At 37.3% G+C, this 144179-nt stretch overlaps 3 protein-coding genes across 9 annotated transcripts; 1 reads left to right on the forward strand and 2 right to left on the reverse strand.

Annotated features, from left to right (window-relative positions):
- Window positions 1–28706: 28706 nt before the first annotated feature.
- On the reverse strand, window positions 28707–105620 carry LOC130456247 (THO complex subunit 2-like). 3 transcript variants are annotated; one of them, XM_056809950.1, is made up of 38 exons: window positions 105536–105620; window positions 102678–102736; window positions 99578–99669; window positions 95057–95108; window positions 94262–94332; window positions 91701–91822; window positions 90538–90671; window positions 88695–88861; window positions 85586–85678; window positions 82799–82971; window positions 80131–80326; window positions 79279–79320; window positions 76597–76727; window positions 76386–76487; window positions 70617–70701; window positions 69638–69731; window positions 66332–66412; window positions 66145–66241; window positions 64414–64531; window positions 63907–64086; window positions 61264–61428; window positions 60258–60533; window positions 59859–60000; window positions 56724–56881; window positions 53420–53548; window positions 52309–52440; window positions 52041–52225; window positions 51447–51628; window positions 49177–49249; window positions 46621–47027; window positions 46389–46447; window positions 44422–44457; window positions 39849–39986; window positions 38251–38320; window positions 35761–35918; window positions 32389–32465; window positions 31635–31664; window positions 28707–29030 (listed from the first exon to the last, which is right to left on the reverse strand). In XM_056809950.1, the coding sequence occupies exons 1-37, from the start codon at window positions 105598–105600 to the stop codon at window positions 31637–31639; spliced, it is 4569 nt and encodes a 1522-aa protein (XP_056665928.1). In that variant the 5' UTR covers window positions 105601–105620; the 3' UTR covers window positions 28707–29030; window positions 31635–31636. The 3 variants fall into 3 exon arrangements, with proteins under 3 accessions (XP_056665928.1, XP_056665927.1, XP_056665929.1); XM_056809949.1 differs by having other exon boundaries at window positions 46621–47030; XM_056809951.1 differs by lacking the exon at window positions 39849–39986 and having other exon boundaries at window positions 46621–47030.
- A 7197-nt stretch (window positions 105621–112817) lies between these two features.
- Window positions 112818–115114, forward strand: LOC130456249 (heat shock transcription factor, Y-linked-like). The gene is made up of 2 exons (XM_056809953.1): window positions 112818–113454; window positions 114241–115114. The coding sequence occupies exons 1-2, from the start codon at window positions 112882–112884 to the stop codon at window positions 115012–115014; spliced, it is 1347 nt and encodes a 448-aa protein (XP_056665931.1). The 5' UTR covers window positions 112818–112881; the 3' UTR covers window positions 115015–115114.
- Window positions 115115–119049: 3935 nt separating this feature from the next.
- On the reverse strand, window positions 119050–141291 carry LOC130456250 (RNA-binding protein 10-like). Of its 5 annotated transcripts, none has more exons than XM_056809958.1 (24): window positions 141220–141291; window positions 137084–137198; window positions 135260–135443; window positions 132638–132826; window positions 128820–128889; window positions 127879–127952; window positions 126836–126922; window positions 124947–125007; window positions 124629–124805; window positions 124350–124510; window positions 124071–124168; window positions 123902–123989; window positions 122675–122858; window positions 122457–122596; window positions 122244–122367; window positions 122010–122101; window positions 121751–121915; window positions 121051–121200; window positions 120869–120934; window positions 120599–120784; window positions 120430–120504; window positions 120232–120335; window positions 120010–120139; window positions 119050–119914 (listed from the first exon to the last, which is right to left on the reverse strand). In XM_056809958.1, the coding sequence occupies exons 2-24, from the start codon at window positions 137098–137100 to the stop codon at window positions 119789–119791; spliced, it is 2748 nt and encodes a 915-aa protein (XP_056665936.1). In that variant the 5' UTR covers window positions 137101–137198; window positions 141220–141291; the 3' UTR covers window positions 119050–119788. The 5 variants fall into 5 exon arrangements, with proteins under 5 accessions (XP_056665936.1, XP_056665934.1, XP_056665932.1 ...); XM_056809956.1 differs by lacking the exon at window positions 141220–141291 and adding an exon at window positions 140145–140281; XM_056809954.1 differs by lacking the exon at window positions 141220–141291 and adding an exon at window positions 140110–140281.
- Window positions 141292–144179: the final 2888 nt, after the last annotated feature.

Below are 144179 nucleotides of genomic sequence, written 5' to 3' on the forward strand. Positions count from 1 at the left end.
GAGATTTTTGCCCGCACCCAAAGGCCTGCCAATCATCTCGGACACTTCTGACAGATCCCTGATAACTACGGCAGGTCCTTATTCCACGAAAGGGGAACTTGTATTTGAATGATGCTTACATCACTCCTCCTGGAGTGGGTTTGAGTTTTTCTTGCACACGGACTGTTCAACGAGACTCTCTTGGATCTCCTCTTCCTTTCCCGCTGGTTTTTCTTTGTTTTTTTTTTTTTCCCCAGAGGGTGCGGAAAGAATCGGGCTTCTTCTCTCCTCCTTCTGTGGTCCGGGCGCCATGGAAGAAGTGGTTTCCAGTTATCCTGCAAAGAGACACTCCCGGCACCCTCCAAAATCCTATCCTCTGCCTCTCTAGGAACGCTCTGTCTTCTTTCACCCCGTAGATACCTGAAAACCGTGGTGCTGAATTCCTCCACCGAGCACACGCAGCATCTTGCTCCACATTTTGCAATGAGAGGGATCCAGGAGAGGCAATACCTGCAGCGCGGCAGAACTCCCTGTCTTCCTCCCCTGCAAATATGCCACAACAAGCCCAGAGCGACACTGGGCGGATTTCCACCTCAAGGATCATCCACCTCCCCACACAACTCTGAAGAGAGACACTTGTAAACAATCACGGCCTGTGCAATGCTGTTCTCAAAGCTGCTTGATCTTTCCTGCTCCTGCGCTCAGGGCATTCAGTGTTGGGGATCCTCCCCCCCACCCCCGAGAGCCGAGAGATTGGCCCCCCAATCCCTGCTGCATCCTGGAAGGAAGGGTGAACCCTGCTGAAGCTGGCACTTGGAGAATTGGCTGAAAAGAAGCCATCACCAGTATTCTGGAGGCAGGCTTGGACTGGAATCCCATGGCAGATGCATTCCCAAGGTACGCTGCCACCCGTGTGCCGTTTCTCGCAGCCATGAGTTCGGTTGTCGCAAAATGGGCCCATTTATGTCCACACTTGAACTCTTGCAGCTTTCGACCATCCCTGGCCCGGCAATCCTATGGGACGCATTGGAGATCCGTATCAGGAGTGTAGCTGTTGAATTGAACATGGCTCTGGAACTTCTCTTCCAATCGGGGAGGAGATGCATCCGTCACCTCGTTTCTACCTTTCTCCTTTCACGTGGAATGCTGAGTGCCATTCCCTTTGGCACTGCCCTTCCGCCAACGCTATGCCAAGGTGGGGGACGGAACACCCCTTGCCCCTTCTTCAGCGATACCATGTGGAGCAAGTTGTTTCCAGCCCGTCCGGCAAAGAAACCCTTCGGGCACACTCCCCCATCCCAGCCTTGGCATCGCGTCCTTTGAAAAGAACGCGCTAGGCCACCATTTGGTCCTCTCCAGGAACACCCATTGAACCCATGGTGCCGAATTCCGCCACCAAGCACAGGCACCTGGGAATCCTCGAGCCTGAAGCCGAGTCCGCACCGAAACCGCCTACCATGTGGACCACTGCTAACCATTTGGCCTGGCGATCAGAGCGGCCACTTTGGAGAGCGTTCGTCCCTAGGGTCGCTCTTGTTGCTTCCAGCAGCCCTGGAACAACTACTTCAATTGGCGAAATAGTTCATCCGGCGTGCCCAATGCAACTCTCTTGGAACCTTCCCGTTCCTCGTAGCGTTCTTCAAATGGTTCTGCCTTCGTCCCTCGTTCTTCGACGCGTGGAACAAGTTGTTTCCAACCCATCCTGCACAGACACGCTTCTGGCACCCTCCGAAATCCTGTCCTTGGCATTGCTAGTTCCTAGCTCCCTCGGCATTCACCCCGGACACCTTTGGTGTCTTTCGAAAGAACATTCGGTCGCACGATTCGGTCCCCTCCCCTTCGGACGCCCATTGACACCAATGTGCTCAAATTGGGAACTAAGCACCACCAATATCCTCGCAGTCAGAGCGATCCAAGAGAGGCCGGGTCACGAAATCCCGAGTCTGGAAACTCCCTCCTTCCTCCCGGGGCAGTAGGCCAGGAAACCCCAGAGCCACCCTGGGGCATGGCCATCTCAAGGAGCAGCCCCTTGCCGGCACCACTTTGAACGGAGACATTTGGAAACAATCCCATGCTGTGCGAGACCCTTCTCAAAGCTGGGGGCCCTTTCCTGGCCCACCACTCGGGAAACCCAATGTTTCGGATTCTCCTCCTGAAGCCACACGTGGGCCCCCGTCTCTGTTGGACGTCGGAAGCAAGGCTGAACCTTGCGGAGCCTGGATGGTGGAGAAGCTGCTGCAAGGAAGCCATTCCCCCGTGTGCGGGAGGAAAGCTTGCCTGTGAAACCCATGGCAGTTGCATTCCCAAGGTACGCTGGAAGATGCCTGCCGTGCATCTCCAAGCCATGAGTTCGGTTCTCCCGAAATGGGCCCATCGGTCCCCCCTCGTCCTCTTGCAGCTGCCAGTCATAGCGGACCCTTTCGAGATCGTTTATCAGGAGCGGAGCTGTGCTTGTCAACGTGGCCCTGGAACTTCTCTTGGAATCGCCGAGAAGATTCATCCCTGCCATCGTTCTGACTTTTTGGCTTATCGCTGCAATGCCCAGTGCCATTCTCTTGGCCCACCTCTTCCGTTAAAGGTTGCCCAAATGTTGCGCAAAGCATCGCCCTCCTTCTCTGCTTCTTCGGCGACCCGATGTTTCCAAGTCTCCTGCCAAGAAACCCTTCGGGCGCCTCCCCAGCCTCATCGTTGGCATTGCTACCGACGCTCCCTCTTCTTTCGCCATGGATCCCTTTCGTGTCTTTGGAAAGGAACATGAGGTCCCACCATTTGGTCCTCTCCAGGAACACCCAGGTTGCAAACCACGCTGCCGGATTCCGCCGCCAAGCACGCGCAGCTGCGAATCTCCAAGCCTTAGGTCGAGTCCTCGCTGAAATCGCCCCACATTGGGACCATCCTCAAATGGTTCTGGCTTCGCCCCTCGTTCTTCAGGGGGACGATGGGAAACACGTTGTTTCCCACCATGCTGCAAAGACACCCTCCTGGCACACCCGCAAATCCTAACCTTGGCATTCCTAGGAACGCCCCGCCTCTTACGTTCAGCCTGGTGGTACCTTCGGTGCCTTTCAAAAGAACCTTCTATGCCACGATGGGGTCCCCAGCACGAACGCCCATTGACACCAATGGGAACCAAGCCCCCACCACGTCAGGCTCCACATTGCAATCTGAATGCTCCAGGAGAGGCCATATCCTGAAATCCCAGGTCTGGAAACTCCCTTCTTCCTCCCCTGGAAGTACGCCACGAAACCCGGAAACCCCAGAGCTACGCTGGGAGATTTCCAGCGCCAGGATCAACCACGTGGCAACAGAACTTTTTTCCTACCGACGTTGGAAAACAATCACAGGAGGGGCCATACCGATCTCGAAGCACGTTGACCTTCCGTGGTCCGGCAACCAGGATTGGGAGGGTTTGCTGGAGATAGCCGGCTCTCTTGGATTCTCATCGGAAAGCCATAGCTGGCTCCAATCGCCCTGGCACCTTGGGAGAACAGTGTTGACCCTGGGACGTGGAGAATTTGCCGCCTAACGAGCCAACGCCAGCATCTTGGAGGAATGCTCCGATTGCAAACCTCAGGCAGTTGCATTCTTAAGCTCCACTCGAACACGTGCGCTGTATCTATCTCCCAAGCCCCACGTGGAGTCCCTGCCAACTTGGCCACTATGGGTCCCAGTGTCCTCCTTGAGATTTTTGCCCGCACCCAAAGGCCTGCCAATCATCTCGGACACTTCTGACAGATCCCTGATAACTACGGCAGGTCCTTATTCCACGAAAGGGGAACTTGTATTTGAATGATGCTTACATCACTCCTCCTGGAGTGGGTTTGAGTTTTTCTTGCACACGGACTGTTCAACGAGACTCTCTTGGATCTCCTCTTCCTTTCCCGCTGGTTTTTCTTTGTTTTTTTTTTTTCCCCAGAGGGTGCGGAAAGAATCGGGCTTCTTCTCTCCTCCTTCTGTGGTCCGGGCGCCATGGAAGAAGTGGTTTCCAGTTATCCTGCAAAGAGACACTCCCGGCACCCTCCAAAATCCTATCCTCTGCCTCTCTAGGAACGCTCTGTCTTCTTTCACCCCGTAGATACCTGAAAACCGTGCTGCTGAATTCCTCCACCGAGCACACGCAGCATCTTGCTCCACATTTTGCAATGAGAGGGATCCAGGAGAGGCAATACCTGCAGCGCGGCAGAACTCCCTGTCTTCCTCCCCTGCAAATATGCCACAACAAGCCCAGAGCGACACTGGGCGGATTTCCACCTCAAGGATCATCCACCTCCCCACACAACTCTGAAGAGAGACACTTGTAAACAATCACGGCCTGTGCAATGCTGTTCTCAAAGCTGCTTGATCTTTCCTGCTCCTGCGCTCAGGGCATTCAGTGTTGGGGATCCTCCCCCCCACCCCCGAGAGCCGAGAGATTGGCCCCCCAATCCCTGCTGCATCCTGGAAGGAAGGGTGAACCCTGCTGAAGCTGGCACTTGGAGAATTGGCTGAAAAGAAGCCATCACCAGTATTCTGGAGGCAGGCTTGGACTGGAATCCCATGGCAGATGCATTCCCAAGGTACGCTGCCACCCGTGTGCCGTTTCTCGCAGCCATGAGTTCGGTTGTCGCAAAATGGGCCCATTTATGTCCACACTTGAACTCTTGCAGCTTTCGACCATCCCTGGCCCGGCAATCCTATGGGACGCATTGGAGATCCGTATCAGGAGTGTAGCTGTTGAATTGAACATGGCTCTGGAACTTCTCTTCCAATCGGGGAGGAGATGCATCCGTCACCTCGTTTCTACCTTTCTCCTTTCACGTGGAATGCTGAGTGCCATTCCCTTTGGCACTGCCCTTCCGCCAACGCTATGCCAAGGTGGGGGACGGAACACCCCTTGCCCCTTCTTCAGCGATACCATGTGGAGCAAGTTGTTTCCAGCCCGTCCGGCAAAGAAACCCTTCGGGCACACTCCCCCATCCCAGCCTTGGCATCGCGTCCTTTGAAAAGAACGCGCTAGGCCACCATTTGGTCCTCTCCAGGAACACCCATTGAACCCATGGTGCCGAATTCCGCCACCAAGCACAGGCACCTGGGAATCCTCGAGCCTGAAGCCGAGTCCGCACCGAAACCGCCTACCATGTGGACCACTGCTAACCATTTGGCCTGGCGATCAGAGCGGCCACTTTGGAGAGCGTTCGTCCCTAGGGTCGCTCTTGTTGCTTCCAGCAGCCCTGGAACAACTACTTCAATTGGCGAAATAGTTCATCCGGCGTGCCCAATGCAACTCTCTTGGAACCTTCCCGTTCCTCGTAGCGTTCTTCAAATGGTTCTGCCTTCGTCCCTCGTTCTTCGACGCGTGGAACAAGTTGTTTCCAACCCATCCTGCACAGACACGCTTCTGGCACCCTCCGAAATCCTGTCCTTGGCATTGCTAGTTCCTAGCTCCCTCGGCATTCACCCCGGACACCTTTGGTGTCTTTCGAAAGAACATTCGGTCGCACGATTCGGTCCCCTCCCCTTCGGACGCCCATTGACACCAATGTGCTCAAATTGGGAACTAAGCACCACCAATATCCTCGCAGTCAGAGCGATCCAAGAGAGGCCGGGTCACGAAATCCCGAGTCTGGAAACTCCCTCCTTCCTCCCGGGGCAGTAGGCCAGGAAACCCCAGAGCCACCCTGGGGCATGGCCATCTCAAGGAGCAGCCCCTTGCCGGCACCACTTTGAACGGAGACATTTGGAAACAATCCCATGCTGTGCGAGACCCTTCTCAAAGCTGGGGGCCCTTTCCTGGCCCACCACTCGGGAAACCCAATGTTTCGGATTCTCCTCCTGAAGCCACACGTGGGCCCCCGTCTCTGTTGGACGTCGGAAGCAAGGCTGAACCTTGCGGAGCCTGGATGGTGGAGAAGCTGCTGCAAGGAAGCCATTCCCCCGTGTGCGGGAGGAAAGCTTGCCTGTGAAACCCATGGCAGTTGCATTCCCAAGGTACGCTGGAAGATGCCTGCCGTGCATCTCCAAGCCATGAGTTCGGTTCTCCCGAAATGGGCCCATCGGTCCCCCCTCGTCCTCTTGCAGCTGCCAGTCATAGCGGACCCTTTCGAGATCGTTTATCAGGAGCGGAGCTGTGCTTGTCAACGTGGCCCTGGAACTTCTCTTGGAATCGCCGAGAAGATTCATCCCTGCCATCGTTCTGACTTTTTGGCTTATCGCTGCAATGCCCAGTGCCATTCTCTTGGCCCACCTCTTCCGTTAAAGGTTGCCCAAATGTTGCGCAAAGCATCGCCCTCCTTCTCTGCTTCTTCGGCGACCCGATGTTTCCAAGTCTCCTGCCAAGAAACCCTTCGGGCGCCTCCCCAGCCTCATCGTTGGCATTGCTACCGACGCTCCCTCTTCTTTCGCCATGGATCCCTTTCGTGTCTTTGGAAAGGAACATGAGGTCCCACCATTTGGTCCTCTCCAGGAACACCCAGGTTGCAAACCACGCTGCCGGATTCCGCCGCCAAGCACGCGCAGCTGCGAATCTCCAAGCCTTAGGTCGAGTCCTCGCTGAAATCGCCCCACATTGGGACCATCCTCAAATGGTTCTGGCTTCGCCCCTCGTTCTTCAGGGGGACGATGGGAAACACGTTGTTTCCCACCATGCTGCAAAGACACCCTCCTGGCACACCCGCAAATCCTAACCTTGGCATTCCTAGGAACGCCCCGCCTCTTACGTTCAGCCTGGTGGTACCTTCGGTGCCTTTCAAAAGAACCTTCTATGCCACGATGGGGTCCCCAGCACGAACGCCCATTGACACCAATGGGAACCAAGCCCCCACCACGTCAGGCTCCACATTGCAATCTGAATGCTCCAGGAGAGGCCATATCCTGAAATCCCAGGTCTGGAAACTCCCTTCTTCCTCCCCTGGAAGTACGCCACGAAACCCGGAAACCCCAGAGCTACGCTGGGAGATTTCCAGCGCCAGGATCAACCACGTGGCAACAGAACTTTTTTCCTACCGACGTTGGAAAACAATCACAGGAGGGGCCATACCGATCTCGAAGCACGTTGACCTTCCGTGGTCCGGCAACCAGGATTGGGAGGGTTTGCTGGAGATAGCCGGCTCTCTTGGATTCTCATCGGAAAGCCATAGCTGGCTCCAATCGCCCTGGCACCTTGGGAGAACAGTGTTGACCCTGGGACGTGGAGAATTTGCCGCCTAACGAGCCAACGCCAGCATCTTGGAGGAATGCTCCGATTGCAAACCTCAGGCAGTTGCATTCTTAAGCTCCACTCGAACACGTGCGCTGTATCTATCTCCCAAGCCCCACGTGGAGTCCCTGCCAACTTGGCCACTATGGGTCCCAGTGTCCTCCTTGAGATTTTTGCCCGCACCCAAAGGCCTGCCAATCATCTCGGACACTTCTGACAGATCCCTGATAACTACGGCAGGTCCTTATTCCACGAAAGGGGAACTTGTATTTGAATGATGCTTACATCACTCCTCCTGGAGTGGGTTTGAGTTTTTCTTGCACACGGACTGTTCAACGAGACTCTCTTGGATCTCCTCTTCCTTTCCCGCTGGTTTTTCTTTGTTTTTTTTTTTTCCCCAGAGGGTGCGGAAAGAATCGGGCTTCTTCTCTCCTCCTTCTGTGGTCCGGGCGCCATGGAAGAAGTGGTTTCCAGTTATCCTGCAAAGAGACACTCCCGGCACCCTCCAAAATCCTATCCTCTGCCTCTCTAGGAACGCTCTGTCTTCTTTCACCCCGTAGATACCTGAAAACCGTGGTGCTGAATTCCTCCACCGAGCACACGCAGCATCTTGCTCCACATTTTGCAATGAGAGGGATCCAGGAGAGGCAATACCTGCAGCGCGGCAGAACTCCCTGTCTTCCTCCCCTGCAAATATGCCACAACAAGCCCAGAGCGACACTGGGCGGATTTCCACCTCAAGGATCATCCACCTCCCCACACAACTCTGAAGAGAGACACTTGTAAACAATCACGGCCTGTGCAATGCTGTTCTCAAAGCTGCTTGATCTTTCCTGCTCCTGCGCTCAGGGCATTCAGTGTTGGGGATCCTCCCCCCCACCCCCGAGAGCCGAGAGATTGGCCCCCCAATCCCTGCTGCATCCTGGAAGGAAGGGTGAACCCTGCTGAAGCTGGCACTTGGAGAATTGGCTGAAAAGAAGCCATCACCAGTATTCTGGAGGCAGGCTTGGACTGGAATCCCATGGCAGATGCATTCCCAAGGTACGCTGCCACCCGTGTGCCGTTTCTCGCAGCCATGAGTTCGGTTGTCGCAAAATGGGCCCATTTATGTCCACACTTGAACTCTTGCAGCTTTCGACCATCCCTGGCCCGGCAATCCTATGGGACGCATTGGAGATCCGTATCAGGAGTGTAGCTGTTGAATTGAACATGGCTCTGGAACTTCTCTTCCAATCGGGGAGGAGATGCATCCGTCACCTCGTTTCTACCTTTCTCCTTTCACGTGGAATGCTGAGTGCCATTCCCTTTGGCACTGCCCTTCCGCCAACGCTATGCCAAGGTGGGGGACGGAACACCCCTTGCCCCTTCTTCAGCGATACCATGTGGAGCAAGTTGTTTCCAGCCCGTCCGGCAAAGAAACCCTTCGGGCACACTCCCCCATCCCAGCCTTGGCATCGCGTCCTTTGAAAAGAACGCGCTAGGCCACCATTTGGTCCTCTCCAGGAACACCCATTGAACCCATGGTGCCGAATTCCGCCACCAAGCACAGGCACCTGGGAATCCTCGAGCCTGAAGCCGAGTCCGCACCGAAACCGCCTACCATGTGGACCACTGCTAACCATTTGGCCTGGCGATCAGAGCGGCCACTTTGGAGAGCGTTCGTCCCTAGGGTCGCTCTTGTTGCTTCCAGCAGCCCTGGAACAACTACTTCAATTGGCGAAATAGTTCATCCGGCGTGCCCAATGCAACTCTCTTGGAACCTTCCCGTTCCTCGTAGCGTTCTTCAAATGGTTCTGCCTTCGTCCCTCGTTCTTCGACGCGTGGAACAAGTTGTTTCCAACCCATCCTGCACAGACACGCTTCTGGCACCCTCCGAAATCCTGTCCTTGGCATTGCTAGTTCCTAGCTCCCTCGGCATTCACCCCGGACACCTTTGGTGTCTTTCGAAAGAACATTCGGTCGCACGATTCGGTCCCCTCCCCTTCGGACGCCCATTGACACCAATGTGCTCAAATTGGGAACTAAGCACCACCAATATCCTCGCAGTCAGAGCGATCCAAGAGAGGCCGGGTCACGAAATCCCGAGTCTGGAAACTCCCTCCTTCCTCCCGGGGCAGTAGGCCAGGAAACCCCAGAGCCACCCTGGGGCATGGCCATCTCAAGGAGCAGCCCCTTGCCGGCACCACTTTGAACGGAGACATTTGGAAACAATCCCATGCTGTGCGAGACCCTTCTCAAAGCTGGGGGCCCTTTCCTGGCCCACCACTCGGGAAACCCAATGTTTCGGATTCTCCTCCTGAAGCCACACGTGGGCCCCCGTCTCTGTTGGACGTCGGAAGCAAGGCTGAACCTTGCGGAGCCTGGATGGTGGAGAAGCTGCTGCAAGGAAGCCATTCCCCCGTGTGCGGGAGGAAAGCTTGCCTGTGAAACCCATGGCAGTTGCATTCCCAAGGTACGCTGGAAGATGCCTGCCGTGCATCTCCAAGCCATGAGTTCGGTTCTCCCGAAATGGGCCCATCGGTCCCCCCTCGTCCTCTTGCAGCTGCCAGTCATAGCGGACCCTTTCGAGATCGTTTATCAGGAGCGGAGCTGTGCTTGTCAACGTGGCCCTGGAACTTCTCTTGGAATCGCCGAGAAGATTCATCCCTGCCATCGTTCTGACTTTTTGGCTTATCGCTGCAATGCCCAGTGCCATTCTCTTGGCCCACCTCTTCCGTTAAAGGTTGCCCAAATGTTGCGCAAAGCATCGCCCTCCTTCTCTGCTTCTTCGGCGACCCGATGTTTCCAAGTCTCCTGCCAAGAAACCCTTCGGGCGCCTCCCCAGCCTCATCGTTGGCATTGCTACCGACGCTCCCTCTTCTTTCGCCATGGATCCCTTTCGTGTCTTTGGAAAGGAACATGAGGTCCCACCATTTGGTCCTCTCCAGGAACACCCAGGTTGCAAACCACGCTGCCGGATTCCGCCGCCAAGCACGCGCAGCTGCGAATCTCCAAGCCTTAGGTCGAGTCCTCGCTGAAATCGCCCCACATTGGGACCATCCTCAAATGGTTCTGGCTTCGCCCCTCGTTCTTCAGGGGGACGATGGGAAACACGTTGTTTCCCACCATGCTGCAAAGACACCCTCCTGGCACACCCGCAAATCCTAACCTTGGCATTCCTAGGAACGCCCCGCCTCTTACGTTCAGCCTGGTGGTACCTTCGGTGCCTTTCAAAAGAACCTTCTATGCCACGATGGGGTCCCCAGCACGAACGCCCATTGACACCAATGGGAACCAAGCCCCCACCACGTCAGGCTCCACATTGCAATCTGAATGCTCCAGGAGAGGCCATATCCTGAAATCCCAGGTCTGGAAACTCCCTTCTTCCTCCCCTGGAAGTACGCCACGAAACCCGGAAACCCCAGAGCTACGCTGGGAGATTTCCAGCGCCAGGATCAACCACGTGGCAACAGAACTTTTTTCCTACCGACGTTGGAAAACAATCACAGGAGGGGCCATACCGATCTCGAAGCACGTTGACCTTCCGTGGTCCGGCAACCAGGATTGGGAGGGTTTGCTGGAGATAGCCGGCTCTCTTGGATTCTCATCGGAAAGCCATAGCTGGCTCCAATCGCCCTGGCACCTTGGGAGAACAGTGTTGACCCTGGGACGTGGAGAATTTGCCGCCTAACGAGCCAACGCCAGCATCTTGGAGGAATGCTCCGATTGCAAACCTCAGGCAGTTGCATTCTTAAGCTCCACTCGAACACGTGCGCTGTATCTATCTCCCAAGCCCCACGTGGAGTCCCTGCCAACTTGGCCACTATGGGTCCCAGTGTCCTCCTTGAGATTTTTGCCCGCACCCAAAGGCCTGCCAATCATCTCGGACACTTCTGACAGATCCCTGATAACTACGGCAGGTCCTTATTCCACGAAAGGGGAACTTGTATTTGAATGATGCTTACATCACTCCTCCTGGAGTGGGTTTGAGTTTTTCTTGCACACGGACTGTTCAACGAGACTCTCTTGGATCTCCTCTTCCTTTCCCGCTGGTTTTTCTTTGTTTTTTTTTTTTCCCCAGAGGGTGCGGAAAGAATCGGGCTTCTTCTCTCCTCCTTCTGTGGTCCGGGCGCCATGGAAGAAGTGGTTTCCAGTTATCCTGCAAAGAGACACTCCCGGCACCCTCCAAAATCCTATCCTCTGCCTCTCTAGGAACGCTCTGTCTTCTTTCACCCCGTAGATACCTGAAAACCGTGCTGCTGAATTCCTCCACCGAGCACACGCAGCATCTTGCTCCACATTTTGCAATGAGAGGGATCCAGGAGAGGCAATACCTGCAGCGCGGCAGAACTCCCTGTCTTCCTCCCCTGCAAATATGCCACAACAAGCCCAGAGCGACACTGGGCGGATTTCCACCTCAAGGATCATCCACCTCCCCACACAACTCTGAAGAGAGACACTTGTAAACAATCACGGCCTGTGCAATGCTGTTCTCAAAGCTGCTTGATCTTTCCTGCTCCTGCGCTCAGGGCATTCAGTGTTGGGGATCCTCCCCCCCACCCCCGAGAGCCGAGAGATTGGCCCCCCAATCCCTGCTGCATCCTGGAAGGAAGGGTGAACCCTGCTGAAGCTGGCACTTGGAGAATTGGCTGAAAAGAAGCCATCACCAGTATTCTGGAGGCAGGCTTGGACTGGAATCCCATGGCAGATGCATTCCCAAGGTACGCTGCCACCCGTGTGCCGTTTCTCGCAGCCATGAGTTCGGTTGTCGCAAAATGGGCCCATTTATGTCCACACTTGAACTCTTGCAGCTTTCGACCATCCCTGGCCCGGCAATCCTATGGGACGCATTGGAGATCCGTATCAGGAGTGTAGCTGTTGAATTGAACATGGCTCTGGAACTTCTCTTCCAATCGGGGAGGAGATGCATCCGTCACCTCGTTTCTACCTTTCTCCTTTCACGTGGAATGCTGAGTGCCATTCCCTTTGGCACTGCCCTTCCGCCAACGCTATGCCAAGGTGGGGGACGGAACACCCCTTGCCCCTTCTTCAGCGATACCATGTGGAGCAAGTTGTTTCCAGCCCGTCCGGCAAAGAAACCCTTCGGGCACACTCCCCCATCCCAGCCTTGGCATCGCGTCCTTTGAAAAGAACGCGCTAGGCCACCATTTGGTCCTCTCCAGGAACACCCATTGAACCCATGGTGCCGAATTCCGCCACCAAGCACAGGCACCTGGGAATCCTCGAGCCTGAAGCCGAGTCCGCACCGAAACCGCCTACCATGTGGACCACTGCTAACCATTTGGCCTGGCGATCAGAGCGGCCACTTTGGAGAGCGTTCGTCCCTAGGGTCGCTCTTGTTGCTTCCAGCAGCCCTGGAACAACTACTTCAATTGGCGAAATAGTTCATCCGGCGTGCCCAATGCAACTCTCTTGGAACCTTCCCGTTCCTCGTAGCGTTCTTCAAATGGTTCTGCCTTCGTCCCTCGTTCTTCGACGCGTGGAACAAGTTGTTTCCAACCCATCCTGCACAGACACGCTTCTGGCACCCTCCGAAATCCTGTCCTTGGCATTGCTAGTTCCTAGCTCCCTCGGCATTCACCCCGGACACCTTTGGTGTCTTTCGAAAGAACATTCGGTCGCACGATTCGGTCCCCTCCCCTTCGGACGCCCATTGACACCAATGTGCTCAAATTGGGAACTAAGCACCACCAATATCCTCGCAGTCAGAGCGATCCAAGAGAGGCCGGGTCACGAAATCCCGAGTCTGGAAACTCCCTCCTTCCTCCCGGGGCAGTAGGCCAGGAAACCCCAGAGCCACCCTGGGGCATGGCCATCTCAAGGAGCAGCCCCTTGCCGGCACCACTTTGAACGGAGACATTTGGAAACAATCCCATGCTGTGCGAGACCCTTCTCAAAGCTGGGGGCCCTTTCCTGGCCCACCACTCGGGAAACCCAATGTTTCGGATTCTCCTCCTGAAGCCACACGTGGGCCCCCGTCTCTGTTGGACGTCGGAAGCAAGGCTGAACCTTGCGGAGCCTGGATGGTGGAGAAGCTGCTGCAAGGAAGCCATTCCCCCGTGTGCGGGAGGAAAGCTTGCCTGTGAAACCCATGGCAGTTGCATTCCCAAGGTACGCTGGAAGATGCCTGCCGTGCATCTCCAAGCCATGAGTTCGGTTCTCCCGAAATGGGCCCATCGGTCCCCCCTCGTCCTCTTGCAGCTGCCAGTCATAGCGGACCCTTTCGAGATCGTTTATCAGGAGCGGAGCTGTGCTTGTCAACGTGGCCCTGGAACTTCTCTTGGAATCGCCGAGAAGATTCATCCCTGCCATCGTTCTGACTTTTTGGCTTATCGCTGCAATGCCCAGTGCCATTCTCTTGGCCCACCTCTTCCGTTAAAGGTTGCCCAAATGTTGCGCAAAGCATCGCCCTCCTTCTCTGCTTCTTCGGCGACCCGATGTTTCCAAGTCTCCTGCCAAGAAACCCTTCGGGCGCCTCCCCAGCCTCATCGTTGGCATTGCTACCGACGCTCCCTCTTCTTTCGCCATGGATCCCTTTCGTGTCTTTGGAAAGGAACATGAGGTCCCACCATTTGGTCCTCTCCAGGAACACCCAGGTTGCAAACCACGCTGCCGGATTCCGCCGCCAAGCACGCGCAGCTGCGAATCTCCAAGCCTTAGGTCGAGTCCTCGCTGAAATCGCCCCACATTGGGACCATCCTCAAATGGTTCTGGCTTCGCCCCTCGTTCTTCAGGGGGACGATGGGAAACACGTTGTTTCCCACCATGCTGCAAAGACACCCTCCTGGCACACCCGCAAATCCTAACCTTGGCATTCCTAGGAACGCCCCGCCTCTTACGTTCAGCCTGGTGGTACCTTCGGTGCCTTTCAAAAGAACCTTCTATGCCACGATGGGGTCCCCAGCACGAACGCCCATTGACACCAATGGGAACCAAGCCCCCACCACGTCAGGCTCCACATTGCAATCTGAATGCTCCAGGAGAGGCCATATCCTGAAATCCCAGGTCTGGAAACTCCCTTCTTCCTCCCCTGGAAGTACGCCACGAAACCCGGAAACCCCAGAGCTACGCTGGGAGATTTCCAGCGCCAGGATCAACCACGTGGCAACAGAACTTTTTTCCTACCGACGTTGGAAAACAATCACAGGAGGGGCCATACCGATCTCGAAGCACGTTGACCTTCCGTGGTCCGGCAACCAGGATTGGGAGGGTTTGCTGGAGATAGCCGGCTCTCTTGGATTCTCATCGGAAAGCCATAGCTGGCTCCAATCGCCCTGGCACCTTGGGAGAACAGTGTTGACCCTGGGACGTGGAGAATTTGCCGCCTAACGAGCCAACGCCAGCATCTTGGAGGAATGCTCCGATTGCAAACCTCAGGCAGTTGCATTCTTAAGCTCCACTCGAACACGTGCGCTGTATCTATCTCCCAAGCCCCACGTGGAGTCCCTGCCAACTTGGCCACTATGGGTCCCAGTGTCCTCCTTGAGATTTTTGCCCGCACCCAAAGGCCTGCCAATCATCTCGGACACTTCTGACAGATCCCTGATAACTACGGCAGGTCCTTATTCCACGAAAGGGGAACTTGTATTTGAATGATGCTTACATCACTCCTCCTGGAGTGGGTTTGAGTTTTTCTTGCACACGGACTGTTCAACGAGACTCTCTTGGATCTCCTCTTCCTTTCCCGCTGGTTTTTCTTTGTTTTTTTTTTTTCCCCAGAGGGTGCGGAAAGAATCGGGCTTCTTCTCTCCTCCTTCTGTGGTCCGGGCGCCATGGAAGAAGTGGTTTCCAGTTATCCTGCAAAGAGACACTCCCGGCACCCTCCAAAATCCTATCCTCTGCCTCTCTAGGAACGCTCTGTCTTCTTTCACCCCGTAGATACCTGAAAACCGTGCTGCTGAATTCCTCCACCGAGCACACGCAGCATCTTGCTCCACATTTTGCAATGAGAGGGATCCAGGAGAGGCAATACCTGCAGCGCGGCAGAACTCCCTGTCTTCCTCCCCTGCAAATATGCCACAACAAGCCCAGAGCGACACTGGGCGGATTTCCACCTCAAGGATCATCCACCTCCCCACACAACTCTGAAGAGAGACACTTGTAAACAATCACGGCCTGTGCAATGCTGTTCTCAAAGCTGCTTGATCTTTCCTGCTCCTGCGCTCAGGGCATTCAGTGTTGGGGATCCTCCCCCCCACCCCCGAGAGCCGAGAGATTGGCCCCCCAATCCCTGCTGCATCCTGGAAGGAAGGGTGAACCCTGCTGAAGCTGGCACTTGGAGAATTGGCTGAAAAGAAGCCATCACCAGTATTCTGGAGGCAGGCTTGGACTGGAATCCCATGGCAGATGCATTCCCAAGGTACGCTGCCACCCGTGTGCCGTTTCTCGCAGCCATGAGTTCGGTTGTCGCAAAATGGGCCCATTTATGTCCACACTTGAACTCTTGCAGCTTTCGACCATCCCTGGCCCGGCAATCCTATGGGACGCATTGGAGATCCGTATCAGGAGTGTAGCTGTTGAATTGAACATGGCTCTGGAACTTCTCTTCCAATCGGGGAGGAGATGCATCCGTCACCTCGTTTCTACCTTTCTCCTTTCACGTGGAATGCTGAGTGCCATTCCCTTTGGCACTGCCCTTCCGCCAACGCTATGCCAAGGTGGGGGACGGAACACCCCTTGCCCCTTCTTCAGCGATACCATGTGGAGCAAGTTGTTTCCAGCCCGTCCGGCAAAGAAACCCTTCGGGCACACTCCCCCATCCCAGCCTTGGCATCGCGTCCTTTGAAAAGAACGCGCTAGGCCACCATTTGGTCCTCTCCAGGAACACCCATTGAACCCATGGTGCCGAATTCCGCCACCAAGCACAGGCACCTGGGAATCCTCGAGCCTGAAGCCGAGTCCGCACCGAAACCGCCTACCATGTGGACCACTGCTAACCATTTGGCCTGGCGATCAGAGCGGCCACTTTGGAGAGCGTTCGTCCCTAGGGTCGCTCTTGTTGCTTCCAGCAGCCCTGGAACAACTACTTCAATTGGCGAAATAGTTCATCCGGCGTGCCCAATGCAACTCTCTTGGAACCTTCCCGTTCCTCGTAGCGTTCTTCAAATGGTTCTGCCTTCGTCCCTCGTTCTTCGACGCGTGGAACAAGTTGTTTCCAACCCATCCTGCACAGACACGCTTCTGGCACCCTCCGAAATCCTGTCCTTGGCATTGCTAGTTCCTAGCTCCCTCGGCATTCACCCCGGACACCTTTGGTGTCTTTCGAAAGAACATTCGGTCGCACGATTCGGTCCCCTCCCCTTCGGACGCCCATTGACACCAATGTGCTCAAATTGGGAACTAAGCACCACCAATATCCTCGCAGTCAGAGCGATCCAAGAGAGGCCGGGTCACGAAATCCCGAGTCTGGAAACTCCCTCCTTCCTCCCGGGGCAGTAGGCCAGGAAACCCCAGAGCCACCCTGGGGCATGGCCATCTCAAGGAGCAGCCCCTTGCCGGCACCACTTTGAACGGAGACATTTGGAAACAATCCCATGCTGTGCGAGACCCTTCTCAAAGCTGGGGGCCCTTTCCTGGCCCACCACTCGGGAAACCCAATGTTTCGGATTCTCCTCCTGAAGCCACACGTGGGCCCCCGTCTCTGTTGGACGTCGGAAGCAAGGCTGAACCTTGCGGAGCCTGGATGGTGGAGAAGCTGCTGCAAGGAAGCCATTCCCCCGTGTGCGGGAGGAAAGCTTGCCTGTGAAACCCATGGCAGTTGCATTCCCAAGGTACGCTGGAAGATGCCTGCCGTGCATCTCCAAGCCATGAGTTCGGTTCTCCCGAAATGGGCCCATCGGTCCCCCCTCGTCCTCTTGCAGCTGCCAGTCATAGCGGACCCTTTCGAGATCGTTTATCAGGAGCGGAGCTGTGCTTGTCAACGTGGCCCTGGAACTTCTCTTGGAATCGCCGAGAAGATTCATCCCTGCCATCGTTCTGACTTTTTGGCTTATCGCTGCAATGCCCAGTGCCATTCTCTTGGCCCACCTCTTCCGTTAAAGGTTGCCCAAATGTTGCGCAAAGCATCGCCCTCCTTCTCTGCTTCTTCGGCGACCCGATGTTTCCAAGTCTCCTGCCAAGAAACCCTTCGGGCGCCTCCCCAGCCTCATCGTTGGCATTGCTACCGACGCTCCCTCTTCTTTCGCCATGGATCCCTTTCGTGTCTTTGGAAAGGAACATGAGGTCCCACCATTTGGTCCTCTCCAGGAACACCCAGGTTGCAAACCACGCTGCCGGATTCCGCCGCCAAGCACGCGCAGCTGCGAATCTCCAAGCCTTAGGTCGAGTCCTCGCTGAAATCGCCCCACATTGGGACCATTTTTGACCTTTCCGCCTAGCCGGTAGAGCCGTCTCTTTTGAGAGGGTTCATCCCTAGAGTTGACGGGGCCGTAGATCCAAAGGCCCTGGAACAACTACGTGAATTGGACAGAGAGTGTGTCCTTGGCGTAGATTTCGCACAGGGCATGCACGATGAATCTCTCTGGGAACGTGCTCATCCTTGGCCACTCCTCAAATGGTTCTGGCCTCGCCCCTCGTTCTTCAGGGGGACGATGGGAAACACGTTGTTTCCCACCATGCTGCAAAGACACCCTCCTGGCACACCCGCAAATCCTAACCTTGGCATTCCTAGGAACGCCCCGCCTCTTACGTTCAGCCTGGTGGTACCTTCGGTGCCTTTCAAAAGAACCTTCTATGCCACGATGGGGTCCCCAGCACGAACGCCCATTGACACCAATGGGAACCAAGCCCCCACCACGTCAGGCTCCACATTGCAATCTGAATGCTCCAGGAGAGGCCATATCCTGAAATCCCAGGTCTGGAAACTCCCTTCTTCCTCCCCTGGAAGTACGCCACGAAACCCGGAAACCCCAGAGCTACGCTGGGAGATTTCCAGCGCCAGGATCAACCACGTGGCAACAGAACTTTTTTCCTACCGACGTTGGAAAACAATCACAGGAGGGGCCATACCGATCTCGAAGCACGTTGACCTTCCGTGGTCCGGCAACCAGGATTGGGAGGGTTTGCTGGAGATAGCCGGCTCTCTTGGATTCTCATCGGAAAGCCATAGCTGGCTCCAATCGCCCTGGCACCTTGGGAGAACAGTGTTGACCCTGGGACGTGGAGAATTTGCCGCCTAACGAGCCAACGCCAGCATCTTGGAGGAATGCTCCGATTGCAAACCTCAGGCAGTTGCATTCTTAAGCTCCACTCGAACACGTGCGCTGTATCTATCTCCCAAGCCCCACGTGGAGTCCCTGCCAACTTGGCCACTATGGGTCCCAGTGTCCTCCTTGAGATTTTTGCCCGCACCCAAAGGCCTGCCAATCATCTCGGACACTTCTGACAGATCCCTGATAACTACGGCAGGTCCTTATTCCACGAAAGGGGAACTTGTATTTGAATGATGCTTACATCACTCCTCCTGGAGTGGGTTTGAGTTTTTCTTGCACACGGACTGTTCAACGAGACTCTCTTGGATCTCCTCTTCCTTTCCCGCTGGTTTTTCTTTGTTTTTTTTTTTTCCCCAGAGGGTGCGGAAAGAATCGGGCTTCTTCTCTCCTCCTTCTGTGGTCCGGGCGCCATGGAAGAAGTGGTTTCCAGTTATCCTGCAAAGAGACACTCCCGGCACCCTCCAAAATCCTATCCTCTGCCTCTCTAGGAACGCTCTGTCTTCTTTCACCCCGTAGATACCTGAAAACCGTGCTGCTGAATTCCTCCACCGAGCACACGCAGCATCTTGCTCCACATTTTGCAATGAGAGGGATCCAGGAGAGGCAATACCTGCAGCGCGGCAGAACTCCCTGTCTTCCTCCCCTGCAAATATGCCACAACAAGCCCAGAGCGACACTGGGCGGATTTCCACCTCAAGGATCATCCACCTCCCCACACAACTCTGAAGAGAGACACTTGTAAACAATCACGGCCTGTGCAATGCTGTTCTCAAAGCTGCTTGATCTTTCCTGCTCCTGCGCTCAGGGCATTCAGTGTTGGGGATCCTCCCCCCCACCCCCGAGAGCCGAGAGATTGGCCCCCCAATCCCTGCTGCATCCTGGAAGGAAGGGTGAACCCTGCTGAAGCTGGCACTTGGAGAATTGGCTGAAAAGAAGCCATCACCAGTATTCTGGAGGCAGGCTTGGACTGGAATCCCATGGCAGATGCATTCCCAAGGTACGCTGCCACCCGTGTGCCGTTTCTCGCAGCCATGAGTTCGGTTGTCGCAAAATGGGCCCATTTATGTCCACACTTGAACTCTTGCAGCTTTCGACCATCCCTGGCCCGGCAATCCTATGGGACGCATTGGAGATCCGTATCAGGAGTGTAGCTGTTGAATTGAACATGGCTCTGGAACTTCTCTTCCAATCGGGGAGGAGATGCATCCGTCACCTCGTTTCTACCTTTCTCCTTTCACGTGGAATGCTGAGTGCCATTCCCTTTGGCACTGCCCTTCCGCCAACGCTATGCCAAGGTGGGGGACGGAACACCCCTTGCCCCTTCTTCAGCGATACCATGTGGAGCAAGTTGTTTCCAGCCCGTCCGGCAAAGAAACCCTTCGGGCACACTCCCCCATCCCAGCCTTGGCATCGCGTCCTTTGAAAAGAACGCGCTAGGCCACCATTTGGTCCTCTCCAGGAACACCCATTGAACCCATGGTGCCGAATTCCGCCACCAAGCACAGGCACCTGGGAATCCTCGAGCCTGAAGCCGAGTCCGCACCGAAACCGCCTACCATGTGGACCACTGCTAACCATTTGGCCTGGCGATCAGAGCGGCCACTTTGGAGAGCGTTCGTCCCTAGGGTCGCTCTTGTTGCTTCCAGCAGCCCTGGAACAACTACTTCAATTGGCGAAATAGTTCATCCGGCGTGCCCAATGCAACTCTCTTGGAACCTTCCCGTTCCTCGTAGCGTTCTTCAAATGGTTCTGCCTTCGTCCCTCGTTCTTCGACGCGTGGAACAAGTTGTTTCCAACCCATCCTGCACAGACACGCTTCTGGCACCCTCCGAAATCCTGTCCTTGGCATTGCTAGTTCCTAGCTCCCTCGGCATTCACCCCGGACACCTTTGGTGTCTTTCGAAAGAACATTCGGTCGCACGATTCGGTCCCCTCCCCTTCGGACGCCCATTGACACCAATGTGCTCAAATTGGGAACTAAGCACCACCAATATCCTCGCAGTCAGAGCGATCCAAGAGAGGCCGGGTCACGAAATCCCGAGTCTGGAAACTCCCTCCTTCCTCCCGGGGCAGTAGGCCAGGAAACCCCAGAGCCACCCTGGGGCATGGCCATCTCAAGGAGCAGCCCCTTGCCGGCACCACTTTGAACGGAGACATTTGGAAACAATCCCATGCTGTGCGAGACCCTTCTCAAAGCTGGGGGCCCTTTCCTGGCCCACCACTCGGGAAACCCAATGTTTCGGATTCTCCTCCTGAAGCCACACGTGGGCCCCCGTCTCTGTTGGACGTCGGAAGCAAGGCTGAACCTTGCGGAGCCTGGATGGTGGAGAAGCTGCTGCAAGGAAGCCATTCCCCCGTGTGCGGGAGGAAAGCTTGCCTGTGAAACCCATGGCAGTTGCATTCCCAAGGTACGCTGGAAGATGCCTGCCGTGCATCTCCCAGCCATGAGTTCGGTTCTCCCGAAATGGGCCCATCGGTCCCCCCTCGTCCTCTTGCAGCTGCCAGTCATAGCGGACCCTTTCGAGATCGTTTATCAGGAGCGGAGCTGTGCTTGTCAACGTGGCCCTGGAACTTCTCTTGGAATCGCCGAGAAGATTCATCCCTGCCATCGTTCTGACTTTTTGGCTTATCGCTGCAATGCCCAGTGCCATTCTCTTGGCCCACCTCTTCCGTTAAAGGTTGCCCAAATGTTGCGCAAAGCATCGCCCTCCTTCTCTGCTTCTTCGGCGACCCGATGTTTCCAAGTCTCCTGCCAAGAAACCCTTCGGGCGCCTCCCCAGCCTCATCGTTGGCATTGCTACCGACGCTCCCTCTTCTTTCGCCATGGATCCCTTTCGTGTCTTTGGAAAGGAACATGAGGTCCCACCATTTGGTCCTCTCCAGGAACACCCAGGTTGCAAACCACGCTGCCGGATTCCGCCGCCAAGCACGCGCAGCTGCGAATCTCCAAGCCTTAGGTCGAGTCCTCGCTGAAATCGCCCCACATTGGGACCATTTTTGACCTTTCCGCCTAGCCGGTAGAGCCGTCTCTTTTGAGAGGGTTCATCCCTAGAGTTGACGGGGCCGTAGATCCAAAGGCCCTGGAACAACTACGTGAATTGGACAGAGAGTGTGTCCTTGGCGTAGATTTCGCACAGGGCATGCACGATGAATCTCTCTGGGAACGTGCTCATCCTTGGCCACTCCTCAAATGGTTCTGGCCTCGCCCCTCGTTCTTCAGGGGGACGATGGGAAACACGTTGTTTCCCACCATGCTGCAAAGACACCCTCCTGGCACACCCGCAAATCCTAACCTTGGCATTCCTAGGAACGCCCCGCCTCTTACGTTCAGCCTGGTGGTACCTTCGGTGCCTTTCAAAAGAACCTTCTATGCCACGATGGGGTCCCCAGCACGAACGCCCATTGACACCAATGGGAACCAAGCCCCCACCACGTCAGGCTCCACATTGCAATCTGAATGCTCCAGGAGAGGCCATATCCTGAAATCCCAGGTCTGGAAACTCCCTTCTTCCTCCCCTGGAAGTACGCCACGAAACCCGGAAACCCCAGAGCTACGCTGGGAGATTTCCAGCGCCAGGATCAACCACGTGGCAACAGAACTTTTTTCCTACCGACGTTGGAAAACAATCACAGGAGGGGCCATACCGATCTCGAAGCACGTTGACCTTCCGTGGTCCGGCAACCAGGATTGGGAGGGTTTGCTGGAGATAGCCGGCTCTCTTGGATTCTCATCGGAAAGCCATAGCTGGCTCCAATCGCCCTGGCACCTTGGGAGAACAGTGTTGACCCTGGGACGTGGAGAATTTGCCGCCTAACGAGCCAACGCCAGCATCTTGGAGGAATGCTCCGATTGCAAACCTCAGGCAGTTGCATTCTTAAGCTCCACTCGAACACGTGCGCTGTATCTATCTCCCAAGCCCCACGTGGAGTCCCTGCCAACTTGGCCACTATGGGTCCCAGTGTCCTCCTTGAGATTTTTGCCCGCACCCAAAGGCCTGCCAATCATCTCGGACACTTCTGACAGATCCCTGATAACTACGGCAGGTCCTTATTCCACGAAAGGGGAACTTGTATTTGAATGATGCTTACATCACTCCTCCTGGAGTGGGTTTGAGTTTTTCTTGCACACGGACTGTTCAACGAGACTCTCTTGGATCTCCTCTTCCTTTCCCGCTGGTTTTTCTTTGTTTTTTTTTTCCCCAGAGGGTGCGGAAAGAATCGGGCTTCTTCTCTCCTCCTTCTGTGGTCCGGGCGCCATGGAAGAAGTGGTTTCCAGTTATCCTGCAAAGAGACACTCCCGGCACCCTCCAAAATCCTATCCTCTGCCTCTCTAGGAACGCTCTGTCTTCTTTCACCCCGTAGATACCTGAAAACCGTGGTGCTGAATTCCTCCACCGAGCACACGCAGCATCTTGCTCCACATTTTGCAATGAGAGGGATCCAGGAGAGGCAATACCTGCAGCGCGGCAGAACTCCCTGTCTTCCTCCCCTGCAAATATGCCACAACAAGCCCAGAGCGACACTGGGCGGATTTCCACCTCAAGGATCATCCACCTCCCCACACAACTCTGAAGAGAGACACTTGTAAACAATCACGGCCTGTGCAATGCTGTTCTCAAAGCTGCTTGATCTTTCCTGCTCCTGCGCTCAGGGCATTCAGTGTTGGGGATCCTCCCCCCCACCCCCGAGAGCCGAGAGATTGGCCCCCCAATCCCTGCTGCATCCTGGAAGGAAGGGTGAACCCTGCTGAAGCTGGCACTTGGAGAATTGGCTGAAAAGAAGCCATCACCAGTATTCTGGAGGCAGGCTTGGACTTGAATCCCATGGCAGATGCATTCCCAAGGTACGCTGCCACCCGTGTGCCGTTTCTCACAGCCATGAGTTCGGTTGTCGCAAAATGGGCCCATTTATGTCCACACTTGAACTCTTGCAGCTTTCGACCATCCCTGGCCCGGCAATCCTATGGGACGCATTGGAGATCCGTATCAGGAGTGTAGCTGTTGAATTGAACATGGCTCTGGAACTTCTCTTCCAATCGGGGAGGAGATGCATCCGTCACCTTGTTTCTACCTTTCTCCTTTCACGTGGAATGCTGAGTGCCATTCCCTTTGGCACTGCCCTTCCGCCAACGCTATGCCAAGGTGGGGGACGGAACACCCCTTGCCCCTTCTTCAGCGATACCATGTGGAGCAAGTTGTTTCCAGCCCGTCCGGCAAAGAAACCCTTCGGGCACACTCCCCCATCCCAGCCTTGGCATCGCGTCCTTTGAAAAGAACGCGCTAGGCCACCATTTGGTCCTCTCCAGGAACACCCATTGAACCCATGGTGCCGAATTCCGCCACCAAGCACAGGCACCTGGGAATCCTCGAGCCTGAAGCCGAGTCCGCACCGAAACCGCCTACCATGTGGACCACTGCTAACCATTTGGCCTGGCGATCAGAGCGGCCACTTTGGAGAGCGTTCGTCCCTAGGGTCGCTCTTGTTGCTTCCAGCAGCCCTGGAACAACTACTTCAATTGGCGAAATAGTTCATCCGGCGTGCCCAATGCAACTCTCTTGGAACCTTCCCGTTCCTCGTAGCGTTCTTCAAATGGTTCTGCCTTCGTCCCTCGTTCTTCGACGCGTGGAACAAGTTGTTTCCAACCCATCCTGCACAGACACGCTTCTGGCACCCTCCGAAATCCTGTCCTTGGCATTGCTAGTTCCTAGCTCCCTCGGCATTCACCCCGGACACCTTTGGTGTCTTTCGAAAGAACATTCGGTCGCACGATTCGGTCCCCTCCCCTTCGGACGCCCATTGACACCAATGTGCTCAAATTGGGAACTAAGCACCACCAATATCCTCGCAGTCAGAGCGATCCAAGAGAGGCCGGGTCACGAAATCCCGAGTCTGGAAACTCCCTCCTTCCTCCCGGGGCAGTAGGCCAGGAAACCCCAGAGCCACCCTGGGGCATGGCCATCTCAAGGAGCAGCCCCTTGCCGGCACCACTTTGAACGGAGACATTTGGAAACAATCCCATGCTGTGCGAGACCCTTCTCAAAGCTGGGGGCCCTTTCCTGGCCCACCACTCGGGAAACCCAATGTTTCGGATTCTCCTCCTGAAGCCACACGTGGGCCCCCGTCTCTGTTGGACGTCGGAAGCAAGGCTGAACCGTGCGGAGCCTGGATGGTGGAGAAGCTGCTGCAAGGAAGCCATTCCCCCGTGTGCGGGAGGAAAGCTTGCCTGTGAAACCCATGGCAGTTGCATTCCCAAGGTACGCTGGAAGATGCCTGCCGTGCATCTCCCAGCCATGAGTTCGGTTCTCCCGAAATGGGCCCATCGGTCCCCCCTCGTCCTCTTGCAGCTGCCAGTCATAGCGGACCCTTTCGAGATCGTTTATCAGGAGCGGAGCTGTGCTTGTCAACGTGGCCCTGGAACTTCTCTTGGAATCGCCGAGAAGATTCATCCCTGCCATCGTTCTGACTTTTTTGCTTATAGCTGCAATGCCCAGTGCCATTCTCTTGGCCCACCTCTTCCGTTAAAGGTTGCCCAAATGTTGCGCAAAGCATCGCCCTCCTTCTCTGCTTCTTCGGCGACCCGATGTTTCCAAGTCTCCTGCCAAGAAACCCTTCGGGCGCCTCCCCAGCCTCATCGTTGGCATTGCTACCGACGCTCCCTCTTCTTTCGCCATGGATCCCTTTCGTGTCTTTGGAAAGGAACATGAGGTCCCACCATTTGGTCCTCTCCAGGAACACCCAGGTTGCAAACCACGCTGCCGGATTCCGCCGCCAAGCACGCGCAGCTGCGAATCTCCAAGCCTTAGGTCGAGTCCTCGCTGAAATCGCCCCACATTGGGACCATTTTTGACCTTTCCGCCTAGCCGGTAGAGCCGTCTCTTTTGAGAGGGTTCATCCCTAGAGTTGACGGGGCCGTAGATCCAAAGGCCCTGGAACAACTACGTGAATTGGACAGAGAGTGTGTCCTTGGCGTAGATTTCGCACAGGGCATGCACGATGAATCTCTCTGGGAACGTGCTCATCCTTGGCCACTCCTCAAATGGTTCTGGCCTCGCCCCTCGTTCTTCAGGGGGACGATGGGAAACACGTTGTTTCCCACCATGCTGCAAAGACACCCTCCTGGCACACCCGCAAATCCTAACCTTGGCATTCCTAGGAACGCCCCGCCTCTTACGTTCAGCCTGGTGGTACCTTCGGTGCCTTTCAAAAGAACCTTCTATGCCACGATGGGGTCCCCAGCACGAACGCCCATTGACACCAATGGGAACCAAGCCCCCACCACGTCAGGCTCCACATTGCAATCTGAATGCTCCAGGAGAGGCCATATCCTGAAATCCCAGGTCTGGAAACTCCCTTCTTCCTCCCCTGGAAGTACGCCACGAAACCCGGAAACCCCAGAGCTACGCTGGGAGATTTCCAGCGCCAGGATCAACCACGTGGCAACAGAACTTTTTTCCTACCGACGTTGGAAAACAATCACAGGAGGGGCCATACCGATCTCGAAGCACGTTGACCTTCCGTGGTCCGGCAACCAGGATTGGGAGGGTTTGCTGGAGATAGCCGGCTCTCTTGGATTCTCATCGGAAAGCCATAGCTGGCTCCAATCGCCCTGGCACCTTGGGAGAACAGTGTTGACCCTGGGACGTGGAGAATTTGCCGCCTAACGAGCCAACGCCAGCATCTTGGAGGAATGCTCCGATTGCAAACCTCAGGCAGTTGCATTCTTAAGCTCCACTCGAACACGTGCGCTGTATCTATCTCCCAAGCCCCACGTGGAGTCCCTGCCAACTTGGCCACTATGGGTCCCAGTGTCCTCCTTGAGATTTTTGCCCGCACCCAAAGGCCTGCCAATCATCTCGGACACTTCTGACAGATCCCTGATAACTACGGCAGGTCCTTATTCCACGAAAGGGGAACTTGTATTTGAATGATGCTTACATCACTCCTCCTGGAGTGGGTTTGAGTTTTTCTTGCACACGGACTGTTCAACGAGACTCTCTTGGATCTCCTCTTCCTTTCCCGCTGGTTTTTCTTTGTTTTTTTTTTCCCCAGAGGGTGCGGAAAGAATCGGGCTTCTTCTCTCCTCCTTCTGTGGTCCGGGCGCCATGGAAGAAGTGGTTTCCAGTTATCCTGCAAAGAGACACTCCCGGCACCCTCCAAAATCCTATCCTCTGCCTCTCTAGGAACGCTCTGTCTTCTTTCACCCCGTAGATACCTGAAAACCGTGGTGCTGAATTCCTCCACCGAGCACACGCAGCATCTTGCTCCACATTTTGCAATGAGAGGGATCCAGGAGAGGCAATACCTGCAGCGCGGCAGAACTCCCTGTCTTCCTCCCCTGCAAATATGCCACAACAAGCCCAGAGCGACACTGGGCGGATTTCCACCTCAAGGATCATCCACCTCCCCACACAACTCTGAAGAGAGACACTTGTAAACAATCACGGCCTGTGCAATGCTGTTCTCAAAGCTGCTTGATCTTTCCTGCTCCTGCGCTCAGGGCATTCAGTGTTGGGGATCCTCCCCCCACCCCCGAGAGCCGAGAGATTGGCCCCCCAATCCCTGCTGCATCCTGGAAGGAAGGGTGAACCCTGCTGAAGCTGGCACTTGGAGAATTGGCTGAAAAGAAGCCATCACCAGTATTCTGGAGGCAGGCTTGGACTTGAATCCCATGGCAGATGCATTCCCAAGGTACGCTGCCACCCGTGTGCCGTTTCTCGCAGCCATGAGTTCGGTTGTCGCAAAATGGGCCCATTTATGTCCACACTTGAACTCTTGCAGCTTTCGACCATCCCTGGCCCGGCAATCCTATGGGACGCATTGGAGATCCGTATCAGGAGTGTAGCTGTTGAATTGAACATGGCTCTGGAACTTCTCTTCCAATCGGGGAGGAGATGCATCCGTCACCTCGTTTCTACCTTTCTCCTTTCACGTGGAATGCTGAGTGCCATTCCCTTTGGCACTGCCCTTCCGCCAACGCTATGCCAAGGTGGGGGACGGAACACCCCTTGCCCCTTCTTCAGCGATACCATGTGGAGCAAGTTGTTTCCAGCCCGTCCGGCAAAGAAACCCTTCGGGCACACTCCCCCATCCCAGCCTTGGCATCGCGTCCTTTGAAAAGAACGCGCTATGCCACCATTTGGTCCTCTCCAGGAACACCCATTGAACCCATGGTGCCGAATTCCGCCACCAAGCACAGGCACCTGGGAATCCTCGAGCCTGAAGCCGAGTCCGCACCGAAACCGCCTACCATGTGGACCACTGCTAACCATTTGGCCTGGCAATCAGAGCGGCCACTTTGGAGAGCGTTCGTCCCTAGGGTCGCTCTTGTTGCTTCCAGCAGCCCTGGAACAACTACTTCAATTGGCGAAATAGTTCATCCGGCGTGCCCAATGCAACTCTCTTGGAACCTTCCCGTTCCTCGTAGCGTTCTTCAAATGGTTCTGCCTTCGTCCCTCGTTCTTCGACGCGTGGAACAAGTTGTTTCCAACCCATCCTGCACAGACACACTTCTGGCACCCTCCGAAATCCTGTCCTTGGCATTGCTAGTTCCTAGCTCCCTTGGCATTCACCCCGGACACCTTTGGTGTCTTTCGAAAGAACATTCGGTCGCACGATTCGGTCCCCTCCCCTTCGGACGCCCATTGACACCAATGTGCTCAAATTGGGAACTAAGCACCACCAATATCCTCGCAGTCAGAGCGATCCAAGAGAGGCCGGGTCACGAAATCCCGAGTCTGGAAACTCCCTCCTTCCTCCCGGGGCAGTAGGCCAGGAAACCCCAGAGCCACCCTGGGGCATGGCCATCTCAAGGAGCAGCCCCTTGCCGGCACCACTTTGAACGGAGACATTTGGAAACAATCCCATGCTGTGCGAGACCCTTCTCAAAGCTGGGGGCCCTTTCCTGGCCCACCATTCATGAAATCCCTTCTTCTTCCCCTGGAAGTATGACACGAAACCCCAGAGCTACCTTAGGATATTTTTATCTAAAGAATCAACTATGTGCAACAGACCTTTTTAATATAGATGCTGGTAGACAATCACATCATGGACAATTCCGTTCCCTAATCACTTTGACCTTTCATTGTCCTGCAACCAGGATTGGGATTATTTGTTGGAGATATCTGGCTCCCTTTGATTCTCATGGTAAAGTCATACCTGACTCCAATCACCCTTGTCCCTTGTTATGTAGTTTGAACTGTGTTGAGTCTGGGATTTAGAGAATTTGCTACCAAATGGACTAACGCCAATATCTTGGTGGAATATTTAAGCAATGTGAACAGATAATGTCCTAATATTGTTCCTCGTTCATTTTTCACACCGTTAAAAAAATGAGTCTGTGTGCATAAATTCAAACTTCTTTAATCATTTTTTATTTTAAACAATGTTTCCAGACAAAAAATTATAAATAAAACTCCATGAAGAACATTCTCAATTGTTTTACTATCAGCTGTTCATAGACACTTTGAAAAATATACAAAAACTAAGCAACAAGTTAGAACAAGGTAATATACAACTCAGTAACTGTAAACTTTACAATCAAAAAGAAAATTGCAAAAAATTTATCATTTAAGGCGATGTAGATTGATAAGTCTTCTGGATTTTTTTGCAAGTTATGAGAAAATAATGTATTTCTGGTCAGAAATTCACGTTTTCCACTTCACTCTCCCCTGGAAAAAAATTAATTAGAAGTTAATTCATTTGTAATTTTAATGCCTGTTATCAGTTCTGCAAAGCATTTTCCTATTCCAATTTTTATATTCTCAAATGTCTTTGTCAAGATCTTAATTAAATTTGTCCTAAGTAGTTGAATCCTAATTAATGGTCACAATTCAGTTCAGCCTTCTCTGCAACCTGTAGTGTTATAGATGTCAAAATAATGAGAGGTTCCACCCTAATTTTCAAATTTACTGAAAAGTTCTCTATAAATTATTTTGGTAGTGTTCTGGTCCATACTTAGAATAGTTATAACCTGGCACAATGACTTATACAATGAATGCTTTGGGTAGGTATGAATTCTATGTATTATATAAATTTATGCAACATTACAATTGTTGAACACCCCTTTCATTCTTTGAAATTCTCTCTTTTCATGGCTTTTTGGTAGTCTTCTATAACTTTTCCTTCTGTTTCTTATTCTCATGCTCCTTTAATTATTTTAAAACCGAGGTTCCAGAAGTAATAGTTTTCAATTCTATTGCTATTCAAGTAACTAATGTTTATCTCCCTATTTAAATAACAATATGCCCAAAGATAAATTCGCAACTCTTCTTACCTGTACTTACCTGTACTCCTCCAGCCTTACCTATTTTTATAAATGATAGCACTATTTATCCTATATAATAGTAATGCTGTAAAAGAATTTATTTCCCAAAACTTCTTTCTAATCTGTTTCTTCCTTTTTGTTTCCACTACTGACACGTTTATATATATAATATTGTACAGCCTGGCAACAATTTACAACCCAAACTCTTTGCCTCCAGCCACATGTCCAAATCATTTTCCCTTTTTGTTGATCTGATCTGATTCAGTATTTTTAACTAAAAACCTTCAGTATTTCCCCATTGCTTATAACATTTTATAAGTAGAATGTTTCCTCAACTTTTGAATTCAAATCAAATAGCTTTCAATATCCATCACCCATTTATTAGTAAAAATCCTTACTAAGATTAACACTTCATACGTTTTTTACTGATCTACCAAAATTGAAATAAATTTTCCTTCTTTTGGAAACCATAAAGCACTTTTAACTACTCTTATTATTTTTAATAGTCTTATTTTATCCATATTCCTTTTCCTGCTGATCTTTCAAAACTTAACAGTGAGGAAACTGGGGAATTCTGAAAATCTTCCACAAAGGGAGACATAATGGAATGTTCCATTTTTATATCTTTCTCAGCACCTAAGAACTCACAAAATCATACATTCAGATAGGAATTAGAATTTGGAAGTGTTTTGCAATAGACATGGGGCGAAGTGATATATACATAATGTACTCCAAAATTGAGAGAAAGTGCCTGATTTTTTCAATGTGATGACCACAGGAGGGAGTTGAGGGAAAAACAAAAGTAAAGTAATTTCCAGGCTCCTAAGTTGGAAAAGCTAAAAGTATCATCATATCACAAGGTAAAAGTTTAATATTTGTTACAATAAACTAAAATGAGTATATAATATAATATAATGTACTTCTCTAGCTGGCAGCTTTTTGATGTTTGAGGTTTTTTTTTAAGCCCTCAATAATGGAATGACTTGGGTCCAAAGAAATGAAAGTTTCTTTTAGGAAAAAATGAGTACATTTTTATTCATAACACCAACAAACATGGTTTCTGCTAATTTAATGGATGTAATGTATTATTGATACCAACATTCTTTTAATTCACAGCTATGTTTCTTAGTAATTATATAGTTTTTATGTGATCATTAATTTTTTTCTTCTTTTGAGAAACTGTTTATAACATCCAGAGTTCAACATGACTTTTAGATTTTTTAAATGTTCTTAAAGTTCACAGTTCACATCAACCGAGTTTATGTAGTCCAAGAAATTCTTCTGCAACACACCTAAGAAGTGAATATCCAAAATTTGCTTAATGACATCTAATACAGAAGAAATTTCTACCTGTTAAGATGAACTTACTTCATTTTTTGAGAAGTTTCAATTAATAACATTTTGCTGACATAAAGGGTTAAATCTAGTGCTAAGCACATAGTGAATACTTTAAAAATATCCATCACTAGGATGTTCATTTAGAGTCAACAGCATGGAAATAGGTTCTGATAAAGGACACAAGTAATATCCAATGAAATTGCACATTGGCTGTGGAAAGGGTGGGTGGTGGGGAAGGGAGGGAAACAATGTGATTATTGTAACAAAACAATAATCTTCTAAGTTGACTAAATAAACTAATTCAAGTAGAAAAAATAAAAATAAAAATATCCATCAATTCATATATTTCTTCTTTCTTTTCTTCTCTCATTATCTCTCCCTCTATGTCACTACCTTATTTCAATTTTTACATAAATGTGTGTGTACTCATGCATATGTACAGAAACATAAAATCATGATTTTTTTTTAAATGAATCTTTGCTTTACTCTCCTTTCAGAGAAATAAAGAAGTCAATTGTTTGACTTTTGGAACACATTTTTCAATAGAAACAATTTTTGTAATCTTTAGGTTTAACATGGATATTTCAACGAAAAATCCAAAACACTTCTGCTTAGATATTTATGGTAACATGCACATAAGTTTATGTGTCCTTTGGCGGGGCTCTCTTACCTTTATCTGTGTTTATCGGAAGATTTATGAGTACACTTACCATTAAGGAAAAAAGTTGATCTCTTTATTGGCATGCTTATAAAACATTATTAAAAATAGAATCATAAATCCTATTACAAATTATAAATACAGAATCACTTCATTTAGAATTGGATTGAACTTTACACATATATAATGGGATAGCCATCAGAAATATCTGGTTTTAATCACAGTCATACCAATCATTTGGCCATGGATAAGTAATTTAAACTGAATTTCATTTCTTCATCATTACAGTTAACAAAAACTGTAGACTTTAACTTACAATATTGCTATAACTATCAAATGAGATAATATTGATAGAAGAGCTACCTCAATCTCTTTCAAAAGATAATTTGTAACTCTTGAAAGAGATTTTTATTCAGGTTTTTCATGGGTTTAAAGACTCTAAGGTACCAGAAAGAAGATAATGGGAAAATTAGGTAAAATATATTAAATATATATAAAGGAGGAGGCTGGGAAGAAGAAATAAAGGAATGAGTAGAATAAAAAATGAAAAAAAAGAATGAGCAAATATAGGAAACTTTTTATTTTAGGATGAAAAGTACCCCCCAAAAAAGGTTATAATTAGGGTGTGTTCAAAATGTCATTATATATTCAGTCTCCAAAATACCACATATACTGAATCAGCTATAAATAACAAAAGCACAACTTAAAATTTGATTAAATTTTTGGATAATTCTAATGGAAGGTACCAGTGTATTTAAAAGGATATTGTTTTTTTTCTTCCTTTCCTCCTGTGGTTTCTCGTTTTTCCTTTTTTTCTGTTTTTTCTTTATCATGCCTAGACTCCTATAAGAATTGGTGGCATTAATTGAGGACAGGTAAAGCAAATGTGGATGCTATTTTATAAATGTTTTATAAAAGGATGCAGAATTGATCATTATAAATATTTGGATTAGACATCATGGTGTGAATATTGTAGAAGTACTATTTCAAAAATGTCAAATGACAAGAACAAATTTATTAAGTGGCAATATAAGTAATTACAACAAAAACTTCATCAGAAACAAATATATATATATATATATATATATATATATGTATATTAGAAAGCATTTACCTATCATGACAGGTATTAAATTCTTCCTTTATTTTTATAATAAACACCTACTTTGTGCCAGACACCTAACAGCATGGAGCAAAAATAGCTTTCTCAAGGACTTCAAGCCACAGCATATGTTCCAGATAATTCTGAGATAATCACTAAGGGAAGGCACTAAAATTAAAGGCAACCAGAAGGATTCTTATAAAAGGTGAGGCTTTAGATAAAATCCAAGTGAACTTAGAGAAGTCAAAGTAATGAGGAACAGTCAGTAAAAAAATTTTGGGAATAGAAAGAGGTAGATGATGGCAAGATGAGTAAATTTAAGACTCTATAGAAACTAAAGGAACTAATGAAATCACTAAATGTGATTAGTATATAGGGAAAAGAAAGCCTCGGAAAACATTTGGAGTAAGAAGGTACAGCCTAGATGAAGATCCAGTTAAGAACCCTAAATGACACTGATGAGATAATGAGGAAGAGAAGCAAAAAAAGAATAGTCATAGAAACTTTACTAATAATTGATAATTTGGGCAAAAAAGAGAAAAAAGAATTAGCACAGATGAAAAGATAAAATGAGGTTTTGTTTTAAAGTGGGTGCAACATATGTCTGAACAGAGATGTGTAATTCAAAAGAGAGAAGACCGAAAAAATTCATGAAAAGTAAAGAATGCTAAGACAAAATCTAAGAGAGAGAAAGGCTAAGACAAAATCTAAGGGAGAGAAAGGATTAGCAAAGGGTTAATTAAACATTTGAGTTGAGGAACAGAGGCAAAAAAAGATTCAAAAATTCTCATTCTTCTTGAAAATGGTGACACTATTTCCCTCTCTCTCCTGGATATTCTCTCATGCAGGTTTCCACATAATTCTCTTGGTCAATTGCTCACATTCATTCTCCTTTTTGGGCTTATCATGCACACCTCAAGTAGTTGTCTTAGCACTCTGCTCTCTTTTTTTAGTTGACAGAATCATCTATAAATTTAATCTTTTTGCAGATCACTTACACATAGACACATACATTACAAATTATATAATATACAGACAAATATAAAGAGATACAGACTAGGAGAAATAGCCAAAGGAAGGAAGGAAGGGAGGGAGGGACAGAGGAAGGAGGGAGTCAGTTCCACAAAACTAATGTTCTCTTTGACAATTTAAATTATCTGTATAATAGGGGGTGGGAGGAAGGGTGTAGAGTATAAGAAAACAATATTAACTGTAAAAGCAATAAAATTAAATATTAAAAGATAACTCTGAAAAAAGGAGTCAAGGAAAAATAATAAAAAAATAAAACAATTTTTTGTAACTGGAAAGGATTCCATGCTGACTCTCCCTCATTACTCTTCTCCTGATTTCTCTGCCTTCATTGAGCAGAACTAGCTAAAAAAGGTAAAAATAATCAATTGGATTTAGAGAGCGCTATCTTACCCTACAGGAAAGGAGGAGGGGAAGGGAATAAGAAGATAAAAGAAGGCAAATTGAGGAGGTGGAAGTCAAAACAGGAGTGAATGGAAAGGATGGAAAATAATGCACAGTAATCATAACAGTGGAAATTTCTTTTACACGTCTCTTTAATAAAGGTCTCATTTCTCAATTGAATATATCATGCACATGCATTGCAATCCTTCTAGTGTCAAATCCTTAATATCAGCTTTATATAGTACAGACTACTCGTTTTCAGCCCATATGTGTAATCATTTCTTTCGTCATTTTTGTTTCCATTGTCTCTTCACTTCTGACCTTTGGGTCTATTAATACACTTTTGTTCAGGCCCTCCTTATACATATTTCTCTCGTAACTTGGGGCAAGAAAATCCCCAAGTTTCCTATTGTACTATTGTCAAAGTTGTATCTAAAACAGTGATCCAACTATTTCATTTTTTCTTAAACAATCCCATTTGTTTCTTACTGCCTCCAAGTTTTGTAAAAGAAAGTTTTTATTAATTTTAAAGCATGTATAATTTGACACACATCTATCTCTATAGCTTCCTAGAATATTAATAACATTTCCCTACAAATCTGCAATTCAATCAAATTATTCTATTTTCCCTCACAGGTCAGGTCTTCTTCATAAGGTCTTTCCTAAATTTGCAATTAATGCTTTTAAGTATATGTTGTCTTCTTCATTTTGTCTTTGAATCCCATTCACATAGTAAAAGAGTTGGTTTATTTGACTACTGTTGAAAGGGGCAATTCAGAAGACAGCAGTTTAGGAGCTGGAAAAGACAAAACCTTGCTGACTATCTACACTAAGCTTTAAAAAACACTTCAAAAAGGAAATTCAATCCCAACAAGATGGAGCCACAGGACTTCTGCTAAAAACAACTTGAAAGATAGGCAGAGAGGTCAATTTCCACAGAGACCTAACACCCCTCCCCAATTCACATGCAATCAGACATGGACTGACTGTGGGATTCCAGGGTGGGGGGCTACATGTCCAGTGGAGTACCTCAGACCCACAACACAAGGATGGCAGGGAGAAACTAGGGAACCCTTTGGTTACAGTGAATATCTGGCCTCAGAACATGACAGTTCAATCGGTCTAATCCAGTATACCAGCAGAGGAGACAGCAGACAGATTCCCTCCAGGGAAGACCACCTCAAACACCCAGTTCCAGTAAACCAACAGAAGGATGAGTTTATAGTCCACAGGGGAGGGAAAGGAATAAATTATAAAAAAAAAAAAGGGAGACAACTATTGAAAGCTTCTAAAGGGATAAAGAACAGAACCAATAGAGGATCTAAGGAATTTTTTAAAAAGGCATAGGCAACTACTTGTCCAATAGATATCTCAAATATGATATTTCTTCCTTATTACTGTGGAGGTTACCATACCATTTTTAGGAAAAGCACTTTATGTCCAGAATAAGTTCCCTAACTTTATTATTAACTCTATTATGTACATATTAACTCTAACATTAAATAGAAATTCTTAGTTTAGACTTAGAACACAGAGCATTTTGTGAATCTTAATATAGAACAGAATCTTTAGAATTGACTCTTAATAAAGGGTTTTTTTGGTTACTTTCAACAAAAAATTTACCTTTTTCCCACTAGAACTGCTCTTCTCTATCTTCTCAGTTTTAACTGAGTCACCTTTTTCTTTTCCAGAGGATTTTGACTTATTTTTTTCTTTTTCTTTTTCATTTGAATGAGGAGAATCAGATGGACTTTCACTTCTACAATGTTTTGAAGAAGTAGCTGAAAGAGGTAAAAAAAAAGTAATGAAATTTCTATTGAAAATATCTACAAAAGCAATATAAGGAAGTTCTCAAATGTTCAGGACAAAATTAAAGGGGAAAAAGTGTTAAAATAATTATAAAAGATCTAGCTACCCTGTGAATGTTTTTTATAATGCCTCGTGAATGAATCAAAAAGAAAGCAAAGGATGAAGGGAAGTTATACAAGTTATACCTTAGGCTACTTTCCCCCCCCCCCCAAAAAGTCTTCAAAAACAGGCTGATTAGTACTTAAAATAGAAAGATGATATTAAAAGGGTTTTAAGTTGCTGTGTTGTAAGCATTTTGAGATAAGTTCCTAGGAGGCATAACTGAACATCATAGGTGCAGAAAATATCTCTCATGTTAGGTAGGCATTGATGGCCATTCTAAAGATCTGAGACTATAACTCTATATGTGGCTCTTTCTATAGTTTCAAACTAAACAAAGCATGTGAAAGAACCAAGGAGATGTTAAAGATATTCTTTAGTCTTCCCTTTTCCTCATACTCCATGTTGTTAATGATCATATCCTGATGATTCTAACTCTTCTACTATACCTTATTTTTAAAATTTATTTTTTATTAAATACTTAGTAACCACAACCAAAAAACTTTTAACAGAACCAATGCATTTACAAGCAAAACTACAAACTCTGCATTGTTTACCATGCTTTTAAAATAAGCATATTACATATGTATGCTAATATAAATATCCTTCTTTTGAATTCCCTTTGGATATCTTTTGTTTGAATACTTTTATCCTCTTAGTTTTGTGGCTTTTTAAAAAATGTAATTACATTCAAATATCACAGTTTATTCAGCCATTCTTCCCATTCTTTGCATTTGTGTTATTTTGAGTTATTTTGTCGTAAAACTTCCATAAAATTATGGTTACTTATAAAAGTCAGTTCTCAAGCTGGTTTAGTGGAGTGAGAGCAAGGCCTGGAAACAAGAGGTCCTGAGTTCAAATCTGTTCTCAGACACTTCCTAACTATGTGACCATGGGCAAGTCATTTACACACACACACACCCCCGTTGCCTAGCTCTTACTGTTCTTCCCATAGAACCAAAACACAGAATTGATTCTAAAATGGAAGGTAAAGACTTCAGTTCAAGAGACTGACCTGAAGACTAATAAATTTCCTGATAACAATAAAGCAAAAGATAAGTACAGGGAAGCAGAGATGGAGCAGAACAATATTATTGCAAACAGAAGAAAACAGAAGCCTGAATTCTGAGAAAGACCAAAGTCACCAATTAATCAGTTAGGTTAGAGGAGTTTTGATAATCCTACATTTCATTACTTCTTTGGTACTTTGAAGAAAGTCTATTTGCTTTTGACTTTTATTTATATATACATACATATATTCATATCTTAAAATGTATAATGTTCAACAACTTTGCTATTTTTGGCGCACTTATTAGAAATACAGATAGAATTAAAAGGAAAATATCCCCAAAAAGAGAATGCGGTAAACAACATGCGAGTTTCTGCCAAAAGTTCTCACACTGTGGTATCTTTTTTTAAGGGATATCCAACTTTTTGTGACATATCTGAGGTTTTCCCGGCAGAAATACTGGACTGGTTTGCCATTTCTTTCTCCAGCCCATCTTACAGGTAAGGAAATTGAAGCATACAGGAGTAAGTGACTTGCTCAGGTAACACAACTAATAAGTGTGTGTGGCCACTTTAAATCCTGGGTCTTGACTCCAAGCCCCGAAATACACTACTGTGGAACCTAGGCTAACAGAAAGATCATAAATTTTGTTACTACTTCTCAGAAAAAGAATGTTTATATTGTTAGTACTACACAGATTGATACGTTGTGGAACAAGAAAATTTAATAGACTTTTCTACTGGAAGCAATGTAATGATCCAGGACAATCCAGAGGAACATATAAGAAAGAAAGCTGTCCACATCCAGAGAAAGAACTGTGGAAATGGAAATGTATTAGAAAAACATTTTATAGATCACATAATATGACTGGGTTATGATTGGGGTTTTGATGTTAAAGGATCACTCTACTACAGATATGAAAAACATGGAAATGGGATTTGAAAAATGATATATGTATAACCCATTGAAAATGCTTTATAGGATTCAAGAGGGAGGAGAAAAGATGGGGGGGAGGGGGTTGTCATGAATCATGTAACCATGGAAAAATATTCTAAAAAAATTTTTTTTAATATGTTATACTAGAAAGTCAATCTGAACAAAAATCAGTATTAGAGTGATCACGGTCAAATCAAAGTGGCCAAACAACCTTGATCATTACCCTATTCTATCCCTGTTACAGTAATAAATTTACATACTTGTTCCATTTTCTTCTTTACGTCTTTTAGTAGAATCTTGTGGGAAGTCACGTTCATTGTTTGAATGATCCTAAAGTCAAACAAATTGTGTATACTTAATAAAGGTTTCTTTAAGTATTAAAAATGTGTACAGAGTGATAGTTTCATGTCTTATTTTTCCAACTATTAATACTTATATAGATTCCTTTATATACCAGTATCATCCAAGTCAGAGGTTACAAATGAAAAATATTGAATGCCCTTAGGGAAAAAGGTGCTTTAAGGGAGCAGGAATTTGGTCTCCTTGTTACCTAAAACAAAATCCCAATCCAGGAGACATTATTGTTACCTAAGCTTTTACTTCTTTTTGGAGAACATTTATTGACTTAGTAAAGATTAATGCCTATGGAGGCAATATTGAGGTGGTAGGTTTTAAAATTCATTCTTTTTAAAGGGTTGTAGAAAAATATTCATAGCTACACTCTTTGTTGTAGCAAAAAAATGGAAAATAAGGGGGTCTCCCTCGTTTGGGGAATGGAACTAGAGGATTTCTACATGAAATGGAAGAACTTCCATGAACAGACGCAGAGTGAAATGAGCAAAACCAAGAGAACATTGTACATAGAAACGGAAATATTGTGGAATGAGATCAAATAAAATGGCAATGCAACAATCCAAAACACTCCCAAGGGACTTAAGAGAAAGAACGCTATCCACATCGAGAGAAAGAACTGTAGGAATGGGATTTTTGTTTTAAAAGATGGCTCTATTGCAAAAATGAATAATATGGAAACAGGTATCAAGTGATAATATTTGTATAACCCAGTGAAATTGCTTGTCAGAGGGAAAAGAAAATTAATGTAAACATGGAAAAATATTTTTAAAAATAAAAGTGTTGGTGATAGTTCCTGTAAAAAAAATTCCTTCTTTTAATCTCTTATGAGTTAAGACTTTCTGCTGCTTTTTATAGTTTACAAGTATTCCAATTGTATTATAATCTCTGAGCTGGAATCAATAGACTGTTAAATCAGGTTTGGCTCAAGATAAATTAAAAATCCAAATTTCAAATGACTCTGACTTCAGGGGACTAATACTGGGTGAAAATAAGCTGCAACAAATTAACAATAACCATAATTGACATTTATGACTAGAAAAGACATTGGTGAGTTATAGAATAAATTAAATAAAAATAATAATGTTTAACAAACATTAATGATAAATATTGTAATTATGAAATTAATCAAATATTAAAAGACCTAGCAAAACGCCTTCTATGTTATTTATCATTTAAGAAGTTTGAGAGAAAAAGAAAGTAATCAGAAAGGATGAAAAAAAAAGATTAGCTATATTGTAAATGAGTGGCAGAGATCAAGAATTAATCCAGCCCTACTATGTGGGTTATCCCTAAGTATCTTCAGTTTAAGATGCACTGTAGACTTTTTAATTCAAAATGCTAGCTAACTGAAATGTTGCTTATTTAGAAAATATTTATCATATATCTCCAATTTATAGGCTTCAATTATTAGAATATTAAATAGCAGTTTGCAGAGTTTAAGAAACTAGGATGATGAGCATTAATGGTAAGTAAATTTTCATATTCATTTTTAAAAATCACAAACCCTTTTCCGTTCTTTCCTGTCCTTGCCATCTTTCTTTTCTCTCTCTCTGGATCTTTCCCTGGACTTGTCCAAATCTTTCTTGTCCATTTCTTTTTCCTTACTCTTAGGCAGTGTTGGAGTAGTATAGTTAATGCAATGCTGTGATATGAAGGCAACATTGTTAAAGGTTTTAAGTATTTAAAATTAAATACTATTGGTTAAGAGGAAAAATGGGAAGACACTCAAATTTAAATGAAAATTTAAACTGGCCAAGCTTTATTCAAGTTATAGAAAAGAAATAATTCAAAAGGCCCAGTTTGGAAAAAAGAAACTTTCATTTGATTAATTAATGGGGAATTTGAGAAACTGTAATTAAGAAAACATTAACAAACTCATGAATTTATTTTATTATTCAGTTAAAATAAGAGAAAACCTAACATACTACACTTTAATTACAAATATTATTCAAAAGCTTTACTAAGCACCTATGATATGTGATGGGAGTCACAAAGCAAAAATGAAACAGATACTGCTTCATGTCATTTGCTTTTCTATCAGAAAGAAACATAAGTACAAAAATAAGTATATGCTAATCCAAAACTAATATCTCCTTTTCCAAATTTATCAACTTTTTCTTTTAATGCTTTTATCACCTTTCTTAATGCCTCCACAATTTCACTATCATCACTGTCATCTTTCTTTTCATTATGACCATTATAAACATAAATTGCCACTCTTCTCAGTTCATCTAGGTCCATGTTCACCCAATATGGACAATTTGTTTTGAAATAGTTCTTTACTACCTGAAAATTCTTTACAAATTTCCTTCTCTGGTGTCTAATATCTCTCTCTCTCTCTCTCTCTCTAAATCTATGTATCTCTCCTAGTTCAATTGGTTGACCCATAAATTTGGGGGGGGGGGTTGCCTATTTCTTGCCTCAATTTTTCAAATTTATTCCAAGTTCCTGGCCTATCTTAACATGCTTTCATTGCAGTTAGAACTGCCTTACTACCCTGGCATAATCTTTTGTCATCTTGGTCACTGTTCAAGTCCTAATAAGGATCATTCCGAACCAGTGAATTGTGCCCCAAGCTTCGTTAGTACTATTAATGACTTTATCCTTTTCCTTCTTCATTAATAATTCATCTGATATTCTAAATCAATCCAAGATGGGTCGAACTGTCTAGAAATATTCTCACTCAATCTTTTTGATCAATGCTATGGGCTCCCCCTCAAATGAAGAGTTGCCTCGCTTAAATCCCTCCATATCTTGAGGGGTAAATGGTCTGTGGTGCCTAATAGTTGTATGAGAGTCAGGTTTAATAAACTTAGCTATTTCCTTTTTTTTGGAGATAGTTTCTTTCAACTGCAAAATAAAATCCACTAGATATACAAATCTAGTCTCAATTTAGATATTATTATGGTGATTTCTTTTCTTTGCTAAAATCTGACCAACTATTGGGCACCATTGATACCCCTGAAGCAATCTAATCAAAACAAAAGATCCTAAAGAATGGCAGTAGATTTAGGATATGCAGAACTGTGAGATGTAGTCCTGTCCTGCACCAGCTGCACTATGGGAGTATGATGAAATTTGTGGAGAGTAGTTTGGTACAGCACAAACACTTATTTATTTGGAGGAGAGCTGGGATAGGAAATAAGAGGTAGGAAATAGAGGGTTATACCTCTTATATCATATAACTATACCTAAATCTAAGGATCTTCTTGCCTGGCAAAGCAGACCTAACTAAACCTACTCTAACAAAGTAAATTCACTATCTATCTTACCCAACTAATAAATCTCTAATCTCCTTAACCAGTATCTGAATCCAAATAGTATGGGTGAAACTGCCTATCACAGTGACACAGACCACCCCCCCTCCTGAATTTACTTCCTCTAAAGTCAGAGGAATGGAATTTTTATCTTAACTGACTTTTCTCTTTTATAGTCAGCCTCTTAAAGAGACAGTGGACAAATCTGTCATTACTACCTCTTAAAGCGACAGAGTGAGATGAAGTAACTGCCTCTAACATAGAAGTTCAGCTCTAAATGAGACAGTGAAATTAAGAAAACTCCTTATAACGAAAGAAAATAAAGTTATATTTTGCTAAAGAGGGCACTAGGAACTGAAGGCATGGAGAGAGATTATTAGGAATTGCTTCTTTGAGAATTTTTTTTAAAGTACTTAAAAAAAGTACTTAAAGAAACCTGGTGGGAAAATTGGAAAGGAACTTGGAAGAAAATAAGTTTAAAGAAGCTTCCTAAGATAGCACAATAAGCTCCAACATTGATAAGGAGTATGAAAAAATATTTTTAAAATTAAAAGAGTAATTAATTTTTGCAATTTTAAGTATGAGGAAAAGGCTTAATTTTTTTTTTTACTAAGGTCTTGCATCTTAAGAACTGATAATTGAGTGTCCTATGTAATGATGGAGTTTTCTTTAGTGACACTAATCCCATTCTTGTCAATCTCTTTCCAAAGGTTCACCACTAGAGACTTGTCAATTGTTTTAAAGAACTTCCATGATTTCTGAGAAAATATTACAAAATTTACTCATGGTGCAGTTTTTCAATTCTTTAATTTAATATTACAGGTGAAGCTAGAAATAGAGTAACATAGTGGAGAGAAAGTAGGCATTAGATTCATAATGACAACTTCTCAGTCAATACCCTAAGGTTCTAGGTATCTATGGTCAAGCAAAACAAATGACTACATTGGCTATGTACAAAAAAAATCTTCCACTTGAGCAGTAGGCATTAACTCTTTTTTATTTAGAATTGTGGCTGTTCACTTCACTGATCAGAATTCCTTAATCTTCCAAAGTACCTGTCTTTACAATACTACTGTTAATGTAAAAAGTTGTTCTTGTGTTCACACACTTCATTTTGTGTATCATAACAGATTGTTCTAAACAAACTTGAGTTCTATGAAGCAAGCAAAACTAAAAGAACACTTTATACAAACAATAACACTGTAAAGTAAAACAGCCTTGAAAGCCTTAAGAAATCCTAATGATAAAAACATGCTAACTAGTTGCTATTAGAAAAATGGAAGGCAGGAATAAAACAAAAAAAATTGGGCAATATGCCCAATGTCGAAATGTGTTATTTAGTATATGTTCATAACTGGGGTTTTGTTCTTATTTCTTTCTCATAGAAGAAAGGGAAGTAAGGGTAGGAAGAGAAGGCAGATTTCTGTTTACTAGAAAAAATGAATTTGTTTAAAAATCACAGAAAGAACCAATGCAGTATTGGGGTTAAAACATGAAGGATTTTTTAAAATTTCTTTAATCCCTAAAACATTAGAAAATATTTATAATTAGGAAAAACTAGAAAAGTTTTTCCTTAGACAAAGTACTGTATTTGGTAAAGCAAAGTAAAGCATTATATGTGGACATAGTAGCAGTAGTACACTGACATCGACATGTCCATGATCAATATTACTCCTTGACAAACACTGTAGGAAAGCTAACTTTTAAGGGAATAAGCAATCTCAAAACAGCAAGCTAAATTATTGCCAACTGATAGCAATATGACGTATGCTTAGAAAAACGTTGAGAATTAACAAAAGAACAATACATTCAGCAACTAGGTTCAAGAAATTAAGAAAATACAAAATTAATCCAACATTCATACATATAACAAGAAGCAGAAAAGACAGAAAAAGAAGTATCATATATAATACACAAACCACTAAAATAAAAACAATGCCTATGAATCAGCATCAATGACAGAATGAGCAATTCAATTTAACTGAATACCAAAATGTCCTTAGGGAGAATTACCACTAACTCCACCATTACATCCCTTCAAATATCCCAAAAGACCAAGAAAGGCAACTAATCCTATTAACCAGTGGTATAGTCCACTCTAGATGTGACTTGTTCATTCATGAGATACAACTGCCCTCAATTCCCAAAAACCATGTTTACTGAAAAACCCCCAACTAAAGTTCTAATCATTATCATAAGTGAATGTAACAATATCACAAGTAGGCATGATTTTTTACAAATAACATTTTAAAAATCCATTATCATATACTTTGTTGTATCCTAACAATTTCTGGGATTTTCAATTGATTGCAATGGAAATCTCCTGTGCTGTTCCCATTTTTGTGTCACCTTTTTTTTCTAACAAGAAAAAAAGTACTACAATAAATGGAGAGAGAAATAAATTAAAACCAAGGCCTGGTTTCAATTTGCACACTAAAAAGAAAGTTCACAGAGAAGTTTCAGCTATGAGAAGGATCACTGGTCCTTAGGATATAGTGATAAAACAGATTTCAATATATTTGCTATCATAATGTCATTTCCACTGATAAAATGCTAGCAATTTCTTCTGTTAAATTTTGATGGTCAGAACTTTCCTTTCTGAGTCTTTAAGGCTATAGGATTGCTTCCCAGAACAATGTCTGAGGCTCAGAATGGTTTGACTGTTCTACTTATTCTTTTTATATTACCAGAGCATTTTGCATGGCAAAGTGTTTTATACATGCTTTTTCACCTAATCCACTTAAAGTATGAGGTAAAATAGAAATTATTATTTCATTTTTATAATTTAACTATAAATTCTTTTATTTAAAATATACAAACCTTGGCTGAAGACTCCTTGATTTCACAAAGATTATCCTATCAAAAAGGAAAAGGAAAAAATGGTACATAAATTAGCAGAATTACCAAAAAAACTAAGAAACTGTGACAATTAAATTTTTTTAAAATAAAATAACTACTATTTCTGGAATGGATTTGCAGGTATTTACTATCCGAGCATACTTAAAATTTTTGAAATAAGTTTAAATGATGAATTTTGTGTCTATTTAGGTATAGGTAGGTAATAGTGAGTGAAAAAACATTACTATGAAAACAATAGGTGTCTGTAACAGTTTTAAATATTAATTGATTCATGATTTATTGTTAGCATTCTCTGTAGAAATGCATATCACAACCTATTTGTATCTGTCCTACCTTTGCAAAAGAAAAATTTTAGTATTTCTATAACCTTCACTGGAAGCTTAAAATAGAAAAGGTGACTGTAAATAATGCATTGGTTTTATTTGAAAATATAACTATGATACTAAACAGGATTATATATCCATAGAATTATATACTATATATACCTACATATTACATATATTTTATATTTATATGATAGATAATTATTATATATAGAAATGGTTAAAATTTTTTTAGTGAATCATTTCAAGTGAAAGTAATATTGAACATTAATGTCCTTTATTTTTCATTAACAATCAATTTATTTACATTTCTTTATATTATATATTTTGCTTCTTTTTTTAAATCACTTCAACTTCCCTTTTAATTGACTGGATCATACTTTAAGAGCAAAAAGTTAAAGTTAACTACTTGAAGGAAGGAAATGATGGATCAACAGAAAAATTATTCTTCATATTATTTAAAATGTATTTGCTTTTTCCCCATTTAAAATTAAGCTCTTCAGGAACTTAAAAATAATATAATAAAAATACATGATTATTTTATATCGTTTCTAAAGCTCATATATTATAAAACGGAATATTTCTTATGTGGCATTTATGTGGTGTCCTAAGGTTTCCCAAGTGCTTTATATTCATTATTTCATTTAATCTTCAAAAATGTCCTGTGAGGCCACCTAGCAGATTGGCTAACATGACAGCAAAGGAAGTAATGAATGCTGGAGAGGATGTGGCAATTAAATTTAGTTTGTTTTTCATTAATTAATGCACTGCTGGTGGAGTTGTGAATTGATCCAACCATTCTGGAGGGCAATTTGGAACCATGCCCAAAGGGTAATAAAAGACTGTCTGCCCTTTGATCCAGCCATAGCACTGCTGGGTCTGTACCCCCAAAGAGATAATAAGGAAAAATACTTGTACAAGAATGTTTATAGCTGCACTCTTTGTGGTGGCAATAACTGGAAACTAAAGGGATATCCCCCAATTGGGGAATGGCTGAACAAATTGTGATATATGTTGGTGATGGAATACTATTGTGCTCCATGGAATAATGAACTGAAGGGATTCCATGGGAACTGGAACAACCTCCAGGAATTGATGCAGAGTGAGAGGAGCAGAACCAAGAGAACATTGTACACAGAGAATGATACACTGTGGTACAATCGAATGTAATGAACTTCTCCATTAGTGGCAGTGCAGTGATCCTGGACAACTTGGAGGAATCTAAGAGAAAAACCATTATCCAATATTCAGAGGAAACACTGTGGGAGTAGAAACACAGAAGAAAAACAACTGCTTGAATACATGGGTCAGAGGGCTGGGGATGTAGAATCTAAATGAACATCCTAATGCAAACACCAACAACATGGAAATAGGTTCTGATCAAGGACACAAGTAATACCCAATGAAATTGCACTTCGACTGCAAGAAGGATAGGAGGAGGGGAGGGAGGGAAATAATGTGATTATTGTAACCAAGGAATGGTGTTCGAAATTGACTAAATAAATTAACTTAAATATTTAGTATAAAACAGAAAAGAAACTCAGATGTTGGCATTTGAAACAAGTAACCATGATATGGATTTGCCCTTTTCAGGTTTAAACTAACCTTAACTGTTGAGAAATGCAATTGGGATAAGTGGGCATCAAGTTTTCGACGTTTCTGTTCTATTAAGAGGGAAAACAATAATCAAAAGAAAGAATACTTAATTTTTAAAATATGGTGAACACTCTGTTTTCATTAGCTTCTTGATAAAAGAATCTAGGGATGTTCAAAAAGAAAGGAACATTTTTCCCCCATTAAAAAACAAAATTTAACAAATCTTTTGAAAATCACTTACCCTTTTCAGATTCTGATGTTTCCAGTCGAAGACCTGGTGACTTTAAGAACCCAATAACTGCTATTTTTTCTCCTTTTATACTTTCCTTTCCTTTGTTTTCCTTCGGAATATCTCTTTCTCGTGATGGTTCTCTTTCTTTTTCTACAGTCAATTTTGTATCTATGTTGACCCCACCCATTTTACATTTTTCATCTTTAAAAGCTTTTTCTTCCTTTTTAACTTTTTCTTTGTCACTCCTAGGTATTTTTTCTTTTGTCTCCCTTGTTTTTTCATCTTTGTTTGTCCGATCATCCTTTGGCTTTTCTTTACTGTCTTTTCCAAGCAATTTAGCCTCAGCAAAAGTAGATGGAATTTTTTCTTTTTTCTCTTTACCAGTTTTCTCTTTCTCATTTTCTTTGATAATTTTGCTGCTTAAGAATAAAAAAAGATACAAACTCTGATTTTTAGAGATTAGATTATTTTATCTTAGAATATAAAATGTTTCATATACATAAAGTAATAAATCATTCAACCAATACTTGCTAATCACCACATATGTAGCACTACATATCACATAATAAATGTCTACACAATCCCAAAACTGATAAAGACATTAAAGACATTAAGGACCCTATGTGCCTACATTGGGAAAAATAACCCTATACCCAAGAGAACATAAAAAGTTTAAGTGGAAAAAAATTAAGAAAGAAAATTGAATTGGGAGCATGACCAACTAAAATCCTTTGGGCATATTTTTGGTTACTTTTTGATCAGGAGGCTAAAACTAGGAGTTACAACTCATGGACGCCAATAACTCTTCCATCATGTATTGAAGTAAGGGCCTGCCCAGGACTACACAGTCAATATGCAACAAAGATTGCCCTTTGTTTGATGTAATTTTATTGCATTTGTCAGTAAAGGAGATGTTTGATATTCCTATTGTTCTACCTTTTTTTATGCCTACCAAAGTGGTCAGCTTAAGAAATAGTTATACTATTTTTCCCAATCAGTAATGACAAAGAGCTATTTATTGTATTTACCTTTTCTAAAATTTTCTTGAAGTACTGAAATAAATTATCTACTTATTCATTCTTTGTTTATATGTTTAGTAAATTTCTAGTTCCAAAAGGAAATGCAGTAATGTCCCTTTTATTCAGTATTTTTCCTCGTAAGTAATATTTTTTCATTTACCAAATGATATATTTGTAAATCACTCAGAATAATGGCTGGCACATAGAAGGCTCTTAATAAATGTCTGTTTTCTTCCTTCTTTTCTTTAAATAGTTGGATGCTAAGTCATTTAGTACATTTTTATGCCCTGGAAAATATTAGGTATTAAAAACAAACTCATTACCTCGGATTTTTACACTTGCTTTATCTGAAATTATGACAACCAATCTTGTCTTTTTGAGTTTACTTCCAAAAAGATTTTGTTACAGGCCCTTATTGTAATTTTGATTAAAGTTTTGTTGTTTCTTTTTAAAAATTGCATTTCTTTAAAAAAAAAAAGAAAAAGCGCATTTCTTTTTAAAAATTTTATCATTAGATTCTTCTGTCTGGATGCATTCTGTAATATTCTTTTTCTCCAATTTTATACTTTTATAATTTCCAGTGCTCCAATACCAATACTCTTCTCTTTACAAAGATGTTAAAGTGAGAAATATGCACACCACCACTGGCATAACTATATTCATTTTCCTCTCACTATCACTTCTTTTCCATTTTCCCATGTTTCAGTTCCCAAATTCAACCCCCCTTTTTTTTCTTTTAGATCTTCTTGTTTTAAAATATTTTAAGAAGCGCTATATTAATGAGCAATCAAACCAACTGGGTAATAATGAATAGTCACTAAGATTTGAAAAAGGACTACTGCTTAAAAGATGATATCAATGTGGATAATATTCATATGTGTGAAAAAAAGAGAGTCTCCTGAGGGACAACTGCAAAAGAAGGATGCCAAAAAGCAATGACTTTGAGCTACCTCCATGTTAAGTCCTGGAAATATAAAGAAAGGCAAAAAAGCAATCCATGTCTTCAAAGTGCTCACAACAAGCAAATAAATATGTATGATAAACATGTAAATACACATAATTAACAGAGAAAAGGCACTAGTGATGGCTTCTTGAAGAAAGTGGAGTTTTATCTGGGGCTTGACAGCAGCCAGGAGAGTCAGGACATAAGAGATATAATGTCCAGCATCCAGACATGGAGTGACTTGTATGAAGAACAGTCAGTAGATTAACATCACTGGATTACAGAATGCATAGAAAGAAAAGGTATTTCTTGGTATAAAAAGACTGAAGACAGAAATTTGAATGCAAAACATAAGGTCTTATATTTGATCCTGGAAGTAATAAGTAGTCATTGAAGTACTGAGTAGAAAAGTAGTACAGAAGAGGGAGAGAATTATGTCAGAGACCAACAAGCAGATAGAAGCAACAGTTGGCAATAGAATGATGGTCTATACAAGCTAACCACTCTAAATGCTCTCAGATCTAGATACAGAATGTAAAATATTTAAAATGCACAATACTAAGAAGTTGAGCAATTAAAACACAGGCGAATTACACTTCTTACCTGTTGAAAGTCATTTTTGATGCTGTTTTACTAAAAACTTTCAGAGAACCTTGAAACTTTTCCTTTAGTTTTTCTGAAATTAAAAACCAATACAATACTAAGTTTTATTTTGAAATCTCTAAAATTTAAAAAAAAGGCTATATAAACAGAGTAAGATAATTTGTTGTTTAGTCATTTCATGCTTGCTGACTCTTTATAACCCCATATGGGGTTTTCTTGGCTAAGGTTCTAGAGTGGCTAGTCATTTCTTTCTCCAGTTGATTTTACAAAAGAGGAAATTAAGGCAAACAGAGTGAAGTGATTTGTCTATGGTCACATAATCTGAAAACAGATTTTAATTCAATAAAGTAAGTATTCCTGACTCCAGGTCAAGCATTCTACCCAGCTGCCCCATAAAAGACCACAGTATTTTTAAATTCAAGTTACTTAATATTATCTCATGAAAAAATTCTGATTTTCTGACCCCCAAAAGGTGGTCAGAATTACATTAACCAAGGCAGCAAATAAGTATATTTTGTTTTCTCCTCTAACAACTTAATTTCAGATTTAACCTTCACATTAGTATAAATGGAAATGAAATGTTTGGTATGTCTTGTAATATCAATATGGCATTTTTGCTCATTTATACTCCTAAAATTCAAAGTTAGTTTCTTTTGCCACTCACAAATCTCTAAAAACAGGAAACAGATGATGTTTAAGAGTCAAAAGATTAAAAACAAATAATAAAGTCTGAAGGAAAAATCTTTCCTCTTTCATGTAAAGTAGAAACTGTTAATTGCTCTCCTGTTGCACAAATGTAAGAAGGTAGTATTTAAAAAAAATTTTTAAACCAGAAATCATTATGTAAGTGTGATGCATTACCACATACATGACCTTGCCATGCTGTAAGTAGGTTTTCTATAAGTTATTATTTTCCCTTTATCCCTGTATTCCTCTTGGAGAGCAATCACTCAGGAAAAGTAAATGTCTTCATTGGAATTTTTGGGGTTTCACCTTTGCTTAGCATAGTTTTGGAACATGGAGTTCGGGGAGAACTAACACCGCAGGTAAGAGGGCTTGCTAGGCCCTTTTCAGGGTCTTTTTTGGTGTCCATCTTCCAAGGTGGGGGGCCGGAGTGGGGCAGTGTTTCAAAGAGAGACAAACTAGTGAAATGATCAACTGTGCCAGGCTTAGCTATTCTCAGTGATCAAGAACAATTCTGAGAGACTTATGAGAAAGAGTGCTATCCACCTCCAGAGAAAGAACTGTTGGAAAGTGGATGAAAGCATGATTTTTAACTTGTTTATTTAGGTTTATGTTTGGGGGGTTGGTTTTATTCACTTACAAATATGAACAATATGGAAATACTTTTGCATGACAGTACATGTATATCCAGATCAAATCACCTGCCAACACTAGGAGAGGAAAGGGAGGGAAACAGGTAAGTTCAATCATAGGAAAACTTATATGGAAATGTATTACATGCAATTGATTAAAAAAAAATTAATTAATAACATAAAAGTAGAAAAAAAAACAACAGGATATAGATACACAGAATAGATGGCAGACGGTCTGAGGGAAGGGGCCCAGGACAAATATTTTACAGATGATGGGATTTTAGCTGAGACCTGGTGGAAGCCGAAGAAAGAGATTTTAGCTGAGACTTGATGGAAGCCAAAGAAAGATCAGATTATAAAAGACTATAAAAGTTCAAACAGAAGATTTTATTTTTGAACCTGGAAAGAAAAAGAGAACTACAAGAGTTTAAGGACCAGGTAGGTATCAGGGGCAAACAGGATCTCACAAAGGTCCAAGAGTAGATGGAGACTTGGGTAAAGGATTTTATAATTACAATTTTATTCCTGGAATAAGGTGGTGAGAGACATGTCAGATTTGAGATGTCCAATGAGTAGCACTTATGTCATCTATATGTCTTCTCTTTTTTTGTTCTCACTTCTTTAAGATGAACATACACTCAAGTCCTCAAACACCATTTCCTTTATGTATTCCAAATAACATTCTATCTCTATCTTTCTAACTTCTCCCAGGTTCTAGCATAGATAGCCACCACGTAGAAGACATTTAATAAATGCTTCTTGTACTGCAAAGTATTCTACAATTCCAACAAAACTGAAAATAAATTATTATTGACATAATAAATCATGTAAGACAAACAATTTGCTATCAGATTTTCAATTCTACTTATTTACAGGTACTAATACACAAAATGTCAATAATATTAGAATTTCTTTAAATATTTTAAATTAAATAAACTTCTAAAAATGCCATACCAGTGTCCACAGTACTTCTTTCTTCCATCTTCGCCGCAGTTATTGAGAGTGATGAAAGTCCAACACTACCAGCTCCATTCTGTATGGGTGCAGCAACTACATTTCTTGAAGGAGGGTCTTTGTGATGAAATTCATTTTCTGGTACCATGAATAGTTTTTTATTTTTCAACTGCCCTGAATAACTAAAAATTATTAAAAGTGTTAAATGCATGAATGTCAATCAATAAATAATAATATATGTTACTATTATAAAAGTAAAGTAAGAAAGCTATATTTACCTCAAACTTGATCCTGTAAGCAAATGACTAAAAGTATGAAAGCTATTTCTTAAAAAATGTTTACAATACACAAGCAGTTCTGAATTTATGACAAGGTAATATTTGTGACTAAAGTTCTAATAATTATTATTACTATGTATCACTTTGAAGCTACAATCAACCACCTCAAAGTGGATATGCTATTCAACCTCTTCATACTTTATAGAAGTATTAAATTTTATAACTTAGATACATTATCTAAAGTTTACAAGAAATTAATTACATTAGCTATACTTCAAATTTAACTATATTAGTAAATCACTTTAAAATAAATTACCCCATGGCCAATGCATAAAGATCAGGCCTCTTATCTTTTTCTTCTTGACAGATCTTATGAACTCTTCTTTCCAAAGCTTGACCCAGATTCAAGACTTTTGGGTACCAAGGAAGTAGTTTTGTGAGTACAATCAAAATATTTCTGATATGAGTATATTCGCCTGTTTCAAGGCAATGTACTGAAGCCTGAAATACAGATTTTAAATAATTAAGTAAAATATTACAAGAAACAAAAAGATTATTAATGAAAATCTTGGTTTTCTCTTTACCTTTGTTAGTTTATAGTGCCATTTGTGTACAACATGTCGAAAATTCTCATAGTCTAACTGATCAGCTTTGTTTCCACCATCAAATCCAGTTGCTCGTAAAATGGTAAGGAACCCTGGATAATTACCACATTCCTAAGGAGAAATAAAAATTTTAAAGTGAAACACTCAAGCCATTCTAGAACTAATGATTTGAAGAAAGGTAGTTATGAATACAGAAATAGAAATTATGCCACTAACTCAATTTACTTTTAATTGACTTTAGTGAATGGCATATTAAAAGCTTCAATACTTTCTTCCCTAAATTGATGTACTGACAAAGGATACTAGATCCTCTAAACAGAGCAATGGACTGAATTTCAAGTTGACCTCAAGATACTTAATAGTGAAATAACATTTGACAAATCATTCTCCATTTGTCTAGTATCAGCTTTTGTAAAATAGGGGCTTTTTAATTTTTTGTAAATATTTTCATTTAGTTTAGCATTTTAAAGCTACCTGGCAATAATCCTAATAATCTGGCTCCCTTTTAAAAAATGATTAGCAAAAGGTATATCTACTTTATTAATTTTTTGTATATTTAAAAAAGCTCTTCTATTCATGAGTTTTTAAAATTAATCTCTTTAATTTTCAAAATCTCTATTTTTAAATAGAAATTAAAATGTGAGGCTTTTAATTTTTTCAGCTTTCTGGTGTTTTTTAAGTTAAAATACAATTCACTAATTTTCCCTGAATAATTATTTATAATGCTTTCCACAAATTTGGTTAGTCATTTATTACTATATTTCCTTTAATGAAATTATTCTATTATTACTCTGATTTATTCTTTGATCTAGCATTCTTTATGATTAAGTTTGAATAATAGGTGATCTCATTTTTTTTCCAATCTCTTTTTTAAATGTGATTTTATTGTATTATGGTCAATAAAGGATGTGTTTATTATTTCTGGTTTTCTTTTCACAACCTAATTAACATGTTCAATTTTTTGTAAGACAAATACAGAAAGACCAAGATGGGAAATTTTAGACAGAAAAGGCTATATATTATTATAGGTGGTATGTAAGTAAGAAAATAGTAACTTTAATTTTTAAAAGTTTAAACACAATTTTCCTACCTTTTCATATATTGTTCTATCACTATGCCACTTAGTCACAGTCTCTAGCATATAGCACAAGAATCTGCCGTATCTACTTGCTTCATTTTCAGTACAACTTGCCACTGTGTAAATTATATCAGAGAAAACCTGTAAGAGATAAATTTAAAATATGCAATGATTTTTTCATGAAAATGGATTTAATACATGTAAATATCAATTTTAAGTTTTCACAAATATGTGACTATTGTTAAATGTTGTTTAAAGCATAATTTTAATTTTTACCCATTGCATTCTGAGATTTATTATAATTTTTTAGATATTTGAGAAGAAAATTGCATATCCACTAAATAAAGTCACAAACATAAGCTGAATTTCAAGGTAAAATTGGGGGGGGGGGGAATCTTGTTTCTGTAAATAATTTCAACCAGCTTTTTGATAAATCTAAACATGCAAATGATTAAGAAACAAATTCCTGATTTGGTAAGAACTTTAAGGCTATCTGGAAATAATTCTAGCCCTTTTCCCAAAAAATTTAAATTGCCCACCAAATAAAACTCAAAATATAAATATTTTCCAATTCAAGTCACACTACAAAAATCAGAAGAATTCCCCTTTTTCATAAATATGGAGATGAGAAAAATGTGTATCACACAAAACAAAGGGCAGAAGCAAGAAGCTATTAACAGTCCCCACTGCTACTGGTGTCCTTCCCTTTTGAAACTACTTTAATACTTTCTAATAAAAGACTACTTTACAATAAACTCTCAAAAAGATTTGTTCATGACAGCCAGAAATGATATAAGGACACTCTCAAGGTCTCTGAAGAACTTTGGTACTGATTTTGAAATATGGCTCTCAGTGCCACCAAACCATTCTTCATGGCAAGCCCCCACATCACAGTGTTCTATGAGCAAGGTAAAAGGTAAAAAAAGTTCCAAAAAACAGTGAGATGTACAAATTTAGAGACATTTCTATTCCCAAAATTCATATGATATGTTTGTGTCCAAACTACCTAAAGCTCTCTGGTAGAGCTTTATAGATACAGTTGAAGGACAAAGGACAATTCCCTGGTAATACTTATCTAATGCTGAGTATACCAGGAGGTACTAGACTCTATTCTGGAAAAGAGAGAGGGTAATGGGGCTTTGAGACAACAATATTATAGAAGAAACGCTCTAAAAATGCAAGTACCTCTAGAGCCTTAAGAGAAAAATAACTTGGTTTCTGAAGTCTGTAAATATAGAAATAAAACCAATATTTTAAAGTTTTATTGACTTTTTACACTACATTTATTTATTACACTCATTTTATGAAAGGTGTGTAGTTCGGTTTCCCTTTTCATCATTCATTAAAAGTATTCTAATAATTGGTCAAAAGATTTAAACAATTTTTGGATGAAGAAATATATAAGAAAAATGCTCTAAATAGTCATTAATTGATCAGAGAAATGCAAATTAAAACAATTCTTACATGCTATTTCATATATATTACACTGGCTAAAATGATAAAAGGGCAAAATGACAAAGACTATGGGGAGGGGGTAGAAACTGATATATTGTTGGTAGAAAACTGTAAAGCAATCCAACCATTTTGAAAAGCCATCTGGAACTGTGCTCACAGAGTTATAAAACAATACATTCCTTTTGACCAAGTAATAGCACTATTAAATTTATTTCCTAAGGTGCTCAAGGAAAATATAAAAGAAAATATATGTTCTAAAATATTTAAAGCAGCTCTTTGTGGTGACAAAGAACTGGAAATTGAAAGGATGCTCATCAGCCAGGGAATGACTAAACAAGTTGTGAGATCTGAATGTGATGTAATACTGCACTGTAAGAAATAATGACCAGGTTAACTTTGGAAAGACCTACATGAGGTTATAAAGAATGAAATGAGCAGAACCAAAACATCATATACAACAAGAGAAATATTGTTTAAAGGATGATTTCAATATGTCCAGAAATAACAAATATACAAATCGTTTTGCCAAATGATACTTTCTCTAAAGAGAGGAGAGAGAGTGAAGTAAATATTTAAATATAACAAACAAATGCATAATAAATAAAATTTCATGAAGTCTTCATTTTTATAATACTGATCTTAACTGTTCTTACTCCCTCAGTACTTACTTCATCTATTCATGGGTCTCTTTTCTCATTTCTAATAAACCAATAATATTATATAAATATACAGATATAACACAACCTGTTCAGCGATTTTTCACTGACAATGTTTTATTTTCCAGTTTCTTGCCACTACAAAAAAAGAACTGCTAAAAAAATTTTTTATATACACTTTTAAAAAATAAATATCGGGGGCAGCTGGGTAGCTCAGTGGATTGAGAGCCAGGCCTAGAGATGGGAGGTCCTAGGTTCAAATCTGACCTCAGACACTTCCCAGCTGTGTGACCCTGGGCAAGTCATTTAACCATCATTGCATAGCCTTTCCACTCTTCTGCCTTGGAGCCAATACACAGTATTGACTCCAAGACAGAAGGTGAGGGTTTCAAAAAAATAAATAAATGAATGAATGAATAAAAAATAAATATCAAGTTTTGGGTATATACATATAAGGATCTTTTCCTATTTCTTTAATATCTTTTGGGTAGAGAACTAAGCAGTAATATAGCTGGGTCAAACTTTGGGGTTACATATAATTGTATTTTGCTTTTCAAAATTGTTTTGTATCAGTCTGCCACCTTATGCCTTCTTAACATTAAGGAGAAAACTGCTTTTACTACAATTTAAAAAAAAACTTAAACCTTATGAATCAAAAAAAAATTCAGTAACATCAAATAATACTGTTATTTTAAGATACCATGAAGATCCAGCAAATATTGGTAGGAAAGTAGCAACTCCACCAAGTGGTAATAAGTAAGTCTTAAAATTCTACTTAGAAAGGCAGCTGGGTAGTTTAGTGGATTGACAGCCAGTCCTGGAGATGGGAGGTCCTGGGTTCAAAATTGGCCTCAGACACTTCCCAGTTATGTGACTCTGGGCAAGTCACTTAACCCCCATTGACTACCCTTACCACTCTTCTGCCTTGGAACCAAATTGATTCCAAGACGAAAGGCAGTTTATTTTTTTTTAATTCTACCTAGAAATAAAACTTGTTATGCTAACCTAGTTAAATGTAGAAATATTCCCTATCAAAATTTTAGCCTTTAGTTAACAAATCTTTTTGGTAATTAAAGAAATTTTTTAATAATAGAGTACAAAGGAATATGATTTCTATTCAAAGAGTGATGAAATCAAAGATTTTCTGATGTACAAGAAAAAGTTTAGCTATAAACTACAAATATTTGCAAATATAAAGAACTTACTCGATCATAACAAAGTAGAGTGGAAAAATTAGGAGTTTTCTGTTGGTGTACCAATTCCACAAAACGAGAACAATAAACAGCATCAATTGCTGAAAAAATGCACCGAGGAAATATACACAACTGTAGAAATTTTGTAATGGTCTCATTTTTGGTAGACTCTACAAAAAAAAGGTGAAAAATATATTAATGGTCTAAGTGACATTCATTTAATAACAAGCATTTTATTTTATTTCATAATTTCCCTTCTAATAAAATTAGGAAAGAAAGTAGGTACAGGAAAGAGGGAAGTTGCATGGATAGATGAAAAAACATTTCTTAAGTCACATAATATGAATCAGACAAGTACTAGAAATAAAAATTAAAATAAGACAATCTCTGCCCTTAAGAACTTACTCTCCAGGAGTAGTTAGGTGGCTCAGTGGATTAAGAGCTCCCAAAATTGGGAGGTCCTGAGTTCAAATCCAGCCTCAGACACTCCCTAACTGTGTGACCCTAAGCAAGTCACTTAACCCCCTTAACTGCCAAGCTCTTACCTCTCTTCTGCCTTAAAACCAATATACAGTATTGACTCTAAGATAGAAGATAAGGGTTTAAAAAATAATTAAAATTTTGAAAAAAAAATTTTTAAGAACTTACTCTAATCGGTAAAGGCAATACATAAAGTGCAACTAGTAAGTGTAGTGAGTGGGATGCAAAATGGTGGGAAAATAATGATTACTGACATGGAAGAGATTTTTAAGTTTAACCACCTCATTTTATGAATAAGGAAACTAAAGATGAAAGAGAAATGCCTACTAACTCTCATCATTACTAATCTCATCCCTATGCAGTGAACCCAAATCATTATAGATAGAATCCCCTGAGCCTTCTTTCTCCTATGATTAGAAAGTTAGCCCTTCTTTCTCCCCTTCCATCCTTTCCTAATAGAATGTCAGCTCCATGAAGCTTGCTTTATATTTCAATTAGATTATTCACTGTGCTACTTAGCTATCTAGGTCAATGTAGAATTCACTACAGAATTTGATGGTGGAACTGGGATTGGGGTAATTATTAAGTATAATCCATAAACTTTAGTTTCTTCCATTATGAGCTATAGAAAAATTGAACACCTGAGATAATTTTCCTCTCATCACCCTTTAATTATAACTGTAAATCTTGAAATCTCTCAGACTTGTGAATGTTAAAAATTTTCCCATCAGGGAATTCTTAATTGGAACAAATTCCCTACTGAGAAACATTCCCCATTTTGATGTGAGAACTCGCCAGGATCAGAAATGGGAGGACCTCTACTCCAACTGTACTTTACTGCTTTAGGGGAAAAAAAACTCCTTGCTAAACAGAGAAAGTACTTGGATCCATGCTTATGGTGGGGCAAGGAGTTCTTTGAGCCAGGCCTGTTTTTAGAATTGATACAATGGGATGCTAGGTACCTAAAAGGGTCGGGCAAGTTTTGTCTTAATGAGATTAGTTGACTCAGCTGTGTTTTCACTGGTTCAGACTTACTGAGGAGATTTTTCAACTTAGCAGGAATTCAGATGAGCAGTCCTTTGGAAAGCGTCTTCAGTGATTGATAGATGTAGGGACTTAGGGGAGGTGACATGGGAGAAAAATCCCTATCTAAGAAAAAGCAGATCCTTTTGGAGAAAGCCTTTTGGAGGATCTCTGATGAGGATCGCTTGGGAAGAATCTCTTGAGAGAGGCCTTTTGGAACAGTCTCTGGCTGGAAGGCTCTCTGGTGAAGTCAGCTGAGATGGAGCTGGCCTGGTGTTACTAGAATCCTTGTTTAGTCAGACCTTGTGGTGAGTGTTAAAAAAAACTGACTGATTTCTCTCAGGTCTAGGCCATATTGGCTTGTGGCCCTTCATAATTATTCCTTTCTTACTCTCTCTCTCTTTCTTTGATTACTCATTGTATTGTTAATTAAAATCTCTATAAAACCCAGTTGACTTGGGTATTTGAATAATTGGGAATATTTCCTTGGCGACCACCTTATATTTGATTTAAAAACCAAGACACTGTAGTGAAACATATTTCTGCAGTCAAATTTACTCACCCTGTCTTATATCTATCACAATTTATATCTTCCACCATTTTAACTTACTACAGTTTAAGACCTCAACCATTTTAAATCTCACATAACTATTCTTACCTTTTTCAAAATCTACCCTATTTCTACCAATTTTGATATAGCTATGAAGAACCTGTGAAGTAGCTATGATTTCTTAATAAATACGTCTTATGTAAGTAGATAGTGGCAATTTGAGCCACTTGAATATATAAAATATAGGAAATCATTGTGGAGAATCACAAAGCAAAACGATATTTTTCAGTTCATTCCACATGCAGAAGTTAATGTTCGATAAATCCAACAATCCCTGACTTGAGGGCAGGAAGTCAAAATTCAACAAAAGTATTAGGAAAACTGATTATGGCAGAAACCAGACCCAAAGCAATATCTAATATTATATACCAAAATAAGATCAAAATGGGTATGTGATTTGAATGTAAATAGGAATATCACTAGAGTACAGTAGAAACTATCAAATTACAGACTAACAAAGCTTATGAAACAAATGTTCAGAAGAGGTAAAATGGATAATCTTGATTATAAAAAAATAAAAAGAATTTGCTGACAAATCATTACAACTATAAAAAGAAAAACAGGAAGATGGGAAAACATTTACAGAAAATTTATCTGATAAAGGTTTCATTTCTAAAAAATATAGAAAACTGGTTCATAAAAGATTCTTTAATTTACAAATGTTATATAAAAGACATTGAATAGACAGTTCTCAGAGAAAGAAATTAGTTATCTAAAAACTATATAAAAGTGCTCATCACTAAAAGTTAAGAAAAAAGTAATCAATTAAAAGATCTCTTTAGTAATAACAATCATTATTTTAGAAGTTTATAAAGAATTTTGGGCAAAAACATAAAATGCAAAATTATATCTAGAATGGCATAAAATATTACAACAAAATCTGGATGACTAACAGTTGTTATTGTGCCCACGATAAAAAATGAATGAGATATTCAGACAAATGTTTCTAATAATGATATATAACATAATGAATATGCAAAAAAAATTTTTTTCCACATATCAGCAGGAGAACTAGAAAGATCATATAGACTTACTAGCTAAAAGCCAATTATCTTTCTCTAGTTTTAGTCTCTGTAGAACCCTCTGAACATGTTCCATCTGTTTTTTCTCTTCTTCTAAAAGTTTATCCTGGAGAGCAGTACAGCGCTCTTTTTCTTTCTTCTTTTTATTTAGAGGCTATCAAACAAAAATAAAAATTTTAAATACATTATTTCTTAAGACAAATATAATTTCATAATAATTGTTAATTATGAGTAAAAGAATTATTTTCTTCAGTATTGTAACCTGACATTTAACACTAAAAATCTATCTTAACAGAAATCAATCATAAAAATTTAATATATAAAAAAATTAATCTTTAAGATAAATTCAAAAATGATTTTTAACTCTCATGGAATTATAAATTAACATTGTTTTAACAACAAAAGACATACCATTTCCTGATTGTCATCAATTGCTTTCATCTGGACTTTAAGTTTATGGACTTCTCTTTCATAGCTGTTATGTGGTACTGCAAGGTCATACATTGTTAATGACCAGAATGTAGCATAGAACTGTGGACTGATATCATCCCACACCTTAGAAACATGCAAAGAAATCACTGCTTCATGGACAGGAGCCATCACTAACTCACAGGATGCAATGTATTTATGAACTTTGTGTTGCTGTTTATTTCCCTTTTCAGCTTTTTTAAGTTCATCATACTTTGACTAGAGATGGGAAAAGAGAAAAAAAACACTAAATATTTTGCATTGGTATACTTTCTCAGCACAGTCAAATCACTGATTATATCAATCTTTATATTTACATATGAATGAATAAAAAATTTTAAATTATTCATTACTATCACTGAGTGCTGATGATACAATCAGAAAAATGAAAATAAGCTCATCTCAAAGCCATAACTATTAAATGGAACAGATATCATAGAGAAGAAACTTTAGTTTCAAGTTGGATGGAAAGTCCTCAAACATGGAAAGTTGAATATGACAAAAAGTATGAGTAGCAAAGCAAAGAATTCCTTGGGTTGAATCAATAGGTCATGACAATGTCTAAATATCTGTGAGTCACAAAGACAAAGCACATGTTAGGTAAAACCTGAAGGATCATCTGAGAGATGGCAAGGTGTGGTGGTCTTCCATCTCAAATCAAAAAAATGAATTGGCAACTCCCATCTCATCATCCATGCCATGAAGTGATTGCATGGCTAGGGGAGGACGAGGAAGGGGAATACCAGGGAAGAATATAACATAATGGAAATAAGTTTTCTTCCTACCAGGAACTACATGTTATCTGGCAGTTTAGGGTAAGGAAGTAAGCAGGGAACTAGAGAGAAGGGCATTAAGGTGATCTAAAAATTAAGATTTGAATTCTAGAAAATTAAAAGAGCAAACAAAATTATACATTATTTAAATTTCATTAAAATACTCCTTTACTTACTGAAATATGGTGTGCATACATTGGCCTAGACAGGAAAAATGCTGCATCATGGGGAGTATGGTACTCATTACAGAGCACATCAATTGAAGGCACTCGTTTAATATAATCCTCTGTGCTCAGATTAGATGCCAAAAACCTACCAAATTGTACCAGGGTATCATGACACTAAATTAAAAAGAAAAACACAAATAAGAAAATGAAATTTCATTCCCATTCAAAAAACTTTAACTTAATCTCTCCATAAATCACTAAACTGCTTCTCAACAAAATTGCTAACCAGCAAATTTCAGAATGGCAGGGCCAACAAAAATAAGGATATTTTCCTGGCATAAGGAAACTTAAGAGGCCATAGGAAAATGGCCATAGAAATAATAGCCACAACAACTGCAGGAGAGATAATAAGGAGTGCAACAACTGCTCAGAAAAAGATTTGCCTTACCACTCTTCTGCAAGACAGAATGTTTAAAAAAAAAAAAAGAAATTATCAAGGAAAATTGCCTTAGTATCTTAGAGAGGATAAAACAAAAACTGAAAGAATTCATTCATACCTCCTGAAAACTTTTCAAAATGAAAACTCTTACAAATTATAATTACAGCATACTTCCAAAACTCCCAAATAAAAGAAAAAGTTCTTCAAAGTATTTTGAAAGGAGAGGGAAAAACAAATACAGACATGGGTAGGGGGAAAGTAAATGGAGGGAGGGAGGAAGTGGGGTGGGGGGATGATAAAAAGCAAAACACTGGTGAGAAATAACAGAGTGAAAGGGAAAAAAACTGCTCAAAAGAAAAAAAGAAAAAAATATGGAAGGCAATACAGAGTAATAATCATAACTAAATATGAATGGGATGAAGTGAATAGCAGAGTAGTTAAAAAAAAAAACAGAATCCTACAAGAAACACATTTGAATCGGGGTGATACACACTGATTAAAGGTAAAATGCTGGAGCAGAATTTATTATGAAACATCTAAAGCAAACTATTTTGAAAGAATATAGAAAGAATTAATTCAAATATCATGAATTCCGTTCCACCCATAAAAAGACCATATGGCTTGAAATATGATATTCCTGAAGACAAAGCTTGAATTATAACTAGGAATCACCTACTCAGCAAAACAAAATTTAATCCTTTGGAAGATTTTGACATTTACTGAAATAGAAGAAAAAGACTAAATAGAAAATGGCTATTCAAACAAACTGTTTGTATTTGACCCTTTTGCTGGTAAAATCTTCACATTCTTGGGGTAAATATTCCACTAACTCAGCCCCAGGGTTTTAGATCGGTAAATTATCCTCAAGATGGTTTATTTTATCTGCCAAGATAGTTTTCCTGATGTGGGGGCTTAGTTTCTAATAGTCATAGGAGAGAGTTGGGTGACAGATGGAAGCCAAAGGGTAAACAAAATCAGTTCTCAAAGGATTATACAAGTAATCACAGCAATTCTCCTGTAATACTGAGAGTTCCCAAGGAATACTATTTTGCTATAAGAAATGACAAGTTAATGATGGTTCTAGAAAAACATGGCTAGATCTATATTAACTAATGCAAAGTAAAGGGAGAAAAAACCAGACAATCAGCTATGAAAAACTTAATCAATATAATAATCAAAGACAATTCTAAAGGATTCAAAATTTAAAATTCCATCAACCACCAGAGAAAGATGAATTTTTGAATGCAAACTAAAATGTATTTTAAAAGTCTTGCACTTTTTTTGCAACGTGTCTAATATGGAAATGCATGACGAGGATACATGTATGGCCCAGTGGAACTGCTCATCAGCTCCAGGAAGGGGGAGGGAAGAGGGGAGGGAAAGAACATGAAACTCACAACCATGGAAAAATACCATGGAAGAATATTCTTTTAAAAAATTTTTATTCATATATACATAATAGCACCATTCTTGGACCATTTCTCTGATCTTACAAGAAGATCAATCACATTTCCCGATTTCCAAGCAAACTTATTGTTCTGCTTATCTCAGTTATGTAACCAATCATGTTGTCCTCAACCCTATGTCATCTACCCTATTGTTTTTTTGTTCTATACTGCCAAAACCTATAAAAGAGAAACCTGTCATTCCCCTAGAAGTCTTTTGGCATAATTCAAGGAAATTCAAGGAAAACTCAGATCTTTTTATAAATAAATTATCATCTTGCTCAGAAAGAATGCCCCTTAAGCTAAGATATTGAGTTTCACTCATTACAGCTGAATATTTTCTTTTTTCTTTTTTTGACATAGCTAATGAGATTGTTTGCCTATTCATATATATTTATAATAGGTTTTGTTTTTCCTGCCTTCTCAATGGGGGAAGTTATTAAATTTGTAAATATATAATTCAACATTGTGAACATATTTATTCAAAGCTAAATCAGACTAAAAAATAAGGCTAAATAAAATATATATAAGATTACAAGGTATTTTTTTCTTCCCTTTATATCCTTCCCATATATGTTGTAATCAATCAACTCCAGGGCAGAAAAGCAATAAGGGGTTAGATAACAAGGGTTAAATTACTTGCCCAGAGGCACACAATTAGGAAATGTCTGAAGCCAGAATTAAATCTGGGACCTCTTATCTTTAGGCCTAGTGATTTACACACTGTATAACCTCATTGCCCCTGCATGTAAATACTTTTGAAAATACCTGATCATACAACTTTCCCACGAGCTTCAAATGTTTCTCTCCTCCTTCCTGGAATATTACCCCATTCCTCTGCTGAGCCATTAGTAAGCATAAAGGAAGGGCAAGATCATGATCCAAAAGTGCATCCTTTAACCTCTGAGAAGATTTTTTTGTGTTTCTGATCTGTCCAAAATAGCCACCCTATAAAGGAAAAATTGATCAGTCTACAAATATGCATTATATAAAACAAAACATATTAGCTATGATCAAGATATTTGCCATACTCACATAGGAAGTTTCAAAAGTTCTCACTGAGTAGTCAATGCAATATAACTAAAATCCAGTGTGTAGTTGAACCCCTATTACTTTTTTTACTCTCTCTAATCACTAATATAACTCTCAAATAGTCTTACTTATAATTCTAAATATAAAAATCTGAAATTCTAACTTTGCATATGAGGGAAGGGCAGAAGGTATTTGGTTAACAGAAACAGACTTAATCATTGAAGAAAAAAAAATCATGCTCACCTCAGCTTTTAGCTGTTCTCCACCAGTCATAGCCTCTAATTGTTCCACTGTAATTTCTTCTGTAATTTCTATTCCTGCCATTTTTTGTACTACCTCTTTCAATATAAGTAGGTCAAAGCTACTCCAAGTTAGAAGGAAACTATGTTAATAATATAGACTTAAAAAGAGATGACAGCATGCAATACTTTAATAACAGAAAATCATTAGAAAAGCATCAAGGTATAGTGGAAAACTAATGTTCTGGCTCTGAAATTTATTAATATTTAACTGACATAGAAAAGTGAAATGGTTCATCTCCATATTCTTATAGCTAGCCCTTCCCTTTAAATTGACAAATTAAATTACTGTAAAAATTAGAGTTAAGACAAAAGAAAAAGCAAAGTAAAACTTTCTGACGCAACCAAATTGGTCTCTCATTTTGTCACATTCCATCTCTCTACCATATATTGTTTTTTCTTCCTTTTTTATTAAGCCTTTTTTGATAGAGCTCTCTTCTGAATTGTGACGTTAATTATTACTCTGTATATATTTACTGACTTTATATTTTTTACTATAATAGTTCAAAACTTATTTTTGTCTCCCCAAACAGAATGTAAATACTTTGTAATTAAAATTCTATTGCTCCTGTACCTCTATACCTGGAGTTTCACATAAATGGAAGAGTTGTTTAATAATGGTCAATTAATGAATTGAACTGTATAGTGATAATAGTTTAACCATAAAATCTCATCTTAAGAAACTTCTGTCTTATTAAGACAGAGAATATGGAAGCAGAAGAAAAACAGACCTGGGGCAGAACACAGATCAGTTAAAAAGAGTGATAATGGACCAGAAAAATATTAATTGAATATAATTTCAAGATCTGTTCACTTGATTAGGGGAAAAACACACAAGCAAGAAAGCTCTCCAAGAACAGTGACTTGACAGTACCATATAAGAGTCCTCTGAAGGAACTATGAATTTTCATAAAAAGAAAATGACATGAAAACAAATATGCAAAGAATGTTCTAAATTTTTCAAAACACTACATTTATTGCTTCCCTAAAATCACAACCAACAAGTGAGTTCTGTACTATGGCTACTAGTTCCATTCTTACAGTTCTGGAATCCAAGACTCAAAGAGATTAAATAGCATAAAGCAGATTATGTTTACAGTCAGGATTTAAAACAAAAAGAAAATTGGTGAGAGAACTGATGTGACATTTTTTAAAATTTAAAGTCAACACAAAGAAAAACCCCAAAGAAATTGTGAAGTGTCAGTGGTATAAGATAAAGTTTCTTAGAGTTCATTGGCTATAATCTATTTTAATTTGGGTCAATATATATAAATACAATGATAAAAATATATTTATTATTTACTGTTAAAAAATTCAAAGACAAAAAATTACAACTAAAAAATCTAAGCTGAATATCAATTTGAAGACTAACTAAATTAACAGAGCTAAATTACTTAATAACAACTTGTTATTAAAGTAAGTATGGATTAGAACCTAAATATAGGGAGCAGCTGGGTGGCTCAGTGGATTGAGAGCCAGACCTAGAGATGGGAGGTCCTAGGTTCAAATCTGGCCTCAGACACTTCCCAGCTGTGTGACCCTGGGCAAGTCACTTGACCCCCATTGCCTAGCCCTTACCACTCTTCTGCCTTAGAGCCAATACACAGTATTGACTCCAAGTCGGAAGGTAAGGGTTTAAAAAAAAAAAAGAACCTAAATATAACTATTTACCCACCTTTTCCCTGCCTTGAGCTGATTTGCCACATATTGCAGAAGGCCAGCAAGTTCAATTGGATATTTGCGGAAAACTGCACCACAGAAACAAGCAAGACCTATATATCATATGAAGAAAAGACACTTAAAATCTTCAGTAATCAGAGAATTAACTCCAAATAAAATCTTTCCTAGATAATGATACTCACTTTGAAGCCAGCTTGAAATATTTGTGTCATTATGTTTCATTCTCTCCTTTTCTGGATTAGCTAGAGCTTCAATAATGCAATCTTTTTTTTAAATTAAGAAAAAAAATTTACGATGAAATGTAATGTAGCAAATGTAGATGCATTATATTACTTACCAAAAACGTAGCATGGTTCTTAGTAGTTTCCACTACTAAAATGACCAGAAATAGATCAATTTTAATTACAGTAAGAAAATAACAACGAATAGCAACCACACAATGCCCACATTACTAATCTAATAAAATTGTGTTTTTAGCTTTGTAATAGTTCAAATTCCGTATTATCGAATGTAATGGACTCCTCCATTAGTAGTGGTGTAATGTCCCTGAACAACCTGCAGGGATCTAAGAGAAAAAACACCATTCATAAGCAAAGGATAAACTATGGGAGTGGAAACACCGAGAAAAAGCAACTGTCTGACTACAGCGGTTGAGGGGACATGACAGAGGAGAGACTCTAAACGAAACTCTAATGCAAATATTGACAACATGGAAATGAGTTCCAATCAAGAACACGTGACACCCAGTGGAATCACACATCGGCTATGGGGGGTGGGGAGGAGGAAAAGAAAATTATCTTTGTCTTTAATGAATAATGCTTGGAAATGATCAAATAAAATATTTTTTTTTAAATAGTTCAAATGCCTTCCTTTAGAAAAATTAGGGATGCTAGCTAGCTCTAGTGATTAATATGGGTCAAGGGGGATATGATAGGGAATGTAGACTCTAAATGATCTTCCTAATGCAAATAACAACATGAAAACAGGTTTTGATCAATGACACATTTAAAACCCAGAGGAATTGTGCATTGGCTACAGGAAGGGGGAGAAAGGAAGGAAAGAACATGATTCTTATAACCAAGAATAATGTTCTAAATTGACTAATTAAATAAAATTTTCAAAAAATAAAATAAATGGGGAAAGAAAAGGAAAATGGCAAATGTTGAGGGAGATATGGGGAAACTGGCACAATAACAAGTATATAATTGGGATGTAAAACTATTATACTAAACTCTTATAAAAATCTCGAAAAACATGAGCTGATGCAAAGTGAAATGAGCAAAAATAAGAGAACATACAGGAGAACACAATAACAACAACACTGTATAATGTGCAATCATGCTTAACGATACTCAGCAATACTCTGATCCAATACAATTCTAAAGACCTTATGATGCACATTAAAGGCTTTTTTTTAGTTTTAGTTTTCTTGTTTGATTAGCATAGCTTTTTGTTCTATATTTTCTCTCACAATATAACTAACATAGAAATATGTTTTGCATAACTGTGTTATGGGTAAAAACATATGCTTACCATCTCAGAAAGGAGGGAGTAGAAGGAGAGAATCTAGAGCTCAAAATTATTTCAAAAATGTTAAAATTGTCTTTATTTATAATTGGGAAAAATTGTCCTTCTATAATTTGCCCAAAAGTTCATAAATACTCTTCCATTCACTGAAACATAGAAGACTTGTCTTTTTCCTATCTTGTGGTGCCACTCCAATTTTTCATAATTTTTCAATTGCTAACCTACAGTGATTCAGCAGGTATATCAGCCAGTTAAATATCCAAGTTTATAATTGTGAACCTTAAAAATTTTCAGACCCTACTTCATAGGGTTAGGATTGTAAACCTTAAAAATTCCCCATTGGGACCATTCCCCATTTGGGCAGTGAAGGTAACTTGGATCAAGAATGTGAGAACTCTACTTAGATCAGGAATGTGAAAACTCTACTCCAATCCTACTTAAGCCTGCTTTAGAGGAAGAAACTCCTTGCTGAACAATGAAAGATACTTAAACCCACACTTATAGTAGGACAAAAGTTCTTTAAGCCATGCCTATTTTAGGACTAATACAAAAGTGCTAAGTACCTATAAAGGTTAGGCAACTTGCGAACTTACAAGGAACAAAGAGGAAAAAACTTACTCAGAGATCCTAGTCTACTCAGCTGTGAAGCACTCAAAAGATTAGTCTACTCAGGTGTGAACTAAGAATGGTCTGTCCTTTGAAAAACGTCTACTGTGATTGGTAGATGTAAGACCTTGGGGGAGATGACATAGGAGAAAATGCCCTTTAGATAGGGAGCTTAGATTCATTCAGAGAGATTCAGATTCAGGCATTGAGCTGGTGGAGGCAGCTGAGATGATGCTGGCCTGGTGTCACTAGAATCCTTGCTTGGAAAAATCTTGTGGTGAGTGATTAAGTACTGACTGATCTTTTTCTTAAGGGCTTAGGCCTGGGTTGGCCAGGGCTGCCCTGGGCTGGCCTATCCTTTTCTCATTATTCCCCTTTTTCTCTCTTTCTCTCCTTTTCATTAATTCCTCATTTATATTAATTAAAATCTCTATAAAACCCAGCTGACTTGGGTATATTTGAATAATTGGGAATATTTCCCTGGCGACCACCTTATATATTTGATTTGAAACAAGACACTGTAGTGAAAACATATTTTCTGCAGTCACAACTTACTCATCCACTCTTATATCTACTACAATTTAAGTTTTCCACTATTTAATCACTACAGTTTATGGCCTCAACTATTTTAATTATTACATAATTTATATATATTAGTTGATCTGAATTGAATTCATCAGAGCCAATTATAACATTTCTAATTTTCATCATTATGTTCAATTTCACATACTGTTAGCAATATTTGTACTGAAATTTCTTATACAAAAATTATTAATTTTGTCAGAGAAATCAGAAGTATAACAAGTAAACAGTCTTGCCTCCTCTCTCTAGTGAGTAATCAATTATTCACCTCCCAAAAAGAGGTCCTTTGATCTTTTTTCTCCCAATCTTTTTTCTCTCAATATGGATTTCTTATCATTTATTCTTATCTTAATAGAATTTCCAGAGCACAAAGAATGCAAAAGAAAATTCTACATGAATCCAAATATGTTTCACAGAACTTACTCTTCAAAAGCAAAGTTTACCTTAATAATATATAGCTTAATCTAATATAACAAACACTTAACTAAGTCAAACTTTTAACTAACATAAGATTAATTCTTTCAATATATTGCAATGTTGTAACAATATTAGAAATTTTCTGAAATCTAGGTATTTCTTAAAACTTTGTATCATCTTCAAATATGCTAAGTGTTCCAACTACATCTATTTAAAAGAAAGGTTGCAATTTAAAAATTTTGTTCATATACACAAAACAAGTTCCTTAAATAGTAAAAATCTTTTTTATGGCATTTTAAAAGTTTTCTTTGTTTACTGTACAAAAGACATATCCCTTTTACTAAATGAAAGGATACATGCCAAAACATCATAATTCAAAGAAGTAAGATATTTCAATGCATCTACAACTGGTGTAATTAAGTTGTCATATTTTTGTACTTGTGATAAAATCTGAAAAATATAAAATCAGAAAAAAGCTATTGATTTTTAAGCTAACTACCTAAAACATTTTATATATATGTAACAAAATGCCATCTGGATGAAGTCAAAAGGAATTACACATTTTAAATTAGTTTAAATGTAATTTTAAATTAGAGAAAATTTTGCATTTCCCCCATAATCTCTGAAACAGTAAAATGGATGAATTTTCCATATAAATCAAATCTGCTTAATTATATATTTATTTTAACACTTTCTGATAGGAAAATAAATGTATTTTCAGTATAATAGTATAATCAAAAGTCAAGTTTCTCATTTTATGTTAAAAATATCACATGCCCAACTATGTGGCTTAGCGAATTACTGAAAGCCAGGACTAGAGATGGAAGACCCTGGGTTTAAATATGGCCTCAGGCACTCCCTAACTTAACTCCATTTGCCTAGCTCTTACCACTCTTTTGCCTTTCAGTACATAATATTGATTCTAAGATGGAAGGTAAGATCTTTTTTAAAAAAGTATTATATGCCACAATAAATCTTAACTGTTATTTTAAATAAAATACTAAAGCAAATAAGCCATTTTACCCTATTCATTGCATGTTAATGCAAAAATAGAGCATTTCTATACATGTTTATTGAGTAAATATATCAATATTGAACAAAAATTTCTTGTTATCCTGTGTAAGGATATGAACTGGCCCTATAATCTCCATAACTATAAAAGTACTGGACAGTTGCTAGAACACTCTAAATTAATCTACTGTGTCTTTCTGGTTCTAAGGTTAGATTTTTATCCACTATATAATCAATTATCAACAAGTATTTTAGCTAAATGACCAACTTAGCAAAATTGTTTTTAAACTTGTTTTTAAAAATTAAAAAAATCTCACAACATACATAATCAAACAAAATAGTTGGGTTACTGTGACTAAGCTTCCCAATCTGTCTTCCAGAAGGCTTCACATTTTCCTTTGTAAGACGCCTATGGAAAGAAAAAAGATACTGAATGTCATCATTTTCATTTATTTTCTAATGATTTCTTATGAATATTCACAATATAGATTAAACTAGCTTTACTTTAAACTGACCTAGATCTTTTGTTTCTAAGATTTTTATCTCTGTCATGAAACAGAAGTTTATTTTGCTAAACAATTTTTTAAAAATATAACAAGCATTTTTATGATACTAAATGCTGCCATAATAAATATAGTATTACAAAAAAGTACCAATCCAGAATCACAGCAAAGTCAGACATTAGAATGTAAGCTGTATCAAAGCAAAAGTCATTATCTCACTTTTCTTTGTATGTCTACATTATCCTCCAAACAACTGCCTGCAATATCAAATCTTTAAGAAATTGTTCCTTGATAGAATGATTGAGAACCCATAATTTTGAAAATTAAGTCTGAAAAAAGTTGCATGCTGGAAGCTAAGAAAAGCAGAGTAAAAGATGCTACACTCCCTCAAGCTCTAAATATGAGGGGAAAAAAAATAGAAAAGAAGTCACCACAAAAGAAATCGCCCCAGGACTATTATAGTCATCTGGGAACAATCAAAGGAACATGGAAACAAGCACTGATTGATCATTATAGTGAAAGTTTTCAGAAAAAGCATATTGATTGCTTGAGATGCATAATTGTGAGAAAATTCATCATCCATCTTGAGATCTGACTATTTCTGGTCAACATGAAATCTGAGTCCTTCATTCAGAGTCTCTAACGAGCAAGGAAAAGTGATCCAATTTCCCGAATCCCATATTTGAATGAACTTTCTCAGAAGAATATTTGGACTAGACCCATAATTAGAAAAGGAACAAAACTGTCGAAATCACTGTGGTTCACTCATTTTCAGTTAGCCATTTGTTAATCCCTACATCAGTCCCATCATTTGTTTCTTATAGTGTGACTTTTAACTTCATCGTTCCAGTGAAATTGTTTACTAGTGATCCCTATAGTTGCTTATGGCATTCCAACTGAGCTAATTCTGAAGAGAGTAAGGTTCAAGCATAGCCAAACCTCCCATCTCTAATGGATCTCTTAATGAGCAATAGTTTACCCACTTGTCTCTCCTTTTCTCTTCTCTTTTTTACTTTTTTTTAAAATATCACTCATCTTACTAAGCTTCCCTTTTTCTATGTATGTATATTCCTTTTCATTGCTCTACTTTTTGGTGTCTTGCATATGTTAAATACTTTGCCTTTCTCAAGTATAGATAACAGTTATTTCAAATTTCATCTCTTCAGGTATGAATATACTCATTTCAGCCTTATCAAAATTCTTAAGTTTTCACCTTATTTAAAAAAAAAAAGCCTTTATCTTCCATCTTGAAATCAATACTATGTATTGGTTCCAAGAAAGAAGAGCAATAAGGGCTAGGCAATAGGGGTCAAGTGACTTGCCCAGGGTCACACGGCTGGGAAGTGTCTGAGGCCAGATTTGAACCTAGGACCTCCCATCTCTAGGCCTGGCTCTCAATCCACTGAGCTACTTAGCTGCCTCTTCACCTTATTTTTCAATGCTGCTCTTGAATGTCAAATTTGCTCATTAGATTTTCTTTACAGCTCTGAGTTTTTGGTTGGGCAAATCTGAAATTGTTCTACTACATTACATGCCAAATTTAGGATTATGCTAAGTTTTATGGGGTATGCAATTCTAGGTTGTAGTCCTACATCCTTTTTCCTTTTGGAATAAATACCAAATTCTTTTATGTTAGGCATAAGCTTTGTATCTTATCTTTTATTAATTCCTTATATTGTTCTTACAAATAATTTATTACCTATAGTGGTGCTCCAATTATCACATCCCCTCCCCATGTTCCCACTCTGTAGCAAGACCCCTACTTGACAAAATGATGACAAGGTAGATAATGGAAAAACATGGAATCTGTGCAGTGGAGACTGTCATTCCAGAAGAATCCCCCAATTTTGCACAAGCTCCTTATTCCTAATGGCAACATACCTAGAGTTTGGAAAGCAAAATGCTAAGCTACAAGACCCCAACAAATATGCCAAACCTCCAGCCCTTGGGCTTATTCATCAATCTCAGGACTAAATATTTTCTTTTGAATTAGTTTGATCATAAGTTTAGGTTTTTATTTCTCATAATTGCTTCTTCATTGAATGTTTAAATATTTGTAAACAGGGACTTTGAAGAAAATGATTAACAATGAGAAATGGCATACACACAAAAAGAAAAAAGAGAGTAGACACTGTCTGAAAAACCAGAGAAGAAAATATTGCCTAAGGTAAAGCTGATTTAAAGAGATAGGAAAAAGAATCTCTACCCAAAAAAGGTAGAAGGTACTGCTAAAAGTTGCCTGTTTTCTGCCCACACAGAACAAAAAGGGGAGGGAAATCTAAAAAATAAAAAGTAAGAAGAGATCCATAATTTCATAAGTAAAGAGTTATGGAATTATTTACTCTTCCTCTTGTTCTATGCAAACCAGGAAAAGTGGGTTTCTTTCTGTCCTATACACAAACTTGCAAGCTGAGATCCAAAAGTTCATCTAAAGGAAGGGAATATAGCTAATTTCCTCATTTCTCTTGCAAGGATAGGATAGCAATGAACAATTTGGCAATATACATATTATCCTTCATTCTTGCTACCTGCAAAGATAACAAAGGAGTGGTAAGATATGGAATGGTGAATTTGTCCAATGATTCTAGAAAGCAATTTGAAAGTTTTTGTTCTTTTTCAATCATATTCAATTCTTCATGACCCTAGTGTACTCCTGACAAAGACAATAAATGGTTTGCTGTTTCCTGTTCCAATTCATTTTACAGATGAGGAAACTAAGGCTAACAGGGTGAATTGACCTACTATGACTTGACCAGAGTCACAGACATAGTAACTGAGGCCAAATATGAACTCAGGTCTTCATGACACCAGGACCAACATTCCATCAACTATACCAATGCCCAATTTGGAATGAGCATGTTTTTAAAGTAACAAAAATATATTTGGTGCCATGCCTATCAAACTACTTTAATTCATCTAGAAGAACAAAAGGTCAAAAATATCAAGGGAACTAATAAAAAAAATATGAAGGATGGTGGCCTAGCAGTACGAGATGTTAAAATGTACTACAAAACAGAAATTATCAAAACAATCTAGCTAACAAACAGAAGGGCGGATCAGTGGAATAAACTAGATGTAAATTATCTCAGCAATCTAATATTTGATAAACTGAAAGATCCCAGTTTTGAGGATAAGAACTCACTATTTTGATAGAAACTGCTGAGAAAATTGAAACAGTATGGCAAAGATTAGATTTTTATCACTATCTCACACCATATACCAAGATATGGTCAAAATGGGCACATGCTTTAAACTTAAAAGAATGATTATGAGTAAATTAGGCAAATGTAGAATAGTTTAGCTGTCAGATCTTTGGAGAAGGGAAGAATTTAAGATCAAACAAGACACAAAGAGCATTACAAAATATAAAATTAATAATTTTGATAAATTTTTAAAGGGTTGTACAAACAATATCAATGTAACCAAGTTTAGAAGGGAAGTAACAAAAGATTTGACTTCTTAAATATATAAAGAACTAAATCAAATTTATAAGAATTCAAGTCATTCCCCATATGAAAAAAATCAAAGGTATCAATAATCATATAAAAAATGTTCCAAATCCCTCCTGATTAGAGAAATACAAATTAAAACAACTCTGAGGTACCTCCTCATACCCAGAGAAAAATAACTATTGGAGGGAATATGGCAAAATTGGGACATTAATGTATTGCTGGGGAGTTGTGAATTTATTCAAACATTCAGGAGGGGAATTTGGAATTATGCCCAAAACGTCATAAAAGAATCCATACTTTTTGATGTATGTCTATATCCCAAAGAGATTTTTTAAAGTGAAAAAAGTCCTTTTGTACAAAAATATTTACAGCTGTGCCTTTTGTGGGGTCAAAAAATTGGAAATTAAAAGGATGCCTTTCAGTTGGGGAATGGCTAGGATGTCTCTCACTTGGTAAATAGCTGAACAAACTTGTGGCTTATGGTAGTGATGGAATCCTATTGTGCAAAAAAGAATTATGAACAGGATGATTTCAGAAAGAATGCAAAGTAAAATAAGGAGAACCAGGAGAACATTACACACACATATATATATCATGGGATAATCAAATATGATACACTTTGCTACTGACAGCAATACAATGACACAGGACAGTTCTGAAGGACTTATGGAGAACAATGCTATCCACCTCTAGAGAAAGAACTTATTATTGGAGTATAAATGATTTTATCCCTTGCTTATTTGGGTATCTGATTTGAGGTTCTGGTTTTATAAGATTATTTACTTACAAAAATGAAGGATATGGAAATGTGTCATATGCTAATACATGTATAACCCAGATTGAATTGCTTGTCATCTCCAGGAGTGGGCAGGGAATAAAAGAAGAAAGCAACATGAAACATATAACTTTGGAAAATTTGTGTGGGAATTTGTTATTAAAATAAAGATAAAACATTAAAAAAATAAAAGTAACAAAAATGCCTAAATTTCCTCAAAAAAAAGTGGATTGAAATTAAACAGATTGAGATGGAAATTAATACAGAAGGCATGTTAATGCCTACTTCAATTACCTCTTGTTATCAATTAAGAGAGTGAAACCTCAAAAGGACAAACATCCAGAATTCTCAAGGAAATCAAAGACAGGGAAAAAGTTCTCATATTCATTAGTAATTATTACAGTAGCAAAACAGTGAAAACAAAGTACAAACCCTTAATTTGGTAATGACTAAATGATAATTTCATATGATGAATCACCATTGTGTCATAAGTAAAAAATTTGAAGTAATCAGAGAGAAATTTTGCTAAAAAGTTAAGATATGGAAAACAGAATTTTAACAATATGTATGTGAAACAAAACTTAAATGCTGAATAATTATTAACAAAGTTAGAGATGTTATCTCAAAAATATGACTACTAAAGTTTGGAATAAAGAATATAGGAAAGAGATATTGATCTAGAAAGCATTGTATTGGATATTTAAGTCAATTACCTGCTTTTATCAATAGAAACTGAGGCTTAAAAAGAGTAAATAGGAGTAGCAAAGTATAACATACTATGCTTGTGAGAAATAATTCTTAGCATTCTATTCTCTTAAACTTGAAATGCTAAGCAAAAGCAAAAGAGATGTGTATGAAGTATTTGATTTTGTTTATACTCTGCCAAAGTTTTATTTGGATAGGTACTTTTTCCTTTTTAAAAAATTTTTACTGATAGCTACAAAAGAGCAATAAGTAAATAATAGCAGTTAAGTGACTTGCCGAGGGTCACAAAGCTAGGAAGTGTCTGAAGCCAAATTTGAATGCAGGAGCTCCTGTCTCTAGGTCTGGCTCTCAATCCACTGCCACCCAAGCTGCCCCCATAGCCTTTTTAAAAAAAAATTAATTCGGCCATTCTTAGGTTATTTTAGTAATTTATGAACTTATATATATTATTTCTGTTAATATATACCTACAGACCCACAGATATATGTCACAAATAGCTTTTCAATTACTTTGCATATTACATAATTATATACTTTAGAAATGTCATCTTTGGGGCAAAATTCATAAAATTTCTTATCTTTAATAGAACCTAAATTTTCACATTTAATTTCATTCCTTCTTTACTTTAAATCACATAACAAAACAGGAAAGCACTTACTTCATAATATATTTGGCTCTATCTATTGTTTGGGCTTTAGCTTTTATTAAATGTGGATGACTATTATAAGTTTCATTCTTCCACTGGCCATATAAACGATACCTTAAGAAGGAAGAAGAAAAACAATCATAATTTATATGACATACATAGAAAAACTGACATATAGAAAAGTAAGTTTTAAAATGTAAAAAATATATACTTTGAAATTTACCTGTACTGATAAGGAAATGTTTTGAACATTCCCCAAAGTTCTTCAGACATACAAGCATTACAGTCCATCAAAGTAAGAGATGGAAGAAGGACCTGGTCTGTAATACTAAGCAAACAACTAAATAAAATCTCCTAGGAAGGAAAAATTTAGACACATTTAATACACGGTAGTCAAATAATTATTAATCTTTAAAATATCAATAAAAGCTAGAATGTTAGTTTTATAACTACTGAGAAGGCTGAGGATAGGCACATGTCCTTCCAACTTCAATGAGATAAGAGTTCCAATCTCACCAGACATACATACATGTTTAAATATTACATATACATAACACCTACTATATAACTGAATAAAAACGATAAACTAACTACACTGATCAATTAGGGAACATAAACCCAGGGAAATTTTTATTAGCTATACCCATTTTGGAAGATTTTTCTAAACTAATATAAAAATTATTACTGATTAAGTAAGTTTTAATCACTGGAACATCTATGGATCAGATTTGGATTTACTTGTATAAGCCCCAGTGAGTTTGTAAAAGTTTAAGTTCCCTAATTTTAAGGTCAACAATCTAGCTATTAAGATAGATGAGAAATGCAGAGTCAAACCCAATCAAGAGATGTTTTGTCTAGCACCTGCTCTCTCTGTATTAAATGTAAGCTGAGACTTCCCAGAAGTTGTTGTTTAAAACTCTATTTTCCCTGTTGCTTTGGATTCTGAAGACCTCCTCTTGTAAGTCAGCAGGATTAAGCAAAATACATAGCCTACATTTCACCTTCACTGTTAGCCTTACTACTAAAATGATCATGCTCAGAATCTTGTGCCTCAGTACCTCTTCACTGCAGATTTTTATTGCAAAAACTTAAATGTGAAAAATAAAAAAAATAGCTTGAATATGTTATGTAAACATTTTCATATAAACACTTGTGTAAAATATGAAAATGTAATTTAACCCATCTCAGAATACCAGTATTGATTCCAAAGCAGAAGAGTCATACTAGGAAATGGGGGTAAACTGACTTGCCCAGAATCACACAGCTAGGAAGGGTAACAGATTTGAACCAAGAACCTCCCATCTCTAGGCCTTGTTCTATCCACTAAGCCTTCCAGCTTCCCCAAAAAATGCAATTTCAAAAGAGCAAGATGATGATATTTCTAACCTAAATGTACTTGAACATAAAATCTTTTCTCATCTTCTACTTTCCCCCTCCAAATGCAATTTTTTTTCGTTATGTATCTACAAAAATGTTAATGCCTTCTTTATTAATATTCTCTTCCTTCAACCTAATCTCACAAAATAAGATAGTTCTAATCCTTACCAGGATCAAATTTCAACACATACAAATCCCCAATTCCTCTAGGAGATTGTCTATTGCTTTCATTTCACTATCTTTCTGTCCACTGATTGCTTCCCTACTGTCTACCCACAAAAATTCCTCAATTGATCCATCCAAAGGAACTGTTACAATATTTGCCTTCATTTACTATATTCTTCCATTCTTACCTATCTGTTTTCCAAATTCATCTTTCAATCAACATTGCAATACCATTGATTTTAAATGCTACCTCTAATAATGTTTTCCTCAAGCCTGTTCCTTCATGACCTCTCTCAACATTGATCATCTTTCCCTTGATACTGATTCTTCTAAGTTCTCAGGACAACATCTCTCTCCTTGTTCTCCTTCCTCTCTCTCCACTCTCTTGTTTCCTGTCCCTCCCCACTCCTGTCCATTTTCCACTCAGGGACCAAAGTGATTTTCCTAAAATGCAGAATTAATTAGGTCATCTCCACCCAATGCCTACTCAATAAACTCTAATGGCTACCATTGCCTCCAAGATCAAATACAAAATGCTTTGTTTGGCATTCAAAGTCACACAGCAATTACTCTTTTCTACCTTCTGTACCTTCTTATACCTTACTCCCCAAGACATACTGTTTCATTCACTGGAAATGGCCTTCTGGCTTCTCTACAAGCAAGAATCTTAGCTCCAAGTATATCCTTGATATGTGCCATGCCTACAATGTTCTTATTCTCTCTTCCTGGCTTCTCTGCCTCTTTTCAAATCTTTGACTAAAACCCCATCTTCTAAAAGAAGTCTTTCCTTATCCATCTTAATTCCAGTAACTTACTTCTGTTAATTATTTCCAAAAAGATAGAATCAGAAGAAGCACATAGGAGCTTGCTGCTGCCTCAGAATGTGAGTTCAAGAGAAGGCATTGTCTTTTATCTCTTTTTGTATTCCCAGAATTTAACATAGTAGTTTTAAGATGTTTATTGCCTGACTTATTTTTTGCAACACTAGGGACTAGCATACAGTTTGGAACAAAATAAGTACCTCACTGAAAAATTTACATATTTTAGGAATACAACTTGCTAAAATGTCATATGATTCTTTAAGGCATATAAAAATAATATACTTATAATCTAAGTCTTACATTGTGCTGCTGACCCAATTGCCCTATTTTTATAAATAAGGAAAATTTTTAAAAAGAGTTATTTTTGGTACAGAGTTACAAAGGAATAGGTATGAGGCACAATCTGAATGCAAGCCTTTCTGAACATAACTAAATACTCTAAAATAAGCATTTTTCTTTCTTATGATCATATGCTTATTTTCATATGTTCACAATGTAATCAAAAATGCTAAAAACACTATTTTATTGCCAAATATGCTCACCATCTTCTCTTTATCTTCTTCATTACTTCCATCAGACTGAAACTAGAAAATAGACAAATATTCAACTGTAAATAACGTGCAAATAAGCTCATATAATTAAACATTTAAACATTCATTTAAAATTTAATTACAAACATTGTACATACAGGGACATGGTTTTTTTCAGTAGGCAATATGAGACATAAAAAGTTGGGTGTTTTGTTTTGTTTTTAATTCTTCTAAAAGCAAAAGAGCTTGGATTTGTGCTTTAATTTGAGATGGTTTGCCTCTTTTTAGTCCATATTTGGCCTTGTTCTCCTGAAAAGCTCATCAAATTAGTTCAGTCATCCTATCAGCTCAGCTCTATGCAGTTTATAATTCAAGATTAAACAACTGGTAAACTTTAACATGGCTTGTGGATCAAATATCCAGTCAGATATAAAGCATAAAAAAATACGGAAATACAGAAAGAAAGCACCGATATAACTTTTATCAGATTAATTACTTCCTCTATAAGAGTAGACAAGAGGAAGGGAATCTGTAAGCAAATATTTATTTAAAAGTTTCTACATGTAATAGAAAAAATTTGAAGGTAGAAAGAAAAAATGAAATTTGCCATGAATTTTTAAAAGAAGAAGGGTTGAAAAGAATTCCTACAATGTTCCAATGGTTTAGTGTTGGGGAGACAAATACAATGTATGAAGCAATTGCTATTTGTATAAAACTACTAAGGAAGTTGATCTGCATGGGAGAAATCATAACTAACTCAAAGCTATTTATCTATTTCTTTTCATCTATCACTCAATCTAAATATATGTAACAATTACTCTAGTGATAGGAAATTTTGAGTGGAACTATACAAATCATACTTACCTCCTTCATAAATGCTTTTCCTAAGCGTACCACTTTTGCAAATAAAATAGCATCATGAGAAAGATTAGGACCGAGATGAGAGAGCATACTGAATACTTGTTCTCTTAAGTCTTCAAAATTCTCTACTTGCTTTGGTGCTCTTTTGTTTTCAAAAAAAACAATAGATTTTTTTTTGGCAGCTAAAGGTATTCCAAGTCTAAAAAATATGAGAAGAATATAAATAGCTTTGCATATTTCCTAGTTATTTCATATACAAATAATATCATAGTGTGCTGGCAATCTCAAATTCAAGAAATCTATGTATTAATTTTTGCCACAGAAGATGAAAGGAAAGAGAAATTGCTGTAATAAAAGAACATAATAGAGATGTGGTAACAGTAAAATCAAAAGTCTAATTATATGAATAAGTAACTTTCAGAAGAAAAAACCCAATCTATCAATAGTAATATGAAATAATGCTGTAATTCACAATTAGAGTCATGAAATTGAAACAAGCTCACACACATCAGTCTGATTAAGGTAACAAAAAGAGTAAATGACAAATGCTAATAGGGCTATGAGAAAACAAATAAATAAAGTCCATCAACTAGAAAATGTCCTAACATATATGAATGATAGAATATAAGTATACCTTCCACATCACAGTGATTAGGAGAATGGTAAATCCACCTAAAATTTTTTTGCCCTCCCTTCATAGAAGAGATCTGAATTTCTTCTATTATGAGATATTTACATAACCTTTTTGTAAAATATGGGTTAAATTTGATCTCAGGCTATATCAGTGTTAAGTATAGTATATCCTGTTACCATATGAAAAAGAAATTAAAAATATAAAATATAAGAAATTTATTAAATTGAAAACATTAAAGAGAATGCGGAATATATTATACAGATAATTTTATACATAATGATAAACACATTTTTGCATGTATGAGTTACTAAACTTTTAAAAATCGTTCCACATTTCTACTTTCATATTCTTTTCACTAACTTCAACTTTTTGCTTATCTTAACTTTAAAAAATAAATTGGATATGCTGATGTTATTAAAAGATAAAATACACTGATATTCTATAATAATCTTCATATATCTTATGCATTTCGGAGTTTATAAACTTTTTCTGTGTTGTATGTTGGCTTTTGTGTATCATCTGCAGGTTCTGCAAAACTCAAAAAAAATTCTTATTTAAATTTCTCATGCCAACCCATGATGAAGTTGCTCTATGAAAAGGATACCTATACTATTGTACTATAAAAAATGATCAAGGAGATTGTTTCAAAGATGAGAAGACCTAAATGAACTGATGCAGAACCTGGAGAATATTTTTTTATCTTTTTTTTTTAACCTTTACTTTATGCCTTAGAATCACAGTAAGAGCTAGGCAATTTTAATTTTAAGTGGTAAGTGACTTGTGTCTAGGATCACACAGCTAGAAAGTGTCTGAGGCCAAATTTGAAACCAGGACCTCCCATCTCTAGGCCTGGCTCTCAATCCACTGAGCCACCAAGCTGTTCCCTATTAAAAAAAATCATTTAAAAAACCCAGAAAAACCCAGGAATTTTGATTAACTCAATTTCAGAGCTCATGCTAAAATATTCTGCCCACCTCTTAACAGAGAGGCGATTGTTTAATGTTAGTGTTGGTAAAATTCTAAATTGTATTTTTTAAGTTTTATAAAGTAAAAAAATTTTTTTTAATTATACAATAATATTAAGACAAAATAATTCTGATGAATTAATCAGCACAATAACCAATCACAATTCCAAAGGAGCAATGATGAAGATACTAAGTTCAAGGTATAAAATGAGACATAACGAATATCCAAAACATGCTATTTGTTTTGCATACTTCTTACAAAGGTCTCCAAATTGAGATTCCAATCCTGACTCTCTATTCCCATTCCCACTACTGTATGTCTAGATGACAGTGCCACATCAAAAAACCTCTTCTTTGACTGGTGAGTCACTGTAAAAATTTCCATTTTGATAAATTTCCAACAGTTCTACTTTTTTTAGTTCCCCTTTATATATTAGAAAATAAGGGATGTGAGTGTAATTAGTCTTTGGGGGGGGGTGGGTTATACTTACATTCCTGGCATATAATAATAGTGTTTGACATATAACTAAAGTGGTATTTTAGTATCCAGTGCCCAAAAAATAAAGATAAAAGAAGGGAAAAAAGAATCACCTAAACATTTTCATTTTTTTCTGTTTTATTCTGTATATAGAAGTGTTTATTTTATTTGATGTTAAGTTTTAGAAATTTTAAAACAAAAACTTTTATTTATTTTTTTTAACTTTTTTTAAATAAAAACCCTTACCTACCATCTTGGAATCAATACTGTGTATTGGTTCTAAGGCAGAAGAGTGGTAAGGGCCAGGCAATAGGGGTCAAGTGACTTGCCCAGGGTCACACCGCTGGGAAGTGTCTGAGGTCACATTTGAACCTAGGACCTCCCATCTCTGGGCCTGACTCTTAATCCACTGAGCTACCCAGATGCCCCCCTTAAAAACACTTTCTAAAAAACTGCTATTCACATTCGAGTTGTGAATGAGACTTTAAAAAATAAAATAAAATAAAATAAATTTATCTGAAGCAATATAAAGAATTTTCTTTACAACTCCAAATTCTCTTAACAGAAAAACTAACAGGCTGAATTTTAACTTACCTTCGATATATAGGTTCAATAGTTACATGGATAAGCTGACAAAGGGCAAAAGCTATTGCCTTCTGTGTAGTAGCATAAAAGAGAGGCATCTGATCCATAATATTCTCAGCATGTTGCCAATCACCAATCTTCAATAATGCTTCCAATAATCCAAGTTTTTGGTTATCGTGTGGCTAAAAAAAAATTCATAAACACTTCTCACAAAACACAAAATTAGCACCGACTGTGTGCCAAATACTGTGTTGAAAACATTCAAAAATTTTTTCATTTATTCCTCACAACTTGAGGGAAGTGTTATTTTCAATTCCGTTTTATAATCGAGGAAACTGAGATAAAGATGTTAAGTGACTTGCCCAAGATAAAACAAGGCTCACTTGAACTCAGGTCTTCCTCACTGCAGACCCACTATTTTGTAAACTCCTTCACAGTTAAAAGGCTACTTAACAAAACTAGCCTCATCACAAATCATAACTGCTAACTGTTATGATAAAGATAAAATAAGTTAATAAAAATGGTATTTTGTTGAAAACATTTACTTTAGCAATATATGGAAGACCAAAATAATAAACCTTCTTAAAATAGGATCTATGATTCTAAATTATTGTATTAAAATCTAAATCTTAACTAATGAATTTTAAAAGAAATACAATTTTTTCGTTAAATGACAGTTAATATTTACATATCAAATATATATACCTGAAAATGAATTAGTTTTTATTATGTGCTATGCAATAATTATTAAATTTTAAAGAAAAAATAGAACATTAGGAGTTTTAAAACTAGTTTTGTGAAATATTGCATATATTCAGATTTAATTTTTTTACTATTTTGATGGTTTTGTTAACTTTCTTCTTCCACTCTTCTTTTTTTTGAATATTCAGGGAAAATGTTATAAAAGATAACATAAAAATTACTTTTAAAAGTAAAAGTATTATTTCCATTTTACATTGATTTACAAATCAACTGCTCTTCATTAAAAAGAAAATATTCAAATGAAAATGCTCCAGAGAAGCAAGATAACATAAACTAAAAATACAAATCAATTTTCAATGTTCTATTATTTTATTTGTGCATTTTAGAAAATAAATCATTTTTGAAGAGTGAATAAATTTTAAAATAAGTCAAAATTTTTCAAGTTATTATTCAAAGCACTATTTATACTTGTTAAGAAAATCAGCACAGATAAGCAAATTATTTTATTTTCACATCTTTTATAATGAAATAAAATGTAACCAATATAATGAAATGAAAGTTAACATCTCTATTGTTTTCAAATTATCATTAGCTTCTATAATTCTGTTATATTCTTCAAGACCAGCTTCACCTATTAGAAGAAGCTAAAAATAAACAGTGCCAGGCTTAGAGTCAAAAAAAACTTTTCTTTCATAGCTCAGATCTGGCCACGAACACTCACTAGCTATCTGACCCTGGGCAAATCACTTGAACCTGTTTGCTGCAATTCCCACATCTGTAAAATAGAAGAAAACCTCAGGTTTCCATAACTACCAAATGTACATCCTAAAAACTAGAAACTCAAATAGCAGGTTCATGTCCAAATCAGAACTGGAGTCCCAAGTTTTCAATTCTTTGAAAATTTTAGAATGCACACTAAAGTCATTTCCAAAAAGACTGGCTATAAAGCTAGAAAGAGCAGTGGTAATAAGATCAAAGGGCCAGTTTCCTTATGCAGCAATACCACTTATATATATATATGTGTGTATCCAAAAAAAAATTTTAGGAAAAGGACCTCACATACACAAAAATATTTATAGCAGCTCTTTTTATGGTGGCATAGTATTAGAAATTATGAGATACCCATCAACTGTAGAATGGCTAAATAAGTAGTAATATATGATTGTTAGCAAATTCAAAAAGAAACGTATCTCCACTAGCTTCATACTGACTTAGAAAATCACAAATTAACATCTATGTTGCATTATATTTTTTCCTTATTTTATTAGATATTTCCCAATTACACTGTTTCTGTCTTAGAATTAATAAAATATATTGGTTCTAAGGAAAAAAGGCAGTTAAGAGATAGACAATGAGTATTAAGTGACTTGCCCAATCACACAAGCAAAAAATTCCTGAATCCAAATTTTAACACAGAACCTCCTATCTCTTACCCTGGCTCTATCCACTAATACCCCTCCATTACATTTTAACCTAGTTCAGACTGCACAAGGAAATTTTTCTTTACTTTTCTTATTTATTCAAAGAAAACTGTTTTACTTTGGCAAGAAGAAAGAGGAAGAGAAGAGTTATCATAATGATGAAAAAGATGCATCAATAAAAAAATTAAAATATACAAAACTGAGTATTACTATACTGATCTACAATTTAAATGTTTAAAAAAAATCTAACCCAAGATGGCTAAATATACTGAGAAACTTCCAGCAAAAAAAGGGATATTTTCACTGTCCATATCTTGGCACACTTAAGCGCATACTGACTGACTCCCAATATGATTATCATTTTCAAGAAAAAAAATTTTTGTACTAAGGCAGATAGATGGGCAGTGGATAGAGAAAGAACCACTTCAATTCAAAACTGGACTAAGTCCCATCTGTGTGACTGAACAAAGTAACTTAACTTTTGTTTGCTCTAATTTACTCATCTGTAAAATGGGGATGATAATAATAGCACCTACCTCCCAAGATTGTTTTAATGCTCAAACGAAATAATATGTGTAAAACACATACTATATAAATATTAAGTTAGTAATTTGTTCCTCAAGCTTCATAATTTGCAAACAAGTAATATTTATCAGTAATATTCTTAACTTACATGTACATAAAGATCCTCTAAATCTGTAAGATTATGTTGTAGCAGTACTGCTGCAACTCTATACAAAGATGACGGAGTTTCTCCATTTGGATCCTAAAAATAAAGCAAAATAAAGAAGACAAGCACAGAGAGAAATATATTAGTAATAATAATACATAATATTGAAATAACTGAAACTGAAAAAAATAAAATTTTTAATAAAATTAACAATATCTTAACAGAAAGTAAAGTACTAACTATTAATGGGATAGTACATTATAAGTTCATCTACTGATTATATCAAAGGTCAAAATCAATGCCATATCTGAAGTATAAAGATGAGAAGATAAAAAAGTGTGCAATGAGAGCAACTGACATTTAAATGTGGCAAAAATAGATAAAAATAAAAAAAAGAATAAAACAAATTGTAAGAATTTCTTAGAGAAGTTCAACTACTACACAGTAAGTTGTCCTAAGAAAGAAGCCAAAAGATACCCCAAACTATAACAGTAATTTGGTCTCTGTTAAGATGTAGGGGGGGCAACTGGGTAGCTCATTGTATTGAGAGCCAGGCCTTGAGACGGGAGGTCCTAGGTTCAAATCTGGCCTCAGACACTTCCCAGCTGTGTGACCCTGGGCAAGTCACTTGACCCCCATTGCCTAGCCCTTACCACTCTTCTGCTTTGGAGCCAATATGCAGTATTGACTCCAAGGTAAGGGTTTAAAAAAAAAAAAGATGTAGGGGTTAAGGGCACAGCAGTGTGCTACTTAGTAGCTAAGAATAAAAGATCATTTGTTAGAGAGGAATAGACTGAAAAATTACAAACTACTGATGAAGTTATAAAAGTAAAATAATTTGGAAAATAATTTAGACTTATGCAAAGTAAAATATCTATAACCTTTCACTAAATCAATCTACTATTAGGGAGATTTCCAAAGGTCAGTAATGAAAATAAAATCCCATATACATAAAATATCTATAGTTCTGCAGCATCAAATAACTAGAAACAAAGTAAATAGTCACCTCAGTTTAAAAAAAATATGGTACATGAAAGTCATGGAGTAATATTGTGCTGCAAGAAACAAGATTTTTACCAGTAACCATGGAAAAAACATAAAATAATATAGAATAAAGTAAGCAGGGAAGAAACAAATATCTACCTTGTAAACAAAAAACAAAAAAAAAAGGAATTGTATAAATTTTACAAAATGACAAGTAATAAACATGGCCCCATAGGAAAAACTATTGAGAAGACACCTCCCCAACTCCTTTGTAAAAATTAGTATGGAACTCTGAATATGTTTTCCAAAGAGTGAGCAGTTTTTCTGAGGTTTTTGTCCTCTTTTTATGTCTTTTAAAAAGGAGAAATAGGAAGAGGGGCAAATAGATAGCTCACTGAAAAGAGTGCCAGGCCTAGAGTAAGGAGGATCTGAGTTCAACTATGATCTCTGGCCCTTCCTAGCTGTGTGTCCTAAGACTGAAGTCTCTTAAAATTACTTAGCTTTAAGTCAATATAAAAACAATAGCACACTGTTATACAGAAGACTTTGCAAGTTGGGGGCCAGGTAAAGAAATGGAAGGTCCCGAGTTCAAATCTGATCTCAGACACTTCCTAGTTGTATGATCCTGGACAAGTCACTTAACCCTGATGGCCTAGCCCATATTGCTCTTCTGTCTTGGAACCACTCATACTTTTGAGGAACAGAAAAGGGGCCAGTTTGGACTGATGATAAAGTTGAAGATGGAAAGTAATGACTAATGAGGCTAGAAATATATAAAAAATGAGTTTATACTTAATCCTAGCATTAAATAGTCTCTATAGCTAAATAAGGAAGAACCAACTGGATGTCTTCAAAATAGATATGTTTGGAAAAATTATAGGTTTAGGAAGAAAGATAATTATATTATAATTTTAATTGTCTTAAATGAAAACATGAATCAATTGTGACCTAAGCAAGAAATAGAACTAGATTAAGTCAATTAAACTCATAGCCAATGAAGTCACTGAGAGAATAGTATAGAAAAAAGAAAGAGACAAATCTGGAGTGAAAAGCTAAATTAATCTTCATATCTTAAATACAATCACATCTCTTCTGGGCTCAAAAACATTCATTACAAAAACATCTATTGTTGTTCAGTCATTTTAGTCATGTCTTCAACTCCTCATGATTCTCCAGGTCATTTCACAGATAAAAAATTGAGGAAAACAAGAAGACTTACAGGTTTTGAACCAAGCAAAATGATGTCTACTCTACCTCTTAAATAAAGATCAAATTTCTTTTGTTTTTACGTTCTTTGATCTCCTGATAAAATTATATAATTATTTAAAATCTTATTTTTCATTCATTCATTTTTAATCATAGGGAACTCTATTTACTTCTAAACCAAGACTGAATTTTCTTTCAAAACATTTCTAACACTAATGAAAGCATAAGATCAAACAAAAAGTAAATTACTTTGGAATAAAAACAGGATTCAGAATCCCCAAAGGAAGGGAACATGTAAGGACAGCCAAAACTAATGAAAAAAATTAGTTTTCTTTGACCTTGACTTCTCAAGAGGAACATAGATAAGAAAAAAATAGGAATTAAAAATAAAACAATTAATTTTTGTATTGTGGTTAATGTTTTTATCTAATCTTTTATGTCATTAATTTAATAAATACAGCAAATTATGAGATACTCATTAAATTTTAGGTCTGTAAAAATTAAATTATCTCTAATAACAAAAATATTATATTTTATGAGGTTCATTAAAGGCTATTAGAAGTCAAGGAATAAAGAAGATACAAATAAAACTCACGAGCCCATGGCTGATTAGCCCATTTAAATCCCCATGCTTAGCTTACTCGCTACACTTGCTACATCAATGCAAGAGGGAGAACGTGGGAGGCATCACTGCTAGTTAAATATCAACTGTGTGATCTCTCCAATCTGGAGACTCAGGTGAGATTATAGGGAATTCTGGGAAATACCAAGGACTTCTGCAGATTGAAAGGGTTCAAAATCTCCAATTTTACAGGTCAATAATTTTAAGAATATAATATTTATAATAATAGTACATAATTATACAAATAAATTGGAAAAGAAATTAGTGATTATTAATAAATCAGTCATACAGAAAAACTACCTGGTAAAACTTGAATCTGAACCCAAGAATATGACAGAGTGTTTCAGGTTCACATAAATACATGTAAGATTGGATCAAAGACACAAAGAATTCGTCATATTCTGGCCTGCATTCATAAACTTCTAATATGATATCCAAAACTCTATTGGGGTCCAAATTAAAGCATCCTGTAATACAAAAAATATAAAAAGAAAATTCATTTTTTTATGTTTTTATGTTTGTGACTTGTTATAATTTTACAAAAATACATGACTATTTTTCATTACAATGATGTTAGAGATAAAACTTATGATTTTTATCCCAAGGAGTCTCAAACTTTGCATCAGAATAAAATGATATTGGGTAGAATCACAGATAAATTTCACACTGTTGCCTTTTCCTCAGCTTAAGGACGCATTATTCATTTTCCTAGTATGTTCTTCACCAAAGGAGACCTTATAGTGTCAACTACTGCAAATAAATTCCTAAATCCCAACTTCAGTATTTTGTCAACATTATTTTGTTTACAAAAGAAGAGGCTAAATGATGCATTTTTTTAGCACAGAATAGGACAAAAAGAAATTAGAAAAGAAGTACAACAAAGCAGATTAACTCCAAAACTAAACATGTTAAATTTATTCTCAATACATCTAAAACTGACACCTTATTTCTGATGATCAATCAAAAAAAATTTATTAAAGCACCTATTATGGCACCAGGCACGTTAACTCCTAGAAATACAGAAAGCAACAAAACACAATCTATACCTTCTTCATAATCTAAAAAGGGAGACAATATTAAAACAAATATATAGTATTTTGAGAGCCAACAGAGAGAGAAGAACTTGGGTTCAAATCTGGATTCAGATTAATTCCTAGCTGTTTGACCTTGGGCAAGTCACCTAACCCCTATTATCTAATACTTACCATTCTTCCATCTTCTATCTATATTACACATGATTGATTCTAAGATGTAAGATAACTTTTAAAAAACTTAAGCAAAATTTATTAACATTTTAGATAAGCTAAAAAAATGGGATAGAAATATGGATAGAAATAATATTAGACAAGACAACAGTCAAAATATACACAACTCAGGAACAGGGGCATTATGCTTAAAGGCATTATCCAATTAATTAATCTTAGTATACATAGCATATAATAGAAAAACTTAAAAAGTTTTATTCATTTACATTTACATGAATAGCCAAACAAGTTTAAGAACCTCCTTTACGGGTCAGACGCTAAACTAAAAAATGGTGACCCAAAAGGCAAAAAACAGTACCCTGCCTTAAGTCACTCATGGGCAAATAGAGAAACAACAAGATTAAATAGGAAATAAATATAATAAATAAATAATCTAGGGAAATCATTAGAATTAAAAGAATCTAGGAATGGCTTTCTGTAGAGGGTGAGACTTTAACAAAGAATTAAAAGAAGCCAAGAAAGCTCAACAGCAGTTAGATATGAGAAGGAAGAACATTTTAGACACAAGAAAGCGTCAAAGAAAATGCTCTAAAAGGGAACTGTTTTGGAAAGTAGAACTCTGTAAAATATGACAATTAAGAATCATAACATAAATCCTCTAAGACTTAGACAAAACTAACCAAAATATAATCAAGAAATTAAGAACTTGAATAGGATTTTAGAAGTTATATATAACAGACCATTGCTAATTAATGAATAAGAAGAATAAACACTATTAAAAATTTAGCCAAGTATTTTTGGCCTAGGGCAGCTGAGTGACACAGTGGGAAAAGCTCCAGGTGTGGAGTCAGCCATACTCATCCTCTCAAATTCAAATCTAGCATTCATTCATTTGTATTCATTAATAAAAACCAAAAGTTAACATAAATTCTCCTTACCTATTAAAGACTTTATATTTTCCAAAATTAAGTCACTAGTAATATGTCCAGATAAATCTTGACCCAGTTCAGCAATCAACTTTGCATAACCTTCATTCTCTTCTCTTAACAAATTGAATTTTTGTTGCTTATAACTGAAATTAAATATACATAGTGGGTATAATTATACACTGAAAAGCTTTTTTAAGAGACAAAGATGATTCTTAATGTAATTAACTAATTATAATAAATCACTACCATAACTTCAATACTTATTCCATGACATGCAAACAGAAACAACACAAGACCCTGAATCAAATAACCTTGGCAATAATAACCCACCTCCATTACTTATTATTCAGGGAAACAATAATCAGACCCAAACATGGTAGGTGAGGTATCTCAGGTGAAATAGCAAAGGAGTAATCACTGTGAGAAAAAGTCCTTCTTTTTACAGATTGAAAAATCAAGTGTCTTAGGAATAGCAGCACACCCCAAACCACCTAAGCCTTGCCTTCAAAGTACTCTCCATTATCAAAGGATTTTAACAGTCAAAATAAATTTAAAGATGCATTAGGATCCCAAGTCCTTTCCACTGGAGGTTACTAGAATGTGAACTCCCTGAATATCTTATTTTTCTATTTATATCTCCAGTGCTTTGCATATTAAATGCTTAATAATCAACTAACATGTTAAGTGTTTTGCAAGCCTTAAAGGACTGTTTGTATCACACATATATATGCTAGCCATTATTTTTTAAAACATCCTTTCACAGATGCATTCAAATGCTTCTAAATAATAGAGAATTACTATAGAAGATTGCTATGTTTAATTATAGAAACTTGAAAATACTGAAATAGACTATTTCTTACTGAAGAAGCAGTGGACTCAGCTTTTTCATAGTCACCAATCAAAACCATGAAAAAAATGCTACCTTTTCTAATATATTAAGAGTATAGACATGTTTTATAAAATATTAAACACATAAAACAGTATATTAAATTATGATGACTTTTACATTCTTTGATAAACATTCAATGTTATGTTATGGCTGACAAAATTGTTTTTAAAAAGTATGGGTGAGGAAAATCTAGTAATTTTAATCTCTCAAAGAAAATATAAAAAGAGTAACAAAAAATACTAATTACATTAGTTAATTTATAGCTTGAAACAAATGTACATACAAGAGTTTTGTCTTGATTTTAACAGATTTCTGAATAAATTGCTGGGATTGTTTGATAAGTCCTAATGATTCCAATGTTTCTGGTTCCAAGCGCTCTTTTAAAGTTGTTTCTGAAACAAAATACTACGACAACAAAAAAGGCAGTTAAAGCAAGTTATTTCATTCTAAATATTTTAAAAACAATTCCATTTAGCTTTACACAAAATAAGTTATTACATTTTTTTTAAATCCAAGAAACAAACAATTTCTTTTAAAAAGTTGGTTAGTTAACCTAACTTGAGAATGTGCTTTTCAGGGATGTTTATCCACTTTTCATCTAACCTTGTCCTGTAGTTCTAAGAAGCTATAGCATGGGTAGCACCACACAAACAATCTAAGCAGATGGGCTACACCAGGTCAACAACAGACCTCAAACCTGTCTTGGGAGATATCCCCCCCTCAAGCATGTTAAGACTTCTTCCAAAGGAAAGGGTGGATTAGAACAATTTGTTCCAATGGCCATGAAGATGGCTAAAGCACACAAATGTGCTCAGTCACACATCAAAGAGGTCATGGTCATCATCTGCATCCCAAGCCATCACCAGCTATCCCAACTATTCTTTTGCCACTAGATTTGAATAACAGGAAGAAAAAAAATGAGGCAAAAAACTGTGCAACTCTGTCTCACTGACATTCAATTCATTGTAATTCAAGACCACCCCATGAAGTCATTGGTCCTCTTTGAAAACAAAAGACAAATAACAGATAATCAACCAACAGACTCTTACTGAAGTTGCCATGCACTGTACTGAGCAAATAATGGAGACATAAAAAGCTAAAAATTAATCTCCAAAAATTAAAATAAAAAATTCCATTTATATGTGGAATCTGAGATAGATAGGTGATAAAGGAGATGAAGCACTTGGGCCTGGAATATCTGGATTTAAATCTGGCTTGTATGACCCTAGGCAGATCATTTAATTCTGCTTGCCTCGGTTTCCTCATTGGCAAAACTGGCTAGAGAAGGAAATGGCAAACCACTCTAATGTCTTTGCCAAGAAATTAGATCACAAAGACTCAGGCACCTCTAATAAACAATTATTATAATTCAACTGAAAAACTGAAAAATAAATAAACAATAACATGTTCACAAGAAATAATCTGTTCACAAGAAATAATCAGTAAGACAAATTTACTATAATTATAGTATTTTGTAACTGGAATTATAGTAGACAAAACAGGAACTGGCAAAGATCTGAAGAAGTTATGAAGCAGAGATAAGGAAAATAATGAGGAATAGGCAATAAAAATAGAAAACGTAGGGAGTTCTCTTATTAGAGAAAGAGCAATAAGTTAGGATTTTATAATCAAGTATATGAAGTGAAAGATCAGAAAAGTGATCAGTGGGAGGTCATATTATAAAGAATATAATATGTTCAAAGAGAGTATTTTATATTTAATCATGGAGCCAAAAATTGAGAAGAGTTCTAAATTTCAAGGTTTTGAATTTTCATTTAAGAAAATGAGACATAAAAAGTTTTAAGCAACACTTTTTTATTATAAATATAGCTAGAGGATCCTCTAATGGACTATGTCAATTACACATTCATAAAAAAAAAAACTGTGGTGTCAGTATTTATTTTACATAAATAGTTATAAAGCTTTCTTCATGTATTGGCTAATCTTCACTATGTACACCACAAAGTCTAGCTTTGGAAATAAGTTCTTTCTGACAGATGGAAGCACTACCACTTTCCTGAGGAATATCTCTTTGAACAAAGACAAAGGAAAATATCATCTAGTTTTTTATTAATTATAATCAACAAGAATTTCTATATGCTAGGTTATTTCCATTTGTTTCTTACAGTTCATATGTGCTTTACCATTTTCAGGCTCAAGAATTAACTGAATGACTTCCTGGTTAATTCTGTTCTTGAAGTGGGGAAAGGGCTTTCAAGAGGAAAATGTTACAGGCTAAACTCCAAACCCACTGTTTACAGAAAACTCAATGGTGATCTGGGCTAGAAAAATAACTCACAATAATGTGTCATGTCTCATAAACACTTCCTGATATTCTCAAAAGAATATCACCCCAATGAATAAAGGAATCTGTGCTTCTTCTATCTAGCCAACAAGTTCCATAACTTAAAAATGACCAGTTTTCTTCTCAAAATTCTTGACATTTATAATGTATTGTATACCACATTCTATTTGTGGTGACTTTTTGATTAGGAGACATTTCTCATTCTACTATCCTAATGACTCTTTTTTGTCTCCTATCAGTACCGTTTTTCTCTTCCAAAATCATCAGATTTCTCCAAATTCACCTGAGCTATCTTACACATTTAACTTTGTCCTCAAATATCACTTTTACAATTTTTATAACTTCCAATGTCTATTCTGAGTCCCAGATTAACATCTCAAACAAATCCTGATACCTGGACATCAGAAATGTAGACAGTTTTGAGTTTTAAAACGCCCTTCAAGAAGTCCCCTCTTCAATGGACACAGATAACCAAGAGAAGAACATTATAGTCAGGTTACTACTTCAAAAAAGGGTAAAGATTTAAAATTGACACTTACCAAACAAGCTAATACTAATTGTATGAAATGGTCTCTTTTACCTTTTTCTTCTAAACAACCTGTCTCAATATCTAAAGTGAGAAAAGTAAAGAAATAAGTTAGTGATATTTTAAGTAGCTTACTTTCTAAGAGGTGATTTGCAAACAGTAAAGACCTCTGTTGTCTCTGAATTTGTCCATTATAATGGAACCAATCGTTAAAATCATGAGAGCTTCAAAAGAAGATAATAGCATAGAAATCTAGAAATCTATGCCAGGATTTTCAATCATAACCATGCCACATGTAGAAATAAACTTGGAAAGTAATATGCAGAAATTGGGGACTGAAGTAGAATAAATAGTATATCTTCAAAATGAAAGTCACTTTAAAAAGTTAGAAAAAAAGTTCTAGGTTTTAAGGCTTAATTCGATGTACAAATGTATTCTATTTTGGGGGGCTTTAGGGGGAGGTTAGGAAAAAGTAGAAAGCAATAGAAAATTATTTTTCCTAATGGTAATGTATTTATATATACAGTTGTTTCTAGTTCACAAATGTAAAAAATAACCATCATGAACTGTGCAGAAATACAAGTCTAACTTTCATAGTACATTAAATTGTCTTCAGAAATAATGAGAATCTTAGTACCTCTGTGTAATCAATATCATACTATATTAATATTATATTTTTATCAATAAGGAATAATAATAAATACTTAATCATTTGAATAGCTACTTATATAATGGAGAAAATCTAACTGGGAAATGTATAAAATGAGCAAATAGTTTTCCTGAGAGTAGAAATATAATTTTATACTACCTAAAATGCAGAATACATCGGCTAGAATCGAGGGCACATCATCACGAAATTCCTGTTTTAAAGGATATATTATTTAAAATACTAGATTAAAATAAAATTGAATTATCATCAATTAGAATCTAATAAATTCATTTAAAAGCTGTAAATTAGGATAGAAAATAAATTCATCATAATTATAAGCTTTTGTATGGTACATCAAAACATTCAAACTCAAAAATCAAATAATTCTTTTACAATATTGTATTGATAACTTTCATTTCTGAATATTTCTCACCCCTTACTACCCTTGTAAAAGGCAATAAAAAAATGTAAAACCCATTAACTTTGATCCATATAATCCACAATAATTTATAATAATTAACTTCATATTTAGTGAAATTGCTATACCCTTTTATATTTTTTAATTTTTTTACTTAATTTGATTTAAAATTTTTATTGCTTTGATATTCTTTACCAATACATTCCTTCAGATTAATTTTATCTTTTTTTTTATAGTTCTGTAAAGTAGTTCTTTTACAACTAGGCAATGTCATTTCATTTTATTGACTCCATCTACACATGAAAATTAAAATTTTTCCTATTAGTTCGTTTGGAATTTGTAAAGAGAATGTATTTGACTTAAACTCAAATATAAAAAAGCAAGAGAAGTAACCACCCTAGAAAAAGCTATAAAGAGACAAGGAAGAATTATTCTGAAGGGCAATTTGAAACTATGCCCAAAGGGCACTAAAACACTGTCTGCCCTTTGATCCAGTCATAGCACTGCTGGATTTGTACCCCAAAAAGATAATAAGGAAAAAGACATGTACAAGAATATTCATAGCTGTGTCATTTGTGGTGGCAAAAAACTGGAAAATAAGGGATTGTCCTTCAATTGGGGAATGGCTGAACACATTGTGGTATGATGGGGAAGGAATACTATTGTGCTCAAAGGAATAAGAAACTGGAGGGATTCCATGGGAACTGGAATGATCTACAGGAATTGATACAGAGGGAAATAAGCAGAATAAGGAGAACATTGTACACAGAGACTGACACACTGTGGTACAATCGAATGTAATAGACTTCTCCATTAGTGGCAATGCAGTGTTCCTGAACAACTTGGAGGGATCTAGAGAAAAAAAAACACTATCCACATTCAGAGGAAAAACTGTGGGAGTATAAACATAGAAGAAAAACAGCTGCTTGAATACATGGGTTGAGGGGATGTGGCTGGGGATGTAGACTCTAAATGAACATCCTAATGCAAACATCAACAACAAGGAAATAGTTTCTGTAATACCCAATGAAATTGCGTGTCAGCTATGGGAAGGTTGGGGAGAGAGGAGGGTGAAAAATAATATGATTCTTGTAACCAAGAAATAATGTTCTAAATTGACTAAATAAATTAATTTTTTAAAGAGATAAGGAAGGAAATTACATCTTGATAAAAAGTAGAGAGAATAAAATAAAAGCAATATTAAACATATATATAGACTCCAAATTTTTAAAGGTGAAATTAAATGACCTAAAGGAAGAAATAGTAAAACTATACTAATGAGGATCCTCAACTTTCTCCTCTCAGGAATAAACAAATATAAACATGAAGAAGAAGGTAGATCAGTAAAATTCAAATTAATAGATTTCTAGAGAAAATTAACTGGCAATATACTAGGGCATAAATACCTCCACAATCAAAGGAAGAAACAAAAATAATGAATATATCCTTTTCATATCACAATGAAATAAAAATTACAATGAATAAGGGGCCATAGAAAGAACAAAAATTAACTATAGTTATTATAGTTATTAACTAAATAATGTAATTCTACAAAAGGGTTTAGTCAAAAAAATTTTAGAAACATTCAATAATTTCATTAATGAGAATGACAATGAGGAGATATATCAAAATTTATGGGATATAGAAAAAACAGTTCTTTGGAAAAAATTTTATATTGGATTTAAGAGGACATCATATCTGCCCACAAAACAGAACCAGCAAAAAAGAAGATATTAGAAAGCAGAATCTATACAGAACTGATTTCTGACAAGACACACTTGCAACATAAGATTCACTAAGATTTTAAATGAGGGCCTGGAGAAATATCTACTATTTTTCAAAATAAAACAAAAAATGGGGGCAGCTGGGTAGCTCAGTGTATTGAGAGCCAGGCCTGGAGACGGGAGGTCCTAGGTTCAAATCTGGCCTCAGACACTTCCTAGCTGTGTGACCCTGGGCAAATCACTTGACCCCCATTGCCTAGCCCTTACCACTCTTCTGCCTTGGAGCCAATACACAGTATTGACTCCAAAATGGAAGGTAAGGGTTTAAAAACAAAATAAAACAAAATAAAACAAAAAATGCAGACATACTCATCCAAAGCACTGTTCTTGAAATAGGGAATTATGTTAAGAAAATGGCTTAAAAATCTACATTTACAAAACTATCAATAATCATATGAAAAAATGTTCTAAATCCCTCCTGATTAGAGAAATGCACGTCATAACTCCTCTAAGATACTATCACATCATATCTATCAGATTGGCCAATATAACAGAAAAGGAATATAATAAATATTGGGAATGTGACAAAATTTGATGGAGTTGTAAACTGATCCAAAATTGTGCCCAAAAGTTAGGGTTTGTGTCCCAGAGATTTAAAAAAAAAAGTGGGAAAGGATCTGTTTGTACAAAAGTATTTATATCTTTTTGTGGAGGCAAAAAATCAGAAAGTATGGGAATGTCCCTCAATAGAGAATGGCTAAACAAGATTGTGGTATATGACAGTCATGGAAGGAATGATGAATTGAATGATTTCAGAAAGAACTGGAAAGATTACATGAAATGATACAGAGTGAAATAAGCAAAACCAATAGAACATTATATGCATTAATTGAAACGATGAAATGCAATAGATTTTGCTACTAAAAGCAATACAATGACCCAAGACAATTCTGAGGGACTTATGAAAAAGAATGCTATCCACATCTGGAGAAAAAACTGTGGATGTAGAAATGCAAAAGAAAACATAATTTACCACGTTTATTTGGAGTTTGGTTTTTTTAAGATTATTACAAAAAATGAAAATAGGGTTTGAGTGATAATATATGTGTAACTCAGTGGAATTACTTGTCAAGTCTGGGAAGAAGGAAGGAAGATATAATCATGGAAAGCTTATGTGTAAAGTTGTTCCTGGAATAAAGAAAACTTTTTAAAAAAATAAATAAAAATAACATTACCAAAAAAATTTATATTTGATTTTATTTTGAAAAGGTTCTTTGTGTGGGGTGGTTCAGTGGATTAAGAGTCAGATTTAGAAAAGGGAGGTCCTAGGTTCAAATCTGGCCTCAGATACTTCCTAACCTCCATAGCTGTATTGCTCTTATTGCTTTTTTGCCTTAGAACCAATATATAGTAGTGACTCTAAGAAGGTAAGAGTTTTAAAAAAAAATTTCCTCATGCACCAAAATATTAAGACAAATATCTGTAGCAGCAAGAATCATAAATAACATAAATGTCTACAAATTTATCGTCTGTGAACATAGATTAATATAATTACAATTTAAGGGGACTGGATTATCATTATTATAAAGAAGCATAAGAAGAACAAAGTGAAGTATAAGCAGGAAGAAAATAGGTTGATAAACTTCACCTGTTTTTTTTTTTAAACTAATGTATGAAATTATTATGATGGCCACACTTTTAAAAGTAGTAGTAGTAGTAGTAGTAGTAGTGTCTCAGTAACCAAAAATGACAATTGTCTTTGTGCGTTTTCATCTATGGTGTATAGATGAGTGTGCACACTTGTGCATGAAGGAGACTTAAGTGGAAAAGTCGATGCACAGAGACAGTCCCACTCTCGGCATTGGTACTACCACTATAATATTGAACTAATCTAATATTAGCTTACTTTTTCTTATTTTCATTTTTAATTTTTTAATATTTAATTGTCCCCAACTACATGTAAAAACAATTTGTAGCTTTTAAAAATTGCTAGAAACATTAGTGTATTATTTCAATTCTTACACCAACTTTCCCATATTCCCAATATTTATCATTTGCTTTTGTTATATTAGCCAGGTGGTACTCCAGCCTTATTTTATTATTTATTTATTTATTTATTATTTATTATTAACTTATTTTCCTAAAATAAGTGATTTAGAGCATTGACTACAGATGGCTTTGATTTCTTTGACTAAAAACTGCCTGTTCATTTATCAATTGAGGAATAATTTGTGTTCCTATAAATTTCATTCAAATCTCTATATATCTAAGAGGGTTCCTACTTATTGTTATAATGTGGTTTTCCACACGTAATCTTAAGATGTGCCTGTTATTCTATACATAATTCCCATATGATCAAAGAACATGAAGTTTAAGACATCTTGAGACACTAGAATGATTCTTAAATGTAAAATCAAGTTCCATTATGGTCACTTCATTAAGAAAATTTTTTCTACAAACTGTTTCTGAACACTAAAATTATTCTCTATCTTCCCTTCTGAGTAAGATGTAAGAAAAACAAATTAGCTAAATACTCACAATAATATCACTGAGAACATTAGCTGCTTGGTCATGCTTTAGATTTCCTTGCACGACATGACATGAGAGCTCATAGAAAGCCTGCTGAATATCTAAAAGGGGGAAAAATGGGCAGGTTAATCCCACAATATATAAGATTTTCTGTCCTACACTTCCATTAACTTATTTCTTATGATCATACTAAAACTCAAAACAAAAAAACACTGGTTTTAGAGTTTTTAAATATCTTCAAACTGCCTTTCACTGAACATACAGAAAAAACATTTAACAAATATTTAGGCTAGAAGAGGAACAGCTAAGAAATTAAAATACCATATCTCTTATTCATTTTCTTTCTCTTAAAACAGCAGTTTCCCATTTTTCTTTTTCCTTGTTCTATCTCTCTGATGCTCCACCATTGTCATAAAATTTCTCATTTTTCTCTTCTTTCAAGACAATGATTATTTTCAGAAAAAAAGTCATTCTTAGTGACCCAAGAGTATTACAACTATTTAGAATTCTCAACTAAGAAAGAACCCTAGCCTAACCCTAACCCTTGAGCATTAGATACCTACATTTTTGTAGTTCTTTAATCACACTGACCAATAGATATCAATTTTGTTGATAATTTCAAAATATACTTGATATTTGATCTTGTTGAATTCCAATTTAACTTTCTCTTCAAATACTGGAAGTTTCCTATCTTACTGTACTTTGGAAATTTGTTACCTCAGTAATTTTGTAAATGTATATTCAGGGGAACCAAACATAAAAGTAGAAGAGACTTTAATAATTACAGTCCAGGACTCCTAACAATTACTCCATAAAAATTTAGAAAATGAAACAAAACCAAGTCCTAACAAATTTCTTTTACAATGAAAAAAAAGTAAAGCGGGAAGAACAACAGAAAAAATAACTAGAGAGCAATTTCCCCAGTGAAAAATGATTTCAAATTATTAAATGCAATACTAGGAAGAAAATACAACAATATGCCAGGACTGCTGGACTGATTCAATAGGAAAATGATCAACATAATTGGCCAAATATCAATAACAGAAAAAACTAAAATCATGTGATTATAACAACAGATGCAGGGAAAGCTTCTGATAAAATATAGTAGAAACACAGTAATAAAAGGAGCTTTCCTTAAAATAAGTAGTATCTAACTAAAACTTTCAAAAAGCATCATCTTTAACAACTAAAAGCTCTTCCCAGTAAAGTCATGGATGAAGCAAAGATGTCCATTATCACCATTATTATTCAATGCTATACTATAGCAAAAGGAAAAGAAAAAAAAATTGAAGGAATTAAAATAAACAATAAAGAAAAAACTATCATTCTTTGCAGATGAGGATCACATATTCAAAGAATCCTAGATAATCAAATAAAAGTATTAAAAAATACAGATATAAATCATAATTTCTATAGATTATCAACAAAGTCCACCAGCATATTAGAGGAAAAAAGAGAAAAACCATTTAAAATAACTACAAACAACATAAAATACACTGAAGTCTATCTGGCAATACAAATCCAAGAGCAATATGAACACAATTAAAAAATACTTCTAACACAAATAAGATCCAATCTAAACAATTGGAAAAATAATTTCTCATGGATAGGTTCAGTCGAAAATAATAAAAATGAAAATGTTACCCACATTCATCAATTTATTCAGTGCCATACCAAACTACTAAAAAAAAGTATTTTATAGTTAGAAAAAATAACAAAATTTATCTGGGAAAAATCAAAGGTCAAAAATACCAAATGAATCAATGTAAGGGAAAATGTAAAGGAAGGTGAGCCTAGCCATGTAAGAATTCAAACTCTATTACAAAGTAATAAACATCAATACAGCAACAGTGGTAGATCAGCAGAATAGATTAGGTAGACCAACTATAGCAAATGACTACTATAGCAAATGACTACTTCTAAGTTAATGTTTGATAAATCCAAAGACCCCAACTTCTGGGGAAAAGTACTCACTACTTCACAAAAACTGCTGAAGAAACTGAAAACAGCCAAAATTCCCCTATACGGTCAAATTTGGCACATAATTTAGACAAGAGGGTGGTAACATAAGCAAATTGGGGGGTGGGGGGCAGAAAATTCCAAAGGAAAAAAATCAAAGCCTGTGAGAAATGGAGGGATATTCTACCCAAGAACAATCCTTAAAAAGCCTAACTGAATAAACAAAAACTGAATAAACAAAGGCAAAAGTTATAGCAGAGCAAGATGAAACTCTGGTCAAGCAAAGAAAACAATATAATGCCAACTAGTACACAGGCCAAGTACAAGATCATTAATTATACATGAAAGAAGATCCTAGCCATAAGGGTACAATCAGAAGCATGGAAGCAACCCCAAAAACAGACTGTTTAAAAATAACCCCAAAAATATACATACACATACACATATATGGACCCTCTTTTGGTAAAATACATAACAAAAGGGATGAAAGGCAACAAACTGATTTCAATATTTACAGACAATTTATATAAAATATTGATAGGCACAACCATAGTCTAAATAATTTAAAAGTCAGCTATAAAAAATATATTTAAAAACTTGTAATAGTAGGAGACATCAACTTATTGGTTAAAGAACTAAATATATTTATAATTAAATTTAACTCATAACTAAAACTAATTTAACTATAATTAAATTGTAACTAATTATAAAAAAAGAAAAATGCAAAAAAAAGTCAAGTTAAATATTTAATACACCGTGCAATTACTGCATGAAATGTCTATATTTCTAAGTTGTACATGTTAACCTTTACAAAAACTTACCAAGAATTTTAAGAATATAAAACTATAAAATGCAGAAAAGCAAAAGCATCAAACACATCTTCAGTGCACAATGCAATAAAGATATTGCAACTGAAGAATGTTGTAGATGAAATGTCTGTAATGTTAAGCATATAAATACTTTTTCTTTCTCTCCTTAAATTGAATGGTGCTAATACTGGAAATCTAGAAAAATCCATCCTGGTAAAAATGTGGAACTCAAAAAGTTACTTAACTATGCATACTTGTTGACTTACACATATTATTAAACCTATATTCCCAAAGATTGAAGTAAAAAAGGTATATAAAAATATTATTACTAAACAACCTACCTCTAAAAGTCATATTTTCATGGCCTTTATTTTCACTAAGTACACGGCATAACTTCAGACTAAAATGAAACAAAATTTGTATCAGTTATTAAAAAGGAAAATATCTTAGGCTCTGAACTTGACAAGTTAATTTTTAAGATTATTTTTAAGTTTAAAAGATTAAAATGTTAGAGGTTTCCAAATATTTTATTAAAATAATTTTTGTATTTATATGGTATAATTTTCCTCTCCCTAAAAAAGCCTTCCATTATCACAAATAAACACTATATATTGAAACAAACTAAATCCTCACATTGAATTTTATACATCAAAATATACTTCTATTTCTAAATCTACTAATTCTACTTATGAGGAAGGGAAGAAATTACATTTTAAAAAATCAATAAAAAGCATTTATTTATTGTGCACTACCTAAAGAGCATGCCAGGCCTACAGTCTGGAAAAACCTGAGTTCAAATTTGACCTCAGACACTCCAGCTATACTAGTGCCCTCCTTTCCAAACTATGTTGTATTTCAATTATTCATTTTTATTTTTATTACTTATTTATTGTTTTTATTATTTTAGTTTTATTACTTATTAATTTTACATTTTCATTTCTCATATATATAAGTATCACTAACATTAAAATGTAGGATCTTTGTAGTTTTCATTTAGTATTAACTTAATATTCCTAATGCTTGCACAGGACCTTACAAATCAAACACTAAATGAATACTTGATTGAATTACTGTTGTTCCACAAAGAGGAATACTGGAACACTTCAACTGGATAATCCCATTTCAATCTTGAACCTACACTGTGTCAAGTAGTTTTTGTATGCATCTATCTTTCTGTCATTTCTTATCTGATATTTACATTGAAAAGGATTTTTTCCCCATAGTAATATTTTCAAAGAATCTTAAAAGATTTTGATGTGTAGGATACACCTTGTCTTTGTATTTCATCTCAAATCAAGCAAACAACTATCAGGTATATATTAAGGACCTGAAGCTATGTGTTAGATAACTAGATAGTGGCACAGGGCACAGAGTGCTGGGTGGGGTCAGAATGACAATTTTTCTGAGTTCAAATCTGGCTTCAAGCATTTACAAGTTGTGTGATCCTAAGCATGTCCCTTCACTTTTGTCTAAGTTTCCTCCTCTGTTAAATGAGTTGCAGAAGGGGTTGGCAAGTTATTCCAGTATTTTGGTCAAGAAAATCCCAAATGGGATGACAAAAAGACACAATTGCAACAAACACTATCATAAGTGTTTGGGATTAATAATAAAAGCTATTATTTATATAGTATTTAATATGTGGCAAACACTGTTAATTCCCTTACAATTAATTTCTCATTTGGTAAGACATAAACAACTTTATAAACAAGATATAAATTAACTGAGGTAGCCAGCTGACTGACTTATTATGGGTGATATAGCCAGATACTAAATGAGTTTAGATTTAAATTTAAATTAATGTCTTCTTGATTCTCCATTTTTAATATGCTTTTTCCTTTCAAACTGCACATAAAGTAACTCAGACTCTTCCTCTTGGGTTTCCATACTGAGTTAAGTATTAAATAAAAATTTCTTAAAGTTGGTTTTAAATAGATATAAAAGGAAAGAAAACAAAGTGAAAAAATGCATTACACATGAGTAAATACAGTGATATGATCCAACATACACATATGGCTTTAGATTTTCTTTTAAATTTGAACTGTAGTTCATGTTATTCGATTTAATCTAGCTTAATCAAATCATACAAGACTATTACTTCTTTAAGAATTAGATACTTTTATTGTTAGCAAATCAAAATAATTTAATTAAAAGTTATAAAAAGTATATTAAAATTAATTTTATCCAGTAGTACTGACTCATTTTTTCTAATCTAGAGAAAATTCTTTCTTACAGTGGAATATCCTTCTTATAAGTACACAATATTAAATTGTCGAGGGAAATCCTTTCACTTTTTTTAAGTAGCGAAGAATAATTATGAACTAGACAACAAAATTGTGAAGGAATTTTGGGGGAGTATATATTCATCTTTTTACTTTTAAGTCAATTTTTAAGTCTTTTTAGTTTTAAATCACTAGATAGTAAATGTAATTGATTTTTGATACGTGTTTTGTAAGTTAAATTTTTTGGTATATTTTAAATTTTAGTTTTTTTAATGTTGCTGCAATGATTAAAGATTCGGTAATCAAAATACTAATTATAAAGTGAAGTGTTCGCATAGTTTTAGTTTTATGTTAGATTTAACATTTTTTACTTTAATTTAGAGCTGGAATATATTTGAAAAGGTGTTACTGTAATTTTAGCAGGATACTATAAAGTGAAGTGTTTTTTGTTTTTTTTTAATGAGAAATGTCTTAATATGCTTGGTAATTTCCTGAAAAGGTTGTTTTGAATTATTAAGGCTTTGTTTTTACAAAAAATTTCGTATTATATGGTTTGACGAAAAATTATGTTAATGTCTACTATTTGTGTTTAAATTAATTTTAAATGTCTAGCTTAACGTCGTTTTAGCTATTCAAGTTTAAATGGCATTCCATTCCTTTTGATAAAACGCTTTTTTAAAATATTTGAACTTACTTTCTACAAAATGTTTTTCTTTTTCCGTCACATAACAATAATATAGGCAAACCTTATACAAGATTTTTGTAAAGGGAGGCAGTTTTTCTAGAATAAGAATTTCGATAAAATGATCAGTTTTTTAAATATTATCGAGTTCGCCTCTAACCCAAAAAGGCGGCCATTAATAACGTACTACGGGCCCAAAAATTATCATTTTAAAACGTTTCCCAAACCCTCCCTTTCATACATAAAGCTATTTTGGTTTCGTTTTTATGAAACCCCCACCCATTCCTCACTCACTCACAATTCGTTTTTCCCCGATTTTTCCCAGTTCGTTATCCACTCCGACGGGACCATCGCCGCAGCCATTTTCCTTTTGGATTCCGGAACTCTACATTTGCGCCGGATGTTAATACCTGAAAGGTCAAACATACACAGTATTCTGGGAACTTGTAGTACTTCCTTCCACAACTAAAAAAAAGTACAAAGCCTCACTTTCATGTACAACATTTTGCTCGCCCAAGTAAAACTTACTGTTTGCCTACCAATTAACCTCATATATCCCTAAATTTCTAGTGCAGTATTTTTCTTGATATTTATGCTGAAAAATAGAAATATTTCTCTTAGTTGTAGCAATATTCATTAGGATATTTAGGTATCCAAAAGAAGAAAAGTCGGTATTCTCTTGTGTAATTGGACACAGTAGTATCTGGTCACAGCTCACAAAAACCAATTACAGTTGCCTAAAAATATATATTCTTCTTTCAAAATACACACGTATTCAGAAAGAGATAAGGTATGCCCTTAATACAAAATAAGAAAACTATTTACATGATGAACCTATACCAATGTCGGTAATTATTTAGCATAAACCCCAAGAACTCGGTTGTTGGCATTGCAAACAAGTAACCACACAATATAGATTTTGACCTTTACGGGTTTATGTTAAACTTAACTTGATAAATGAGCATCAAGTTTTTGACATTTCTGTTCTATTTACGTGGAAAATAATAATCAAAAGAAAGAATAATTTATTTTAAGCCACAATTAATTCATTGTTTTCTATTAGCTTAATAAAAGAGTTTAAGAATGCTCAAAAAGAAAGGAACTTTTTTTTATTAAAAAGTGGAATTAAATCTTTTTAAAATCACCCTTTTCAGATTCTTTTGTACAGTCAAGAGACCTGGTGACTTAAAAATAATAATAATAACCGCTATTTTTTCCTCTTCTTATGCTTTTCTTTCACTTTGATTTCCTTGGAACTATCTCTTCTCTGGATGGTTCTCTTTCTACAATCAATTTTGAATCCAGGTTGATCCTACCCATCTTACATTTTTTCATCTTTAAAAGGCTTTTATTCCTTTTTCAACTGTTCTTTGTCATTCCTAGTATTTGTTTTTTGTCTTCCTTACTTTTTTATATTTTTTGTCCAATCATCTTTTGACTTTTTTTTCACTCTTTACCATGCAGTTTAGCCTCAGCAAAAATAGGTGGCATTTTTTTTCTTTTTCTCTTTCTCCTTACCAGTTTTTTTCTTTCTTATTTTGTTTGATAAATTTGCAGCCCTCTTGACTTTCTTGTCTGTCAATCAAAACAAAAAAAAAACATTTATTTAACATTTACTTTGAGCCAGGCATTGTGTTAAGAGCGGAAATATAAAGAAAAGCAAAATACAATCCATGTGCCCAAGTGCTCACAACAAGCAAATAAACGTATTTTATATATATATATGTATATATATATATATGGTAAATACAAATAATTAATGAGAGAAGACATTGGAATCAAGGACTAATAGAGGCTTCTTGTAGAAAGTGGAACTTAGGTGGGGTTTGAAAGTAGCTAGGGAAGCTAGAAGATAAGAAATGCAAAGGGAGAATATCATAAGACTCAGAGACAGCCAGAAAAAAATGTAAAATATTTGATTTCAAACAAATCTGAAAAGACTATATGAACTGATACAAAATTAAGTGAGCAGAACCAAAAGAACATTAATGGTACACTGATAATAATGTTCTTTGATGAACAACTGCTGAAATGAGGATGCTCATTTTATTTTGTTTCTTTTTCTTTGTTTTAATTGGAGATCTTTTCCACAAAATGACTAATTTTTTAAAAAGTTTTATGTAATTAAAGATGTAACATCTAAATCAGATTGTTTACTATTTCAGAGAAGATAAAACATGGAGGGCCTGAAAAAGAAGGCTCAGAAGAAGGTAGAGAATTTGGAATTCAAAACTTTTTTTTTTTAATGTTTTATTAACTGGGGAAAAGAAAAAGCCTGTTTGTCTTGTCCCCTCCCACCTTTTTTTTAATCATCTATGACATAAGAGAAGAAAATCCTTTGGAGCCCAGCCAAGAAAGCAGAATTTAGACTTAGGGAAATTGCTTTTGGTTAAATTAATTTAATGTTAATAATTCTAATGAAGGCCAAAAGAGGTGTATCCAGATGAAAGGTGACCTGAGGCCCATAGTTTCCTAAGAAGAAAGGATATTAATGCTGACATTTCAGAGTAGTAAATTGTACTAATCACATGGGTTATCCTAATTTTATGCCTTTGATAAGTTTATGTTTGTCCTTCCTTGTGGACACAGTATGGTTTGATGAGGGTATATGCCAAATTTATAGATGAGCTATTATATTAAGGGTTATCTTTGCTTTGCTTTTTAAAACACACACAAAATTTGAAAATTGCTTTTACATATAATAATTTTTAAAAAAAATTTTAAGCTGTAATATCTCACTGTTCCTCTCAGGGAGAAGGTGAAAGTCCTGAGAAAGGGTTGTGACTACAGTTCCTCAATGGAAAACTATTATTGACTTGCCAGAAACTCTTTTATTCAAGACTCTTCATCCTCTTTTTGTGTCCACTTGCCAGCCAGCTCTTACCTGTGGCTCAAATCAACTGTATACATGCACAGCACCCATACACTGATGAACCATCTTGGAAGAGAACTAAACCTTGTTGAGGGTAACTGATAATCCTCAAATTCTTAAGTGAGGCATGTGGAGACTTCTCCCAATCTGAATGTGTGAATGAGAATGGAAATGAAGGCAACACAGCTGTTGTGAAAGGCTTAGGGCATGGTCAAGCATCAAAGACATCAATGTCATCATTGCATTTTGAGCTCACACAGTTGTACTAGCTGACAACTTTATAAAACTTTGCTTCACTTAAGTCCAATTTATGTACAAGTCAAAAGAGGCCTTGGTCATGACATTTTATTATTTTACAATTATTACAAATAAAAGTACAATTGTTTTACAATTACTATCTCAAATCCTAGGGAACCAGCAAGTGGTGAAATAGCCAAAGCTGATACCAATATGTGTCAAAAGCAGGCCTTGAAATAAAATCTTCTTGGCTCTTGCTTTATTGATATAAGCTATATGACTCTTGATTTATTCTTTCAAGTGAGGAATCAAAAGCTCTATGGAGTTCCATAGAGTTTTCTCCCTATTTTTTCCTTCCCCTACATTAAACACCATTGGTGAAGGAGAATAAAATTCTAATACATAAAGGTCTTAGTAAGAGAAGGCATTTTTTATTAACATACCTATGCATTTTCAACCTTAAAAAAAATGTAGGAAGTCACATAGAGATGCCCTGGGGCTTCCATTTGTTAGATTTAAAGTAATATTTACACATTCTTATTTTACATAAAATTTATTAATAATCACTTGAGATAGAAAAGGTAGATAAGCATAGATTTAAAGTCTCTTCCTTACTCTAAGTTTGACCATACTGCAGTAATCTCTGTCTGTCCCTCAGCTACCTCCTAAAGCAAGAAGTGAGTGCCTAAAGACCTCTCTGGGGCTACACCTTTTTATTTACATTTGCAGATGCAGGGGATGCAGCCCTGGCATATGGCAATCTAGGAGGGGAAGATATGAAATTCCTTCTACACACTTTGAACAAATAGAAAGGGGAATGATTACTCTTTTAGAAAGGAGAAGGCAATAGCCAGGTTTCTTAAGTTCACAAAAGCTTGGAAAAGATAGTTCTTTAGGTTTAACTTATAATCCTTAAGCAAAGAATATTTGCTGGTGTTGACTTGGAAAAAACACAGAACTATTAAAAAGTCAGAAAAATCATTCTTTAATCAAGGAAAAGGGGTTCAATGTGATAGTAATCCTCTACACAGAGCTGCACACTAACAACTACACAAGAGTCCGAGGATTGAATTCTAGATGCTCTGGACACTGTCCCCTGGGAGAGTCAACCATGCTAGATTGACAACTCCATGGAGTCATTAAAGTGGGCTACAATAGTAATAAAGGACAATGAAGAGTTCCAGATAGGAATAACAATGGGGGGCTGATGCTTTACAATGGACATACTAATATCTGATGGGAGTAGCTATTCCCACCCAAACTACCTTAAGGTCTATTATTAGTCTGAAATCAGTGAAGTAGGACTTTCCCTCAGGGGAAGGTCATATGCTTAAGCATAAGGTAAGAGAAAAAATAAACTACAACTCTTATTAAGGATTTGGATAAGGCTTCTTGAAAACAAATTTATGTCAGAGTGCCAGAGAAATACTTCTTTGGCATATTGTAGCTTCATATTCTTTTAACCTATACAAGTTGGTAGAGACAAATTCATAATCCCATGCTTCTTTCAATGTCATTAAAAATGGAATAAATTTAGTTGAGTCATAATCTCATAGATCCCCTAAGAAAATAAACCCAGTAAAACAGACTTTTTAAGTAAACTAAGTCAAATTACAAATTCAACTACATTTAGAAGATTCACAATGGATTTAATGAAGGGTGAAATTTACATGCCTAAGTAAAACAGCAGAGGAATCCTTCCACAAATAACCAAATCACCTTAAGAATCTCAAGTTTTTCTTTGGCTTCTCTTCTGAGGAATGTAAAAAAAAAGCTTCTCTTAATTTCATCATTCCATTAAAAAGGTTTTTATGAAACTAATATTAACAATAAACAGTCCACTAATCTATGAGAAACAGTATAATAAAGTGAAATGAAAGGAAATGTTTTTCTATAAAATATTTTAATCAATTAACAAAATGTACATAGCATAAATGCTATTTACAATGTACAAGTACTCTGCAAAGTATTTACAATTATTATTTCATTTGATTCTTACAACTTATCTGGGAAATCTGTGATAATATCCCCATTTTATAGATCAAGAAACTGAGGCAGACAGAGATTAATTAACTTGTATAGAGTTACACAGTTTAGTAAGTAGATAAGGTAAGATTTGAAGGCAGGTCTTCCTAACTCCGAGTCCAGTATTCTAAGGCACTCTTCAGTTTTCTTCCTCTTACCTTCTTTTCTACTCTCCCTTCTAACTCTTCTTTCTTTCCTTCCTTTTCTCTTTTTGTTCTTCCCTTCATTTTCTTGTTTCCTCTTTCAACACTATGTTAGTAAATGGTTAGTGACTGATTCTTAAAAAAAACCAAATGTACCCAGGACACAGATTTTAAGTTTAAACTTAAATTATTCATATTTTATTCAATTTAGAGGACATAATCAACAAAGCACTCAGTTGCAGGGTTTTCTCCTTTCTGCTGTATAAATGTTCACACTGAAAATTTAACAATTTCAGTAAACTTCAATAAACAGTTGAAAACCATTAAAATCATCAGAACAGCAGAGAGAAGTGATCAAAAGGTCATAAAAAAGAAATTAATCCAAATAATTAGAAGAGAGAAAGAAGGAAAGATGGAACACTAATCCACAGATTATTTCCCAACAGTAAATTAGGAGGAGCAGGGCTTAGTAGATAAGAGAGCTAGATCCTGAGTAAGGTTCAAAATTTATTTCAGACACTTCCTACTTTCTTGGGCAAGTCATTTAATCCCCATTTCCCAATCTTTATATCCAAGCTACCACAATTTTAAGATAGAACATAAGGATTAAAAAAAAAGTTAGGAGAGCCAAAACTAGGTAAAAGTTTACCAAATCATTAAACTCCTTTCTAAAAAAACTCATGAAAAGTTTGTAGGAAAACCTTACAGATAAGATAAAGATTAAAAAGATTTGTATTTAGTTAGATACATGAAGAATTTTAACATTTTCACAGGCTCTGAACTTCTTAATTATATTAAATTAAACAAATTCCTAGTTCAGTAAAATCTTGCATCCTTAATAATATATATGACACAAAATGATGCATAGGAAAAATCATTTAATTAGGTCAACCAATAAATGAAATTAACTCTCTTAGGAATCAAAAACGTGAAGGGAGTATATCAGGCAAGTGAATATAAATCTAAGTCTGTCTACCCAACAACATTTTACTGGGTTCTTCCCCACAAGAGAAAAGTAATTCTGATTTGTGGACAATAAGTAGTTGTTTGATTACTTCATTATGGAGGAAGGCAGAAATGTCATTTGAAGAAAAAGGCCTGATGTTCCAACCACCTCTTGAAAACTGGGAAGGGAAGACCTCTCTGATTCAGGCTACTTCAGGCTTAGTTTCTCCTTGTGAACAAGGACATATGAGTCGTATTTGATAACCAGAACTAGCTCAAATTGGCTTCTGTCAGAAAAAAATTACCTTATAGTGCATTATCATTATTAGTAGTAGTCTCTAGGTAACTGAGAATGACTATTGTCTTGTATGTTTTATTAATCAGTAAGCAATTATAGCTTATTATTCAGTTTGCCATCCTATTGATAAATTTCATATACAAATACATAATGTGAGTGGATTGAGCTATCCATTTAATCTCTAAGGGATACACTTTGATTATTCTATGACATATCAGAAAGAAGGGGGTTTCTAAATGATTCAACCTTGCTTCAAGGTAATATTTTTTTCACAGAATCTTTACTTTCATTTCCACTGATAAAAGTATATTGGTTTTTAATGATGACAAGGATTTGAAGGGAAAAACGTTCTTTTGCAAATTTTCATTAATTGTAGTTATAGAAGAGACTGGAACTTAACACTCATTAGTTGACTAGTTTCATTTATACATGTGTTATTTTTCCTGGAGGAAGACTGATGGCTATTAGGGTTAGAACTAGTATTGCGTATGTGAGGAATCCTCCATTTCCAGGATTCTTCTCAAACAGAGGTAACCTACCTATCCCTGGAAATTGGTTGGTAGTTCATAGTGGTGCTAGAGAGTAGGGATGATAATCCCCTTACCAAAGTCTTCTATAATGGTTTTAGGATGAACATTATGCCAAACTGGCAGCCTTCTTCCACTCAAACAAAAGAAACATAATTAAGGAGAGAAAGCTTGTAGGAATAAAACATTCAAAGAGGTTATAAATAGGTTGGGTTTTTTTTTCCTTTTATAGCAAGAAAGAGATTATTCCTCATGTATTTGGGATATTCTTTGGTTGAGCAAAATAATTAAGATACTAATAGGGGCTTTAGATTTCCAATTGTCTTTTAATGTTTAATTTTTCATTATATATGCATTATAGTTTATGTTGAAATAAAGCAAAACTTCTAGTATGATAATTTTCTATATGATAGTTATTTGGACTAGTTATTGTTATATCATTTGCTAGGAAACCAGAGTCATCTTGTGATGTCATAACTATGTAACTAGAGCACCATTATGTTCTAGAACTGTTTTATTCAAGTTCACTGTAAGGGGCAGTTGAATCTGCTTGATGCTAAGTGGCAGGTGGTTAAATATGAACACTGATTACTTATAATGGCTGAGAAAAGTAATCAGAAAAAGACAGAAGGATCTGAAATGGCACTTTCTTTATCAGAAACTCAAGATCTCTCTCCTCAAGACAGAACTATTGGCTCAGAAATGTGCATTAGTTCAATCCTTTCTTCGGCTACTCCAGTTTGTGAGCAGACGTCATCTGGTGACTCAGATTTGAGGTCTCTGATTGAAGAAAATGCTTTTCAGGCTTTAACTGAGAGACCTTTAATAAAAAGACCTCGCTTTACATTGTGTGATGTCGGCTCAGTAGAAGACAATGATTTTCTCTCTCTCACCTTCCCGAAAAAACTTTGGAAAATAGTTGAAAGTGAACAATTTAAGTCAATTTGGTGGGATAGTGATGGGACTTGTGTAGTGATTGATGAAGAACTCTTTAAAAAAGAAGTTTTAGAAAGAAAAGGTCCCTTCAGAATATTCGAAACAGATTGTATGAAAAGCTTCATTCGACAGCTTAATCTTTATGGCTTTAGTAAAATGAGACAGGATTTTCAAAGATCTGCTTCCCTTGCTGATTTTTTGGCAGAAGAAAAAGAAGTATCTGTTTTAAGCAAGGTAACTAAAAATAACTTTTTAAATTTTAATTCATTATATGAGTGTAAATGTTAATGTTTTTAATTATTTAACTATCAAGTAAAATTTTCTAAGATATTTTATTGTTAAAACTCTTTTCAGATGTTATGTTTACTGTAAATGTATAATTATTATAATATTATTTACTATTTTAATACTTTGTTTTTGATTGAGGAAAAAGAATGTTGTGTTTTTAAACCCTAATTTTCTGTCTTAGAATTAATATCAAGTATTGGGTCCAAGGCAAAAAAAGTGGTAAGGTCTAGACAATGGCAGTTAAGTGACTTGCCCAGAATCACCCAGCTAGGTAGGATATGTCTTAGGTCAGATTCTGAACCCAGGACCTGTCTCTAGACCTGGCTCTCAATCCACTGAGTCACCCAGCTGCCCCAAGAACTAATGTTTTCATATAAACTAGCCCATTGACTAAAAAAGAATAATTATTAGGTACAAGTTAATTTGTTATAATGTTGTATATTTCATAACTTGTATGTTATTTTAAAGTATTTTAAATATATTTAATGATTGATCTGTTGATATATGGCATTTTTCTTATTTAAAAATTCTAAAAATATATTAGTAACTCAAAAATTTATATCAGGTTAAACCCTAATCTTAAATAAACTTTTTAAAAAATTATTCTTAATATTTTGAAAAGCTTTATTCTTGAAATTTTGTCAAAAACACTAGCAGTAAGATTTTTTACTATAAATCATATCATTATTTGCTTTGTCAATATGGAAATAACTTTTTTTTCTTTCTTTTTAGTTACAGTTCTACCATAATCCTAATTTTAAAAGAGGCTATCCTCACCTTCTTGTAAGGATGAAGAGAAGGGTGGGTATTAAAAATGCATCTCCAGTTCCTTTCTCATTAGATCAAGATTTCGGTAAGAGTTGCCTCAAAGTAGAGGGAAATCTAGATAATCAAAAATCTGACTTAGTTCCTGAATCTAGTGGGAAGAATGTATTTTCTACTTCTACAAATTCAAATGTGCAAAAATCTATACTGAGGAAGCTTGCCACTAGTAAGAAACTTACTGGCACAACTACTCGAATCAGAAGTGGTTTTTCTACCCCACCAGCAACTTCTGTGAGACCATCAGAACATATTGTTGCAGATCAGAATGCTAGGCTGAATCAGTTGACTCCTTTTCACCTCCCTCAACATAGTACCCATACTCAAGTGAATACTCGGGACATAGATTCCAGTACAGCTACATCTGCTACATCTCTCTATAGGGTTATTCCTCCTGTTCAGAATAGTCCATTTGGGCCAATGATGGGACTTCCTACTTTTCCAACAATGTACCCAGATTTACCAGCAATGCAGGCTCACTTAGCTAGCCTGCTGCCATTTTGTAACCCATGGTTTTCAATGCCTATGATAGCTGCTGCATCAGCTATCTCAATGTCTAGAGCTTCACATCATAACCGAACCCCTTCATATCATCATTGCCCTAACTGCAATTGTTCTTCAAGCAATGTTCCATCTGCTAAAGGGGCTCCTAAGGGTAATGATTATGCAGGATACCAAAGATAAAAAAAAAGCAAGTCTTTTTTTTTCCCCAAAAAAATGCTGATTGCTGAAAAATTATGTAATCCTGCGACTATTTTATGACGAATAAAGTTAATTGTTCGTTTTTGTTTTTTTTCTTTTTAGTAATGCAAAATGTCTAGATTACTTTTAATTATGTAAATTTAAAATTTAACAGGATGAAGAGGTTTTTTACAAATGATTGATTATTTAAAGTTGTATCATTTCAGTAAGTTTATTTCATCTCCAATTGTTTTACTAGGATATTTTGGTTATACATTATTTTTTAGGAGTAAGCAAGTAAATCAAAACCTATTAATTTCTGAAATGTCATGGTTGCCTTGTGATTTAATAGAAATTAAATTATTTACATTGGGTTTCTTAAATAAGAGAAAACTAAAATATTTTAAGAAACTGTTAAAATTTATTTTCAAAATTTTGAGGATGAATAGAAAGTGTGAATCTTTTTTTTTTAAAGAAATGAGGACAATATTTTTCCCCAAGAGGTAGTTTTAGTCTTTAAAAAGGGGAAGCCAAAGTTGATGTATTGCTTGGAATTGGGAGTTCTGATACTTTAAAGTTACTAGAATGGATTTTTTGGGAGAGGGAAGATTAAGGGAGGATTATTTAGTTGGACTGAAACTAGGTATGATATTTACAGAAAGTAAGTTAGAGACTTAACTTAAAAATATTTTAAATAATTAAATATATGTACATATAGAGTATTTTAATATAAATGCAAGCTATGATATTCAGAAGTCCAGTAGGGACAGGAAGTGGCAGGGCCAAGCACCAAACTAGAACTTTGTTTAAATCAATTTTTCTCATTCTCAGAGGAATTTTTTTCAGTTTAGAATGGGGGAGAGAAAGAGGAACACAGAACTCTAACCCTAACCTTTTTGTCACACCCATATTAAGGGGCTAAGAGTGGGGGAAAGTGCTCAACTTTTTTATTTCTAATCAAGCTAGCTCTGCAATCACTAATCAGATCCCTTTCAAATCTATCAAGAAGTCAGTACCACTGTCAAGCAGTTTAGGGATCAACACCATGCTAATAATTTTTTTCCAAAAAGATTTAACCCCATTTCCTATTAATATTACCTTCTGTAATTGCCATTTAAAGAATGCTTTTGAAATAAACTCAAATGGAGAGGATGTATAAATGTAACTGAATCACAAACAAAACCAAAGTATCCTAATAAATATATATTTATATGTATATATATATATTTATATGTATAGTTAATGGCCAGTTGAAAATATCACAAAAGACTGCCCTCAGATATAGGTCTTATGTTGGCTCTCCTCTGGCAAGCTAAAACAGTTCAAAGACTGTATAATTCTCAAATCACAATAGGTTGCAACAATAAAGTAATCACAATAGATTGCAACAATAAAGATGAATTAGCAAATCTGTGCAGGTTGGTTTTTTGTTGTTGTTGTTGTTTTTTAGCTTTGCTTTTATCACCATTTCAATTTTCTAGTTTCAAGGGCAAAGTCATTTCCAATAGAAACAATGCACTTACATTTGAACAAAAAAAAGAAAAATTTAAAGATTAAGAGAAAATGAGCAATAAATCGGTAAACATTAAAACACATATGTAAATAGGTACAAAATGTACAAATAATGAAATAACCAAATTTAAATTTTGGGGTGTTTTTTTCATTGTTGAATAATCTAACCTGAATTCATGCTCAAGAGTTTGAAATTTTTCCTTTGGATCTATATTTGAATGCTGAGTTATAAATTCCACAAAAAATCCTGATATTTAGGAAAAATGGGCTGCTTGCTCAAATAAATTTACTTATAGGTATGTACACATTTCTATAATTGTATAAATCTCAGTATATACATATGATAATCTGAAATTTATGATATATCATACCACATATATAATAAAATTAATTAACGAAAATTAATATTCCAAAGGTTTCCATATATAATAAAAATTTTACAGCTTATTCTACTTGATTTTTCACAATACTCTTGTGACATAGGTAGTTAATTTTGTTAATTAATATTTTTCCCTTTTAAAATTTAGAATATTTTTCCATAGTTACATTATTCATGGTTCTTTCCCCCTCCTTTCTCTTTCCTCCCTCATCCCGGAGCTGACAATAATTAATTTTTTACAAAGCAATATTAAATCTAACATGAAAGTCATGCTTCCTGATATCCCTTATGATCTTCTTAAAAGTAGACATTTTAAAGTTTACTTCTAGGGAACTTGCCCACTTTAAGATAATTGGTGGCATAGTGGATAGAAACCTAGGTTCAAATTTGGTTCAGACACTTTCTGACCATGGTAACTCAACGCAGGAAAAGGTTCAGTAACATCACACCAGAGGTGCTAATTCTCCTTGAATACCTCATAACACCCCTTGGGTAATGATATACATTTTACAAAGATATTTTTTGACAATGATATGTGGTTCATATTAGTAACTAATTTTATCACTAACAAACAAGGTAAGAGGTAGAAAAAAAGGTATGCCAGTTGTGGAGAAATATGTAGATAATGGGTGATGTTTCAAATGAAGGCATTATTTACTACAATAGCCTTGTTCTGAATGAGATAAAAGGAGTCTTGTTGGAAGGGAGTGTTAAGGCATGTTCTCTTTTGCATAATTTTTGAGATATTGGTGATAAGGGATAGAGGCAACTGTTTTGAGAATGTTAGGTATTTTTATTTCATAAAATGGGAGAATTGCTTATTGTTAAAATTGGAGTTGTTTACAAGAAACGCGTTTCCACAATTTTCCCAATACATAATCTTTTAAAGATGATTTTTTTAAACCCATACCTTCTTAAGATAAGCAATGGGACTTGGGATTTGCTCAGGTATACAAAGCTAGGAAATGTCTGAGGTTTGAACCCAGAACTTCCCACTAGATCCTAGTTCACTGAACCACCTACCAGTCCTCTAGAAAAGATTCTTATTGAATACTTTCAATAAACTTAAGCAGATCAAATAAGTTCTTTAACCCTAACCTTCAATCAGATCTCTGGTGTTATATTTTATTCTTCCCTAACCAACTCCTCCTTTATTCCTTGCTACTTCTCACACATCATTTTATCCACAGGCTCAGAGAATTTTCATTGGCTTTCTTCTTTATTTAACCATCTCCATCTTCTAAATCCCTGACTTCAAATGTCAGTTAACATCTCATGTTTTTTAGAAAAGCCTTTTTTTGATCCTTTTTAATTCTATTGTCCTGTGAGGAAGGGTTATCTTTTCATTTTCTTTGTATTTGTAGAACCAAGCACAGCACCTGGCACCTAGTAGGAACTTAAGTGTTTATTGACTGATCCCACCTAATTTTCTGGTACTTCCAATACTATCCCTGAGATATTAACCTTTATTTCCTCCCCCAAACCCACCCCTTAAATTAAACAAAACAAAACATTGGATGGAAGAAAAAGGGGATGGAAGCAGACAAGACAAATTTAGGGTTAGGGTTAGTTTAGAAAAAAGTTGGTGCCCAGTTTGGCTAACAGTCCCATTTTGATAAGTAATTCTGAAAAGAAAGTAGGGTAAAGAAAATCTATTGCCTTTCTCATGGAAATGGCAATAACTAAAGTAATTATGGTTTATGTAAAATTCTTGCCTCCTCTCCCAAATCAAGTGATTACAGCAGGGACCAATTTAAAATGATCAAAGGAAGTTTTTTCTGTAAGTTAAGGAAAGCATTATTCAAAGAAGGAAATGAGTAATGACTTTTTTGTGTTTTAATATTATGACTGTCACCTTACTCGTTTCCTATAAATATTATTTCTTATGATGGAAGGAGTAGCACAATGGGAGCTAACTCTAAACCTAATTCTGTTTCTAATCCTACCTCTGGTCTAGACTTGGCTTATGTCTTTTGGATTTTACTTTTTTCCTCACTTTTCACAGGCATTCTTAGAACAGGAGAGTGTCAGTTCCCCAGGACCTCTATATTATGGGCTGTAAGTATTTTATCAAATTTTTGAAAAATAAAGGATGGAATTCTGGTTTGAAGGGATAGAACAAACATTAAATTCATGAAGGCAAAACACTGTTTTCATAAGATTTTTAATCAGACAAAAGAAAAGATAGTTTATGAGAATCAGGCTCAATCTAGTGAACATAAAACAAGAATTTCAATTTCACCTAGGCTATTCCAAGGAAAGCACCACAATAGTCAAAAGTAAATGCATAGGTACAGGAAAACCATGTAAACTAAGATTTCAACTGGAGGTAGGAATTAAGTGACCACAATTAGATCAGGAACAAATGAAAGTCTTAGGAAATGGGAAAAGCAAACTCAAACCTGAAGATGCTAGTGATGTATGTAATAATGCCAAACATTCCCACAGTCCAATCTTTCCCAAAAAGGGGTACACTGGTAAGCATAAATGTTCCTGATGCAACTTCCAGGCTCTTATATCTTTCTTAGGTCACCTATTCAGAACTTCTATAACCAGAAGGAAACAATGCAGCAGATTTCCAGTGACATTCTGGTTCACCATCTTCAATTGAACCAATCTCAGGAGCCCAAAAATTATTCGTGACTTCTCAGGTTTTATTAGAAAATTAACAGGACACACAGGGAAATGGGAGGTAATAACTTCCCAACAAAAGTTGCAAACTAAAAGGTGCCTTGGAGGAGAGTTTCCCATGTGTGTGAATGGTGGGAATGGGGGTGGGTGGGTGTGTTAACAAAAGGCCAAATCTTGCCATTTTCAAATATTTGCTCCCCAGATTATGGTTGTCTCAAAAGACAACAGGGCATTTGGGGAGGTGCCAGCTGGAGATCACTCGGTCTCACTGAAGCGGGTCAGCATGGTCTTGTGGAGAGTTCCTTTGTATGACTCAGATGAAGTGACATTGTAGGAGCTGCCCCGAGAGCCTAGGCCAGAGCCCCGAACCCTTGTATGGGCCTGAGGAGATAAAAAAAGATAGTGAAAGGAGTGTCCAGAATTGTAGTTGATCATTCATTAGTAATAACACAAAGTAAGTAGAAAAGAAAGCCTACCTCAATGGGGGTGATAATGCCCTGCTTCTTACGGCCTAGCCCACTGCCTTCCTTCCATCCCATGGCTTGCAGCATGCGACTACCAATGTTGTTGCTGCTCAGCCCATGCTGAGTCGATTGTTCAAGGCCTCTAAAAACATGGATGGGGAAAGAAAAAAAAGAGATAAGAACTTAAACCTTGCACCCACTTTATTCAGCCCCAGTCCTAATTGTGGAACTTACACAGTGGTGGCAGCCATGGTTCCAAATTTCCTTTTTTTGGGTTCTGGAGGGTCAGGAATGCCGTATTTCTCTCGGCGTTCTGCTGCCCGGTCTCGATATTTCATCTGGTAGTAGGGAAAAGTTGCCAGTGGACATAAGAACAAAGAGAGTAACTAAAGATGGAAAAGACAATATGGGGGGAAAGGGGAAGAATCTAACCTCCATGTCATTCTTCTCCAGTGCCTCTAGTTCATTCTCAGATAGGTGGGCACGTCGATGAATCTCTAGGTTTTGCTAGGGGAAAAGGATTACAAGGGCATTGATAAATAAAGCATAAAGCCCCATCTCAGATATCTATTACCATTCCTCTTAGATTTATCTTTCATACCTTATGTAGTCCAGAAAGTTGCTGGTGGCGGATTAGAGCCTCTTTGCTAGGGAATTGGCGTCGGCAAAGAAGGCAAGCCAATTTCTGCCAGTCTGTGAGTCTTTCCTCCCTTTCGGTATTCCTCTCAAGTTCCTCTTCACTATCACTTTCCCCACTGTATGCAGCCACTAGTCCTCGTGGTGGACTCTAAAGTAATATTCAGATTACCACAAAGTGAGAAAGGGAGAAATCAAACTACTAAGTATTAGCCTTAAAACCCCAGAAACTCACCAGACGCTCATCACTAGTAAGTTTAGGGAGTTCCATAGTGACATGCTGCCTCTCAGTCAGTGCTCCCTAAAACAAGAGAGATCCAGTTTATTCTTGTTCCAGAGAGAAATCATCAGAATAACAAAATAATGAAACAGAGGCTTTAGAGGGCAAAGGTACAAAGAAAGAAAGAAAAAGGCAACCTTTTTTTCAAGGATGGCATAACCAGCATCAGCTGTAGCTGATTCACGACGCTCATCCTCCTTTAGGGCACTAATGGGTTGGAAGCTATTTTTGAAGTTTTCCTTCTGCTTATTGAGACTTCGGGCCCAACGCTCCATGTCCTTCGCAATCTGAAAGAGTTCAAGAGAAAAGAGTTGACAGGCTGTCAAATTCTAGGTTAGAATACCTATTTGTTCAATTTATTTGTTAATCTTAGTTAAGTATTTATTAAGTGCGCCAAGCACTCTGCTAAGCACCTAAGAATTTATCTATTCTACTAATCTATTCATTCATTGATTTATCTGCCTATTTATCTACTCATTCAGGAAGCATACTAGGGATCAGGCACAGTGCTAGATTCTGGAGAAAAGAAAGTTTCCTTCTATTGGAAACAATATTAAAAGTAGATGAGCCCCAAGATTTCAAAGCTATAACAACGTGCCTCAGTATCTTCTTTAAAGTTTCTAGAAAAGGTTAATGACTTAAGAATAACTAGAAACCAGTTCATCCTGGTCTCACAGCCATTACTAATCTATAACTATTCTTCCAATTGTATCTATTAATTTAATCACTAATTCCCCTCTGTCGGGGTGGCTCATTCATGTGTTAATTTTTTCTTAAATTAATTTATGCAGTGTTTTCTGTCCATACATTCTTGACATGTTAATGGAAGGAATTCACCTGTTGTGCTGTCTTGGTCTTGTGCTTCTCCTTCTTTTCTTTTCCCTCCTTCAAGCTGATACTTGTTTCCTTGTGTCCGTCAGTTACCTGCTCTAGGGCAGGCACATAAGTGCGCCGTTCTCCATCCCAATATAGGTATTGCTGACTGTGGGCATTATAATAATACTAAGGATAGACAAAGAAAGCAGAATATAAGTTCAGACCAAGTTCCCAAAAAAAGTAAGTAAATCTAGGACTAGGACCAAGTTAAGTCCCTTACCTGAGAGTTGGGGTCATAATAAAGCCCAGTCTGAGGATCATAATAATAGCCTGAAGTCTCATCATATTGGTAGGTGGAAACATCAGGTATAGCTATGAAAAAAGGCAAGAAACAGTTCACAATCTTTTCTCCAAAAGACCTTGGGACTAAGCAAGAAGGTAAGGGAAAATGATGTACCCTATTATAGTAAGCTTTTAATATTGTTTAAATATCCCGACCCCCACAGGAACTCACGGTACTGGCCATAGGAATCCTGAACAGAGGAGCTGGTGGCAACTGATGATGCAGAGCTAAGCTGAGCTGAACTGAGAAGCTCTGCCTTCAAAATAGCAGGGGACACAATTGTGTATGACTGGGCCTAGTATTAGATGGGGGAAGACAAGAGAGGATAGTTCTATATCCTTTCAAATGAAACACCTTTATTACCTTCCCTTGACACCATCTTACCTGGGTAATGGTCACTGCCCCCTGGGCACAGCCCACTTCAGTACCTGTCTGCTGATAGACATTGGGCTGGACATGGTGAAAGGTCTGGATGAGTGGCATATCCATGCCAGATATGCTAGGTTCCAGAGAAGTCTCAGAGCCTAAAACAGTATCACATGGGTTAGTAAGATTGGATTTCTTCTCCTACCCAAAAACTTAGTCCCACAAGAACTGCTCACCTATTCCAGTCAGTTCAACTTTGCTACTTGCTACACCCAGAGTCTTGGTTTTAACATAGCCACTATGGCTATAAGGAGTAGCTTCACTTCTTGGGACACAATAGCTCTCATCATGCTGATAGTAGCTGTAGTCTGCCACTGCCTCTTCTGGAGCCATCCAGTTTCCCTCCCCACCCTGGGATGTCTGTAGAATTGGGGAAAGAAAATAATCAGCATATGTGAGAAAGGAAAAAGACAGCCTCTTTTCAGGTACAAATAGGAAAATAGGTTTTGCATGATTTCACATATATATAACTTATCAGCAGGTGAGACAATTTGAAATTCAATTTTTTAAATGTCAAAAACATTTTTGAATAAAAAAGTAAGTCAGTATGAAGATCAATTAAAAAATGACAAAATCATCTGTTTGAACTCTACTGATTTCAGGTCCTATTCTCTACATTGTGCTGTTTCTGTGGCCTTCAAAAAGATATCAGTAATTAGAATTTCTAAATGGTACTCACAAAAATCTAAAAAAAGTGATAGAGAAATTCTATTAAAATATATATAGAGAGAGAAATTCTAAAATCTCTTAATCTAAGACATGTAATTTTTGCTGTTTTGAGACCTCTTTTTTTTTTTGGTAGATACTGGAATGATCTGCCATTTCTTTATCTCATTTTACAGATTAAGATACTGAGGCTAACAGGATGAAGTAACTTGCTCAGGATCATATGTAACTAGTGTCTGAAACTGGATGTATTGTAGGTCTGGTGCATTCTATCTACTCTGTGTCCTAGAAGTCTCCAAAAAAGTCCAGGAGATATGAATTAAAACCTATCTTCAAATATTATTAGCTGTGTCACCTTGAAAAGAAGGAAGAGAAGAAAGAAAAAAGGAGAAAGGAAAAGACTAGGTTCCTTAAAACAACCAAGGAAAGAAGGGAATTCCTTATGGTCTGCCAGAAATCACAAAATCAAAGGAAGAGGAAGTTGAAGAAAGAATCTACATAAATGCTCACAAATTATGACAAACACAGAAAACCTAGTAAAAGGAAAACTAACAGGAGAAATGATTTGTCCACACTACATGGTGTCAGAAACAGGATTTTAACTCAGATCCACAGTTCCCAGATCTGTCCTATATGCAGGGAAAGGATGACATTTCCAGGGACCAACGGATCTCTCTGGGAATGTAAAGGGGATGAAATTCTATTGAGGGAAGGCACAGAAGGCTCAGGGATGGTACCTGTGAGATGGCCCACTGTGCAGCAGCAATTGCTGTACTGGCCACAGAAGCGGCACTGATACGGTTCCCATCATTGGAGGATATATCCCTGAAAAGAGATGAAAGGGATATGTATAACAAAGGCTATGAGAGAAATGATAGATAGGTTAAAAAAAATTATGGCTCTTGCCTCTTAGAACCCTTGGCAAATTCCACATTGATTGTCTTGCCATCAATAGTAAGTGGAGGGTGCAGAGCCTGGAGAATTTGAAGCAGCTGAGCAGCCTCCTTTAGAGAAGAGAAGGATGAAAAGAAGGGTGAGGTCAAAGCAAAGCCTTTTGCTAGGCATGAAAGAAGGGAACAAAAAAAGGGAGAATTGGGGAGGGCCCACCACCCGGGGCAGGGGGGTGGGCCAAGGCCTGTGGTCATCAGGCCAAGGTCCCTCCTTACCCCCCTGTGCCACTCTCACCACGATGGTAGATAGCTGGATGAAGGCAAAGCCCCGGTTCAGCTGTGTCTGTTTGTCTTTGATGACTCGGACATTGGAAGATGACAGTACAGCATAGGGTGCCAAAGCCCCCAAGATTGAGTCCATGGTGCTATGAGGATTCAGGTTGCGTAGTATTATGGCTATGAAAAGTAAAGAAATAGTGTCATCAAAAAGGCAAGAAAGATTCCAGGTCTGGCTAGATTCGTCTCCCCAAATATATACTATATGTGGAAGCTCCTCGCCAAGGGTTTCACTCACTGTCATTAGCATTCTCAGAGTTGGGCTCAGAGCTCTGGGACAAAACATGGGACACAAGTACACCCTGGGTCTGGTACGATTGTGGTAGAGGCAGCAGGCCTTGGCTTGGTTCTCGGACACCCAAAGGCATTGCCTGCTGGTCCAGTTGTATTCCTACTGGTAGCTTCTGTTCAGCTTCTGAAAGAGGAAAATATTTTTTTGAAAAAAGGAATTCCTGGGAGAAGCATATCATACACAAGCTGCCATGGCTGTTCTACTTCCCATCCTCTAATCCCTCTAAAGAAGTCACTTTGTCCTGAAGTTTATTTAACTCCTCACCTAATTTGGGCACACCACATTTGAAACACTTCTCCCGACGTTTGAAGTTTTGAACTCCACACTGCAAGGAAAGAATACACCAACCAAAGAGAAAGGAAAAGAATGAACAGGATGAGGAAAATTCACCAAATAGTAATAATTATTTCATGCCTCATTTACAAAATGGGGGGGAGGACACTAAAGAGAATGAGATACATATTTTGGATGATAAGAAAATTTGTTTTAACTGACTACATATTTATTAAAAAAACAAATTTAATTTAAATATGAAATTTAAGGGGCTGATAGTCCTAAAGTTTATCATCAGTTTTGACACTTTATTCATCCTTTTAATCTCTCATTCTCTAGTAATTAATTTTTTCATCACAGATGTTTCTGTCTTATTTTCTACCAAAGCCTTACAAAACCCTACCCTGGTCAAAGCACCCTCTTTTTTACTATTTCCCTCCCTACTATCCTGCAAGCAGAGGCTTCATGATCTCTTGCTGGAGAGGATATTCTTTTTGTGTATTGGTTGGATTAGATTAAATAAAGTGAAAAATGTTATGCTTAAATCTGGATTCAGACATTTCCTAGTATTAGGTTAGCATTTTTCATCATGAGTCCTTTATAAGTATTTTGAATTGCTAAGCACAGCAAAATCATCTACAGCTGATCACTGTACAATACTGATATTGCTGTGTACAATGTTCTCTTTGTTCTGCTCACTTCACTATGCAACAATTCATATAATTTGGAAAATTAAGTTTCAAATGGGATAGTAACCTCAAGCTCACAAAACTAGTAAGTGTGGGAACTAATTAAGCCTTCTATTCTGTCTTTGACCTAGAAAAACTTAACTTTCTACAATTCCAAGTTTAGCACTCATTTCACTATACTATATATATATGTCAGTCCTTACAAAAAGCTTATAAAGATATTCTGGTATCTTTAAAAGATTATCATACCTAGAATAGGTATTTAAATAGGTATTTAAAAAAGAATTTAAATCTGTCGGTCACTTCTAAATCTTAATAATAATGTTGATAACAATTGCTAACACTAATATGGCACTTTACACTTGGTGCAGTATAGCTAGAACACCAGATCTGGAGCTTCCTGAACACAGGAAGCCTGAAGTTCAGATTAGGCCTCGGAATCTTACTAGCTGTGTAACCCTGGTTAAATTACTTAACCCCGTTTGCCTCAGTTTACACATCTATAAAAGGAACTAGAGAGGAAAATAGCAAATTGTTCCACTTTCTTTGCTCAAGAAAATCCCAAATGGAGTGAATCAGACATGACTCAACACATAATAAATGTATTTAATCCTTAAAACAATCCCTTGAAACACTTAAATTTATAGATTATATTTTCTAGAAACTGAGGTTAAGTGATTTTCCCAGGGCAGTCACTGAAACAAAATTTGAATTCAAGTTTTTCTGGCATCAAGCATATTATGCCATCTCAATGCCTGTTAAGTCTTTTAAATTTACTTTGTATATACATTTGATAAACTACACTAGGATGCAAGCTGAGAGTTGACATTATTTAAAAAAACAAAGACAAGACAAGACAAAAGGGGACATTATAATTCAAAGCTTAAAGAACAAAGATTGTTCTCTTTGGTCACAATGCAGAACTAGGAACATGTAAAAGAAATAAACATTTATGCTTGATTTAAGCAAAAACTTTCTAATATTTAAAGTTACCTCAAAATGTTTCCTCAAGTGATAAATGGATCCCCTATACTGGTTACTAGAACTATTTAGAGAAAGCACAGATGACCATTTATTGAGATTCTTGTTAAAATAAATTCTTTTTCAAATGAAGATACCTTGTGAGGCCCAATGACACAGAATAGCATAGGGTCAAGGCCCCTTCTCAGTTTTTCCTCCACTGCTCCTCACCTTCTTGCAAAGCCAATCCTCATTAATTTTAGGCTTGGGATCACTGTAGTGCATGGAAACCTTCTGACCCAGAATGTTGAGAGAATGCTGTGGGATGAAGTTAGTCACAGTAAATCCTGGGCTTGGAGGAACAAACTGACACACCTCCTCAGTATATAACAAAAGTGATAAAAAGACAAGAGACCCAAGAAGGAAACTAGCAGAAGGGACCACATCCTAGAAACTTAGTGCTTCTTTTCCAGAAAGGTATGTATATAAGCATCAGTATGTACATCTAATCAATACTGGTAAGGTATTAGTACTCTTTAGCGCCCAGGCAATAAAAGACATACTATGCTAAAGGGGTTTTACGGTTAAGATTAAGAAGAAACGAAGAAGAGAAAAAGCTAAAAAGAGAAAGTGGGGAATAAAGAATTGAATTTCCTACTTGCTGTGAAGATTTAGGCCCACAATAATAATACAGCTTAGGCCTCCACAGTTGGGATGATATGTGAAACTCAAACAGGGTCACTGGAAACAGATTCACCACACAAACTTTTTGTTTCTGTCCTATGTGTTAACTTTAATGGCTCTCCTAAACTGTCTTAGGGGAGTCAAATTGATGCTAACGCAGAGGGCTGAACACTTGAGTACTCCACAATTCTCAGAAAGAACCTTGGCCCAGCTCTAGTTTGATCAATAACCCAGGAACTGTAGCTCTACACATATTGAATTGGATAGAGTTTGCTTAGAACTTTAGGGAGGCATCCTTCTGACTACTTCTCAACACCAATCCAACTCTCTCAATAGAAAGTAGTTCAAAAAGGAAAGGCATTAGCCCCTAAAAATTAAGTTTCTGGGGAGCCAGGAAAAGCTGGAAAATTTCATAGGGCTTGAGAGAGGAAAGAGAAATCAATGATGAAAGAAAAGAGGGTGGTGATAGATGAAATTTTTGGATACTATAGAGTAAAATAGTTGAATTTTATGTAACCTAATAACTTAAGAATATACTGGGGGTGGTGGTGGTGGGGAGTAGGGTGAGAAATTCAATGCAGTAAAGCAACCTGATTAGCTTCCATCCAACGTGCAGCATCCTGCAAATGATTAAATTCAACAAAAGCGAAGCCCCGGCTCTGACCTAGAGATAGCATGCAGATACAAAGTTGATTAGTCAACAGTTTGGGCCACATTAAGTTCCTCAATATATAGTGAGTGGAAAAAGAAATGTGTCAAGAGAGATGAAGGAAGGAGAAATAGTTTTAAAAAAACTTACTACACTATAACACAAAATGAAAGCCCATTTTATTTCAGGAAGACCTCACAATAATTTATTTTCAACATTTTTACATCTTCAAATGGCTAAAATTGCCTATGTGTATATATAAATACATATATAGGGCATATTGACTAAGAAGCCATAGCTATACCACAGGATAGTTTTTCACTAAATTGGTAGAGATAAATGTAACTGTAAAAAGGAAAGAATGTTTTTTAATTAAAGGATGATGAGAGGTAAATCAAATAAGATGCTCAGTTTTCTCTAGGATAGAATGGGAGAAACTGGAGCATATAGGGTACACTTAGTAATTTCCCCATGCCCAAGTGCATATGAAATTCTGTGGTTTATTCTAGATTCACCTAAATAGCTAGATAACACAGTGAAGAGGTGCCTTGATTAATCCAACTGATGATGCCAGTTAGGCAGTGGGCCTGTAGTTAATAGAATTCTGACATTTACTATATAGCTCTGAGAAGTCAATCTCTCACTGCTTCAATTTCCTCATCTATAAAATGGGGATAATGATAGAACCTACCTCAAAGAGGATGTTGTAGAAAGCACTCAGCACAATGCCCAGCACAAAAAAGATGCTACATATAAATATTTATTGTCTTCCCCTTACTTTTGAATAGAATGCTGAAAAGGGAGGATCTGAGAAGAAAGTAGAGAGAACAGGAAGCAGGAAATGCAATAGCCAAGAACAATGAGAAGAAAATGGAAACCTACCAGAGGATTTGTTCCTCATCAGTCGTACCTCCCTTGCCTGGATTCCATAAGCCTGCAATTGTATTCGTATCTATGAAGAGGAACACAAAATGACGGTGTTAGAAGAATTAGCTAAAGCTGTTAAAAAGATGGGAACTCTCATACAAAAATCTCAGTAAACTGAGTAACTTCTGGGCAGAACAAATGGACAGAAAAATGGGAAGGTGTATTTCCCAGAGTCTTAAGTTTTTGTTAGTCATATTTCCCCTTTGGACCCTAAAGGAGAAAGTCCAGAACCCAGAGCCCAAAATTCTCAGTTACTACAGTGCCCATATCATTGATTCTATTCCCAAAGCTATAATCAAGGGAAATAACCACAATGGAGAAGGGGCCCACCATCCCTGCCATTAACAACATCAAATACCAACCAACTGCCAACCAATTGCCACCAGAAGGCAGGTAAACCCAAGCACTTTGTAAACAGTTGTATGCCCTCCCCACCCCCCCTCCCCCACCCCTAACCCTGCTACCTGGACCCACAGCCATTATCCAGGGGAGCAACACTTGTGGAGATTCGACCTGTCAACTGCCTCTGTAGGTGCTGCAGCCCCCGCCTTCTCAGCAGCCACAGCTATTAAAGACTCAGAAAAGAAATTTCTTGCCACCAAAGTCTTTCAGAAATATTTTTTTTTAATGAAAGGAAATTACATTAAAGAAGATGCATTTCCATCTGCTTTGCCACTGCATTCTAAGGGCCACAGGGCCGTTTCACTTGACTTTGCTAAAACCTCCTATATGTGCTGTCTCTTGAGCTCTTTGAGAGCTGGGACAATCTTACCCTTCAAATTTTATTGCTGCTATCTGGCACAGTGCTTTGTGTATTCTAAATTCTAAATAAAAGCTTTTACATTTATTCCATACCTGGTGAGAGGCTTTCTAATTAGTTTCTAGTCTATCTCCTAACAAGTCATTCATTCAACAAACACTCACTGCCTTTTATGTGCCAGGCCCTATGCATATAAAGACAAAAACAAAATAATCTGTGTACACAAGAAATCTTATATTCATTTGGCAGAAAACACTAGATACACAGAAAATACAAAAAAAATGTGAGAAATAGTGGAATATTGAAGGCCTAGAATATCAAGATCATTCACAAAGTAAATAGGATCCATAAAACCACTACTGTTTTATATGCCACAAAAAAATACTGCCTTTTTATCCTTAAATTTGCTCATGCTCATAAAAAAGGCTTCTTCAACCATAGTGAACTATATAGCATAACCCAAGAGAAACTTTTTTGCTATGTATGCCTAATCAAGAAAAAATTATTATAATTAAGGGAAAAATAAAAGTATAATATCCAAAAATACACTAAAATATTATAGAACAACAGATAAATGGACAGACTCTACAGACAGTATTCAAAAGAACTACAAACTCATAGGGACCAAAGACAGAAAACACATTTTTAAAAAGCCAACAACTTAGTAAATATATTGACTGATTTCATTGAACTATTTAGCTGAGGATATATATATATATATATATATATATATATATATATATATATATATATATGTAGGCATGTATATATTTGTGTGTACATATGTGTGTATGTGGAAATAAAAACAAAACTGTTCATAATTCTTTTATTTCATGTGTTGGCACACAACACATGAAGGAAATTAAAAAGAAATACCACATGTATACTTCTATTCACAAGTACAAGAATATAAGAAATTAGGAATTTGAAGACATATGAAAATTTATATGACTATAGTGAGGTAGATAGAATTAGGAAAACAATATATATATGTCTATAATTAAATGAAAACTAAATGAGAACCAAATATAACATAAATATAATGCTTAATCTTGGCCCCTGAATAGAAGAAACACAGTTTCCTCTTCTTGGAGAAGAATATAAGGGATATAGAATGTGCCAGAGAATTTTGTCCATTTGTTTTTTTTTCTTGTTGTTGTTATAAGGTAAGCTTAGTTCACTAGACAACAGTGATATGGAGTTGGAGTCATATCCAGAATTAAATATATTTTAAAAGTCAAATTTTAGTTCATTTTTAAAAGTTTTAAGAGTTCAACTTGATGCTATTCTTGTAGACAGCCCTTCATTTAGTGGGACCATAATAAAGGAGGTAGTATATTTTTATGGGTTCTTTCCCTAATAACTCCTGTGAATCATTCAAACCTCATGGTAAGAATGTCAAGGAGTTATTTTCCTCAAATATTGAAAGAACCTATTTGAATCAAATGATAGAAGTTCATTGTCTTTTTCGGATAATTCTGCCTTACTTCATAATTTAATTTGTATAGTATAACTCCTCACCAGAATAAGTGTGATGTCAAATTCCTCATAACATTTTGCTTAGGTCCCTTTGCTATTTCTCTTTATCTCATTTTCTTCTACTGTTATTATTTGTGTAACTATCCTTCTCCCTTGAGCATAAAATATATCTTGTTTCTTTCTCTGTACCTGAAACTTAGAACTAGGCTTACATATAGTCTGCTCTTACTGTTTGCTAAACGTAAATGAAAAATAATTCAAAAGCAACAAAAAGACAAATTAATGGAGCAAGGAAGATAGAGTACCAGAGCTAAATCTTAAAAAGTGACAGACAGGGATAGTGGATGACAGATTAAGATTCTAGAGAAAGGGCCAGAAAATTATTTATAGGAAAGAGATGTTGGAAATAGCAGACAGAGAAAAGTGGACAATAAAAGAATAAAGGAAAATGTTAAAACACTACCACAGAGAAGAGAACAAGGGATGCCTGAGAAGTATTTACAGCAACCTGGACTTAACAAAAGACAAAAGAAATGTATATGACAAAGCTCCTGCACAAGACTCACATAAAGTAAAAACTTAACAATATATCCAAAAAGGTCTAAAGGTCCTTGGCAGCACAAAAAAAAAAAGAGGAGTAAACTTTGGTTGCAGTATTCAGGAAGGTTTCATGGAGAAAATGAGACAAAAATTGCCCTGAAGAAAAACTGGTCTTAAGAGAAAAAGGCCAAAAAAGCATTCTCTTGAACTCTAGTCATTATCCTTCCTCAAATTAAAAAGCTTTACCTCCAAATTTCTCTATTGTTTTTTCAAAGCTCAGCTCCTCTTTCAAGCCTTTGCTCATTTTTCCATTCCTACTCTTTTTTAAACATACTCCTTGAAATTACACTCTTGAATATCTAACACCTAATAACAGAACTGATTTTAGGCCAAGAAAATGTACAGAAGGGAAAACAAGAGTGGAATACAAGGAATAGAATCCTCAGCATAGTAAAAAGATAAAGCAGGATTTATATGAGAAGGGAAGGGTATGCTCACTGTAAGCAATGAGGAATCAGTTATTGATGTGTCATTAACACAAGTCTAAAAATAATTCCTAGAAGCCACAGAGAAAAGGAATTTGGGGGAGAGAAAGGTAAGAGTAAAGACCAATAAATTTATCTGAAGAGTCCATTCTTTATCCTCCTGGCAGACAAAATAGAAAATACCAGCATCCTCTTCTATTAACTCTCTAAAACAAGATTCAACGGTGTAGGCCATCCTTCTAAACTGGATTTACTCATAAACAACTCTCATATTTCTGGGAGGCCCCCCAAAGTTTTGCCAGGGTTTGTCCAGTTCAGTAAAAAGAAAGCATTTGTACCTTTGGTAAAGTCCCTTAAAATCATGGTATTTTAAAGTCTAAGGAAGTCTGTATCTAAGAAGGTTATAAATATAATAATCAACAGCTCTCATTTTGTGACTCAGTCACACATCAGTATGAGCCCTCCCAATGATATTCAAAAGACCCAATGAGAGACTCAACAACACGTACGTCATTTTCAGTTGCTGCCTGTGGCAGCATCCTCAGCATGATGATGTTACTGGCCTTCTCATCCTCCTCCCCTTGTTCTGTCCGATAATCTTGGTCCCGGTAGTCTCCATCTCCAGGGAAACGCAATGGCTCAGCAGGGCTATGCCGCTTACGCAGTGTTTCAAAACCTGAAGAAACCTCATAAGAATCCTGAGTGTAAGGAAATCAAAAAGGCAAAGGTAGTCAGTTTACTTGTAAAAATTACACAAGAGAAGAGGCATGCTACAAGATAATGGGCTTAATTTCTCATAGGTGGGACTATGATAGGAATTTCCATAGAATAGAAAGAAGAAAGGTCCAAACTGACAGTAGAACCACCAAGACCTAAAATTCCCCCACCTACACAATGAATTTTCAATGTTCTTACAATTAGATTTAAGAAATCTAAAGAAAACAACTGCCTAGTACCACCTTCACTTTTGATCCAAGGTCCAAGGGAAAAAACAAGTTGGCCAACTTATAAAAAAATATCCATACATGTATTTTTCTTCATTATTTTCCCAACATTCCTAAGGATCATAAAAAATGAAAGGATACTGAGGGTTACCAAAATGGCTCAGTAAATAGGGAGCCAATTCTAGAGAACATAGGGGCTGGGTTCAAATCTACCCTCAGACTTTGTGACCCTGGGCAAGTCACTTAACCCCCATAATGTCCATTTCCTAGTCTTTACTGCACTTCTATCTTGGAACCAATACATAATAGTGATTCTAAGATGGAAGTTAAGAGTTTTTTTAAAAGGATGAGGAGAGATTGAGATTAAAGATGAGAAGATGAATGAGAAAAGAGCTAGACCATGACCTGATAGGTTAAGAAAGTCTGAGTCAGGAAATAGAGAGCAGCAAAGATGCTTTATTATTGGTATTTCTGTTCAAATATATAAAGTGCCCTACAAGTGTACTAGACACTTAATAAACATTTATTGAATTGAATTGTTACTCTATATAGGGCAAGATAGAGGGACAGCTCAAATCCGACCTACAAAATATATGTATATATGTCCCCTAAAACCCTTTATGGTAAAGTTGAAGAAGGTAACATGATAATGAAGGGGAAAAGTGCTGCTTTAGTATCTGGGTTAAAATCCTTCCTGTACTTATTAACTATGTGACCTTGAAGTGGTCAATTTACTTCACTGAGCTTTATTCAAGTATAAACAAAAAGATTGAAATGATACATATGATTTACTTTAGCTCTTTGTGTGACTAAAAAAGGGAAGTGTTGCTAGACTTAAAGTAAAATACTGTCTACAATAAGCTAACAGGCCTATAATGACTTTTCACTTTGTGTAACTATTTCAAATAAGGCTCGTGCCTCTCAATAGATATATGCAGATGATTAATTGCAGATTTTTAAGAGATTAAGAGTGACAACTGTGAGCAATAATAAGAGCTAACATACACATTTTAAATAATCAGCTATTATTATCATTCTTCCCAAAGTTTATAAGGTTTTAAATGAAAGGCACCAAGCTATGAGCTATTCTTCCTCACTCATTTTTTTATGTGTGTGTGTGAAAGTTCAAATCAGTTTTCTAATTATCCTAAATGTTGAACACTCATTCATAGGCAGATTCTTCAGAAGCATGAGAGAAAGGACTTTAAGTTACTTAGATCACATTCCTTCCCAAAAAGAGGGCCAAGGAACCAGGCAAAGGACTACTTAATTCAATATTAGAGATAAAGGAGAAAACCTCCACTACTTTGAGATAGAGTGTAGGATAAACAGGGTAAAAAAAGACTGAGTAGTAAACATTCAGAGGTAAATACTCTCTTCTGCAAAAAGCTTGAGTAAAATTCCTTAAGATCTTTCTAGAATTAGAAAAATATGTAAGAAACTAAGGGTAAAAGTCAAGTAAAGAAGAGAAGGGAACAAGAAGATCCCTCTAATTCGCTCCCATCTACTTCCACCAGAAATCAAAGAAAAAACAAGAAAAGAATATAGGAAAGAAAAGAAAAAACAAGAAAGAAATAAAAAAAAAACAAGCTTGGCTAGCTGGGAGCCTGGCCCTAGCTCCTTCATTTTGGGGGTGAGGCACTCTAGCCTCCCTAGCCCAGGGCTGGTAGTCCAGTCCTGTCTGCCAAATGCAATGGGAGGGTATGGGGCACTGGAATCTCCCTGCAGAGTATAGCCCTGGCTTGGTCAGCTGGAAGATCAGCCAACCTTCCTGTGGAGCATAGCCCTGGCTTCACTAGTCTGCAGCCTGCCCCTTGCCCCAAAACAGTGGTGGGAGGGGCACTACACCAAGTCAGGGGCTGGGGCAGATGCCATGGGGTTCCCAAAAAGTTCCAAAAGTTTACCATCATTGACTTAGAGAGTCATGGGTTGGACCAGGTGAAGTCAGTCTTTTTCTCAGTAAAGGCTTAAGATGATTTTTTTTGATCTTTAGTTGAGAGAATGAGGAAATAGAAATATAGCAAATTCCACAATCATATACTAAAAAATATCCTTTCCTCTTTTTTTCTCAGCTACAGTCAAATTTAGGAACAATAACTTTTTTAGACTACTTTTCTTCTAAGCACTATGATGAGAAAGAAAAAGTAAAAAAAAGCCAATAAGATTTTCCTTATTGTTAGTAGTCACCTCAACACTGTGCTCAGATGAGTCATCATAATCACGCCTGAAGTCCTGGCTGCTGAAGTCTCGGGGGTAGGAACGGTAATCCATGTCTCGATAATCATGGTCTCTCAGACTTCGGCTCTCTATTCCTTCATCTTGGGAGCTGTCAGAGGCACCATATCGGCCAGTTCTATCTCCACGGCCACCTCTGCAGAGTACAGATGTAAGAGGTTAGGGTAGTTGAGCCCTCCCTATTCTGACAGGGATGGGACTAAAACATAATGACAGAGCTAAAGGTTTTGGTCAAGGGTGTACTATAATTAACTTGTGTTAAATTGTTAAACTTTCAGTATGAGCATGTACACCTCAAAATCAGCAAGCTACAAATCCGACTTAATTTGTTATTCTGTTAATTGTCTAGACTTAAGAAAGTGATGGAGAAAATGTTAGTGTAGAATAAACTTAAAAGGGTATCATAAGTACTTTTTTTTTTTCTGGAGAAGATAGTTGTTAAAAAGATTTACCAACATACCCCTGCTTCTAGGCTTCTCTAAGAAGAGTTAAAAAGTAAAGAATCAAAGTATTAAAAATACCAAGTAGAAAAAAGTCAAACCCCATTTGATGTCAAGTAATTTTCAAGGTAGGGAAAGGAACATAAAATTAAATGATTAGTCAATAAACATGTATTATTAGATTTGATATTTTCCCCAATTACATGTAAAAATAATTTAAACAATTTTTCATTTTAATTTTTTTTATTTTGAGTCTCAAATGTTCCCTTCTCCCTCTTCTCACCTCACTGAGATAATTAGTTTATTATGCATTTTGTGTAATTATTTTGCATAAACATTACTCTTTTTGTGGAAGAAAATTCATATCAAAAATATAAAGAAAAATGTAGTATGCTTTGGTCTCATTTAAACTCCATCAGTTCTTTCTCTGGAAAGGAGATGGCATTTTTCATCATGGAACCTTTGAGATTGTCTGGGATCATTATATTGCTAAGACCAGGTGTTATCAGTTGTTCATTGTACAATATTGCCTGGAGCATTTAGAGAAACATTAAAGGCCTGCTCTCTGAAAAACATTGACAGGCAATGGGCATACAATGGCAAAATAAATAATTCTAGATCACAAGGAACTTATAAAAGAGGTTACAATATGTCCATAGATAATTATAAACAAAATCAATTAATCTTTTAAAAGTAAAAAGAAAGAGAGGAAACTAGAGGCAGCTAGGTGGCTCAGTGAACTGAGAGCCAAGCCTAGAGATAGGAGGTACTAATCTAGCCTCAGGCACTTTCGAACTGCATAATAACCCTAGGCAAGTTACTTAACTCCTATTGCCTAGTCCTTACTGCTCTTCTGCTTTGGAACAAATACACAGTATAGTTAGAAGGTAAGGATTAAAAAAAAAAAAGCTGAGAAGGGAGGACAGGAAGAAATTAAGAATTAGAAGGGTCAGGAAAGGTACCTTTAAAGAATGTGGGATTCTTTGAGGTATAGATGAGGAGGAATTGTATTCCAGTCAAGAGGGATAGATATTATAAAGGCACAGGAATGGGAGATGGGATATGTTAAAAGAATGGCAGGAAAGTCTGGTTGGATCTCAGGAAGAAGGAACATTCACAATTAATAGGCATTCTCTTAGTCCTCACTATGGTCCTTTCTTTAAATTAATCAAATGACTAAAAAAGAATGAAGGCTGGGACTATCTACCTTATTTATAGTTGTATGCATGCCTGTCTACCTGCTCTTGATAGCAAGAGGTATTTATATTTTATTAACCCCAGTGCTTGAGTAGTACACAGGGAAAGCAATTAATAAATTATTAATTGATTGACTTACCGTCTTTCATAATCCATGTCTTGGGAACTACTCCTGGGCCAGTGGCACCTCTTCACTTCCCAGACACGACTACCACCACCCTTGCTTCCAACACCATGTTCTGCCAGTCTGAGATCTGAATTTTTAAAAAATTAGGGAATTCATAGCAAAAGAGAATTATGCAGACACACCAAAGCCATATAAATAAGGTTATCTGCCTAGCACTCCTTATAGAATGCAAAAGATGTTTGAGATTTTCCAAAGGTCAAAAGTTGGGTTTTGGAGCATGAAAACTGGCTGAGACCCAACTTTTAATATTTACTAAAAATGGCTGTCCAATATACCCATATGTCTATTGTGAGGAAATTATCTTTATTTTGCCTAACCTGTTTGTTAATTTATCTTTCAAGGTCTAGCTGATGTCCTATTTCCTTTCTTTCATTCTGATCCTCCCCACTTTGAAGCCACATAATTTTAGAATATTTTTTCATAGACACATTTCTAAGTACAGGTGCTGGATCTCTACTTATTTACTCTTCTTTTAGGCTAAAATAACTATATCTATATCTATATATTTTTTAAAATCCAAATGCTGACTCTTTTTTTTGTTCCAGAGCTAATCCTGAGTAGGTAAGAATGCTTTCAGGGATTTCTCAGACTCTTTAGAAGGGTACACTCCTATAATATCAATTGACATTTCTATAGTACTTTTGATGGAAATGTAAAACATAAATATTTCATGTAGTCTCCCTTTTTAAGCAAGGAAAAGAGTTGTGAAAATATAAAAGATGTAATTTTGCCACAAGCAGTAAAGAACTTAAAATATACAAGTTATTTTTCTTCTCTGAGACTTAGCCAAAAACAATGCCCTGGACATGATTTTGCTACTATCTTTCAATGGTCTATAGAGATACTAGCTTTTAGTTTTGGAGTTTGACTAAACAATATGACAGAAAATATATAACAGAGATTGGGGTAAAAATGTACTTTTTTTTCCCTACTAGGATAAAAATCTAGAGGATGTTTTCCTAGGGAAGACATAGGAATATATGCCTCTTCCTACATTTTAAAAGACAAGTACCAAACATGAATGGTGGCAATTGAGAGGAAGCAATCTTAAATAGAAATGAAAATGTTAAGTCTATGAGAGACAGGGTAAAGGTATAAGAACAATTTCAATTCCATCACAAAGATATAATTTAGGAAAAAAGCATGTTTTGGAAACCAATAAACAAAATAAAGGCAAGTTAACTATTATTTATTAAAGACTTTTTAATATAAAAGACACTGTGATAAGTCCAGAGAAACAAATGTGGAAAAGTAGTCTTGGTTCTCAAGGAGATCATAACTTAATGGGGAGAACATTTAATGGGGAGAAAAATGTGCAAATTATGTACTAACAAAATATGTATAATAAATTGGGATAGTAGCAGGGAGAAAGTGTTAAGATTAAGGCCTGGAAGATGAAAAAGTTTTTTCTGGCATTATGTAGTTCCAATGAGAAATTTTAAGCTATTTAGGTAGGTACAGAATCTGACTTTAGACTAAAGTGAGGACTTGAACCCATTTGGGAGTTTAGGTGCTCAAATAAATCTTAATATGGGAAGGTTAACAAAAGAATTCTACATTGTAACTAACTGAAGTTACAAGCAAATAGGTAAAGGGAATAAAGTTATTTGATTTACAGGAAACGTAGCTACAAATAACCTTGTATTTTTTGGAGAAATACACTAAGAAGTAATGTGATGAGGGCATTTCTGTAATTACTGGCATTAACAAATAAAAATTGGGGCTAGTATATTTTTTTTACTACATATGGTTGAAACTAGAAAGTAAAAGCCCAATGTAAAACACAACACTGAAGCATACATACATTAAAGATATTTTTTTCCGTTGAATTTGGATCACATAGTCAATTTTGATTTTTCTCACTGTCTATATGCTATTTTCCACATATTTTGGAGATAGGAAATTGTTTTTATATATTTACCGCAAAGACAATTTCCCACTGTCTAGGATTTACTTTTTTTGTAATCCTTCCCACTCCAACAGGTTTGTGAGGTGAAATGACTTAAATTCTAAATTGGTTTGGATTTTAAGTTTTTTTAACTCTTACTTTCTGTCTTAGACTCAATACTGTGTTGGTTCTAAAGCAGAAAAGAAGGGGGTTGCAGTTAGGAAGTGTCTGAAGTGAGATTTGTACCCAGGACCTCCTATCTCGGTTTGGCTCTCACTGAGCCACCTAGCTGCTCCCTCTCTTTAGTTTTCTGAGGGTAACTAATGAGGGTTAGTTATTCCGGGGCCTTCTAAAATAAGTTTTACTGACCAAGAACGGTTTCCTTCATCTTCTCTACAGTATTTTCCCAGATATTAAATCTAACCCAAAGTAAGAAAAGTATGGCCGTATATTCCGTACTTTGTGTTTTTTCTAGGGGAAATGGTCAATTTTTTAATATACTAGATTCGTGACTGGTAGTATCAAAAGTGATTTTTCGAAGCTCACACTTTAAAGCTGTGCGTAGTTTTAAAGGTTTTGAGTTGGGCTGTAGGCGGCTAACCGCCAAACCATAAATTTTCACTCCGTCAGCAGAAGACTTTTTTCTCTCACCAAACACTCTTAGTCCTCCGTCCAATCTTAATAAGGACCCGCGAATTGGGAGGGGAATGGGTTCAGGGAAAAGTAACCGTTAACCCCGCCCACTTACATCTGCCTTAACCGTTACAGATTCTTCAAACACAAATTCCTTCACAAAAGTCTGTGGTACCCTTTCTCCTCAAACCAAACTCACAAATATCCCATAACCCTACCTCTCTTACACCTCACCTTGGGCGTATGCCCCAGAATCTCCTCAGTTTTCTTTCCTTCCTCCCTCACTCACCTGCTACTTTCGGTTTCTGAGGTGAGGAGCTCGGAGAGACGCCCCTCGCTCAGGCGCACGCGCAAACATATAACGAACTACACTGTGACTCGCGCACCCTGTCACATAGACTGGGTCAGAAAGGTTAACGGTAGGGAATATACTATTTTTCCTGCTTCCCCAACTCACTTCTCTTATCCCCGGCAAATTCAAAAGCACAGTACCAAAAGCGGTCCCGAACCACCAACACAAGATGGCGGCTTTCGCGATTATTGTGGCCCCACCCCCACAGCAACACCGAATTTCCTCAGCAAACAGTAACTCTCAGTCACCATGGCGAAAGTCCCGGCCTAGCGTACATTCATTGGTGGCTGCGATTTGCGCGCCTGACTCAGACCGATTTTCATTGGTAGTTTTTTACGTCAATAAAGACCCTGGATTCCGAAGCCACGCCCTAGGGCGTGGCTATTGGTTGACTATATCCAACAGCTTAGCAAAAAAGTGGGAAAAAGGGGCGGGCGGGCGGGGGGGAGGGGAGGGGGAACGGTGTGGTACTTCATTTAAATTTTGATTTGATCCCATTTTGTATTGATGATTACAGCAGAAAAGGACTTCTATTACTCAGATCACCATACAAGAAAAGACCATTGCTGATGGACCTACACAAGATGTCTTAAAAAGCAGCATATTTTAACAAAAAGGAACAAATCAGAATCTTTCACAACTAAAGCATACCCCATACTGGTACTAAATATTTTTCTAATTTTTTTGATTCCTAAAATAATAAATCCATAGGTAAAAAAGTACTTTAAGCATTGCTTTTAACATCTAATTTTTAATTTTCCCACGCCTTATTAATTTCTTTGGTACTTACAGTGCCCACTGGCTTCCCTGAAAAAGTGTAAAATTTCCGTTTCCCCTCATAAACTTTCAAGACTGCCTACTAGGATTGAAGGTAAAGAACATTAACTCACTTTTAAATTTTGCTACGGTCTGCGGCTGTCATTTTTTTTAAATTAAGAAATTAATTATTTCATTTTATTTAGGTTATTTTGACATACATATCCTATTTTTATATAAGTTTTTAAGATAATGGGTATAAGTTGTCTTTTCAAGCCTTTTATTTTACTGAGGAAAAACTGGTAGGCTATACTATTTGCTCATGTTTATCAAATTCATATGTACTCATATGGGGACATATGTACTCAAAGGGGACAAATTAAAACTTTACCCGACTTTGGAACTGTTTGTTTTCCTATTACTAATATAAAAAGGTAAATAAATAAGTTCTGCAGTTACCGTAAGTCTTCAAAAAGAAATTGTATTCAATCTTTTAGGTCGGAGGGAAGAAAGTATCGTGTTCAGTAAATTGTTCGGCTGAAAAAATTCCCAAGGTTCCTTGCGGCAAACTTTGGACTGTACCATTACTTTTAATTGAAGGTGTTTTGAGGGTCTGAGAATTTCTTTGAAGAAAAATAGAAAAGATAAAGAAAATGTTTTTGAAGAAAATTTTTAATTGAAATTAAATTTGGATAATAAGATAAAGGAATTGCAGTCGTTGGTATTTTATGTTATGGCTAAAGAGACCTGATAAAAAAAATTTCCTCTCTGCCAAGTGGTACAGTCTTTTTTTGATCCCGCGGTCCCTGGTTCGTTTTTTTTTTTATCCCTCTACTCTAGTTGGAGAGGAAGGGGACGCCTCGGCGGTTAAGTCGTGAAGGAGGGGGTAAGACTGACCTATGAAAGGGAGATTTTATGCCGTGGTTAGAGGAATTCTAGTTGGAGAAAAGGTTCTTTTTTTTAGTTACCTTTGTTGAAATTTGAAAGTTCAGCTGAGTATTGAAAATTATTTAAGGTGGGAGTTGGGTGGCCGAGAATATAAAACGGGGTGGAGAAGGAAAATTTTCAATTGAGAGGGATTTTTTGGTTATTCATTTTCTTACATTGTGATAAATTTTTTTATTCTTGTGCTACATTATTGTGATAACGTTTTTTATTCTTGTGCTATGTGCTATTTGAGAAGTGATCTCTTAGTATTTTACTATTTGGGCTTAACTTTATATTTTATTAATAAGAAAGAACATCTTAATTTTTAAAAGGATTGCGATCCTACTTAGTTGTTTAGAAAATGGATTAAGTCTTTGTGTTGATTTAACTTGTACTTGAGGCAATTTTTCAGAAAATGTCCCCTGGTGGGTCTTAAGTTTTTTCTTAGTGGGCTCTTTTCTAGTCTTTAAAGTCAGATTTTGTTGTTCTGAAATTCTTGGTCCAAAATGTGGTAATACTAGGGCTGAATAGTTTTTAGTGTGTGAATTCTTCACACAATTCTTCTTCATGAAGAAGGGATTCTTCAATTAAAATAGGTTATGTAACAACTCGTTTAATAACTTATTAGGGAGGGGGGGAGGGGTAACAAACATCCGGGTTTCTTGAGTGGAACGGCGTCGGCCATTTTGTATCTTTGTGAGGTAGTTTCTTTTTTCCCGCCGAAGCCATTAGCAACCTGGGGAGTGATTTCGTCACTGCCCCACCCATATAGCCTCACCCAATTCTTGTAATTTATCTTCCTAATTAACGCATATCACCAATAAGCAAGCCCTCATTTCACACATTTTTATTTCCAGTAACATGACTGTGTGCCGTCCCTCCCGTTATACACCAGATGGTCATTGAAATACCTAAAATCCAAATTACCCAGCCTTGAATGTTTAAATTTTTTAAAAAGCGCCTCGGGGATTCTAATTTAGTCTTAGACTAGTCACTTTCTAACTTATCGCAGTTAGTAAAATAGGGATAATAAACACCTATTTAACCAGATTGTTGCAAAATGAGATTGTTTGTAAATTAATTGGTACAATATCCAACATCTGATAAACACTTAGTAAATGCCTAATTACCTTTTCCCCTTTCATGCTAACCCAAATATATTCACAGTCAAATTATAGTTATGATCTACAATGATGATAACTCTTTTACCCCAAATCTTTCTCGGCAACTATTTTTCACCTTGTCCTTACTGCCCCACATCTCCACATAGTCTAATAATTCATAAATGCTTGTCACTCCATCCTCTTGAACATTTAATGTACCCTCAGACTGTCTTTCCAACCAAAAAGTCAGATTTAATGGTTTATCATTTCTATTTCAACCAGATGTCCAGTTCGCCTTTGTCTAAGAAACGGTGCGTGTCTAAACCTGATCCAAAGCCAGGTTCCAATCACTCCCCTGCCCACCTCATTCCAGCTGAAGCAGCTACAGCATCTGCCAACGTAATTATCTCGACTCAAACATCAGAAACTGAAAACAATTGCAATTTTATATGCTTACAAGTCCCTGCTAATCTCATTTCTAAATACATCTACAGGGGATGGCAAAAAATGGAAGTGAACCAGATATAGATGAAGGACTATACTCCAGACAACTGTAAGGCTGAGGAAAGGAGCATGGTGGTCAGGGAGGAGGGACAGACAGACAATAAAAGGCAGGTCGTTCAAAATGAAAATAGAAATCTATTCCGAAGGCCAACTCAGCTAAGGACCCATCTCCATTTTCTTCCCCAGATATGTCTTAGGACATGAAGCAATGAAACGGTTACAAACATCCAATGTTCTGGTATCTGGCCTCCGTGGCCTTGGTGTTGAGATTGCAAAGAACATCATCCTTGGTGGTGTCAAGGCTGTTACTCTACATGACCAGGGTATTGCCCAGTGGGCTGACCTCTCTTCCCAGGTTACCTCTCAATTTTTATACCTCTGCTTTTCTCCCTTTAAAATCTTAAAAGAGTCCAAAATCCCCAGAAATGCAAGTATTCATTTCCTTTTCTCTTTTTTCATAGTTTTATTTGCAAGAGGAAGATATAGGCAAGAATCGTGCTGAAGCATCACGACCTCACCTGGCTGAGCTAAACACTTATGTACCTGTTTGTGCATATACAGGTCCTCTTACTGAAGACTTCCTAAGCAACTTCCAGGTAAGCTATAATGAGATTTTCTTGATCCCTCCAGAATTCCCTAGCCATCCTTGAGAGATCCTAAGGTAATTTGTTCTTACTCTTCCCTTTTAAAACAAACAAAAAAGACCCAACTTCTCTTAAGATTTTTTGAAAATTCTCTTTGGAGATTTTCTTGATGTTTTAAAAATATATAATTCTGTACTTTAATTTTAGTTTTATTTAGTCAATTTAGAACATTATTCCTTGGTTAAAAGAATCCTATTCTTTTCCACCCTTCCTGTAGCCTATGTGCAATTCCACTGGTTAT

The sequence above is a fragment of the Monodelphis domestica genome, assembly GCF_027887165.1.
Source record: "Monodelphis domestica isolate mMonDom1 chromosome Y unlocalized genomic scaffold, mMonDom1.pri SUPER_Y_unloc_3, whole genome shotgun sequence".
NCBI lineage: Eukaryota > Metazoa > Chordata > Mammalia > Didelphimorphia > Didelphidae > Monodelphis > Monodelphis domestica.

Bases quoted from the DNA above. Each gene is read 5' to 3' on its own strand.
- LOC130456250 (XM_056809958.1), bottom strand. The intron at 132,827-135,259 runs GTGACTACTAAC...CCTTACACTCAG, and splicing joins CATCTGAGCACAGTGTTGAG to GATTCTTATGAGGTTTCTTC. The intron at 122,859-123,901 runs GTACCATCCCTG...CCAATTCTACAG, and splicing joins CACAGTGGGCCATCTCACAG to ACATCCCAGGGTGGGGAGGG.
- LOC130456247 (XM_056809949.1), bottom strand. From the start codon at position 105,600: ATGGCTGCGGCGATGGTCCCGTCGGAGTGGATAACGAACTGGGAAAAA. The intron at 66,413-69,637 runs GTATCCTTTCAT...TTTAAAAAAAAG, and splicing joins GAATTATGATGTTTTGGCAT to ATTGCATTATTGAAGCTCTA. The intron at 39,987-44,421 runs GTTTGTATATTT...TTCATATCACAG, and splicing joins TCAAGGAGTCTTCAGCCAAG to CATTGCATTAACTATACTAC.
- LOC130456249 (XM_056809953.1), top strand. From the start codon at position 112,882: ATGGCTGAGAAAAGTAATCAGAAAAAGACAGAAGGATCTGAAATGGCA. The intron at 113,455-114,240 runs GTAACTAAAAAT...CTTTCTTTTTAG, and splicing joins AAGTATCTGTTTTAAGCAAG to TTACAGTTCTACCATAATCC.